Source organism: Chenopodium quinoa, unplaced genomic scaffold, assembly GCF_001683475.1.
Source record: "Chenopodium quinoa cultivar QQ74 unplaced genomic scaffold, ASM168347v1, whole genome shotgun sequence".
In the NCBI taxonomy this organism is placed as follows: domain Eukaryota; kingdom Viridiplantae; phylum Streptophyta; class Magnoliopsida; order Caryophyllales; family Amaranthaceae; genus Chenopodium; species Chenopodium quinoa.
Window position 1 is genome coordinate 6,461,006 of NW_018745413.1, and position 144,179 is coordinate 6,605,184.

The 144,179-nt window shown below is 37.0% G+C and overlaps 2 protein-coding genes and 1 pseudogene across 8 annotated transcripts; 2 read left to right on the plus strand and 1 right to left on the minus strand.

The window, feature by feature from the left end:
- Nucleotides 1–76,811: 76,811 nt before the first annotated feature.
- Nucleotides 76,812–102,142, minus strand: LOC110713392. 2 transcript variants are annotated; one of them, XM_021891845.1, is made up of 5 exons: nt 101,753–102,142; nt 78,576–78,791; nt 78,408–78,500; nt 77,458–77,571; nt 76,812–77,375 (listed from the first exon to the last, which is right to left on the minus strand). In XM_021891845.1, exons 2-5 carry the CDS (start codon nt 78,744–78,746, stop codon nt 77,112–77,114), a joined length of 642 nt encoding a protein of 213 aa, XP_021747537.1. In that variant the 5' UTR covers nt 78,747–78,791; nt 101,753–102,142; the 3' UTR covers nt 76,812–77,111. The 2 variants fall into 2 exon arrangements, with proteins under 2 accessions (XP_021747537.1, XP_021747536.1); XM_021891844.1 differs by lacking the exon at nt 101,753–102,142 and having other exon boundaries at nt 78,576–79,208.
- Nucleotides 102,143–104,758: 2,616 nt separating this feature from the next.
- Nucleotides 104,759–113,732, plus strand: LOC110713365. 6 transcript variants are annotated; one of them, XR_002509885.1, is made up of 10 exons: nt 104,759–105,061; nt 105,664–105,852; nt 105,942–106,090; nt 106,308–106,396; nt 110,365–111,357; nt 111,441–111,713; nt 111,816–112,199; nt 112,276–112,347; nt 112,447–112,722; nt 113,255–113,732. XR_002509885.1 is itself a non-coding variant. In XM_021891823.1 (7 exons), the coding sequence occupies exons 5-7, from the start codon at nt 110,378–110,380 to the stop codon at nt 111,447–111,449; spliced, it is 891 nt and encodes a 296-aa protein (XP_021747515.1). In that variant the 5' UTR covers nt 104,761–105,061; nt 105,664–105,852; nt 105,942–106,090; nt 106,308–106,396; nt 110,365–110,377; the 3' UTR covers nt 111,450–111,802. The 6 variants fall into 6 exon arrangements, 1 of the variants encoding a protein (XP_021747515.1); XR_002509886.1 differs by having other exon boundaries at nt 104,760–105,061; nt 105,664–105,752; XR_002509887.1 differs by lacking the exon at nt 105,664–105,852 and having other exon boundaries at nt 104,760–105,061.
- Nucleotides 113,733–139,691: 25,959 nt separating this feature from the next.
- The window catches only part of LOC110713429, a 6,401-nt pseudogene continuing 1,913 nt past the window's right edge, over nt 139,692–144,179 (plus strand).

The following is a 144,179-nucleotide window of genomic DNA, read 5'->3' on the forward strand; positions in this document are numbered from 1 at the left end:
GATTTTTAATTTTGTGAAAAAGAAAGAAATTGCTTTCGAGTCTCGCTCTCTAACTAGATTATCCAAGTTAGTTCTCGTTACAATCCATAGGCAACCTAGTGTTGGAAAACTTGAACCATAACTACGAACTAATCTTGTAAACTCTAAGTCCCTAGTGGAGTCGCCACTGCAAGGAGGGTGATCCCATCGTAAGGGGGTCCTTCCTGAGATGCCCATTGGCCCTTGAGAAGCCTAGGACTTTACACTTGTTAGGGTGTATTAGGATTTGAATTCCTGACTGTTTGGAAGACCTTGAATTAGAAATGATACTCTCATCACGCTTTTTTGTAAGAAACAAGTAGGAGTCACCAATGAGTTTTAGGAAAACTCATAAACCTCGTTCATGCCTTTCTTCCATGTGGAGTTCATGGAATAATTAACACGAATCATAAGTTTACCCATGCCCAAATTGGTCTACCTAAACCAGAAATGAGTTCGGGAGCGAGGGTACTAAAATAATGTTCCTTTTAGGGAGGAATCACTATTCTAGCCTTAGTACGACCTCTACTAGCTCTTCCTTTTTCACAATTTCATTACCAAACAATATATGCAACGTGATACCTAAAGACTAAGTTAGTTGATTTTATTTACAAGCATTAATAACGTAGGAATTACATTGCAAAAGTTGTTATTCTTATTTAATCAATATTCGTGAAAGAACAATAAATAAACAATATTCGCCTTGTCTTAAGTGGTAAAACAACAATTAATTATTCAAATTCTAGTTTTGAATAACGAAAGAATACTATGTGAATTAATTAATTAAAATTTTGTTTAAAGTGATCAAACAATACTATTTATTCAATTAAAGTTATTTAAACAATAAAAGAAAAGTGATTTGTCTAAGTGCTCAGGAAACTAACCGTTCTTCTTTTATGTTAAATCTCCGTTTAATATGTTTATGGGATTTCTCTATTCTTTTTACCTCCAAGGACTTCAATGGATTCAATTAGGGTTTGAAAGTATTTGGGAAGAGAGAAGGAAAAGTCGTATGATAGTAAGAGAAATTGAGAGATTAGGGTTTTGAGAATACTAGGGTTTTAATTCTGATTTTTCCGATCCCTGTAATGCTGAACGAAGACCTCTATTTATAGGCGTAGGGATCTAGGTTTAGGGTTTTAGAGCTGCGCCGTCAGGTGGCACACGCAAGTCTCTGAGTCGCGCTGGGTGCCGCACGCATCTCAATGAGTCGTGCGCGCAAGGCGTGCGCAACTGATTGAGTTGCGCTGGTTTGCGATTTGCCTTATACAAAAATGTGTTTTTAAAACTTCCATAACTTTTAATTGCGGAGTTGGATTAAGGCGTGTGAGATATAATTAGAAAGCTCTGAATGTATACTTTCCAATTCCATTAGAATTAGGTTAAAATATGTTATGGATCAAAAGTTATGGACGTTGGAGTGCAAGGGTTTTGGTTTTAGGGCCCGGTTTAGTGTTTTGATCATAACTTCTTCGTTTTGGCTCAAAATTGGGCTTATAATATACCGTTGGAAAGCTCTTTGAAAGGTCTATCCATCTGTATCGGACTTTTATGGGAATTCTTTAGTTAGTTCATCTGTTTGGCTCGATTTTTCAACAATGTAGGTTCCTTTTGATCAATTCATTGCATTTGACGCATTTGGGTCCATTATCAATCAAGTTTAAACATGTATGAACACGTTTTAGGCCTAATTAGTCATTGGAGAAGGATCTAAGATAATTTGGTATCAAATATTGGTTTTAAATTACTTCATAATGCTTTTTGTAGTCCATACACACTTCAACTTTGATCTAGCATGGAGAACGGATTTTTTTAACATCATCGCACTTCCTTTCGAAACAAGAGACCAAAAGTAGGTATCTACAATGAGTTTCAGAAAAAAGGGAAAAAATCAATTAGGAAGTAAAACCAAGCAAACAATATTAGAAAACTAGCCAAAACAAGAAGGTAGATTTCTAGCTCGGTATCGGAATGATTTGGCGCGAGAAAATAGCATATGTCGCTAGACGCTGGCACTGTCACAAGAAGACAAGACTGTCGCCAGGCGACAGCACCATCGTTTGGCACTAACGCTGTTTTCTCAGCGCTAATTCCTATATGCCTCAATAGCTTTCTGTTCTTGAATTTTCCAGTTTTTTCGTAGCATTATTTTGACTTTAGTTGTGAAAGATATTTCCCTAATTTCCTACGTGTAAAAATCCTATGTTTTTTACGCAATACGGATGGTCTTTCCAATGCGAACCTTTTTATGTTTATGCCAATACTGTCAATCAAAATTACGCACATGAAATACTTAGAACTTTTCGAGTCTCATCCACTCATTCTAAATCATTGCCAAAATAATTTTAGGAATTAAAATAAAAATCCTCCCAGTAGAGTCTCCAAAAAACTGTAGGGAATATTTCTAGTCATCCCACACTTGAGCCCCACTGTGATCATACACTTAAGCATGATGGCGTCCAAAGGGAAGGAAGCTAGAGTAAAAGAGTCGCCAACAAGTTTTAGGTACTTGTAAACCGTTCACATGGTGAAGGTTACACCCCTTAACGATCCAGGAGACCGTTAACTCCAAAAGGGTTGGAACCATGACTAGAAGTTCGGGGATGAAGGTACAAATCCAACCTAAAAGAGATTGAAGTTGCCCTAAAAATAGGCCTCTACTTCATTCTTCTCGTATTCGTGTGCGCTTTCTGACTAACATACAATCAATAGATTAACCCTAAACCTGTTTAATCTATGTTGGGTGAATATTAATGCACGAACAAATCTATTATTGGAGATCACTTGAATTATAATCATATTAGCCTACACAAGATTATTAATTATCTTTTTAAACGTGATTACAAATACAAAATTCCCTTTAAACATGCATAAAAGGCGTGATCAAGCAATAAACATAATAATTATCAAGCAACATAATATTGATAATCATCATCATCATAATATTCTCATCAAAGCATAATATTAGCAAGATCCTATGCATGATACTAACAAGATTAATAACAAATCATAGCATGTCACTAAACAATAAAAGATCAAATCTTTAACCCTAACATGATACTAACATGATATTAGTAAAGAAATATGAAGCATCATAAACATACATGATATTAAATAATTTAGTTATTACCCTAAACATGATACTAGGAAGCAATATAACACCCTAACATGATACTAGGAATCAACAAAATCATCTAAGCATGATTTCTATATCAAAAGATCAATAAAAAAAATTAAACTACTTAAATCGATGCCTCTTACCTTTTTCTAATAACAAAATACACACTTTAGTAACTTCAAGGAAAAGTAATAAACAAACAATTAAATTAAATAATTGAAATTGGAATTTGGGACCAAATCCTCGGAATTATAAAACCTTTCACGTCTAGGGCGAAGGCAACTTTGAACTTGGCTAGGTATGCCTAGAATTAATGAGTGAGGAATTTTGAGAGAGGGGAAGGTTTAGAAAAATAATAGAGAGAGAAAGCATCTAGCTTTTAGAGAGAGAAAGAGAGATGATGGTTGTGAATGATTCTGAATGATGATTGTGAATGACTGAAAACAGGGAAATACGACCTCTATTTATAGACTAAATAGCACGGGATTGAAAAAAGTCATATTAAAAATAAAATACCTCCTGTCGCCAATGACAGGAGTCAGCGCCAGACGACAAGCTCGTCGCCATGGGACATCTGTCAGCGCCAGACGACAACGTACGCGGAATCATCTTTTAAATGGGTTAACATGTAATTACGCATCTAAGCAGATTTAAAATCAGATTTGTGAAATAATATATTTTATTCAAAATAAAATATCCTTTTTAAAAATATATATAATTATCAATCCTAATCTCATTAGAATTAAAAAGAACCTTCTAGAGATTCCTAGAAGATTAAAGTCAATCCTAATCACTTTAGGAATAATAATTAATATGCCCTCCTCTAGATCATTGGGCCACATTTAAAATCATTGGGCCTAATTTAATTTAATCCATAACTTCCTCATTATTCATCGGAATTGGGCTTATAATATATCATTGGAAAGCTCATTTCGAGCCCAATCCAACTACACTATTATTGGACCCTTATCATGGATCAAACCAAATCGGACTGGATATTTTCATAAATAGAGTAAGAAAAGAAATATTTTTGAAAACAGAAAGAGAAATATTTTAATAAAAACATCCTCATCACTACACTTTTCACACTTTCACTTCGTTCGATAATCAAATAACGTAAAAGGTATTCATCACTGGGTTTGGTTTTGGGGAGACACATTTGGGTGTCTACACCTCATCACAATGAGCATAAGAGGAAAAGGGGTTAACATGCATATTTGGATCATCCCAAGGCATATTAGAAGCAGCAAGAGAATTCATAAAGAAATTAAAAGAATTTTGACGTTGAAAATCAAAACAAGAAACATGACATTCTCTATCATAAGAATCTCTAGCAAGACATGTAAAGAAATTCTAAGCATCATGCATAGAGAAAAGATGAAATTATCAAGATCTTAATTAACTTGACTAGATTATTTCACTCCTGTGCAATTAAACTATCCTAAACATGGATGAAATTAAACCCTTAATTAACTCACCCTCGCACAATTAATTAAGAGCATGATAAAGATCATAAGGACAATTAGCTATAAATACCCTAAGCAATAAAGTCATCATCCATGTTATCAAATCAAGCCTTAATCACAATTCAAACACAACTTATCAATTAAAAACATCAATATCCCCTTCATCTATATCCCTATAGCAAAATCTAAGCAAACATGATGAACAAAAACATGAAAAACAAGCTAAAACAAGAATCAAACAAGCAAACTAATTATATATTAACGTTTACAATTAACGACCAAATTGGTCCACATTTATAATTGATTAATTATTTTATTTTATAGATGCGTACGTGACATCAAAAAGTTGAAAAGATAATCGGAAGCAATTACCCTAGAGATTAATGTGGACTCACGCATAAACAATTATATTAAAATATTTATTAATTAACAAATTTTGTAAAACTTTATGAATAAATTATTATAAAAATGTATAAATTTTTGAAAATATATAAGATATTGAATGTAAATAAATGGATTATATTAAAAATATTTATTAATTAAAAATTACTTAAAACTATACGTAAATTACGTATCATATCTATTAACTAATAGTAAAATAAAACATGCTTACATCATTTTTGACACATGTCAAACTATCATTAAAAATTTTCCCGCCAAAACAATATATGATGTCATCGTTAATTTTTTTTGTTATTTTACTTAGCGTATTTTTTAAAATTACATTGTATAGTTATTTTTGGAAAAAAAAGCATACATCATTAATGCAATATAATGTATATTACTTTTAAAATATTTTCAACACAACTAATCAATAATAATTTTTTTCTCAATTTAATTTTAATAATTTGGCTTTATTATTTCAATTTTCTTATACACACTGCATTTGCATATTTCATATAAATTGCCTTATTTTTTTAATATTATATCACAAATTCCTTATGGAAAAAAATTGTTAGTACCGTGCGATACACGGGCACTAATCTAGTTACTAATATATAAAACTAAATTTTTTGTCAGTTCACGAAGCAATGACACTTGGTGTTGTAATTTTATGTCAACTTCGCGCCATGTAAACAACAATTGATTATTTATAAAAAAAACATATAATTAAAATGTTGGATACATTTAGATAGATTTTTTAGATTAAAGGGTTATTAGAGTTTTATTTTTGTTAAAATTTGGATATATTTAGGATAAAATTGTTTGTTTAAAGCTTTATTTTCGATAATTTAAACGTGTTTCACTTTAATAATTCATAAATCTTTGTTGATTGTATTTGGTTTTCATTTGATTCAAAAAGCTTTGTTTGAATCCAATAAAAGTCAAATACATTCAACAAATGAATAAATATTTGATGTAAACCCCCAATTCCAAGTTATGTAATCCAATAATAGATAAATACAAATCAATTACCTTTTGATAAATTCAAATAATAAGTCTTTAAACAATTTGATGATAAATATGAAGAGGTTTATTGAAATGGCATTTGAAAAAAAATAAATGCAACATTTTATAATCAATCATATACTCCGTATTACATTATTACAAATGTACTCCATATATAAAAGGAAAATTTCACATTTACTACCAGGGAAAGGACCCTAATTCACATTTGCTACCCCTTTAATTTTTTATTTTATTTTACTACCACCTAAATAAGAGTTTTTTAAAAATCACTACCATTTAACGGAATCCGTTACGATTTCCGTTAAGTTTATTAAATAAAATAAAAATAAATTAAAAAATTAAAAAATAATTAAAATAAATAAAATAAACCACCCTCCCCTTCCCCTGCCACCCCCTGCCCTCCCCCCCTGCCGGCGGCCGGTGCCCAGAACTTCAGCCGGCGCCGGCGCGTGCCCACCCTCTCCCTATCCCTTACCCCTACGCAGCCAACGCGAACCCCCCTCCCCTTTTCCCGTTCTCGCTATCCCGACCAACCACCCCGAACCGAAACCAAAACCACCCCCAGAATCCGCCCCCAACCCCGTTCCTTCCACCGAATCGACCCCCTCCCCTTCCTTTACCGCGTTTTCGGCCTTCCCTAACCCTAAACCACCACCCCAAAACCACGAAAAATGAATTAAAGGGGGCTGATTTGTTTTTTTGTGAGGGTTGGTGGTTGATCGGGTGGCTAGGGTTTGCGATTTAATTTGTGGCTAGCTGGAGAACCTCCGCGCTGATGGGTGAATAGGGTTCGAGCTGGAATCGGGCTGGGAATGGGGTCGTTTTTGATTCGTGGTTGTGTGAAGCTAAGGTGTTCGTTGGAACCGGGCTGGGAAAAGGGTTTGTTCTTGGTGGTTGTGTGAAGGTGAGGAGGTGTTGGTGGCGTTTGGGAAGGAGGTGGGCTACTGGTGGAGTTTCGCGGCTGCCGTGGGATTCTTTGGGCGCCGGCGTTGATGGGGAATGGAGGTTGGATGGTGGCAGTGAGGGTGGTTGAAGATGGAGCGGTGACGGTGAGGTGGTTGGACGGTGGTTGGGCTTCACTTATGGAAATAGTAACGGCATCCGTCAAATGGTAGTGATATCTAAAATTTTGGGATTTGGGTGGTAGTAAAATAAAATAAAAAATTAAAGGGGTAGCAAATGTGAATTAGGGTCCTTTCCCTGGTAGCAAATGTAAAATTTTCCTATATAAAAATAAAATTTAAAATTTAGTGACCCATAATTAATTAAGGGATATATGTATTCATTAATAAACGCAACATTTTGTACAAGTAATCAACATTTTGTTTGTTTTTCTTCTTTTATTGGTTGATATAATCTCATTTAGATAAAAAAAAAATGAAATCAAAATAAAAAAAAAAATTGTATTTATCTAAAAAATAAGAAGTAAATTGTTTAACAATAAATAGATTATTTTTTACTTGTAAAAAAATAAATTAAAAAAAAACAAAAAGACAAAAAAAGTTGAGCCTATGAGGCTATATAAACCCTATGCACCCTCTACCTAATAACCACCTTTCTTGTTCCCTCATTCAGTAATTTGCTTTCCTTTTCACTTCCTTTCATAATCTTCAATTTTTTTTCTCCTCATCTTCATGGCTTCTTCTTCACCATTACCACGTGATCGTTACATCCTCATTCCTAATCAAAGGGGTGTCTCTGCACCCTCTTGCATGATAATGAAACCATCTTCTTTTATTAAACAAGTTGAGCTTTTGGGAATCGATGAGAAACTCGTTGATCTCGACGATATGCTAAGTATGATTACCGTTTATGGTGAAAAGAGGAGAAGTGATGAAACCAACATCGTCGGCATGCGTCATCTAACTGAGATTCAGGTGGGAGAAATATGTAGGAAATTTCTTCTTACTAGGAAATTGAATATCGACGAATATCAAGCTGAGAAAGAAAATGGTGTACTAACTATTTTCTTTCCCCGAACTGATTATCCATTTTTTTTTTATGATAATCAGTTTTTGGTTTATTCATTTGAGGTTTGTGTGGAATACTACAAGATTTCAACAACGTATGTTATCAAGCGGCGATAAGATGGCTGATATTGAAGGTTGTTTGTGGGTTGTGACGGATATGGCTTTTTGCAGGTTTTTCATGATTTTATATTGCCAGAAAATGCAGATATGAGCAAGATCAAATCTGTGTCCGACAATGGGGTGGGTATCATCAAGATAAACAAAGTTGTTTGTTGACTGGTTTTTTAGTGTGTTGGTTATTCGTAATTGTTTTTTTTTTTTTTTGCTTCTTTTTTTTTCTAGTTAATGGATGGTTTTGCCAGTAAGGTTTTTTTTAAAAAAAAAAAAAAAAAAAAAGATGAGCCAATATGATCCAGCAAGTTTTTTTTTTCCTTTTTTTTATGTTATGTTATTTGTAATCATTTGTTATACATATAAATGAAGATGATTAATTTAGGTTTTTATTATTTGTTTTTTTATTCATTTTATTGTTTGCATTATTTTTATTATTTATTTTATTGTTTTCCACTATTTTTATTATTTGTTTTATTATTTTCCATTGTTAACAGATAATAATTATGAAGGGGGTATTTCTTCCTTTATTTGTATTGAAGATCGGAAGGAATTCCAACAAATGAGAGTAACAAAAATAGTGAGATGTTTCAAAAGAAAATAAAAAAATTAAAAAAAAAAGTGTGTGGCACAGGTTATGAAAAGTTGTGTCAGATTGTCAGGTACAGAAGTTGTGTAGTGGTAACAATGCAACACTAATCTCCTGCCTCGCATCACTTTTGTGTCAATTTCTTTTTTCTTTTTTTTTTCTTCTTATTTTCATTTTTTTATTCTCTCTCCAAAAGAACATGTTGAATATAAAAGAGACTAATAATATCTCATTTGATATTTTTTTAATGGTCAAAGTTTAGTCAAATCATATGATTATATTAAATTAGAAATATCTTCCAAACACACCTCGACATCTAAAATTTAAGTGACTTAATTGTATTAGATAGAACCAACTAAAGATTAATATATATCTTAATAATAGTCTATATCCCTATTACAAAATTTAAGATAGGTTTTTCTACAGATATACATGTTGTGGTATGATCAACAAGAATTTTTGTGTAATTGCCAAAATAGGACCCAACTTAATCAATTAATATAACATCATTATAAATTTATAATTCTAATTATTTTACATGGTAAAGGTTACTTCGTACGTAGTATACTTTATATATTAGTACGTCATGAGCTTTCCTTGAAAAAGATTAGGTTACACTAACCTAGGAGCTTTCTAGATATATACTTCGTATTCTTCTATTCTCTTTGAACACAAGCTTACAAAGTTGAGTAAAATAAATTAATTTTCGTACTAGTTGGACAATTTGTAGAAAAAAGTGCAAGACATGGCTGTATAAAATAAAACAGATTGTCATTGTTGTTGGCATTGCCGTCTTGGTGATTTTGGGCCCTGTACTAGTTATGACTTACGAGTAAATAAATACGAGTAGGTCTCTATGGTTTTCAAATCACAATATATAGCTAGAAAGGTTGAAAGCACATATGCACCCTTAAAAAGTTTTTTTTAATCTATATGTGATACATATTTTTATTACTCCTTCTATTTCGCTTTAATTGCAACCAATGGTAGAGCTAGAAATATCAAAATGGGGGGATATTATACATTTTGGAAAAAATAAATAATACTTGAATATGTAGCTATAATAATTATTAAAGTTTAAAAATACAACTCATTCATATAAATTTCTTTATGATAAATATGTTACGGAGAAAATAACAACGAATAAAAAAGGAAATAAAAAAGGCTTTAAAAAATCAATATGGCAAACGCTATAATAAAACGTGTAATAGATACAATTGTATTCTAGGATTTTTCCTGCTATTTTAAAAGTCTAAACCAATCTACACAATATGTATTTCGTTTATAAATTGGAGCAAAATTAATACCCTTCCTACACTACTAATTTAATTGAAAAAATTATTAATTTAATACAAAATGTTGATTGTTTACAGGAATGTTTAAATTATGAGAACCTATTACATTTACCAAAATAATCACAAAAACAAATATATATGACCCAAAAGATTATTTATTATTAGATAACCTAACCTAAATATCATTATAATACGGAGCAACATAATTAAACCCAAAAGAAAAAAGCTATTTTATATTATAGAAGGCTATTCAAAATCTTAGTTGCTTTATTTCAATTGATGCATTTGACTTTCAATCATGGACTCATTTTGACTTAAAAATGAATCAATAGGCAAGGGCAAAGATAATTGAATCAAATAAAATCATGGATGCATTTGACTTTCTGTAAGGAGGGTAGTCCCATCGTAAGGAGGTCCTTCCTTAAATGCCCATGGCCATTTAAAAGCCTAGGATTTTACACTTGTTAAGGTGTAGTAGGATTTGAATTCCTGACTGTTTGGGGGACCTTGAATTAGAATTGATTCTATCATTACGCTTTTTTATAAGAAACAAGTAGGAGTCGCCAATGATTTTTGGGAAAACTCATAAACCTCGTTCATGCCTTTCTTCCATGTGGAGTTCATGGAATAATTAACACGAACCGTAAGTTTACCCATGCCCAAATTGGTCCACATAAACCATAAATGAGTTCGGGAGCGAGGGTACTAAAATAACGTTCCCTTTAGGGGGGAATCGATATCCTAGCCCTAGATACTACCTCTACTAGCTCTTCCTTTTTTTACAATTTCATCACCAAACAATCTGTGCAACACAATACCTAAAACTAAGTTAGTTGATTTTATTTACACACATTAATTCACGTAGGAATTACATTGCAACGTCGTTATTCTTTATTTAATCAAATTCGTGAATATGACAAGAAATAAACAATATTCGCCTTGGCTTAAGTAATCAACCAACAAATAATTATTCAATTCTAATCTTATTTAACGCAAGAAACTATGTGGAATTGATTAATAAAACCTTTTAAAGTGATCAAGCAACACTAATTAATTAATTAAAGTTATTTAAACAAGAAAATAAAAATGATTTATCTAAGTGCTCGGGAATTTACCACTTCTCTTTGCTAGATCTCCGTTTAGAACACTTATGGACTCCTCCTTGTTCGGGAACCTCCACCGTAGTAACAAAATATCAAAGGGGTGAGTATTTAGGACAAGAGGGGTTAGGTAGCACAAGTTCACAAGATTTTCGCCAGAGTTTAGGGTTAATTTCTGTCTGTTTAAGCCTCGGATTAAGCCTATATTTATAGGGAATGATTAGGTTTAAGGTTTTGAACATTCTTCCGCAGCAGATGTTGCGCGCAACAGGATTAGTTGCGTGCGGCCACCCAGCGCAAGTGATTGAACTGCGCCGCTATATGCAGCGCAACTAATTGTCTTGCGCGCGACTTTATGGCAAGATTCGATTTTCCAATTTTCTGAAATTCTGAATCTTTCACGAGCGCAACTTTAGAAGTTGCGCTGAGTGTCACGCGCAACTGAATTAGTTGCGCGTGCCATCCTAGCGTGACTCCTTGAGATGCGCGCATTATTTTTTGCGGCAGCGCTTATTTTGACCCAGGCGCTCCTAAATCCGTCATTATTGGGTTTTAAGTACGGGCTTAAGCCTAATTATGATCGGGTTTAATTAATTGGAATTTATTTGGCTTTGTTTCTTGGTTTGGGGTAGTCTTTTGTGTTTTGTGGTTTAACCAGTTATCCATAAGCATTCTTCACTTCGATCCAACACGAAGATGGTTTTATTTATCGTCATTGCACTTCCTGTCGGTACAGGAGGCCAAAAGTAGGTGTCTACAGTTAGCCCCCATTTTGATCGAGTCTAGAATAGACGATGATCAAAGTAGTCAAGGAAATAATTCTGAGACTTATTCTGCGAAGTTCTCAAAGAGTAGAGAATCTTTAAAAAATGCTAAGGATGTAGAAACGATCCTTGATTCGCTAAGTGTATAAAACAAGTAGCTATTAAGGCTAGAAAAAGTTAATTATAGTCTTAACTCGCTAAAGAATCTAGATTGATCCTTTGCTTTTGTAGAACGCTTTTACAAGTAAAGGTGTTCTGGGTGATGTCAAATCATGAGAAGAGATCGGTTTAAAAAAAGAGTTAAAAGGGGGTGATTTCCTCTCATCATGTCATCGTTGGTCTAAAATCCCTCGATATGTCATTGAAACTTTAACCTGACTTGAACAAATAAAAAGATGAAAAAGGTGTTTTCGGGATTCAAGCCTAGACGTTTCGGCATTTGAGCCTAAATTTTTCGGTATTCGAGCCTAAATGTTTCGTTATTCGAACCGAATGTCCACAAGATAGAAATACATGTCTCAGGACTAGAGGCACATATCCAAATCCAGTAAGAGAGAAGAAAGTTAGCAACTCTCTCAGCATTTTCGTCCACAAGATGAGTACACGTGTCTCAGGACTGGGGGCACATGACTACATAGGTGCGACATCGTCTCGTCGCTCTTTATACAGGGGTTAGACGAATACCCTAACTGTCCAAAAAGCTAGTAAGCTCACTAACTACCGTATTTGCTTCCAATCAAGAAGTGACTGTTCCAGATGGTTCAGCGCGCCTGTCGACTCGTGAGCTAACGCGTAAAGTAAAGTAATGCCTTGCATTTTTACGCTGCATGATGACGCCTTTCTTTTTTGCTTTGGACGTGAAAAAAGAAGAAAAGCAGGAAATTTATAACGTCAGTATAGTAAAATGACAAACCTGTCTATGGGAGAATTTACGTAAAGCACCACTACGGAACGTCTTAAGACACATTTACGAAAAACGTTCAAAACATATGCTTAGGAAGGCACAAAGCACGATGTGCATGCAAAATGATGCAAAAAATTAACAAAGAAGAAAATAAACTACAAAATGCAAAGCAATTAAAATATTTTGATAATTTGCGTGCCATTAAGTCTAATAACGAGCAAAAACCGTTGAAAAATGATCAAACGAATCAAAATCTGGATATCGGTTACTTAAGTGACCAGTATCCGCGCGCAACTCAGTAGGTTGCGCTGTCCAGGCGCGCGCATCATTTTGAGTTGCGCTGGTCTGTCACGCGCAACTGATTCAGTTGTGCGCGATAGTTAAATCGGCATAAAGAAATCGTTGAACGCGATTTTCAGTTTGCATTCTTTCTTCTTCCTTCACCATTTTCGACCCTTTCTCTCTCTAGAAAGCTCGGTTTTTACGATTTTTGAAGCCAAAGGAAGTAGATCACGTCCCTAATCTATATTTTCCACAATCCAATGTAAGTTTTTTTACTAAATTTCATTTGTTTTTGGCTGAATTTGGACGATTTTTGAATCGTTAAACCCCAAATTTCAAATTTAGGGGTTTTTTATTCGGTCCATCATTCTTGAAATTGTTTGTTCCGTGTTGTTATGCCATGTTTAAGGAGTGTTTTGCAACAAATTTCATGAAAAATGGTTAAGTATTGAACCTTGTATGAGAATGAATTTCTTTTTTTAAGTTCGTTCTTGCTCTTTTTCTTCGAATTTTACTCAAATCTGTTGCTTTTTCTTGCTCATTTTGGTTGCATTTGATGATTATGAAGTATATTATACCATTGGAACTAGTATTACTTTCATAATTCACATTTTGCAAATTTTGAAATTGAAAAATGGCGCGAAGCATACACTTAGCTCATTTTTTTTGCCATGTTTAAACGTCAAAATTGTTTGGTAGACTATAATCATGTTTGTATTACTGTTGTTCGTCTAGGAGTAGTTGATTCTTTGAGATTTGAAATACAATCCCTTGAATGCTTAGTTGAAACTGGTATAGGATGGCTTTTGTGGGTGTTAGAAGCCCCTATTTATTGAGTTTAATTGCAGGTATCATAGCCCCCAAGTATGGGTGGCATTCGATTTTTGTTGTTTTCCCCTATAGGCAGCCGTTATGTTGCCAAAATGGGTCAAGAACACGCATATTAGCTTAGTTTTAGAAAGAAAATAAACTAATAAAAAAACCTTATCCAATCATAGCATGGACTCCCCTCCATTCGTTGATGCTGAGGAGATTCTAGAGGGTCTTGTCGAGGCGATTTGCCCTCGAAAGAGGGTGACCCGTCCTCGCGAGGAGATTCGGGAGCGACGCGTCGCAGCCCATCGACATCGTCAGGAGGATGTGGTTTGGGAGGCTGCTCCCAACTGGGACCCTAGGGTCCTTAAGTGGGACCCAGACCATCATGTCTCGATTAGAGGGTGGCACGACATCGAGAGTTCTTTGCGCCTTCGTTTTACTTTTTTTTTTCTCCTTTTCAAACCATAACCATTTTTTTATTCTTTTTACTTTTCCTTAGAGTGAACCTAGCATGCGCCTGGCTCTGGTAACGTGCGAGCCCGTTTTGAGAGTTTGCCCGAGGTGGAAAAGGAGATTGTGGAGCTTTCGGGGATCAGCCCCCAACTGGCGGCTCTTCGGGATTTATTGAGTCAGCCTGCGTCATCAGCTTTCCTCCATATATTACTGGAGTTTTGGTTGGATTCCATCAACACTTTCCACTTTCCATGGGGAGAGATGACGATTACCCCTTTCGATTTATCTATGATTACGGGGTTTCCTTTTGGAGGCGAGCCCGTAGCCATAGATATCGTTAAGGGGTCAGACGAAAGACTACGTGACCTTGTAGGGGACCGTCTCGCGGCAGCCCTTTACGTGTACGCGCAGTATTGTCTGTACTCGATTCTTGCCGATGAGTTGTCGGCCGACGAGCTAGATCGGCAGTGTAAACCTGAGCAGCTGGCTTGGATATACATTGCTCACGTTCTTTCTGAACTATCTTGAGTGATCGGGGAGAACATTTCACTATCGGATTACATATTTGCCTTAGTGATTTGGGGCAAGTAGGTAACCTGAGTTGGGCGGAGGTGTCGTATGCCCGTATGCTTACAACTATGGGCAAGGCGACCCGGGTGATGGATTTTGCGGCAGTTATTGAGGTGCCTCGGATCTCTCTTACGTGGCACGGTCGTATCCTTGAGGTACGTACTTTTTTTTAAATCATTATTTTTGTTTTCCCCCTTTAAACTTATCATTTTTCGGTTTTCTTTTAGGCTTGGGGATACTCGTATCTGCCTTTCTTAGCCCCCTTGATTCTAGGGGCTGCTCGTTTTCCTATCGGCCATTGACTAGTTACGATTAAGAAGAGATGAGCCACTTTAGTTGGCGACTTTCGCCAGAGGATCCTTTCGGCGACTCATGCGTAGGTGAGTATTTCTACCACATGTGCATCTTTTTGATTTTTTTGTTTATTTTCTAATGATTTTTCATGTGGCTATGTTTATAGATCGACCTCCGTCCTTGGAGTTTGATCGTCAGAGTCCTTGAGGCTGTCCGGTCTGACATGATTCATTGCCGTTTACGGGCCCTTTATCAGGGACTTCCAGTCCTCCACAGGATAGACGCTTTTATGTGGATCCTCCGATCCAAATGTTACGTCCGGATTTGCTGTCTACCAAGGATCGAGCTCAGGCGATCCTTGTTTAGCCAGTGGAGCAGCTGGTGCTGCCGGATGCATCTTATCCGACTTTCATTGCATCCAGGCTGACTCCTTTCCTAGCTTTTGTTCTGATTAGTACTTTAACTCTCTCTTGTTATTTATATTTATTTTTTCGGAACCTTGACCCTTTTAATGTATTTTTAGCAGGTCTAGCTAGGTGGTTGGGTGCCTCCTACGGCGGAAATCACGTATACCGATGCTGTTGGATCGGTAATTCGTGATATCCTTCCAGCAGCGGAGGATGAGGAGGGATACCGTTTGTTCCTGAAACGGTCGAGTCGGTATGTTCTTTTTTGTATATGTATTTATATGTTTTTTTTTTCATATACATTTGTTTGCTAACTGTCCTTGTATTTTGGAACAGGTTTCGTGAGAGACCGTTAACGACATGGTGAGACTTTGCGTGCTTTCTGAGCTGCTTATCGGAGAGCCCTCATCACTTTGTCATGCCATGAACATCGGATGGTCGCGGTAAGTTTATTATTTTTTTTTCTTTTAACGAAGTTATCACACATTTTATATATTAATCATCGTATGGATTTCGTAGGATGTGTAGCAGTGACAAGCGCACATTAGGGCGCGCTTTAAGGCATATAAATGGGTGATTTTGGATTTATTTAGGCCCGTTTTGGTCGTTTATTGCCTTGTTACACTCGTTTCCTTCATATTACGTGCTTCACGGGTTTCGGTCTGTTTTTGGTGTGTTAACAGGTATAGTTGACCAAGTTATGTCGAGTCCCGAACCATTGGTGCGTAATCAGGCTATTATTGATCCTAGTCCACCAAGCTAAGGCTTTGCTACGGTTCTCAAGGCCTTGAAAGGCAAGTTAAGTAGTAGGCAAGGCAGAACAGTTCACAAATATGACACCTGTTCACTATTTTTCTCACACCTTTCGGTATACAAATGACAATGGAGTGATTCTAATTGCATTGGAAAGTAGACTTGAAGAGCTTTCCAACGATATATTGCACGCCTCAAACGAAGCTCTGGATAAGAAGTTGTGACTGTTTTAAGAAGACCAAAGTGCCTGCAACCTTCCTGCCTATGCTGCACGGCCGTGCCACTTTTAGCACGGCCGTGCCAGGCATTAGCACGGCCGTGCCAGGCATTAGCACGGCCGTGCCAAGCCAATTTCCATGCCCGTGCCAGTGCCAGATTCAGCACGGCCATGCCAGATTCAGCACGGTCGTGCCAGGCATTAGCACGGCCGTGCCAGATTCAGCACGGTTGTGCCAGGCATTAGCACGGCCGTGCCACTTCCAGCACGACCGTGCCGATTCACGAAGGGCAGCCTGCGATTTACTTTCTAATTTAAAACATATATATATATATATATATATATATATATATATATATATATATATATATATATATAATATATATATATATATATATATATATATATATAGCCCAATTGTAAGGGTTAAGAGACAGTTTTTTTAGAGATAGTTTTGAGAGCCTTTGTAGAGAGTTATTGGAGAACGTTCTTAGTATTAGAGATTCATTAGTTTTCTTAGAGATATTTCTAGAGATTTTAGTTTTCTTGGATTGATTTGAAGCAAGATTTGCGAAGATTCTTTGTATTATTCATTGACGACGGATATCAAAGTTCTGAACTTTTCCATTGATTCGCATCAATACAATTGGTATTATTCATTCTTGTTTATTAATCAAGCTTTATTATTCCTTAATCAGAATTCATGTTTATATCTATTATGCTTTTGGAATTCATTATTACTTTGATTATGAATATGTGTGAGTAGTCTCCTAGCTAGGGTTTCGGGATGAAACCCGACCTAGGTAATCTATGTAATTGAGGATTGATTTTGATAAACGGATTGTGATTAAATTGATTATATGCGGTTGCATGTTAATTCATTATAATAGGAGTAGCTAACCTAGAATCTTGAATTTGATTGCATGATATTCTTGATTTGAACAAGAGATTGTGATTTGAGTATTTCATTATTGAATGTGGTTTGATTATGTATCGAGTAATGTTAAGTGCATGAGAAATCCAAGCTTAGTATTGCCCGTTGTCTTCCTATCACATGATATTGATCAGACTTATAGTCTTTGCATATCCCGTTTGTCTCTGTGATTCCTTGTTGCTTAGTTACCAATGGTTAGGCGGATTCCCGTTCTCCCTAGTGTCTTAGTTTATTGATTTATTCCATCTTATTAGTAGTATTTTAGAACACCATTTTCCATTGATTCCGAACTAGCTTAGGTTTAAGATTGATTTGCAATTACTCTCGTTCCTCGTGGACCGAACCTTTATTTGCCATTGTACTTGGTTATAGGGTGTTCGTATAAGTATTGTTTGATTGAGAGTTAGATTGTAGCGACCGATTTAACCCTCGTCAAAATGGCGCCGTTGCCGGGGAGCGGTGTTTGTTAATTGCTTTTTGATTTCTTGAGTCTAGTTCATCATAAAAAAAAAGCACAAAAAGATTTTTCCCTTTTGGCTACACTTGTAGCCCTGCTATTTAATTGGTTTGGTTAGTGTGTATGCGCAGGTCTAAACAGAGAGAATTAATACCCTTCGATCCAGAAATCGAAAGAACTTTGAAGAGCAATCGTAAATCTCGATTGACGTCATCAAACTCTCAAGGAAAGGAGCACAACACACAACAGGTTCCAATGGAAGACATACCGCGCCAACCTAATCGGCCAGCACCACGACCCCTTAAGGAGTTGGGAACTCCTGGGGCGTATAGAGCTTCAAGTGGGATTGCTCCACCCACTACTGAGGCCAATGATTTCGAGATCCGGCCAGCTATGATCACCCTCATCGAGAGAAGGCAGTTTAGTGGTGCCAAGCATGAGAGCCCTTTGGCTCATTTGAACGAATTTGAGAAGTACTGCAATACCATCAAGGTTAATGGGTGAATCAAGAGTTCGTGAGATTGAAGCTTTTCCCCTTTTCACTTATTGGGAGAGCTCTCGAATGGTTAGAGAAGGAGGTGAAGCCGAACTCTCTACACACTTGGAATGATGTCACGACAGCATTTTTGGGAAGATTCTATTCTCAAAAAAAGACGGTCGATGCTAGAGCCTTGATTCAAGGGTTTCAGCAAAGGAGTGGGGAGTCGATCTATGAAGCATGGGAAAGGTACAAGGAGTACCAAAGAGAGTGCCCACACCACGGAATCCTAACATATCAAGTTTTACAGATTTTCTATGGAGGATTGAGTCCTCAAGGGAAGACCAGTTTGGATGCGGGAGCAGGTGGCCCAATAATGAACAAAACTGAAGAGCAAGTCATAGATATTATCGAAGATGTGGTACGACACCACATGGATTGGCAAGACGGCGAGCGAGATGCTGTGAACAAGAGTGGAGGAGCGGTCTATTCAGTGGACCACCTCAATGCCATTAGCAACCTGACATCACAAATTACGAACCTCGGGAAGGAGATGTCAGTGATTAAAGCCAAACTCGATTCCGTGCCATTGCAAGATCTTCCCTCCCTATCTAAGGGGAGAGGTATGAATCCTAATCCTTCTGTTTCTAATATGCCTGTAGGATGTATTTTCTGTGAAAACTGTGGGTCTTATGATCATTATACTAATGCTTGTAATTTTGATCCCTCATATGATCCTAATAATAATGATGGTAATAGATATAATAATGAACAGGTCAATGCTATGTCTTATGATAACGGACCTAGGAATGACAATAATAGATATCTGCCACCTAATCAAAGAGGGAACAATTATAATCAGGGAGGTAATGATTTTGATTATCAAAACCAGTGGGGAAATAGGGGCCAAAGGGACCAAAATTCCCAAGGACCCTATAATCAACATGGTGGTTTTGGAAATCAAAACCAATACCAACAGGGTAATCAAATGAATCATAATTCCCAAGGGCAATTCAATCAAGGGGGAAACGACATTAATAACAGGGGAAACTGGAATAATAATAAAGGGTACTCTAATCAAAATTTCCAACAATCTAATGAGCGTGGTTCCCGAGCTACAAATGATAATTATTATGCTCATGGACCACCACAGAGATCTAGCTTGGAGGAAATGATGGAGTCCCAGGGCAAAATGTTCAACACTTTTATGTCCACCACTGATAAAAAGTTTAGTGAAGTGATGACACATAATAAGATGCTTGAAACCCAGATTTCTCAGTTGGCTAGTGCTATAAAAGATGGGGTTGGAGTTTCAAAACTACCGCCTCAAGGTATTGACCCTAAAAACTCTGTAAATGCTATCACCACTAGGAGTGGAAAGACATTGAGGGGGAGCGATGAAGTAGTACCCCCTAGGAGTCAACCTGTGACTCCACCTATCACTGATAATGTTGTAGGAAGTGAGGATGAGAGGACAAGAGAAAAAGATAAAATTAATGAGGTCCCAAAGGAACAGGTGGGAGCACAAACCAATGAACCCAACCTATTACATAGACTCCCCTACCCCCAAAAATACGTGAGACATAAGCTAGATGCCCAATTCGGGAAGTTTTTAGAGACCTTGAGAGAAGTCCACCTTTCTATACCATTCACTGATGCTATCAAGCAAATGCCTAACTATGCTAGGTTTTTAAAAGATATATTGAGTGGTAGAAGAAACTATGAAGGGGTAGAAACTGTTAACCTCACTGAACACTGTAGTGCTATAATAATGAACAAAATGCCTCATAAGTTAGGAGATCCGGGTAGCTTTTCAATCCCTTGTGCTATAAACAAAATGAATATTGATAATGCTTTGTGTGATCTTGGAGCTAGTGTTAGTCTCATGCCATATTCTGTTTATCAACGATTAAATATAGGAGAACTTCTTCCCACTAACATATCCCTTCAATTAGCCGATCGATCGATCAAATTTCCAAAGGGTAAAGTGGAAGATGTTCCCCTAAGGGTGGGGAAGTTTGTCATACCTGTTGACTTTGTGGTCCTAGATATGGATGAGGATGTTCATATACCTATAATTCTAGGACGTCCATTCCTAGCTACTTCGGGGGCCCTTATTGATGTAAAGGGTGCCAAGATTTCATTGAAAGTAGGAAAGGAGGTTTTAGATTTTGATTTAAATAAAACTATGAAATATCCTTGTTCTAATTCTGATAATTGCATGATGGTTGACACTGTTGATTCCATTGTCTCTGATATGCGTAACAAATTATTCTATACTAATTATGATTTTGAGTTGAATGAGAACAAGGAAAACAGGGACATGGAGGAGAAATTTCTAGATGCATTAGATGTGGCCACTGCAAAGGAGGCTAATGAAGCGCCAAAGGTAAAGCTTAAACCCCTTCCAACACATCAAGGAAGGGTTTCCCCTGTGTTTGTAGTACCTAAGAAAGGGGCGGTGACTATTGTCAAGAATAAGATGTGGCCACCTAGACCCTCTATTGAATTACATGCAACTCGTGATTAATTTTGATTTTCTTCATGCTGTCGTCAATCATTGGAACTCCAACCACCATCTTTTCTTTTTTAAAAGGGACGAAATTGTCCCACTACCTGGTGATTTTGAGGCCTTGCTAGGCTTCCCTGCAAATACTCTCCTTGTGACCTATGCGCCTACCTTGTCGGATCCCAAACCCATATTCCAAAGATATTTTGGTTTGTCTGACAATGATATGACTAACATTGGAAATGAAGAAGGCGTGAATTTGATCCAATTTATTGAACACTTCGTCGCCCCTCGTGACAATGTGACTAAACAATGCTTTAAAATTTGTGCTTTATGTTATTGTCTTGTTGTTAATTTTTTACTTAGGACATGTAAAGAGTATGAAGATTATTCCATGGTGTCCATAGTAGAGCAAATAGAGGGATGTCATTCACCCGCTCCGTTGGCTTTGGCGGAAACCGTTCTATGCTTGATTCGCCTTAGAGGAGACCCTAACAAAAACGGTTTCACGGGAAGTCTACTCCTATTACACGTACATTTTTTTCGTCGTATAGCAGCGCAAGCTTTGAAGTTGCACTGGCTTGACTAGCACAATCTTCTGAGATGCGCGCGAATGGCGAGCACAACTGATTTTGATGCGCGCGCCACCTGCATGTGTAAAATCGCAATTAATTTTTCTCTTTTTTTTTCAGATTTGGCTCATGGAGCGTTTGCAAATTGTTGATCAGCCACAAAACCTTGAGGCTAATGGAGTAAGGACATTCCCTGGACGTCGAATTCTCTACAAGAACAAGAATTTAGAAGAAAGGACGTCGTTTTTCTGTCACGGGGTTCCTAACATACGCTTTGTGATTACTTGGAGGAACATATGTAGTCTGGTTAGAAATAGTTTTAATTGCCCTTATATTAGGCTTCTAGGCCTATCTAGTACTACCTTTATCTTTCCTTGCAGGGTGATGAGACAGTACGAGATGAAACAAATTATTCCCCGGCAAGATTGTGATGCCCTAAAGATGTGATCCTTAGACCGGAATGAATTGCTCGTTGGATGGAATATTGGTCAAGTCTCCCTAGATGGGTAGTACAAAATCCTACTGCGATTATTATATTATCTTCCTTTTACAAGGCTTTGATGAATGCGGCGGATAAGGGTAAATTGAACAAGGCTCGACACAACATCAAGCCGCGACGACTCGCAATCCACCTAAACCTTTGATGCATTCAGCCACCACAAATCCTAGTGGTCAAAACAAAGGAGTGAGAAGAAAATTGGATCTCATCTCCTAAGGCTCGTTCGAAGGAACCAAAGAGAAAGGCTCCTCCTAAACATGCACAACAAGGGGTGAAAATTAAAGAACCTTCACCAAATACTCGCAAGAAGGCTCCAATTGTTGCAAAGGCCCCAATCCCTAAATTGAAGAACAATGTTTGGGTGAAAAAGAAGAATGAAGGGGAAAGCTCTAAGGTTTCTGAAAATACTGCGATGGAAACTACTCCTCCATCATTCGTGACAATCGAGGACATAGTAAAACCTTAGAGTGTTACACAATCTTGTCATTAGTTTAATTTGAATAAAGTGTAATCACTACTATGTTTTTTATTTTTATTATTATTTATCATCTAGTTCAATAATGTCTCTTATTTTGAATTTTGAATGAAATAAAATGAGCTTTTTATTTTTTATTTTGATATGACCGAATCATAAGATTGCCTACGTATTCGTATTACGAAATCAGATCTTTGCGTAGTTCTTTGCAATTATTATATATTTTTTTTTATTTTTCTTTAATCTCTTATGTAGAAATTTAATGAAAAAATTAATCAAACTTTGTTTAGACAAAGCTTAAATCAAAGTTTAATTTTTTATTTTCCGAGTATATGTTATTTTTGAGAAACACCCTCTTTTTATTGCAAGTAAAAGTCGTAACTTTAATCAAGCGTAAAAATTCTGGGTTCGCAATTCGTCATCAGGTGGCGCGCGCAACATCAGAGGTTGCGCGATCTTGTCGCGCGCAACTAAATTTGTTGCGCGTGACATCCGCACGCAACCATTCTAGTTGTGCACGATGCCTGTACTACGAGTGTTAATTTTTTTTTTTATTTTCTGCATTATTAAACCCCCAAGTGTGAAGAGTTTTTCGTGATGTTCGAAAAAATCTGAACACTTAGAATGGTCTATTATTTTTTAATTTCCCCCCAAGTGTTATGTATTTTACCGTGTTATTCGATAAAGTGCATAACACTTAGAATCTTTCTATTGAATGCTAAAAATGATTTGTTTAATGAATGAACGAGTTTATCCGGGTTTCATATGTAATATTTTTTAAGTCGATCAATGTTTATTAATTGGCGAATTTCATCACCTCCAATATCCATTAATCTGACGGCTCCTCCTGATAGGATTTCAATTACGCGGTAGGGACCTATCAAATTAGGCTTGAATTTCCCTCTTGGATCGGTTGGTGGACCCCTAACTTCCCTTAGTACAAAGTCACCTTTTTTGATATTTCTGGGTCGTACCCTTTTCTTAAAATGACGCGCAATGTGTCGTTGGTAGACTTGTACATGATGTAAAGCTCTTAATCGTCGTTCATCGAGGAATAAAAGCTCTTCATACCTCGCTCTTACCCATTGAGCTTCCGGTAGCTTACTTTCTAGTACAATGCGTAGGGATGGTATTTCTAGTTCGACTGGTTGAACTGCGTCCATTCCAAAAACTAAGGAGTATGGAGTTACTCCTATTGATGCTCCTATGGACGTTATATAACCCCATAGTGCAAAGTGTAATTTATTCGGCCAGTCTTTATAGTTTTCTGCCATTTTCTTAATGATGACTGTTATGTTTTTATTTGCCGATTCTACAGCTCCATTCATTTGAGGTCTATATGGATATAATTTAAGAGGTTCTCAACTTCAGCTTTGAATTGAGATCCCTGATCACTAATTAGTTCATGTAGAACTCCATATCTACAAAATATGTTTCGTTCGAGAAACTTTGCGACATGTTTAGAAGTGATATTTACGAAAGAAGCAGCCTCAATCCACTTGGTAAAGTAATCGATGGCTACTAATACGTACTCGTGTCCTTTTGCTCCTGTTGGAGAAATTTTACCAATTATGTCAATTTCCCAAGGGGAAGTAAGATTGTATAGTTCAGATGGTGGAAGGTGTTGTAAATTAGCGAACATTTGGCACTCTGGACATTTTTTAACATATTGTATGCAATCATGTTCCATAGTAGACCAATAGTACCCTTGTCATGAAATTATTTTTGCAAGAATTTTACCATTCATGTGAGGTCCACAAACACCTTTATGAGTATTCTCCATAAGGCGTGTGGTTTCAGGTTGATCTGTACACAATAAACTTTAACCATTAGGTCCTTTTTTACATAATTGACCATTTAATAGACTGTATTGGGCCGCAAGTGTTCTCAAAGCTCGTTGTCTTTCGATGAAGTATTTTCAGGATATGTGCCATGGGTAAAATATTGGAGGATATGATCATACCAAGGATTTCCTCCTTCAATGTCATTTATTTCCTCTATTGCATTGCAATATGTTGGTTCTTCTCTTCTATCAATGCATAATGGCATCATATTTAAGTGATCTGGAATGTTGATCATTAAGGTTAATTTTGCTAGCGCATCGGCAAGTTAATTATCATCGCTTGGGAGATATTTAAAATCAATATGTTCAAAATGCTCGATGAGTTGCTCTAGGTGTGCTTGGTATAATATCATTGTGGAGTTCTTTATTTTTCATTTTTTCTGAATATGATTTATAATCAAACTTGAATCTCCATATACCTCTAATTTTTGCACACCTATGCTAGCTGCTACTTCTAATCCAATAATGCGCGCTTCACATTCCGCGGCATTATTAGTAACCTCAAAGTCTAGTTTGATAGAGATTGGAGTATGTGCTCCCTCTAGACTTATGAGTAACACTCCTATGCCACATCCTTTTTTATTGGACGCACCGTCAAAGTACATTACCCATTTGTCATCTTGTGTCATGAGAATCTCTTCATCCAAAAGATCAGTAGTTTCTGCATGACTTGTTTGAATTGGATGTTGTGCCAGAAAGTCAAAAATTACTTTCCCTTTTATTAATTTTTCAGGAATATATTTTAGCTCAAATCCGGCAAACATTACCAACCACTTGGATATTCTTCCTTGTATGGGTTGTTGTTCAAACAAATACTTTATCGGATTTTGTTGAGAAATCACATGAATAGTGTGTGGTAACATATAATGTCGTAGTTTTTTAGTTGCTCACACTAATGCTAAACTTGTTTTTTCCAAGGTGCTATATTTTGTTTCATATTGAATGGATTTTTAACTTATATAATATATTGCACGCTCGACTTTTTCTACCTGTTATGCTAACATGGCGCCTGTGGCCGTGTATGACAACACTGATGTATAGCCTAAGAGGTAGTTTAGGTACTGGTGGTTCTAAAATTGGTAGACTTTTGAGACAATCTTTGATTTTCTCAAAGGTATTTTGGCATTGTTCGTCCCATTCATGTTTTTCTTCTTTTTTCAATTTTTTAAATATTGTCTCACAAGTCATAGTCAATTTGTTGATAAATCGACTAATGTATTGTAGTTTGCCAAGGAACCCCCTAATTTCTTTTTCTGTTTGAGGGGGAGGCATATCAACGATTGCCTTTATTTTAGAGGGATCGATCTCAATACCACGTGTGCTTACTACGTATCCTAGGAACTTGTCGGAAGTTACTCCGAAGGCACATTTTTGTGGATTCAATCGCATTTTGTATTCTTTTATGCAAGTGAAAAATTTGTGTGAAGCTTTTATATGTCTCATTCTATCTTTGGAATTTACGATCATATCATCCACATACACTTCTATTTATTTATGCATCATATCATTCAAGAGAGTCGTAGTCGTTCTTTGGTACGTAGCTCTTGCATTTTTTAAACTAAATGGCATGACTATGTAGCAATATGTACCCCAAGGGGTGATAAAGCATGTCTTTTCTTCGTCTGCTTTTACCATTAAAATTTGGTTGTAACCTGCGTATCCATCCATAAAGATAACATCACATGTTCAGCCGTGTTATCTACCAATATATCAATATGTGGTAGAGTAAAATCGTCTTTAGGGCTAGCCTTATTAAGGTCCCTAAAGTCGACACACATGCGAACTCGTCCATCCTTTTTAGGGACTAGGACGATGTTCGCTACCCATTCTGGATAATTACATACGCGATTGAAACCTACGTCTAATTGCTTTTGTATTTCTTCTTTTATTTTCAGAGCGACATTAGGTTTCATTCGTCGAAGTTATTGTTTTTCTGGCTTAGAGGTAGGGTTCAAGGGATGTTATGTTCCGCAATTTCCCTACCTATTCCAGGCATGTCCTTGTATGACCAAGCGAACACGTCTTCGAATTCTTTGAGCGTCGATATGAGGGTCGATCGCTCTTCCGGATTTAAAGATAAGCCAATTTGGACTTCTCTTGTGTTTTCATTAGTTCCTATATTGATTGTTTCGGTTTCTTCAATGATAGGGTTCTTTTGTTCTCGTTCACTCATTAGTTCAATCAATTTATTAATATTATCATCTTCATTATATTAATTGTTGTATCATTTGTAGACACCTAAAAATGTCTCCCCAAAACCAAACCCGATGATGAACAACCTTTCACCACCATTATTGGTCGGGTTGAGTATTTAATCTTGGAGTGCTTAAATCCATATTTCCATTTCATAAACCAACCCAAATCCTAGCCCATTTCCCCAAACCATAATTTGTTTTTCTCTTTTCGTGCCTTTAAACCTAAAATAATTCATTTCGTGTTCTTTAAAATCATTCATTTCAAAAAAACGTTTATTCCAGTGTATTTTGGTCCATAATCTGGGTACAATGATTGAATAGTTGGATGGGGATTGAAAATAGCTTTCCAACGATATACTATAAGCCCAAATCCGAGTTATAACGAATAAGTTATAGCCAAAATATTAAACTGAGCCCAAAAAGAACCTAAGCCCAACTTACCTACGACCCAATGATCATGTGGAGGGTCCAAATGATTTAATCCAATTTCTAAAATAATTAGGATTAATTAGAAACTTCTATAAGTTTCTAGAAGATCCTAATTATCCTTTTTGAAAAGATAAGATTAAAGAGTTTGAAATTGAATAAAACTTTTCTTTTTGAAAATCCTATTTCTATCCGAATTGAAAGACGTTCAAAGATAGACAGATATTATTTTTGTTCCACATATATTTTATCCAAATTTTAAATTTTTGGATAGCCCTTGAAATTAACTTTCCAATGTTGTATTATAATATCAATTCCGAGCTATAACGGAAAAAATATGAATAAAATGTCAAACTATATCCAAAACTGACACCGTCTCACTATTTCGGCTATATCATTTGTTATACAAAATATATTAATCTGATTCTAATTGTGTTAGAAAGTAGACTTCAAGATCTTTCCAACGATATCTTATTCATCTTATTTTGATTTCTGGATCAAAAGATATGATAAAAACAAAAACCGAAAAAACTGTTGTCTATCGCAAGAGTTTTATCCGATTCGAATTCTTATCTTTTCTTGATTCTTCGACCCTCTTTTTCCTCTATAAATAGAGGTCATATCTCCCCTTTTTTCGATAATAAACAAGCTTGATCACAAAATAATTCTCTTCTCCCTCTTTAGCCTAAACACTTGCCTCCCCATTCTTTCACTATTTCTTCCTTTAAGCACTCCAAGGAGTCCATACAATACCTGAAGTTCTATACTTTAACCAAGGCGTGATAGGTAGAATTAACTGAGGGTTTGGACCAAATCAACTCTACTTTTAATTTTATTTAATTTCCATTTACTTTATATTTTTATTGAAGTTACTAACATTTATTAAGTGTGTAGCAATTTAAAGGAACGCGCGGAATGTGAGTAATTAATTAATTTAATTACTCTTATTTTATTTTCTTATTGCTAGTATCATGATTAGGTTATTTTATATTTGATTTGACTAACACTATTATGGTTAAATTGCTTCCAATGTTAATGTTTATTTTATTATATTTATTGATCACCATATTGCATGTTCAAATGGAATATGTAATTGAAAATCACGCCTAATAAGATAATTTGGACAACCGGTTTAGGTTCCTTTTAATCTTGTTATTTAATCAAGTGATCACAAATATTTTAGAATAATGTGTTGCATTAATACTAAACCAATTTAGCTTAATAATAGTTTGGAGCAAATTGAATATTTTGTTTGTATGCCTTTGAGATCGCAGGAATCACTTTTCACTATAAGAATCGAGTAGAGGCCAATACGGGCGAATGTCACTCCATGACTCACTTCGTACCATCATCCCCGATCCTCCTTTTGTGGTTCCGAACCATATGGAGTTAGTAATCTCATGGATTATGAATGGGGTGTAACCCTCATGGGTCAATCGTTGTTGCCTATCGTTGTCCCTTATTCGTGGTTGCCTTTTATGATTCGTGAACGGTTTACAAGTTCCTTAAAAACTTGTTGGCGGCTCCCTAATTTTCTTTGTCCCTAATCTTATTATGTCAATTCCTAATTCCTAAGAGTGCCAAGCATATTCACACATGCTGAACGTAGGCACACTTCAAGCGACGCCTACAATTTGGCGACTCCGCTCAGGAGGATTCTTGGTTATTTATCGATTTGAGTTATCAATATTTAATTAAGATGAGTGGATGAGATTTGAAAGATTCTTGAAAAATATTCCTGTGATTAATTTGGCATTTTTGCATATGCATTTTAGATTACCTATTTTGCCACAATAGTACGTGTTCTACGTATGTGGCTAGCCCGGGGGATTTAAGCTCTATCAACCCAAAAACGCTCATGGCAATAAGGGTTCATCCGAGTTTTTAAATCCACCCAAACCATGGATTCGAGTTCGATTTCATCACGAACTCGCGGAGCCGCCCGTTGGCATAAACCCTCAAGGGAGGCTGCCTTGCTAACGCGTCCAAACTCTTAACCATGGTACCCTTTGACACCCAAAAGCTTGACCATAGTCGAACATAGAACTTGACTTTAGGTTGCGAACTTCATTGCATCATGCGTGAAGATTTGCTTATGTGTGCATTTTTTTTATTGACCTTTTTTTATTATTTTTTTTCTCTTATCAAACCCTTTTTTTTATTATTAGAGTCGAGCCATAGATTTTTTTTAACTTTTGAGTCACCCGGATTTTTATTCCCGTATACTGCACAAGAGTCAACTTGTTTTGGTCATAACCGGAGTTCTAGAAAGAGTTACATATCGTGCCACCTATGAATCTGTAGCCCTGCGTTTTATCTCTCATTTGAAGTTGGTTTCGTCCCAATCAGAGTCTCAGATCAAAATTTATAACCGATATACTACAGCCTGTCCGGTTTAGGTGTCTTTTTAGCGTTACCTTTTGTATTTTTTTTTTTTAAAAAAAATTAAAAATTATTGTCAATCTAGCCTTAGCCAAGTCCTTTAATCCTTGTCAACTCATATAACATAGGATTATAGATTTTTAATTTTATTTATTTATTTTTTATTCCTAGTTTCTTGTGATCAATTTTTGTGCTAACCTTAACATGTGTTCTTTTTCTTTGATTGTGGTTGATCTTATTTATGACTAACGATTTTCAATGGACCGTTTTCACCTAGTAAATAGCATAAACATTAAAATTTGACAAAATTAATCAAGTTAGTTTGTCTTTTAGTCTTCTGTGCCATTTGGTCATTGGGTCCTTTGTTTTTCACAACGTCCTCATGTCTAGCCATGCGATCATACCACGAGTCTTAATAAACTCACCTAATCACACATTTTGAGTCATTGCACACACTTTGTCTTCGAGTAATGCACTATATTTTTTATGATCGTATAATAGGACCATGCATCTATCGTTTTCCGTCATAATAGGAATGAGTGGAGTATTTCCCATTAGTTTTCAAAATTATTTCATACACTCTTCCTTTCCAATCCGAGTATTGAGTTAATGTATTAGATGAGTTTGTCCTTACACAGTACTTGAGTCTAAAATCAATAGGCAATAGTTGGAAGAATAAGGGGAACGTCACTCCTTCCTTCTTTCCTTCCAATCAAAGCATCAACAACAAGAAACTTTTTTCCTCAGTAGGCGACAAGAAGTAACTCATAAACAGACATGAAGACAAAGCACGATGCAAGCTTCTCACCAAGATTTCATGTTTTCTTCTTATTTTGTTTCAAATCCCTTCCCCCTAAAAAGTCTAGCATAGGTTCTCCTTATCCATGTGTCTATGTGTCACATTTCTTACCTTCTTCATAAATGAGCATCTTTTTCTTACATTCGATCATGTGATTAGTCTCTTTCTTACATTCGATCATGTGATTAGCAAAAAAAAAAAAAAAAACAAAAAAAAAAAAAACAAAATTCAATTACCAAACTAAACACAAGGTACACCAATGACTTGAGGCACCTTTGCAACCCTGTCATTCCCTGTTAACCGTTCAATCACATATCCATTTCTTCATCAACCACTTTGAACCTCGTCTAACGTTTGGCCTTCATTTCTTCAACCCACATTCACTTAACCCTGGGATTGGAAGATGTGTAATTATATAAAATTAAAAAAGCAAGTAAAAAAAAGGCAGCAAAGCAACAATAAAACAATGTCTAAAGGCAAGTGTTCCAATGTCTTTGATATGAACACGTCTCAAATTGCATCTCTCATCGAGTGCTTGGTACCGTGCCTGAGAAACATGAATGCTAAGTGAGTGATGGACCGCATGATATGAGATTGCCTACATTGATTTAAAAGAATAAAAAAAATCAAAACAAAAATAAATATGCAAAAATAAAACTTGCAAAGTCCAATACATAATTGCATATCTTAGGGGGCTTCTCTCGGGTCTTGAGCTTTTTACCCCTTTCTTCCTTAAACCATCAACTTAACCATGTTACAACCCTTGAAAGACCTCTTTGAGGTGTACACACACTTGTTCAAAGTTTGGTTAGAGCTACGTTCAGCCTGATACCTAACGGATACGTAGGCAACCTCACATCGAGGTGCGGCCACATTCACATTCATATCCATGCATGATCGAGTCAAAGAATACCCAACGCTTACCCCTACCCATTTAGAGCTAGACTTGGGGGCTTGAACCTACATTATTTAGCCTACCTAGCCTAAAGGGTCATCATCTTTGACTCTTCTCACATCTCTTTCCATCACCATCACCCTTGCAGCCAGCCTTAGTATCACATTCACACACTTCACTCACATATCCATATACATACCAATCATCCTTCCCTTTAAGAGCCCTTTATCATGAAATCTTGTTTCCCTACCGTGCATGCTTCATCATCTTTCAAGATAACATTCATAAGAAGAAACGTTGTATACTTGCTTAGCTTCCTGACCTGAGCAATATTCATTGTTTCATGCATCGCATAATGTGCTGAGCAATATTTATATATCAATGATTTGTAATTATACAAAGCATATCGTTCTTAGCTCCTTGCCCTAAGAAACATTCATTATGCAATACTCATGAATCATTTCATCTATATACGTGCTTAGCTTCCCGACCTAAGTGACATTCAAGATCACTTCTTTACACCATATATGATGCTTAGCTCCATGACCTAAGTTCATTCATCTATCGTGTCACATGATGTAATTGTCCTTAGCCTCCTAGCCTAAGAACATTCATCATGCATACAATATTTTCAAGACAAGCAATTCAATCCATACGATTCATTTCGTCTTGCTTAAGGAGGAAGTTCAAAACTTCTTCCCTTTTTCATTATTTTCTTTCTGGGAAGTTCAAAAACTTTTAGTAAATTTTTATCGAGGGAAGTTCGAAAACAAAACTTCATTTTCACATCTTTCTTATTCAGGAGAAAGTCGGTACCCTCTACTCATGACAAAAATTGACGGAAATTTTTTTGCTTTTGCATCGTCATTTACTTGTGTCTGCACACGCACATACACACACACACACTCACAAGTCATACACATGTCATGTCACATCAAGTCAAACTTGGTCAAGTCAGAGGTCAAGTCAATCAAAATATATACATGTCCATTGGCAAATTTAGTTTTGCAAGTCTAAGCTACAGCCCACGTCCGGGGAGAAGTGGACCATCTACAGCCCACGTTCGGGGACAAGCGAACCAACTACAACCCACGTCCAGGGATAAGAGGACCATCTACAGCCCACGTCCGGGGACAAGCGGACCATCTACAACCCACGTCCGGGGACAAGCGGACCATCTACAGCCCACGTCCGAGGATAAGCGGACCATCTACAGCCCACGTTCGGGGACAATCAAACGACCATCATTTCATGACGCAAGGTTCTCGATACACAGAGACTTGCAATATCATCATCTGTTGACTTTCCTCAAGCATGGAAAGTATTATCCGGTGGATTTCTTCAAGCACAGAAAACCACCAAATTCCTTTGTCGGCTTTCCTTAAGCATATTGGTGGATTTCTAAAAGCATAGAAAAACGCCAAAATCATATGTCGACTTTCTTCAAGCATGGAAAGTGTCATCCGGTAGGTTTCTTCAGGCTTACAAAGCTACCAAACTCATCTATCGGCTTTCCTCAAGCATGGAAAGCATTTCAACAAACGTCATCCGGTGGATTCCTTCAAGCATAGGAAAATACCAAAATCATTTGTCACCTATACACTGGTGTCAGATAAGCGTTCTATCCCTTTACTCTTTTATCTGTGGAATTAACATTTTTGCAGGTATCGGCATATACAGAGTGATTTAGGATCGCAGAACGTCTTAAATCATTCTCCGTCCCTATTGACTACTTTGACTATCGTTTTCGAAACTGACGTTTCTACAAACTCAGTCAAAGTGGGGGCTTCTATAGACATCTAAAAATGTCTCCCCAAAACCAAACCCGATGATGAACAACCTTTCACCACCATTATTGGTCGGGTTGAGTATTTAATCTTGGAGTGCTTAAATCCATATTTCCATTTTATAAACCAACCCAAATCCTAGCCCATTTCCCCAAACCATAATTTGTTTTCCTCTTTTCGTGCCTTTAAACCAAAAATAATTCATTTCGTGTCCTTTAAAATCATTCATTTCAAAAAAAACGTTTATCCCAGTTTATTTTGGTCCATAATCTGGGTCCAATGATTAAATAGTTGGATGGGGATTGAAAAGATCTTTCCAACGATATATTATAAGCCCAAATCCGTGTTATAACGAATAAGTTATGGCCAAAATATTAAACTGAGCCCAAACCGAACCTAAGCCCACCTTACCTACGACCCAATGATCATGTGGAGGGTCCAAATGATTTAATCCAATTCCTAAAACAATTAGGATTAATTATAAACTTCTATAAGTTTCTAGAAGATCCTAATTATCCTTTTTGAAAAGATAAGATTAAAGAGTTTGAAATTGAATAAAACTTTTCTTTTTGAAAATCCTATTTCTATCCGAATTGAAAGACGTTCAAAGATAGACAGATATTATTTTCGTGCCAAATATTTTTTTATCCGAATTTTATATTGTTGGATAGCCCTTGAAATTATCTTTCCAATGATATATTATAATATCAATTCCAAATTATAACGGAAAAGATATGAATAAAATGTTTAACTATATCTAAAACTGACACCGTCTCACTATTTCGGCTATATCATTTGTTATACATAATTTTTTAATCTGATTCTAATTGTGTTAGAACTTAGACTTCAAGATCTTTCTAAAGATATCTTATTCATCTTATTCCAATTTCTGGATCAAAAGATATGATAAAAACAAACACCACAAAAACTGGTGTCTATCGCAAGAGTTTTATCCGATTCGAATTCTCATCTTTTCTTGATTCTTCGACCCTCTTTTTTCTCTATAAATATAGGTCATATCTCACCTTTTTTCCGATAATCAACAAGCTTGATCATAAAATAATTCTCTTCTCCCTCTTTAGCCTAAACACTAGCCTCCCCATTCTTTCACTATTTCTTCCTTTAAGCACTCCAAGGAGTCCATACAATACTTGAAGTACTATACTTTAACCAAGGCGTGATAGGTAGAATTAACTGAGGGTTTGGAAAAAATCAACTCTATTTTTAATTTAATTTAATTTCCATTAACTTTATATTTTTATTGAAGTTATTAACAATTTATTCATGATGTAGCAATTTAAAGGAACGCGTGGAATGTGAGTAATTATTAATTAATTTAATTACTCTTATTTTATTTTCTTATTGCTAATATCATGATTAGGTTATTTTATATTTGATTTGACTAACGCTATTATGGTTAAATTGCTTCTAATGTTAATGTTAATGTTTATTTTATTATATTTATTGATCACCATATTGCATGTTCAAAGGGAATATGTAATTGAAAATCACGTCAAATAAGATAATTTGGACAATCGGTTTAGGATCCTTTTAATCTTGTTATTTAATCAAGTGATCATAAATATTTTAGAATAATGTGTTGCATTAATATTAAACCAAATTAGCTTAATAATAGTTTGGAGCAAATTGAATATTTTGTTTGTATGCCTTTGAAATCGCAGGAATCACTTTTCACTATAAGAATCGACTAGAGGCCAATACAGGCGAATGTGAATCCATGACTCACTTCGTACCATCATCCCCGAACCTTATTCGTGATTGCCTTTTATGATCCGTGAACGGTTTACAAGTTCCTTAAAAACTTGTTGGAGACTCCCTACTTTGCTTTGTCCCTAATCGTATTATGTCAATTCCTACTTCCTAAGAGTGCCAAGCATATTCTCACATGCTTAACGTAGGCGCACTTTGAGCGACGCCTACAGCATTCAAAAGACTCAAGAGAAGGCATATACTCGGAAATAGAGCTCATATTATTAAATTCAAAAGAGAGTACATCAAGAGAAGAATCCTTTTTGGGATCTTCGACCTTAGAACTAGAAAATAAAGATTCAGTAATGGCCACAAGGCCTAAATTTTCAACTTCCCTAGAGTCTATACTAGATTTGTTGTCCGATTCTTTTAACATATTCCCTTCTCCTGTGACGATTTCTAGCTTATCGCCTTTGTGATTGGTCCATTTGAAAGACTTCTTCCATCCATGCTCAAAGGTTTCATTAGAAGGGGTAATCAACAAGGTTGGGTTGAAAGCTTCATCTTTAATGGAATTTTGATTGGTCATTGTAGCGACATGGTTTTGCTCTAGTCCAAATAGCAAGTTGAATGCTTGCCCATCATAGGACCCTAGAGTTTGGTGTTTTGATTCAACGATTTTAAGATCGTCATTCAAGAAGTAGCAATCGTGAAATATTTTGAATCCAAGATTCTTGATTCCTTTTAGAACTAGTGGTTCTGGAAAGTCATAGCAAGGGTAATCTTCTCCCTCTCTAATGAATTGTCCATTAAGGGTTTGTTGGTAAGATGGGAGCAAAGTGATTATCCCCTATTTATTGTTATCTCTACGTGCTTTGTTTTTAGCATCATGAGACTCTAAATCTTCCTTGGTTGGTTTGTATCCTAATCCAAAGGAGAGACTTTTCTTAGGGATAGGGAGTAAAAGAGATTTCTTCATTCCTATTCCCAAAGGCATCCCAGGAGAGTAACTACTCTTAAGCAAGATGTTGTTTACTATCCGGGTGGAGTATGGATCAAGCTTGAATGATTCTTCATGGTTCTCTTTTATTTCAATTGTGTAGATTCGCTCCGCGGCAAATCCCCACATGTCCTCTTCATCATTATCATGGTTTATTTCCAAAAGTGATTGGTCATTTATAGCTATTTTGAGTGGAGAAGCGTGTATAGTCATAGGAAATCCTTGATAGTTTAACCTAATCATTTGATGAAGGGAGGATGGTATTGCACCAAGCTCATGTATCCAAGGACGTCCAAGTAGAAGATTTAATGTGGGTTTAATATCCATGACATGGAATTCAACCTTCTTTTGAATTGGGCCTGTGGTGACTGGTAGCTTAACGGTTCCACACACCGATCTTCTCGAGTTATCGTAAGCCCTAATTCTCTGTGTTGTTGAATGAAAATCTTTTTCTGGATTAAGACCTAGATATTTTGTTGTTCGTAATGGGCACACGTTTACAGCTAGGTATGGCAATGGATCTAGACCCGACCAGGATCCGTGGATCCAAATCCGTTTTTCACGGATATGGGTCTTCAAATTTTGGACCCGACGGATCCGGGTCGGATCCGGGTCTTGTTGATAAAACGGATCTGAATCTGGGTCTAGGCCCTAGACCCGAATCCAGATCCGTGGACCCGTTTTTTTATTTTTCCTATTAAAAAAACACAATAATTTTTTGTTTCTTTATTAAAAATGTTGATAATGTTAGTAATGATAAAGATTAACCCTTTCAAGAGATGAATTTTGGATGCTCATATTATATACATGATTGTTGTTTTTTCACTAGCTCATATGTAACATCGTATTTTTTTTGTTGTTTATAATTTTAATTCAAAATATGAGTGTATAAGTTGGTTAATTTGGGGTTGAACTTAATAACCAACAACGTAAGTTTGAAATAAATTTTTTGACCCGTACATTACATTTATTGCAAAAAAATTAGGCAAAATATATTGGACTCGGATCCGGGTCTTTATTTTCTAGACCCGACGGATTCGGGTCGGATCTGGATCCTATATACAAAAACGGATCTGGATCTGGGTCCATTCGTACTCGGTCCAGATCCGACCCGTTGCCATCCCTATTTACAGCCGACCCATTGTCTACCAAAGTAAAAGGTATATTGTATCCCTTGCACCCCACAGTTAGATATAATGCATTGTTGTGGGTAGTGTCTTTTGAAGGCAAATCATCATTAGTGAAAATGATTGATTTGTCGGATTTGTCACTAGTAAGTAAGCTATCGAGATCCTAAGGGGTTGTGTTTGTGTTTACAGACAAAGTCGTTAGAGCGTTCATAAGAGAATTCCTATGTTCTTTAGAATTACTTAGGAGTTCCCAAACGCTGTCGTTAGAGGCTTTGAAGGTGCCTCAATTTCAAGATGTTCCATGAGTTGTGCTTGATGCCATTGTTCATCCAAGGAGAGATTTGATAAGTCTTGTGACTTCCCCAAGAAATGATCCCAATCAAGCGCTCCATTTGTCTCATTTTGTAAACAAGATGGAGGTGGGACGGCGACATACTTAGAGACATATAAGTCTTGAAAGTCATTGCCCCATAGTCCACATACTTCATTAGTTTCCCCTATGAGTATTGTGGCTAGAGGTTCTCCTATAGGTGTGATATAGTCCAAAGGATTGAACGTATGACTTCTTATATGGTCCTCATCAATATAAAACACCCCTAATGGGGATGCATTATTGTTAGGTTTAGGCGTGGGAATTCTCCTATCGTCTACTAAATCTTGTATTTTGTGTTTTACGACGTAGCAACGCTCGGTATCGTGCCCAACACCTCTATGATAAGCACAATAAGCATTATACCATCCCAATTAGCAAATCTTTTTTCTGGTGGAGTGGGTGGTGTTGGCCCCGTTGGTGCAAGTAAGCCTTTTTCGCTCAATTTTTCTAATAATTCTGTATAGCATACAGGAAATGGTGTTAATTTTCTTTCTTTTGTCCATTTTTTTCGTGGATCATTGCTCTTATTATATTGCATGGAAGTCGCAAATACATCAATAGAGGATGAATTATTATCATTCCCCTTTTTGTAGTTATTCCTAGGTTGATGATGATAAGGTTTGTTTGCTTTTTCTTTAGCAAGATCATCTTCAATCCTAGTAGCCACAGAATTGACCTTTTGAAAAGTGTCTAAACCAAGGTAACGTAGATGCTTGTTGTACTTTTCATGACAATTGTCAATGAACTTTTGTACTAACTCGAGTTCAGGTGGCCTTTGGGCAAGGTGAGCCGCCTTTTCTCGCCATGTACCATAGAAAGCAAGGAAACCTTCATCGTCGCCTTGCTTAAACATTTCAAGTTCACGTAGAGTCGATTTGAACTCTACGTTACTCTTATATTGGGTAATGAAAGTCAAAACTACATCTCCCCATTTTGTTTTGAATTTCGGATCTAACACATTGTACCACTCTCTCGCGGTTGGGTCTAGAGATAAAGGGAAAGGCAAAGCATAAAGCTTAGGATCAATTCCCTTTAATTCCATGGTGCCAGTAAAAACACATTAAATGGTTTTGTGGATTATTGGTCACCTTAAATATTGGCAAGTTCGTATCTACGAACTTTTTTGGTAAAGCAAGTCCTGGGGGAGGAGCAAACTTTTCTGTGTCGAAGTACTTGTTCCCCATGGTGGAACGAAGAACAAGCTTCTCCAACGACTTTTCTTTGACGGGTAATTGTTCCATCGTTTGTTGGAAGGCTACAATTTTGACATTTTTCTTTTCACCCTTTTCAAGTTTCTTAATTTTTCTTTCCTCGGCCTCTTGAGCCTTTTCTTCTCTCAAGCGAGCAATCTCTTCTTGGAGTTGCTCGATGGTTGACATTGTTGTTGGACTAGGACTAGTTGTCGAGGGAAGGTGATTTGAAAGGGGTGGATTTCTTGATGGTAAACGTAGAATACGAGCGCCCGGGAGTCTTTGTTCCCAAGCTTGAAAACTAGCCCTAAAGGAAGTACGAAAGGATAAGTAAATCGATACGCTTGTTTAGAAGAAAGAAAAAAAAGAAATGACGCAAGATATATTCGAACGGATAACATCACCCTTAAACAATTCTTCAATGAAGATATTGTTTAAACGAGTCAATTTGTTTTTTGAGAAATCAAATTGACTCGTAATAGTGGGCGCGCGCAAGTGATTAAGCATGCGCGCGGCATCAGAATCACTTGCGCTGGTAGGGGTTGCGCAACTCATTGAGTTGCGCGCGCCACCTGCTCATAAGATTTTTTAAAAATCGAGCGCTTTTTTTTTGTTTTGTCATCGTTTTTTTTTATGTTACCCTTCGAATACGACTCAAAATTACGAAGGGAAAACTTCGTAATTAGGAACCTAGACCAAACTAAAAAAAAAAGAAAAAAAGAAGACTATCCTAACACGTTGCACATAGTCACATAACACATAAAGCATGTCATAAGTCAAGATTCACCCAATTCCATTTTAAGGTCAAAAGGCTTGGGTGTCCAAAGGTACCATATCATAAGAAACGACGCACAAATCAATCACTCAACGTGTTGAATCATGACATCGCTCTCCCAACATTTTGTTGGCAATATGGGTGGGATGATTGTTATTGATTTCGGGATAGAAGCCTAGTGTTGATGACCCCTAATCAATGAGCCAATCCCCAAAGGTTGAAGTGTGCTATGATTATGCATGATGCAATGTTGCTTGTTTGGTTTTTACTTTTGTGCATAAGGAAGATATTATGCGTTCAAGTCGCGCTCTCTAACTAGAGATTATCCAAGTTAATTCCCGTTACAACCCATAGGCAACCTAGTGTTGTTAACCTTGGACCATAACTAAGAACTAATCATATAAACTCTAAGTCCCCAGTGGAGTAGCCACTGTAAGGAGGGTGATCCCATCGTAAGGGGGTCATTCCTTAAATGCCCATGGCCATTTAAAAGCCTAGGACTTTAAACTTGTTAAGGTGTAGCAGGATTTGAATTCCTGACTGTTTGGGGGACCTTGAATTAGAATTGATTCTATCATTACGCTTTTTTATAAGAAACAAGTAGGAGTCGCCAATGATTTTTTGGAAAACTCATAAACCTCGTTCATGCCTTTCTTCCATGTGGATCATGGAATAATTAGCACGAATTGTAAGTTAACCCATGCCCAAATCAGTCCACATAAACAAGAAATGAGTTCAGGAGCAACGGTACTAAAATAACTTTCCCTTTAGGGGGGATCGCTATCCTAGCCCTAGTACGACCTCTACTAGCTCTTCCTTTTTTACAATTTCATCACCAAACAATATATGCAACGCAATACCTAAAACTAAGTTATTTGATTTTATTTACATACATTAATTCATGTAGGAATTACATTGCAACGTCGTTATTCTTTATTTAATCAAATTAGTGAATATGACAAGAAATAAACAATACTCTCCTTAGCTTAAGTGATCAACCAACAATTAATTATTCAATTCTAATCTTATTTAACGCAAGAAACTATGTGGAATTTATTAATTAAACCTTTTAAAGTGATCAAGCAACAATAATTAATTAATTAAAGTTCTTTTAAACAAGAAAATAAAAATGATTTATCTAAGTGCTCGGGAATTTACCACTTCTCTTTGCTAGATCTCCGTTTAGAACACGTATGGACTCCTCCTTGTTCGGGAACCTCCACCGCAGTAACAAAATATCAAAGGGTGAGTGTTTAGGACAAGAGGGGTTAGGTAGCACAAGTTCACAAGATTTTTGCTAGAGTTTAGGGTTAATTTATATCTGTTTAAGCCTCAGATTAAGCCTCTATTTATAGGGAATGAGTAGGTTTAGGGTTTTGAACATTCTACCGCAACAAGTGTCGCGCGCAACTGGATTAGTCGCGCGCGACCACCCAGCGCAAGTGACTGAACTGTGCTGCTATAAGCAGCGCAACTAATTATCTTGTGCCCGGCTTTATGGCAAGATTCGATTTTCCAATTATCTGAAATTCTGAATCTTTCACAAGTGCAACTCTGGAAGTTGCGCTGAGTAACACGTGCAACTAAATTAGTTGCGCGTGTCAGCCCAGCGCGACTCCTTGAGATGCGCACGTTATTTTCTGCGGCAGCGCTTATTTCTACCTATGCGCTCCTAGATCTGTCATTAGTGGGCTTTAAGTACGAGCCTAATTATGATCGGATTTGATTAATTGGACTTTATTTGTCTTTGTTTTTTGTTTGGGCTAGTCTTTTGTGTTTTGTGGTTTAACCAGTTATCCATCAGCATTCTTCACTTCCATCCAACACGAAGATGGTTTTATTTATTGTCATTGTACTTCCTGTCGGGACAGGAGGCTAAAAGTAGGTGTCTACACTTTCATTTGATTCAAAAAGCTTTGTTGAATGTGTTTGAATTGAATCATTCAAATTTAAGAAGGGTGGCCTTAATGAGCTTGTAAAATTGTAGTTAAATGAAAGTCAAACACATTCAAACAAAGCTAATTAACTAATTGGTGTTGAATCAAATTGTAGGGAATAATTTCAAGCCTTAAATCCCACTAACTTGAACCCCAATGTGATCATACACTAAAGTACGGTGGCGTCCAAAAGGGAAGAAGATAAAGCAAAAGAGTCGCCAACAAGTTTATAGGAACTTGTAAACCATTCACGAGGTGAAGGTTACACCCCTTAACGATCCAGGAGATCGTCAACTCCATAAGGTCTAGAACCAAATAAGGGTTTGGGGATGAAGGTACAAATCCAACCTAAAAGAGATTGAACCTGCCCTAATAATAGGCCTCTACTTTATTCTGATCGTATTCATGTGCGCTTTCCAATTAACATGCAATCAATATGATTAACCCTAAACCTGTTTACCTATGTTGGTTGAATTTAATGCACAAATAAATCTATTATTGGCGATCACTTAAAAAATAATCACAATTAACCCTAAACAAGATTATTAAATATCTTATTAAGCGTGATTACAATTACAAATTCCCTTTAAACATGCATAAAAGGTGTGATCAAGCAATAACAATATAAATCAAGCAACATAATAATCAAAGTATAAAATATAATCATGATCATAAAATTATAACAATGAAATAATCATCATAATAACAATCATATTAACCATAGTAATAATCATGTTAATATTAAAGCATAATAATAGCAAGATCCTAGGCATGATACTAACAAGATTAATAACAAACCCTAGCATGTCACTAAGCAATAAAAATCAAATCTTTAGCCCTAACATGATACTAACAATCATAAATATTAGGAAGAACATAGGAAGCATCGTAACAATCATATTTAATATTAAAATTACCCTAGACATGATACTAGGAATATCATAATAATAATATAAACATGATTTCTACATCATAATATAAATTAAAAACATTAAATTACTTACTTTGATGCCTCGTACCTCTTTCTAATAACAAAATACACACGTTAGTAACTTCAAGGAAAATAATAATCAAACAAATTAAATTAAATCATTGAAAGAGAGATTTGGGACCAAACCCTCAGAAATTAAAACCTTTCACGTCTAGGGCGAAGGCAACTTCGAATATGGCTAGGTGTTTCTAGATCTTGTGAATGCGGATTTTTGTAAGAAAAACTAAAAGAAGAAAGAATGTTTTAAGAGAGATGAATGATTTAGAGAATGCTAAAGAATTAATGATTGTTGATGAATGATGGATGTAGATGATCAATGAAAACGGAGTTTTTAATACGATATTTATAGAGAAAATCACCCAAAAAAGATAAATTAACAAAACAGAGTCTAACGCTTAGAAAACAAGGCTGGCGCCAACCCTGGCTAGCTGGCGTCAGGCACCAGTCTTAGCGCCAGGCGCCAATGGCTAGCGCCAGGCCTGGTTCCAGGCGCCAAGGCCTGGGGTTAGGCGCCAAGCCTGATACCAACGCGTTTTCGAAAATCCGATAAGTTTACCGTACTGGAGGATAAAATAATATAATTTCCTCAACAAAGCTATTTGATTTTGATTAAAACTCTGAAAAGTCAACAGAAGTCAATTTATCAATGCTAATTGAATTAGGAATGAAAAGAACCTTCTAAAAGAATCTAGAAGACTAAAACCATTCCTAATTGCATTAGTAATGATAAATCATATTAGGCCCACCCCTAGATCATTGGGCCGTACATAAAGCTCAAACCGGGCCCAGTTTGGTAAATTGGCCATAACTTCCTCAATATTCGTCGGAATTGGGCTTATAATATATCGTTGGAAAGGTCTTTGCAAGCCCCATCCAACTACACTACTATTGTACCTATATCATGGACCAACCAAACTGGATTGGCTGTTTTCTTAAAATAAGTTTTCAAAAACAGAGAGAAGAGAAAAGAAATTAAAACTTTCCGCAACACTAGACCTTTCCACACTTTCATTTCATTCGATTATGATTCGACGTGAAAGGTAGTCATCACTGGGTTTGGTTTTGGGGAGACACAAATGGGTGTCTACAGAAGCCCCCACTGTGACAGAGTTTGGAGAGACGCGAGTTTTGAAAACAAAAGTCAAAGTATCGATAGGGACGGAGAATGATTCAGAACGTTCTGCGATCCTAAATCAATCTTGTAACGCTGATACCTGCAAAACTAGCGTTAGTAAAACAGATAAAAGAGTTAAGAAACGTGTATCTTTCACCGTCGAGCACACGTCTCTGAAAGTAACCGATCTGCGTTGATGACCTCCTGAAAGCTAGAGAATGTCATCCCTCTTGAAAACCGCTACGCTTGTAACTGTTTCCAAATTTGGAAGATTGCTTCACCTGAAACGATCCTCCTCCACAATGATAATATTCCACGTCCAAGGGAATACCATCGAAGATTATTTCTCTTGAAACAATCCTCATCCGCATTGATAACATTCCATTTCCAAGGGAATACTATCGAAGATAACTTCGCCCGAAATTACCTCCAGTTGTTTGTGACAACTTTCCTGCTGTGATAGTCTTCGAAAAGATCACTGCTTTTTAATGTTCTTATACCAGTACGTCAGCGCTTTGCTGCTTGTAAACCATTATGTCGGTGCTTTTGCGGTGATGACAATCCTATTTTCTTTCGGAATAGTTGCCAACATAACTCTTGTATGATGTATGACAATCCGATTTAGGGAAAGTTGTCAATGCTTCGTAACAATCCATCCTTGGAAATGTTTCCACGATGAAACGACAATCCGTATCTCGGAAAATTTGCCAAAATCCAATTTTTGGAAAAGTTGCCAATGCTTCGTAACAATCTTTCATAAGAACTTTGCTACGATCGACAATCCACATCTTGGAATATAACTCTTGAAAGCAATCTACCTTGGAAACTTGCCAACGCTATGCGACAATCCTTTTGGGAAAATATTGCCACTATTGGTCTTGGAACATTTGCAAGAAAGAGTCGACCGACAATCCACTTCGGGAAAATTTGCCACTTACTGAAATGAATGACAATCCACGTTGAGGAACTTTTGCCGATATTTATGATGAATAGAAACCTACAATAATCTTTTGGGAAATTTTGCCATAGGGAACTGGGTGTATGACAATCCAATCTCGAAAAACTTGCCAACGAGCCGATGAATGTATGACAATCCGAACTTGGAAAAACTTGCCAAACAAAGGAGCACGACAATCCATGCTTGGAAAATTTGCCAGAGATGACAATCCAATCTTGGAAAAATTATCGTTGAAGAAGATGCACGACAATCCATTTTTGGAAATATTGTCAGTTGGGGATGACAATCCAATTTTTGGAAAACTTTGTCGTTTAATAAGAATGCGCGACAATCCATATTTGGAAATATTTTCGTTTAAGTGCTTGCTTTTAAACCGATGCTTTGGTGCTTGTAATGAGCCAATACTTAGGCGCTTAAGCTAAGTGAGACGATCTTTCATCAGGTCAATCACTTATTGCGATTGTAATCAAACTGACTACTTAATCATGTAAAATTGCTTATAGGGGCTAACTGGCGTACCAAGGAACCCGAAATTGTTGCATGAAGTCGAAATCACCTTTCTGAGAGGCTTCGAGCTCTATCGTTGCTGAAAAGATTTAACGCCAGGTCCTGGAGTAGGGTCTTCCTGTTCTGCTGCACCTGTATTTATTTTTTACTATAGAACTTTGCCAATTTCTTTTTAATTATCTTAGGGTTGACCTAAGGCTTAACGTTGCTTGACTCATCAACTTGACACGACTCAAGGTATAAACTTGACTCGATATGATTGACTGACTCGAGGTTGACTCGACTCGAAGTGAAATGACATGTAGGACTCATTACCCATGTGTGCATTGTAATGTGATCGTGCGACCCAATAATGAAAAAAAGCAAAAAATTTCCGTCATTTTTGTGGAGGGTACCGACTTTCTCCCGAAAAAGAAAGACGCGAAAAAAGAATCGAAATTATGAAGGTGCATGTTGAATGAGCTTAGTCAAATGTCATTTGATACTATCTCTCAAGGTGCAAGGATTAATTCATCCTATGCTATCTCAATGGTTGACTCAATGATGAAAGTATTTGGGTAACTTAGGCACGGAGGCTAAGTACTTCATACTTCAATGTAAAATGACAATTATGATTGATGAGTGATGTTGATATGACAAGGCATGCTTCAGCGTTTAAGATTCCATGACAAAGGGTTCCTAAGGGAAGTATTTGGTCATGTATCTGTGATGTGTGTGATAGTGATTCTAAAGCTAGGCCGCAAGAGCTAAATGTTGAAATATATATTGAAAAGAGTCAAATGATGGTGACTCTTAGGCTAGGTAAGCTAATGATGTAGGGACCAAGCCCCAAGACTAGCTCTAAGTGAAAAGGGATGAGCATAGGAAATCCCTTGATATGATCATGGTGTAAGTGTGTGAATGTGAATATGAATGCATTTTTATTACGGCCGCACCTCGATGTGAGGTTGCCTACGTATCCGTTAGGAATCAGGCCGAACGTAGCTCTAGCCGAACCTCGCACAAATGTGTATACCTCAAAAAGGTCTTTTAAGGGTTGTAACGTGGTTAGGCTAAAGGTTGAAGAAGAAGGGGATAAAGGCCCAAGACCCTAGATAAGCCCCCAAGGTGTGAAGCCTTGCTTTTGAATCTTTGTATTTTCATGCTTGAGTTCCTACTCTTTTTAGCTCTCTTTTATCTTTTGCTTTAGCATCTATTTTATTTTCATAAGTGTGGGCAATCCCAATCATGCGGTCTATCACTCACTTGGCATTCATGTTTCTCAGGCACGGTACCGAGCACTCGATAAGAGACGCAATCTGAGACGTGTTCTTATCGAAGATACTTTCATATCAAAGACATTGGAACACTTACCCTTTTGTACACTTGTTTTCGTTTTTTATTATTGCTTATTTTTTTCTATTGCTTTCTTTTGATATTTTAATTTTGATCTTTTGAAACCACTCAAGCTTTTTAGAATTGCACAAGTTGCACACCATCCCATCCCGCGGTTTGGTAGATGTAGGTTGAAAAAAGAAGGGTCTATCGTTAGACGAGGCTCAAAGTGTTTTATGAAGAAAGGATTGTAAATTTGGAAGATGAAAGGAAATATGATGTGGCTACAAGAGGTGCCTCAAATCATTGGTATACCTTGTGCTTAATTCGACACGAATTTTTTTTTTTTTTTTTTTTTTTTTTGCAATGCAATGTGATGATCATATGCAAGGAAATAAATGCTCAATTTATTAAAAGAAACTAAAGAATCTAAAAAATTAATCTAAGGAAAGGAAAAGGTGCCTATTCTATACTTATTTGGGAAAGGAAAAAAAAAAGAAAAAGAAATAGAAAAAAGAGGCCATGAAATCTTGTCGTTGCAGCTCGCCTCTTGTCTTGTGTCATTCGCCTCGTCATCACCCAGTCTTCTCGCTAGCTAGAGGCAATGGGATCTTATTTGCCTCTATGAGATATTGAATGAGGTTTTGAAACCTGTAGCATTCATCAGTAGTATGACCGCGCCGTCGATGGTACTTGCAACAGGAGTTTGGATTCCATCTCGAAGATCGATTTTCTGGTGTTGGATCCTCGGTAGGGCCAATAGGTTTGATTAATCCTCGATCATAGAGACGATCGAAAGCAGCATCGTAGGTCATTCCAATGGGTGTGAACTCTCGCCTGGGTTTCCTTTTAGATCCTTGATTGTCCACGGCAAAGACATCATTATGGTCAAAGGTACTAACATTATTACTAGAGTGGGCGTTTTCGGAAGAAGACGAATTGTCGCTCTTCTTTCCTTTCCAGCCACCGTGGTTATTATTGTTAGTAGCTTTTTGCTTTGTGAGGTCATCTTCGATTTCAATTCTGATGTCATAAACGGCCTTGAAAGTATTCAAGTTGTGTTGATATTACAAATGCTTCGAATACTTCTCTTGAAGATTCTTGATAAACATCCTCACAGACTCCTTTTCGGTGGGGACCTCAATCATCTTGGCGGAAGTTTCCCTCCACTTATTAAAGAAAGAAGTAAAGCCTTCATTCTCTTTTTGTCTTAGCATCTCAAGTTGTCTATGGTCGGTTTCAACTTGAATATTGCACTTGTACCTATCAACTAAAGCATTTACTATCGATTCCCAGGTAGAGGTTTTCTCTTTGTCAAGGGAGAAGTACCATTGTTGGCAAACGGTTTCAAGAGATAGTGAGAACAGAGAGGGAAAAACCTTCTTATCGATACCCTTAATACTCATTATGGTTTCAAAAGCTCTTAGATGAAAGTAAGGGTTATCTGTTGCCTTGAATTTAGGGATGTCAGTGGCGTTGAATTTATGTGGAAGAAGTTCCTTGTCCAGCGAGACCCCTTGTGAACTCATGCCCTGAAATTTATAGTCATTAGATAGCTTCCTCAAACTTTCTTGCATGAGGTTAATTTGTTGTTGCTTCACGGGATCATCAACCTTGACTTCTTCTTGAGTTGCCATTATCTTCTTAGCCTTCCTCTTTTGACGAATCGGTTTATCAAAAAGCGAGACTTGAATAAAGAGGTTGTCCTTGATTAATCGCCCTTCTCTCCTCGACCAAGTACTGTGGGAAAGGAATTTGGGGACACTTATTGTTAATTATTTGACTCAAACTTCATTCAACACGCAATGGATGGAGGAAGTGAAGAAAGATTGGAATAGAATGTGAAAAAAAAAAAAAAAGATGATGGAGAGATATGAAAAATTAGGAGTAGAATATACCCCCAACTCAAATGACGAAAAGACCGACTCATGCATGGACCTATGACATGGTCAAGGTGATATATACTCAAAGTGTGTGCTAAGACTAGTGAGTGTAGGTGACATGTTGAGACTCGTGTCATGACCATGTGGCTAGACTATGTGACTAAGACTCGATTAATGACTCGACAAGGTGTTATTGACAGCGAAAATTAACCGAATTAAACAAAGGACTGATTAATTAGACCCTAGGTGATGACTCGACCAATAATCCGAACTGTCGGCCAAGCGACAGGACTGGCGTCACACTGTGGAGCTTGGCGCCAGACAAAATTGATGTCGTCAGGCGCTACACTCCATAGCGTGGCGCTACAGCTCAGACCTTGGCGCCAATATTTGAGCTTCGGTCTGGGACTGTTTTCGGTGTTATTAGTCAACTGGGGTATGCCTAAAGTCGTACTAGGTCAATTCTGATTAAAATATTAGACCTTATTGACTCAAATTAATTAATTAGGCAAAGTTCTTTAAGTCATTAATTTATTTAGTCTCAACACGAGTCAACAAACGGTAAGGAGAAGCATAGAATATATATGCACAACAAATAATGCATAATTAGTCAAGTAGGCACAATATGATGCAATGAGTTCGCAACCTAACCATGGCTATAGTTCTCTAAAGTTCGGGATATGGTTTAGTCAAATAGGGTCCATGGTTAATTGTCCAGATGCACCGCGCGGAAGCCTAACCGTGAAGGGTTGGCGCGAGTGGATGGGACACCGCGAGTTTTAGAAAAAACTCGCTTCCATGGTTTGGTGAATTCAACATCTCGGATGTACCCTTTGTTGCACGGAGCGTTCAATCAGGTAGATGGATCATGAATTCCCAGAGGGTTATGTCCATATGTAGAACACATATGGGTTTCAGAAAAGTGAGAAAAAATTCAATCATGAAGTAGGATTGAGCAAACAATACGAAAAATCGGTCAAAATTAGAACGCATATTTCTGGCTCGGTATTGGGGGAAATTGGCGCCAGCAATCAGAGACTGGCGCCAGCTTTTAACTGTAGCGCCTGGCGCCAATAATGGCGTCTGGCGCTACGGCTAAAAGTCTGGCGCCAAGCTCTGGCCCCTGACGCTACTTCTCACATGCCTCAGTAGCTTTCTGTGCTCGATAAAATTTTCCAGTTTCGCGCGGTGTTATTTTAGTCCTAGTTGTGAAAGATATTTCTCAAATTTCCTACGTGTAAAATCCTATGTTTTTAACTCATTACGGATGGTCTTTCCAATGAGATCTTTTTTATGCATATGACAATAATGTTAATCAAAATTACGCACATGAAATACTTAGAAATTTTCGAGTCTCATCCACTCATTTCAAGCCTTAAATCCCACTAACTTGAACCCCACTGTGATCATACACTAAAGTACGGTGGCGTCCAAAAGGGAAGAAGATAGAGCAAAAGAGTCGCCAACAAGTTTTTAGGAACTTGTAAACCGTTCACGAGGTGAAGGTTACACCCCTTAACGATCCAAGAGATCGTCAACTCCATAAGGTCTAGAACCAAATAAGGGTTCGGGGATGAATGTACAAGTCCAACCTAAAAGAGATTGAACCTGCCCTAATAATAGGCCTCTACTTTATTCTGATCGTATTCATGTGCGCTTTCCAAATAACATGCAATCAATAGGATTAACCCTAAACCTGTTTATCTATGTTGGTTGAATTTAATGCACAAATAAATCTATTATTGCGATCACTTGAATTATAATCACAATTAACCCTAAACAAGATTATTAAATATCTTATTAAGTGTGATTACAAGTACAAATTCCCTTTAAACATGCATAAAAGTTGTGATCAAGCAATAACAATATAAATCAAGAAACATAATAATCAAAGTATAAAATATAATCATGATCATAAAATTATAACAATGAAATAATCATCATAATAACAATCATATTAACCATAATAATAATCATGTTAATATTAAAGCATAATAATAGCAAGATCCTAGGCATGATACTAACAAGATTAATAACAAACCCTAGCATATCACTAAGCAATAAAAATCAAATCTTTAGCCCTAACATGATACTAACAATCATAAATATTAGGAAGAACATAGGAAGCATCGTAACAATCATATCTAATATTAAAACTACCCTAGACATGATACTAGGAATATCATAATAACAATATAAACATGATTTCTACATCATAATATCAATTAAAACCATTAAATTACTACTTTGATGCCTCGTACCTCTTTCTAATAACAAAATACACACGTTAGTACTTCAAGGAAAATAATAATCAAACAAATTAAATTAAATCATTGAAAGAGAGATTTGGGACCAAACCCTCAGAAATTAAAACCTTTCACGTCTAGGGCGAAGGCAACTTCGAATATGGCTAGGTGTTTCTAGATCTTGTGAATGCGGAATTTTGTATGAAAAACCAAAAGAAGAAAGAATGTTTTAAGAGAGATGAATGATTTAGAGAATGCTAAAGAATTAATAATTGTTGATGAATGATGGATTTAGATGATCAATGAAAACGGAGTTTTTAATACGATATTTATAGAGAAAATCAGCCAAAAAAGATAAATTGACAAAACAGAGTATAACGCTCAGAAAACAAGGCTGGCGCCAACCCTGGCTAGCTGGCGCCAGGCACCAGCCTTAGCGCCAGGCCTGGTTCCAGGCGCCAAGGCCTGGGGTTAGGCGTCAAGCCTGATACCAACGCGTTTTCGAAAATCCGATAAGTTTACCGTACTGGAGGATAAAATAATATAATTTCCTCATCAAAGCTATTTGATTTTGATTAAAACTCTGAAAAGTCAACAAAAGTCAATTTATCAATGCTAATTGAATTAGGAATGAAAAGAACCTTCTAGAAGAATCTAGAAGACTAAAACCATTCCTTATTGCATTAGTAATGATAAATCATATTAGGCCCTCCCCTAGATCATTGGGCCGTACATAAAGCTCAAACCGGGCCCAGTTTGGTAAATTGGCCATAACTTCCTCAATATTCGTCGGAATTGGGCTTATAATATATCGTTGGAAAGGTCTTTGCAAGCCCCATCCAACTACACTACTATTGGATCCATATCATGGAAAAACCAAACTGGATTGGCTGTTTTGTTAAAATAAGTTTTCAAAAACAGAGAGAAGAGAAAAGAAATTAAAACTTTCCGCAACACTAGACCTTTCCAAACTTTCGTTTCATTTGATTATGATTCGACGTGAAAGGTACTCATCACTGGGTTTGGTTTTGGAGAGACACAAATGGGTGTCTACACAAATAAACATAGCAATTTTTTCTATTACGAATACCCTAAATGCATTCTTCCGTATCAGGTATCGTTTAAACTCACTGCTATTAAGGTCATTCATCAATGTCATGACTGTAATCTCTTGCTTTAACTTGGGTATTGTGTTTTCCTAATTGTTAAACCTCTTGATGTAGTCCTTTAGAGACTCATCCGGCTTTTGCTATATTGTCATCGATTAGCTTTGTTTTCTAGCATTACCACTCTTAACCTTATTAATCAAAAAAACTTTGTTTGAATGTATTAAACTTACATTGGATTCTAAAGGTTTTTTTGATGTTTTTGACTTTAATTTGACTCAATTAGCTTTGTTAAATGCTTTTGAATTTCATTTGATTCAAAAAGCTTTATTTTGAATGTGTTTGACTTTGATTTGATTCAATTAAATTTGTTGAATGCATCTGACTTTTATTTGATTCAAAAATCTTTGTTTGAATGTGTTTGACTTTCATTTGATTCAATAAGCTTTGTTGAATGCATTAAACTTTTATTTGATTCAAAAAAATTTGTTTGAATGTGTTTGACTTTGATTTGATTAGCTTTGTTAAATGCTATTGATTTTCATCTAATTCAGAAAGCTATGTTTGAATATGTTTGACTTTCATTTAATTCAATTAACTTTGTTAAATACATTTGACTTTAATTTCATTTAAAATCTTTGTTTAATTATGTTTGACTTTCATTTGATTCAATTAGCTTTATTGAATGTATTTGAGTTTCATTTGATTCAAAAAGCTTTGGTTGAATGTTTTTTACTTTTATTTTATTCAAAAACCTTTGTATGAATCTGTTTAACTTTCATTTGATTAAAAAAGTTTTGTTTGAATGTGTTTGACTTTCATTTGATTCAAAAAGCTTTGTTTGAATGTGTTTGACTTTCATTTGATTTAATTTGCTGCGTGCATTTAACTCTCATTTGATTCCAAAAACTTTGTTTGAGTGTGTTACACTTTGATTTGATTCAATGAGCTATGTTGAATGCATTTGAATTTCATTTGATTCACAAAGCTTTTTTTTGATGTGTTTAACTTTCATTTGATTAAATTATCGTAGTTTGAATGTGTTTGAATTTCATTTTATTCAATTAGCTTTGTTGAATGTATTTAACATTAATTGAATTTAATTAGTTTTGTTGAATGCATTTGATTTTATTTGATTAAAAAAGCTTTATTTGAATGTGTTTGACTTTCATTTGATTCAATTAGCTTTGTTAAATGAATTTTACTTTCTATCAATTCAAAAAGCTTTGTTTGAATGTGTTTGACTTTCATTTGGAGTTATTAACTTTGTTGAATGCATTTGACTTTTATTTTATTGAAAAAGGTTTGTTTGAATGTGTTTTATTATTATTTAATTTTTTTAGCTTAGTTGAAGGCATTTGACTTTCATTTGATTCAAAATGCTTTGTTTCAATGTTTTGAACTTTCATTTGATTCAAAAAACTTTATTTGATTGTGTTTGACTTTCATTTGATTTAAAAAGATTTGTTTGAATGTGTTTGACTTTCATTTGATTCAATTAGCTTTGTTTGGATGTGTTTTACTTTCACTTAATTCAAAAAGCTTTGTTTGAATGTGTTTGTATTTCAATTGACACAATTAGCTATGTTGAATGCATTTGCCTTTCATTTGATTCAAAAACCTTTGTTAGAATGTGTTTGACTTTGTTTTGATTCATTTATCTTTGTTATTTTGACTTTCTTTTAATTCAAAAATCTTTGTTTGAATGTGTTATATTTTGATTTGAATAAATTAGCTTTGTTGAATGCATTTTACTTTCATTTTATTTAAAAAGCTTTGTTTGAATATGTTTGACTTTCATCTGATTCAAAATGCTTAATTTGAATGTGTTTGACTTTCATTTGACTCAATTAGCTTTGTTGTATGCATTTGACTTTCATTTGATTCAAAAAGCTTTGTTCTAGTGTGTTTGACTTTGATTTGATTCGATTAGCTATGTTGAATGCATTTTACTTTCATTTGAATTAAAAATCTTGGTTTGAATGTGTTTAACTTTTGTTAGATTAGATTATCTTTATTTGAATATGTTTTGTTTTCATAAGATTCAATGCGCTTTGTTGAATGTATTTGAATTTCATTTGATTCAATTCACTTTTTTGAAAGCATTTGTCTTTCATTTGATTCAAAAATCTTTGTCCAAACGTGTTTGACTTTCATTTCATTCACTAGTAGAATAAAGTAAATGGACAGCCACAAATAGGAAGCGGTTAATGAAATACGCTTCCGAAAACCCACTTTAGCTTTTAAAAATGATAAAGATACTAATGGGCAGCGGTTTTGGGTTCAAACCACTTGCCATAACAGAAAAAAGGGAAATAAAAAAAACTTGCACTCACTCCTCCTCATTTACTCTCTCTTTCTCTCTCTCTCATTCAGCTATCTCTCCCTTTCTCTCTTCTCCTTACATTCCTTCTCTCTCTTAGCTCCACCGCTGCCTCCCACCGCTGCGATTGTCACTCAATTTTTTCTATCTCCTCATTTCCCACTCTATTTCTTTTATAATCAACACACCACTCTTCTTTCTCATCTTCTTCATAGCATCCAGATCTACCATCTACCCCATTATTATAATCACATCCTAGGTTAGGGTTCTCTTCTTATTTGAGGGTTTAGTCTTGGGTTAAGGTTTTAGTGAATAGGGTAATGGTGGTGGTGGTTGAGGAGTAGAGTTGGTGGCTGCAACCACACCGTCAATGGCGGAACCTACGGCGACGATAAACTCGAATGAGTCGATGAAGACTGCAATTGCCGATTGTTCTAAAGTAAAACAAAATTTCGATTTGTTCTTTGATATATCCAATTTATATAGTGTTTTACCCCCGTCCCACGGTCATAATTAGTAGTGTTTTTGGCTCTTTAGAGCCACTTTTATTACTAATTTGTGTTTTCTAGTGTTTTTATAGTTTTGCTTGAGTTTTGTAGGAAATTGCACGTTTAGAGCGTTTTTCGGGTTTTTCACGAAGCAACTACGAGCATTAGGAGGACACGATCGTTTTTGAAGCCCAGGACCGGTGAGAGCTGGTGATTTAGGGCTCGGTATGTGATACCAGGGCATATGGATCGAGTATTCAAGACCCGAAAAGGAAATCCGGATTGGGCCGAAGAATCGAGCCCAATCGAAGTCCAAGCGTCGAAAAAGAAGCCGGGCCTGATCGGGCAAGCTTACGTACGATCGGGTGAGCGTAGGCTCGATCGGGCGCGACGCGCCAAGAAGGGCGAAGAAAAAAGGCGGACCCGATCGGGCGCGTGTTTTTTTAGAGACCTGATTAATTTTCGTTTAAGATTTGTTTTGGGGATGTTTAAGTACGATTTGTGTATGTAATTTTAATTACCTTCTCTTTTAGATATTCTCTCTCTACTTAGAATATTTTCTCTCTCTTAAATTCTCTTAACTTTGTTCTTAACTCCATTCATTAATCCAGATTTCTTTTGATAACGATTTCTTCTCTTCTAATTTCAGTTATTTTATTTAATTCTTTCATTATGTCTTGTTTTATTGATTTGTTTAGTTTAGATTTAATTATGCTTGAGTATTTTTATTTTCTAGGGTTTATGGGGATCTAATAAATAATATGAAGGGGTAAATTTGTAATTGTTGATTATCAATGCTTTATTAATTTCCTATTGATTGATTTAATGCTATGCAATTAGGTTTGGCCAGATTTAATTGTATGAGTTTAGCAATTTTAATTCGTAATTCGACAGATGGAATTGATGTTTAGGCTTAGTTTCAATAGGCGGACTAATTTATAAATGGTTAAGTCGAGATTCTACAGATGAGATTTAATACCGGTAAATTAACTCTGTGATTATAATGCGTAGCGAAAGCCCTTTATAATCTGATTAATTGATGCTTGATGATTGCTTATTATGATTTTCCCTGGAATATTGTTTATTAGTGAACCTATGCCCTAGGTTTCCCTTCATTGATTTATACCCTTTTTATTCCCTTCTTACTCTTACTTTTAGTATTTAATTACCTTTTTACAATAAATTGTTACTTGATAACTTAGATTGCATTTAATTAATTAGGAGTAAATTGACTTGTTTCCCTGTGGTTCGACCCTTCTTCCCTATCTACACATTTAGTGGATTTAGGTTTTTTTTTTTATTAGGTGAATATGACTTGAGCCTGTCATTCTTGTTGATTAATCTTGTCGATTATCAATTTTCATTATATAAATTTAACACTCTTGTGAATTTGCCCTTTTGTTGTTCAAATTTCGTATTCTATTCTATTTATTAGAAGCTATAGAATTTGGGATAACAATTGTTTTTTGTTTTCAATTTTTATACTTCCTCCGTTCTTTTATTATTGCACCGCTTACCTTTTTAGGAAGTTTCACTAATATTGCACCATTTCCTCTTTAGGAAAAAAATTATTTGTGTTCACACTACAAATACCCAACATACCCTTGCTTTTTCACACTTACTTTTTAGTTTATCAATATGTCACATGGACAATTTTGTATTTTTACCTTTCTCTCTCTTATTTTTTTCCACTACCAAAATATTTGCACCAAACTCTTATGGTGCAATAATAAAAAAAACGGAGGAAGTAATTTAATTAATTAATGGATGAACCTTCTAATTATATGGCTAAACTAATGCTATGAATTAATTTTTCCCCCTCCAAGCTCTACATATTTTGTTGATTTGTGTTGCATGTAGTACTAATCATGATTAAGATATCAAAATAACTCATTTTTATTTTAAAGATTTGATTCGAATTTAGGATGCAAATTGCTAGAAAATTCTGTAACTCGGTCTTACCAGTAGATATTTAAGATTATAACTTACAAAAAATTAAGCTTTGTTTTCCATTGATATACGATCTGACCTTCATACTCTTTTACATGGGAGGGATAATATCATTAATAAGGGATGTTATACACAAATGCTACAATTTATTGTGAAAAAAGAAGTTATAGGGCAGTATGTGATGACAGTATACATATTCACTTTTTCTTATTCTTACTAGAGTCTCTAAACTTATTTTCTGCTAAGAAAAACTAAGGGAAAAAAATATTTACATTATTTTCTAATATATTCTTAATTTTAAAGTATAATCCAATAGCAATGAGATATATAAACACTTATTTGAAAAGAAGGATCCTTACTGATGCTACAGGTGATAGAAGTTGGGTGACCCTTCACTAGTTGAAAATTACTAAAGGGCACCGACCTTTGGCCACCGGTTTTTTAAAACCGGTGGCAAAAAAATGGGCTGGATATGACATTTTAAAAAAGCCACCGGTTTAAACCGAACCGATGGCATATATATTAAAGGCCACCGGTTCAAACCGGTGGCAATAAAATAAAAAAATAAAACCCGCCTCTTACTGTAGACACCCAAATATGTCATTTGATTATCGAACAAAGAAAAAGTGTGAAAAGTCTAGTGATGAGGATGTTTTTATTAAAATATCTCTTCTTTCTGTTTTTGAAAATATTTATTTTCTTACCTTATTTTTGAAAAAACGTGCATTTCAGTTTAGTTTGGTCCATGATAAGGGTCCAATAATGGTGTAGATGGATAAGGCTAGAAAAGAACTTTCCAACGATATATTATAAGCCCAATTCCGATGAATAATGAGGAAGCTAAGGCCAAAATACTAAACTGGGCCCGGTTTGGTTTTTATATGCAGCCCAATGATCTAAAGGATGGCCTATTATTAATTATCATTCCTTAAGCTATTAGGATTGATTTTAGTCTTCTAGAATACTCTAGAAGGTTCTTTTAAATTCTATTGGAGTTAGGATTGATAATTATGTTTCAAAGAGTTTGAAATTGAATAAAATTACTCCTATTTAGAATCCTTGTTTTGTACGAAGTGGAATATATATATTCAGATTGTATTTTCGTGCCTCATAATATTTATCCAAATTTTATATGGTTGGGTAGGTCTTCATATCTTTCCAATGATATATTATAATATAAAATCCGAGCTATAACGAAAAAGATATGAATTAGATACGAAACACTATCCAAAACTGACACCCTTCCACTATTTCGGCCATATCTTTTTATCTACGAAATATTTTAATCATATTCTAATTGGGTTGGAAATTAGACTTCAAGAGCTTTCCAACGACATATTATATACCTTATTTGGACTTTTGGATCAAAAGATATGATAAAAACAAAAACGCGTGAAACTGATTGTTAGCGCCTGACGCTAAGCATTAGCACCTGGCGCTAAGGCTTGGCGCTAATCGAGTTTTATTCTCGTTGAAACTCTGATTCTTTTTTATCCATCCGACTGATTTTCTCTATAAATAGCCTCTTAAAATTCTACTTTCAATCATCTACAATCATCAGTTCTCATCAATCCTTCTCATCTAATTCTCATCAACTCTCTTATTCTCTCTAGCTTTTAAGAATTTTTCTCTCTCTAGCTTTCTCTACAAAATTCCGCATTAAAAAGATCTAGAAACACCTAGCCAAGTTCGAAGTTGCCTTTGCCCTAGACGTGAAAGGTTTTGATTTCTGAGAGTTTGGTCCCAAATCTAGTCTAAACTTTCTTAATCTCTCTTTCAATTATTTAATTTAATTGTTTGTTTATTATCAACGTGTGTATTTTGTTATTAGAAAGAGATACGAGGCATCCAAGTAAGTGCTTTAATGGTTTTATTGATTATTCTATGATATAGAAATCATGCTTATATTGTTATTTTGATTCCTAGTATCATGTTAGGATGTTTTATTGATTCCTAGTATCATGTTTAGGATGTTCCTCGTATCATGTTAGGATGCTTTCTTTAGTATGGTATTTAGGGTGATTTGCTTATATCAATTATGATTTCTATGATGCTTCCTATTTTCTTTCCTAATAGCATGTTAGTATCATGTTAGGGTTAAAGCTTTGATCTTTGATGTTTAGTGACATGCTAGGGTTTGTTATTAATATTGTTAGTATCATGCCTAGGATCTTGCTATTATTATTCTTTAACATGATTATTTTAATTATGATTATTATTATAATTATGATTGTTGTGATGATTATTATTATGTTGCTTGATATTTATCTTTATTGCTTGATCATGCCTTTTATGTATGTTTAAAGGGAATTGGTACTTGTAATCACGTTTAATAAGATAATTAATAATCTTGTTAGGGTTAATATGATTATAATTCAAGTGATCGCCAATAATAGATTTATTTGTGCATTAATATTCAACCAACATAGATAAACAGGTTTAGGGCTAAACCTATTGATTATATGTTAGTCAGAAAGCGCACATGAATACGATCAGAATAAAGTAGAGGCCTATTATTAGGGCAGGTTCAATCTTTTTTAGATTGGATTTGTACCTTCATCCCCGAACTATCAGTCATGGTTTCAGGCCTATTGGTGTTGACGATCTCCTGGATCGTTAAGGGGTGTAACCTTCATCTCGTGAACGGTTTACAAGTTCCTAAAACTTGTTGGCGACTCTTTTGCTCTAGCTTCCTTCCCTTTGGACGCCACCGTACTTTAGTGTATGATCATAGTGGGGTTCAAGCTAGGGATAATGCTTGAAATATTCCCTACACTTACCTTCTTCCTTCTCTTTCCCCTTTTCATTTTCGTTTTCATTTTCGAGCCCTCATCTCCAATTCCCTCCAACTCACTGCAATTCCTTCAATTGGCTCTCACCTCTCTTCGCCACAGCAAGCACGAGCACCGCCACTACCACCACCTGCAATGCCAGCCACCACCGCCTCTTCTCCCACAACAAGCATGAGGTTAGACACGTACCCTCCACAACCTGTGCGCCACCCTCAGAGCCGAGGTTTGGCTCCCTCCACCACAGCCGAGGTTCGCCACCCTCCGTCCACCACAGCCGAGTTCCAGCACTACCTTCACCTCTCTTCTCACTTCTCTTGCATTGCCACCCTCCACAGCTAGCACAGTACTGCTACTGCCTTCACCTCTCTTCTTACCTCACTTATCCCGAGCAGCATACACTAAGAACTACGACCCTAGATCTCTTGCTTGGTACTCTTTCTTGTCTCCTCTCACCATTTTTCCAGATTATTTTTGTTTCATTTTATTTTTTTTAATTGTTTTTTTTTGTTGTGATTTTGTTACAGCCGAGTTTGCAGCAACCCTCATGCAATTATTTTCAAGTATGGATTGATGTGCTACAAACATTGCTTTCGTGTTCTTTCTTTTTTGAAAATCGGTTTCATCAAGGTTCTTTTTTTTCCTTATTATTCTCTGTCTTTTTTTTTTACTGTTTTTTGGATTTGAATTTACTTTTTTCCGGGTTTTTCTATTGATTTTGTTTGAATGATGGGTTTTTTGTAACAATTTGGTTTCATGGATTTGTTAATTAAGAGGGGAAATGAGTTATTTTTGTAATTAGGCTAGGGTGTTAAATCCATGACTTTGCATTATGATGGAAGCAACATATATACAAGTTAAAGTTAGGAACATAACTCGTAATGTAATCCCTTAATATTTGGGATAGCTATGAACTAATGCTAAGGCCTGACTACTTGCTAGCTTATCATTAATATACAAAGATATACCCAAAGTTATAATTAATATAGAATTTATTTAATAAATATATTCTAACATTAAATGATGAAGATATTGAAATTGATTAGATGTTATGTGTCAAACAAAGTGGATTGAATTTGAAAGTGGACATAATTGAATTTTATTATCAGATTATTTGCGGTTGTTGGTAGTAGTTTGCAGATGACTTGGCCGTGAACAAATATATCTCTTAAAAATGTGAATATCGAAATATGGGAGCTAGTTGTTCTTGGACTGAATTTTGTGCAACTGTGATTATCGTGTGTTGTAGCTATGTTATGCTTTGGACCTTTGATAATGGTTGAGTTCTTGTCTCTTTAACCTAATGTCTGTTTTAGGCCTAGTGATACCTAGCTTCTTTATTCGATAATTGTGATGAGTGTTGATGGTATGTTCTAATGTGAAATTTTAGGTTGTTTTAATGGGTATTAAATAATTACTAACTTTTATTTTTTATTTTTATAGATTCATATGTACTGAAGCACAAGTTTGTTATCTACTCAAGTGGAAAGTTTGAGACATTACATCCATTGTACTTGTTATATTGGTATGAACTATAAACTTTACTAAGCTATATTTCTGTCTATTTATCCATTTAATAAAAGTTTTTTCATGATATTACAACCTGTGTATTGTTTAATTACAAATAAATACAACATACATTATGTAGAATGATTGCATCATCATATGTCTAGATACCCATTGCTTTCTCATTAAGATAAGGTCTTGAATAGTCCCCGGTTGGCATTGTTCTTGAATGTTTACTCTCACTTAGGTGGTGAATGTATGTCTTTTTTCGATTTTAAGGAGCATCTTGGCATTCCATTTCCTCACCATGTTCTCTGGGTACATATGTGGGTAAGTAATTATCTACATCGTGTACTTAGAAAACTAGGGGGAAGTGCTGCCGGATTTTCCTTAAAATTGGAAAGTTGACATACATTCACTAGTGAGAGTATACATTCAAGGATGGGTTAGGTTGGAGTGATAAGGACAGTTTGGAAACATGCATTTTTTTCATTATATGAATGGTATATTCACGGCGTGTACTTGAAGTTCATTTACATAAAATATGTAGCAATTATGCAATTATTCATAATATGTTGCTATATATGTTTAGAGACAATTTAATAAATGGAGAAGGATCGTGGTTGGATGTATGGTAAACTTGACACATTGGAATTTTGGAATGGGGTTCAAGAGTTTTGTGAGATGGATTTATCTAATCAGCGCAAAATGGGTGACAAAGACCTATATTGTCCTTGTGTTGATTGTAATAATATGAAGGTGGTCAATAGTGTTTCAATCATTAGAGATCATATACTTTGTCGTGGGTTTAGGCTTAAATACCATGTGTGGATCTGGCACGATAAAAGTGAAGAGTACAGTGGGGATGTTGATGGGAATGATATGCATGATAGAAGCAATGAGATTCATGTGGATGAGGAATACGAGAATGATGAATATATTATTGATAATGGTGAGGATGGAACTGAGGATGATCAGGTGGATGAGGTCGAGGATGAAGACATGGATGAGATGTTGCATAATGTTGAAGGTGGCGTGTTTAAATTATTATCAGAGGCTTCTCAAAAGCCTTTGTATCCTTGTAGACACCTAAAAATGTCTCCCCAAAACCAAACCCGATGATGAACAATCTTTCACCGCCATTATTGGTCGGGTTCAGTATTTAATCCCGAGAGTGCTTAAAAAATCGTATTTAATTAAATTCAGTTTTTGAATAGTCCATGGATCAGTCTTGATGTTTAGTCAAAGCATAGTTCATTTTTAATTTTGGCCCAAACCTTTTTATTTTATTTATTTTCCTTTATTTTATTATTTTAGCCCAAACCTTTTTATTTTATTTATTATTTTGGCCCAATTAATAATAATAATAAATCATAAATGGCCCGAAATTATCAATCGACACTTAAAAAGGTTAAACGAAATTAGGGCAAAAAATGAATTTAGACGGAAAAATGGACTACAGATTTCCGTGTCACGGCAGTTTTCCACCGTGTCACCGGGCACAATACCGCACCACGGTGTGCTTTCCTGTGACACGGTGCCTGTACTGTGACACGGGGCCACTCTGTGTCCTTTCCGCGTAAACCCTTCACGTGTTTTATCTCCCGTAACCTAATTATTTCTCGCGTCACACTATTTTCCACCGTGTCACGAGATTTCCCCCGTCTGACGGTGTCTAGCACCGTGTCACGGTGTCCTATGTTGTGTCGCGGCGTTAATTTTTAGGGTTTTTATCTTTTTGGGGTTTTTATCTTTTTAGGGTTTCGTGTGTTCCATTTACTCATTTTTTCTATAAATACCCCCTCATTTCTGATGTACGGGTGTAGACACCTAAAAATGTCTCCCCAAAACCAAACCCGTTGATGAACACCTTTCACCGCCATTATTGGTTGAGTTGAGTATTTAATCTTTGGAGTGCTTAAATCCATGTTCTATCCAATATATTTCATGAACCAATCCAATTTCTAGCTCATTTCCCTAAACCATAACCTATTTTCCACTTTTCGTGTCCACATCGCAAAATTGAGAGAAACTGGTTTTATGGATATACAATTTTGATCCAATTATTAATTTGTTGGATAGTCCTTTGAATAAGGTTTCCAACCATATATCATAAGTCCAATTCCGAACGATAACAAAAAAGATATGAGCAAAACACTAAACTCGGCCTAAAACGGACACCCTTTCACTAAAACGTCCATATCATAAAATATACATATCATTTTGAATGGATTTTAATTGGTTTAGAAATTAGACTTGATAAGCTTTCCAATGATATACTATAAGCCTTATTCCGAGTTACAGATCAAAAGTTATGATTAATTTAAAAACGGGTAAAAAAAACTGAAATTACCGCGGAGCAGCAAAAATGCCGCAACGCGGCAAAATCTGACGTGTCACGGGGTTGATTCCCGTGACACGGTGCCCATTTTAGTATTTCTGCACAATTTTCTCCCGTGTCATGGTGCAATTTCCCGTGTCACGGTGCCCATTCCGTGACACGGGGATATTCCGTGTAATTTCCGCGTACTTTTTACACCGTGACACGGCATACTGCACTGTGCCACGGTGGACAATGCCGTGTCACGACATTTCTTCCCGTGTCACGGTGCACATCTTGTTCCACGGGATTGCTCCGTGTTTTCTCCGCTCCCTAAACGCGTTTTCACTTCCCGTAACCTAATTATTTCCCGCGTCACTCAGTTTTTCCCCGTGTCACGGGATCTTCCCCCGTCTGACGGCGCCTGTCACGGTGCTCTTTTTCGTGACACGGTATTATTTTTTAGGGTTTTTATCTTTTTAGGGTTCCGCGTGTTCCCTCTGCTCATTTTCCCTATAAATAGGACCCTCCTTACTGCAGTTCGGGGCACCAATAAACATTCTCTCTCACCTTTAGACCAAAAATCATTCTCTTCTCCCTCTTTAACCTAATTTCTAGCCTCCTTATTCTTCCATAATAATTCCCCTAAGCACTCCAAGGAGTATATACTTAACCCGAGGTTCCGTCCTTAAACCAAGGCGTGAAAGGTACAAATAACTGTGGGTTTGGACCAAATCAACTCTACTTTTTATTTAATTTAATTTCCATTTACTTTATATTTTTTTATTGAAGTTACTAACAGTTTATTCATGATGTAGCAATTTAAAGGAACGTGCTAAATGTAAGTAATTAATTAATTTAATTACTCTTATTTTATTTTAATATTGCTCGCATCATGATTAGGTTATTTTATATTTGATTTGACTATTAGTATTATTGTTAAATTGCTTCCAATATTGATGTTATTCTATTATTTTTATGATCACCATATTGCATGTTTAAAGGGAATATGTAATTGAAAATCACGCCTAATAAGATAATTTGGACAACTGGTTTAGGTTCCTTTTTAATCTTGTTGTTTAATCAAGTGATCACAATATTTTAGAATTATGTGTTGCATTAATATTAAACCAATTTAGCATAATAATAGTTTGGAGAAAATTGAATCTTTGTTTGCATGCCTTTGAGAACGCAGGAATCACTTTTCACTATAAGAATCGAGTAGAGGCCAATACAGGCGAATGTGACTTCATGACTCACTTCGTACCATCATCCCCGATCCTCCTTTCGTGGTTCCGAACCATATGAAGTTAGTAATCTCATGGATTATGAATGGGGTGTAACCTTCACGGGTCAATCGTTGTTGTCTATCGTTGTCCCTTATTCGTGGTTGCCTTTTATGATCCGTGAACGGTTTACAAGTTCCTTAAAAACTTGTTGGCGGCTCACTACTTTATTTGTCCGAAATCGTTGTCCCTAATCGTAATGTCAATTCCCACTTCCTATGAGTGCCAAGCATATTCACACATGCTTTTAACGTAGGCGCACTTCGAGCGACGCCTACAATTTGGCGACTCCACTGGGGAGGATTCTTGATTATTTATCGATTTGAGTGATCGGTATTTAATTAAGATGAGTGGATGAGACTTGAAAGATTCTTGAAAAAATATTCCTGTGATTAATTTGGCATTTTTGCATATGCATAGACGTTTTAACGTCGCATTTAGGTCTGTCCCGTAGGAAAAATTGAATAACTTGATTGTGTATGAAGGAAAACAGGGCACCAGTCAGATTTTCTAACTGCCGTGCCACGGCAAAATCTGCCGTGTCACGGTACAGTGCACCGTCTGACGGTGTGCGGTACCGTGGCTCGGGAATTTTTGTCGTCTCACGGCAGTCCTAAAATCAGTCCGGTGGCTTATTTTCTCTTCTCACAGTCAACTTCCTTCGATTTTTCCGAAAAAAACGAATGTGTTCGTGTAGACACCTATAAATGTCTCCCCAAAACCAAACCCGATGATGAACAACCTTTCACCGCCATTATTGGTCGGGTTGAGTATTTAATTTTTGGAGTGCTTACATCCATATTTTCATTTCATAAACCAACTCAATTCCTAGCCCATTTCCCCAAACCATAACTTATTTTCCTCTTTTCGTGCCTTTAAACCCAAAATAATTCATTTTGTGTCCTTTAAAATCATTCATTTCGTGTCCTTTTTATAAAAATGATTGTTCCAGTTTATTTTGGTCCATAATCTGGGTCCAATGATTGAATATTTGGATGGGGTTTGAAAAGATCTTTCCAACGATATATTATAAGCCCAAATCCGAGTTATAACGAATAAGTTACGGCCAAAATAATAAAGTGAGCCCAAACCGAACCTAAGCCCACCTTACCTACGACCCAATGATCATGTGGAGGGTCCAAATTATTTAATTCCATTTCTAAATCAATTAGGATTAATTAGAAACTTCTACAAGTTTCTAAAAGATCTTAATTATCTTTTTTTGAAAAGATAAGATTAAAGAATTTGAAATTGAATAAAACTTTTCTTTTTGAAAATCCTATTTCTATCCGAATTAAAAGACGTTCAAAGATAGACAGATATTATTTTCGAGACACATATTTTTTATCCAAATTTTATATGGTTGGATGGCTCTTGAAATTATCTTTCCAATGATATATTATAATATCAATTCCGAACTATAACGGAAAAGATATGAATAAGATATCAAACTCTATCCAAAACTGACACCGTCTCACTATTTAAGCTATATCTTTTGGTCTACAAAATATTTTAATCTGATTCTAATTGGGTTAGAAAGTAGACTTCAAGAGCTTTCCAACTATATCTTATTTATTTTATCCCTATTTGTGGATCAAAAGATATGATAAAAACAAAAACCGCAAAAAATGCTGTCTATCGCAAGAGTTTTATCCGATTCGAATTCTTATCTTTTCTTGATTCTTCGACCTTCTTTTTTCTCTATAAATAGAGGTCATATCTCCCCTTTTCCAATGATCAACAAGCTTGATCACAAAATAATTCTCTTCTCCCTCTTTAGCCTAAGCACTAGCCTCCCCATTCTTTCACTATTTCTTCCTTTAAGCACTCCAAGGAGTCCATACAATACCTGAAGTTCTATACTTTAACCAAGGCGTGATAGGTAGAATTACTGAGGGTTTGGACCAAACCAACTCTACTTTTAATTTAATTAAATTCCCATTTACTTTATATTTTTATTGAAGTTACTAACATTTATTAAGTGTGTAGCAATTTAAAGGAACGCGCGGAATGTGAGTAATTAATTAATTTAATTACTCTTATTTTATTTTCTTATTGCTAGTATCATGATTAGGTTATTTTGTATTTAATTTGACTAACGCTATTATTGTTGAATTACTTCCAATATTAATGTTTATTCTACTATTATTTTTATGATTACCATATTGCATGTTTAAAGGGAATATGTAATTGAAAATCACGCCTAATAAGATAATTTGAACAACCGGTTTAGGTTCCTTTTTAAACTTATTGTTTAATCAAGTGGTCACAATATTTTAGAATTATGTGGTTCATTAATATTCAACCAATTTAGCTTAATAATAGTTTGGAACGAATTGAATATTTTGTTTGTATGCCTTTGAGATCGCAGGAATCATTTTTCAATATAAGAATCGAGTAGAGGCCAATACGGGCGAATGTGACTCCACGACTCACTTCGTACCATCATCCCCGATCCTCCTTTCGTGGTTCCGAACCATATGGAGTTAGTAATCTCATGGATTATGAATGGGGTGTAACCTTCACGGGTCAATCGTTGTTGCCTATCGTTGTCCCTTATCGTGGTTGCCTTTTTATGATCCGTGAACGGTTTACAAGTTCCACAAAAACTTGTTGGCGGCTCCCTACTTTAGTTGTCCCTAATCGTAATGTTAATTCCCTCTTCCTATGAGTGCCAAGCATATTCACAACATGCTTTAATGTAGGCGCACTTCGAGCGACGCCTAAAATGCATATGCATATGTGACAATGCCAAATAAATCACAGGAATATTTTTCAAGAATCTTTCAAGTCTCATCCACTCATCTCGATTAAATATCGATCACGCAAATCGATAAATAACCAAGAATCCTCCCTTGCGGAGTCGCCAAATTGTAGGCGCACTTCGAGCGACGCCTACAGTTCGACATACGTCTTAGCCCCGGGGGATTTAAGCTCTATCAACCCAAAAACGCTCATGGAAATAAGGGTTCATCCGAGTTATTAAATCCACCCAAACCATGGAGTCGAGCTCGATTTCATCACGAACTCACGGAGCCGCCCGTTGGCATACACCCTCAAGGGAGGCTGCCTTGATAACGCGTCCAAACTCTTAACCATGGTACCCTATTAACATCAAATAAACTTGACCATAGTCGAACATAGAACTTGGCCTTGGTTGCGAACTATTCTTTGCATCATTGTGCCTATGTGTTTTATGTTTGGTCGTTTTGATCCTAACCTTAACGATCTTTCTTTGTCTATGGTGGATTATTTTATGACTAATGATTGCCAATGGACCGTACTCACTTAGTAATTAGCAAAAAAAAAAAAAAAAAAAAAAAGGGAAGGGTTGCCGCGACACGGGACTGTCCACCGCGTCACAGCACAGTCCACCGTGGCGCGGTGGACCTGCAGCAAAAAAAAAAAAAAAAAAAAAAAAAAAAAAGTCTGTCGCGCCACGGGAAACTGTACCGTGTCACGACAAATTTTCACCGTGACACGGTGAATTTCCAAAAAAAAAAAAAAGAAAATCTTCGTGCCACGTCAGCATCCACCGTGGCACGGGAATGTTTACCGCGCCACGGGAAACTGTACTGTGTCACGGCAAATTTTCACCGTGACACGGTGGATTTCCAAAAAAAAAAAAAAAACAAAAAAAAAAAAATCTTCGTGCCGCGTCAGCATCCACCGTGGCACAGGAATGTTTACCGTGTCACGGCACATTCCACTGTGGCGCGGTGGACCTGCAGCAAAAAAAAACAAAAAAAAATTCTGTCGCGCCACGGTAAACTCTACCGTGTCACGGCAAATTTCTACCGCGACACGGTGGATTTCCCAAAAAAAAAACCACCGCCTCACGGCAGCTTGTCACGTGACACGGTACAGTTTTCCTTGTCACGATGCCCTTGAAATAAGTCCAGTCAGCTTTTTTTAAGTCGTCCGTGTTAATTTAGTCCTCGCGTCAGTCATTTTGGTTATAGTTCACATGTCTAACCATACGATCATACCACGAGTCTTATAACATCACTTAGTCACTCACGAGTCTTATTGTCCACACACTTTCTTTATGTTCCGACTCGAGTCGTGCACCAGGTCGTTTATGATCGTATATTAGGTTCATGCACCCTTTTTTCGTCATAATAAAAAAATGAGTGGAGTTTTCTCACCTGTTTTCAAATGTCTATTTTTTTCCTTCCTTTCCTACTTGAGCAATGAGTCAAACAATTAAGTGAATTATTTTATTTCACAGTACTTGGTCAAGGAACAGGGATAGATTAATACGGTTCGAGTCATTACCGCAACAATCTCTCAGATCTAATAGGCGATCAAAGAGAACTTTTCCATCTCCATTACTCATCACCTTTCAATGGCCACTAAAGAAGATATTGAGAACATTAACAAATCCATCGAGGCACTGTCTACCATGATGCAAACCCTTACCACTAGGGCCACTACCATGGAACAAAACAAGTTCACTATTTCCACCCTTGACAAACTGAAGGAACAAATGAGTAAGATTTCTGAGGATTTCACTTATGTGGAATGACCTCCCACTCCTTTGGATGTGAAGGACAGACTCCCTGAAAAGTTCTCCACTGCTGATATTCCAAAGTTCAAGCCTACTGACAATCCAATATTCCATTTGAAGGCGTTCTCTGCAACCATGGCTCTTAAGGGATTGGACGTAACACTCTTCCCTACGGTGTTCCCTCTCTCCTTAGAACAGGCTTGCCAATAATGGTTTTATTCCTTAGATGTCAAGCATACTGCGACTTTGCAAGATGTCACCGACAGTTTCATGAATCGTTACAAGTGTAACATGCAAACTAAAACTTCTGAACGTGAACTCTCCATTCTCAAACAGAAAGAGAATGAAGGATTCACTCTTGGTAGATCCCCCCAAAGAAAGAGAGATGGTTCGCCTCTTTATTAAAAATCTGACTCATAAATATAGGGAACATCTCAAATTTCTTCCACTGAACACTTTCGAAGCTGTATACGACATCGGCATCAATATCGAGGATGAGCTAATAAAGACTGCTGGTAGTAACAATAATAACACTTGGAAAAACAAGAAGAACGACCATCCTTCTTCTTCGTCTTCTAAGCACGAAAATACTACCAACAATATAAGCCAAGTTGATCTCAATGAAGTGTTAGCTCTTGATACTCCATTGCCCAAGAAGAAAAGAACTTACACTCCTTTAGGAATGACTTATGACGCGGCCTTTGATCGCCTTTACTGTCAAGGCTTGATCACACCTATTGGGCCATTTCCCGAGCCAAAACCTAAAGAAAGGAGCGCCAAATGGAATCCCAATGCCCATTGCAAGTACCATCAAGGAAGGGGCCACACTACGGAGTAATGTTGGAACTTGAAGGACGTCATTCAAGACTTGGTGGATGCAAACAAATTTCCTGTCCCTCCAGGCGGCAAGAAGTAATGAACACAAGGCGCACAGCAGATCCTTCGTGCAAGATTTCATGATTTCTTTCTTTATCATTCATCTCCATTCCCCATTCATGTCTAGCATAGGTTTTCCATTTTGAATTTTATATGTTTCATGTGTTTCGTTCACCTTTTCCATTAATAAAATGAGCAATTTTCCTTTACATCTCGATCATAGAATTTTTTATTCATTCATTCATTCTCAATAAAAAAAAATCAATTACCGAACTAAACCCAAGGTACACCAATGACTTGAGGCAACTTTGCAACCATGTCATTCCCTGTTAACTATTCAACCATTTTGAGCCTCGTCTAACGGTTTGCCTTCATTTCTTCAACCCACATTCACTTAACCCTGGGGTTGGAAGATGTGTAATTGTATAACATTCAAAAAGCAAGTAAAAAAAAAAAAGCAGCAAAGCAACAATAAAACAATGTCTAAAGGCAAGTGTTCCAATGTCTTTGATATGAACACGTCTCAAATTGCGTCTCTCATCGAGTGCTTGGTACCGTGCCTGAGAAACATGAATGCTAAGTGAGTGATGGACCGCATGATCTGAGATTGTCTACATTGATTCAAAAGAATAAAAAAAAAGAAAGAAAAAAGAAATTCAAAACAAAAAAAAAGTTGAAAATAAACTTGCAAAGTCCAAATTTTCAAATACACAATTACACACCTTGGGGGCTTCTCTCGGGTCTTGAGCCTTTTACCTCGTTCTTCCTTAAACCATCAGCTTAACCACATTACAACCCTTGAAAGACCTCTTTGAGGTTTACATACACTTGTGCAAAGTTTGGTTATAGCTACGTTCGGCCTGATTCCTAACGGATACGTAGGCAACCTCACATTGAGGTGCGGCCACATGCATATTCATATGTATACATGATCGAGTCAAAGAATATCCAATGCTTATCTCTATATCCCTACCCATTTAGAGCTAGACTTGTGGGCTTGAACCCACATCACATTAGCTTACCCAGCCTAAAGAGTCACCATTTTGACTCTTCTCACATAAATTTCCATCACCATAACCTTTGCAGCCAGCCTTAGTATCACTTTCACACACTTCTTTCACACATACATATCCATATCATCTTTCCCTTAGGAACCCTTTACCATGAAATCTTGTTTCCCTACCGCGCATGCTTCATCATCTTTCAAGACAACATTCATTAAAAGAAACATTGTATACTTGCTTAGCTTCCTGACCTGAGCAATGTTTATTATTTCATGCATCGCATAATGTGCTGAGTAACATTTCTATATCAATCACTTATAATCATACAAAGCATATCGTTCTTAGCTCCTTGACCTAAGCAACGTTCATTATGCAATAATCACTTAATCTGTATACGTGCTTAGCTTCCAGACCTAAGTGACGTTCAAGATTGTTTCTTTACACCATAAATGATGCTTAGCTCCAAGACCTAAGTTAATTAATCTATCGTGTCACATGATGTAATTTTCCTTAGCCTCCTGGCCTAAGGACATGCATCATGCATACATTACTTTCAAGGAAAGCAATTCAATCCATGCGATTCATTTTGTCTTGCTCAACGAGGAAGTTCAAAACTTCTTTCCTTTTTTTCGCGTCTTTTCTGTTGGGGAAGTTTAAAAAAAATCCTTTTTCAAAATTTTCTCATCGAGAGAAGTTCGAAAATAAAAGTTCATTTTTCACATCTTTCATTTTCGGGAGAAAGTTGGTACCCTCCACTCATGACAAAAATTGACGGAAAATTTTTGCATTTGCATCTTCGTTTTCTTGTGTCTGCACACACACATATACACACACACACTCACAAGTCATACACATGTCATGTCACATCAAGTCAAACTTGGTCAAGTTAGTGGTTATGTCAATCACAATATATACGAATCCATTGGCAAATTTATTTTTGCAAGTCTCATCTACAGCCCACGTTCGGGGACAAGCGAACCAACTACAACCCATATCCGGGGACAAGCGGACCATCTACAGCCCACGTCCGGGGACAAGCGGACCATCTACAGCCCATGTCCGGGGACAAGCGGACCATTTACAGCCCACGTTCGGGGACAAGCGAACCAATTGCAGCCCACGTCCGGGGACAAGCGGACCATCTACAGCCCACGTCCGGGGACAAACGGACCATCTACAGCCCACGTTCGGGGACAAGCGAACCAACCACAGCCCACGTCCGGGGACAAGCGGACCATCTACAACCCACGTTCGGGGACAATCGAACCACCATCATTTCATGACGCAAGGTTCTCGATACACAAAGACTTGCAAACTCATCTTCTGTCGACTTTCCTCAAGCATGGAAAGTAATATCCGGTGGATTTCTTCAAGCATAGAAAACCGCCAAATTCATACGTCGGCTTTCCTCAAGCATGGAAAGTATCATCTGGTAGAGTTCTTTAGGCTTACAGAGCTACCAAATTCATCAGTCGGATTTCCTCAGGCATGGAAAGCGTTTCAACAAGCGTCATCCGGTGGATTCCTTCAAGCATAGGAAGCTACCAAGCTCATTTGCCACCGATACACTGGTGTTAGATAAGCATTATATCCCTTTACTCTTTTATCTATAGAACTAACATTTTTCTGCAGGTATCGGCGTATACAGAATGATTTAGGATCGCAGAACGTCTTAAATCATTCTCCGTCCCTATCGGCTACTTTGACTATCGTTTTCGAAACTGACGTTTCTACAAACTCAGTCAAAGTGGGAGCTTCTGTAGACACCTAAAAATGTCTCCCCAAAACCAAACCCGTTGATGAACACCTTTCACCGCCATTACTGGTCGATTTGAGTATTTAATCTTTGGAGTGCTTAAATCCATGTTCTATCCATTATATTTCATGAACCAATCCAATTTCTAGCTCATTTCCCTAAACCATAACCTATTTTCCACTTTTCGTGTCCACATCGCAAAACTGAGAGAAACTGATTTTATGGATATACAATTTTGATCCAACTATTTTTTTGTTGGATAGGACTTTAAAAAAACTTTCCAACCATATATCATAAGCCCAATTCCGAGCGATAACGAAAAAGATATGAGCAAAACACTAAACTCAGCCTAAAACCGATACCCTTCCACTAAAACGTCCATATCTTAAAATATAAATATTATTTTGAATTTATTCTAATTGGGTTGGAAAGTAGACTTGATAAGATTTCCAATTATATATTATATTCCTTATTCCAAGTTACGGATCAAAAGTTATGATTATTTTAAAAACGGGTAAAAAAACTGAAATTACTGCGCAGCAGCAAAAATGCCGCTACGCGGCAAAAGCTGACGTGTCACGGGGCTGATTCCCGTGACACGGTGCCCATTTAATATTTCTGCACAATTTTCTCCCATATCACGGGATTTTGCACCGTGTCATGGTGCAATTTCCCGTGTCACGGGGCCCATCCCGTGACATGGGGATATTCCGTGTAATTTCCGCGTACTTTTTACACCGTGACACGGCATACTGCACTGTGCCACGGTGGACAATGCCGTGTCACAGAATTTTTTCCCGTGTCACGGTGAACATCCCGTGCCACGGGATTGCTCCGTGTTTTCTCCGCGTAATCCCTAAACGCGTTTTCACTTCCCGTAACCTAATTATTTCCAGCGTCACTCAGTTTTTCCCCGTGTCACGGGATCTTCCCCCGTCTGACGGTGCCTGTCACCGTGACACGGTATTATTTTTTAGGGTTTTTATCTTTTTAGGGTTCCGCGTGTTCCCTCTGCTCATTTTCCCTATAAATAGGACCCCCCTTTCTGCAGTTCGGGGCACCAACAATCATTCTCTCTCACCTTTAGACCAAAAATCATTCTCTTCTCCCTCTTTAACCTAATTTCTAGCCTCCTTATTCTTCCATAATAATTCCCCTAAGCACTCCAAGGAGTCTATACTTAACCCGAGGTTTCGTCCTTAAACCAAGGCGTGAAAGGTACAAATAACTGAGGGTTTTGACCAAATCAACTCTACTTTTTATTTAATTTAATTTCCATTTACTTTATATTTTTTTATTGAAGTTACTAACAGTTTATTCATGATGTAGCAATTTAAAGGAACGTGCTAAATGTAAGTAATTAATTAATTTAATTACTCTTATTTTATTTTAATATTGCTCGCATCATGATTAGGTTATTTTATATTTGATTTGACTATTAGTATTATTGTTAAATTGCTTCCAATATTGATGTTATTCTATTGTTTTTATGATCACCATATTGCATGTTTAAAGGGAATATGTAATTGAAAATCACGCCTAATAAGATAATTTGGACAACTGGTTTAGGTTCCTTTTTAATCTTGTTGTTTAATCAAGTGATCACAATATTTTAGAATTATGTGTTGCATTAATATTAAACCAATTTAGCATAATAATAGTTTGGAGCAAATTGAATCTTTGTTTGCATGCCTTTGAGATCGCAGGAATCACGTTTCACTATAAGAATCGAGTAGAGGCCAATACGGGCGAATGTGACTCAATGACTCACTTCGTACCATCATCCCCGATCCTCCTTTCGTGGTTCCGAACCATATGGAGATAGTCATCTCATGGATTATGAATGGGGTGTAACCTTCACGGGTCAATCGTTGTTGTCTATCGTTGTCCCTTATTCGTGGTTGCCTTTTATGATCCGTGAACGGTTTACAAATTCCTTAAAAACTTGTTGGCGGCTCCCTACTTTATTTGTCCCTAATCGTTGTCCCTAATCGTAATGTAAATTCCCACTTCCTATGAGTGCTAAGCATATTCACACATGCTTTTAACGTAGGCGCACTTCGAGCGACGCCTACAATGGGGCATGAATTTACTCTTTTTTTTCTCTCTTCTATGCTCTAGCCTAAACACTAGCCTACCCCTTTTTCTTTCAAAATTCCCCCTTCAAGCACTCTAATGAGTCCATACTTTACTCGTGGTTTTGTCCTTAAGCCAAGGCGTGAAAGGTAGAACTGTTTGAGGGTTTAGCCCCAAATACACTCTATTTAATTTAATTTAATTTAATTATTGTTTTATTATTTTTCCTTGAAGTTACTAACTCGTTTATTATTTTATATTTGCAATCAAACAGAATCAAATTAAGAATTATGTTCCTTCTATTTCTATTATTTTTTCTGACGATTTTATATTATTGGATTTATTGTTAAATTGCTTCCAATATTAATGTTTATTCTATTGTTATTTCTTATCACCATATTGCATGTTTAAAGGGAATATGTAATTGAAAATTACGCCTAATAAGATAATTTGGACAACCGGTTTAGGTTTCTTTTAATCTTATTGTTTAATCAAGTGATCACGATATTTTAAAATTATGTGTTGCATTAATATTCAACCAATTTATCTTAATAATAGTTTGGAGCAAATTGAATATTTTGTTTGTATGTCTTTGAGATCGCAAGAATCACTTTTCACTATAAGAATCGAGTAAAGGCCAATACAGGCGAATGTGACTCCATGACTCACTTCGTACCATCATCCCCGATCCTCCTTTCGTGGTTCCGAACCATATGGAGTTAGTAATCTCATGGATTATGAATGGGGTGTAACCTTCACGGGTCAATCGTTGTTGCCTATCGTTGTCCCGTTATCGTAGTTGCCTTTTATGATCCGTGAATGGTTTACAAGTTCCTTAAAAACTTGTTGGCGGCTCCCTACTTTCCTTGTCCCTAATCGTATAATGTCAATTCCCACTTCCTATGAGTGCCAAGCATATTCACAACATGCTTTAACGTAGGCGCACTTGGAATGACACCTATAATCCTGGGTGTGAAAAATACTCCAAACTATCCGCCGTGATAACACTTTTTAACATTAAGTCAAAGCATGGGTGGATGGACATTAGTTTTACTGCTTTGTTGATCGAATTAAGTGAGATGTTTCCTAATGGAAATGAAATTCCTAAGTCTTACTACTATGCAAAGAAGCTCATGTATCCCTTTGGTTTGGAGTATAATAAGATACATGCATGTTCTAATGATTGTATCCTTTATCGAAATGAGTATGAACAATTGGAGTAGTGTCCACGATGCAAGCGGTCGCGCTACAAGCGCATGAGTTGCAATCTAGGTGCGAATGGGACCTCCTGCTAAGGTGTTGTGGTATCTTCCGATTATTCTAAGGTTTAAGCGTCTATTCTCAACACCAAAAGACACTAAATACTTGAGGTGACATGTAGAGGGAAGACAGAAAAACAGAATGTTGAAGCATCCAGCTGACTCCCCGCAATGGAAGAACATTGATTTGAAGTTTGGGAAATTTGGTGAAGAAGTCAGAATTTTAAAGCTTGGGTTGTGCACGGACGGGATGAATCCATTGGGCACTCTGAGTACCCAACACAGCACATGGCCGGTACTTTTAGTGATCTACAATTTTCCTCCTTGGTTGTGCATGAAACGTAAGTATGTAATACTTTTACTGCTAATAACGAGGCCTAGGCAACCTGGAAACGACATAGATGTTTACCTTGCGCCACTTATTGACGATTTGAGAAAGATGTGGGTCGAAGGGGTTTCTTGTTTTGATGCTCATAAGAACGAGATGTTCAAATTGCATGCAGCCCTTATGTGGACCATGAATAACTTCACTACATATGGCAACTTGTGTGGGTACAAGGTCAAAGGAAACAAAACATGCCCCATATGCATTGATGAGACATCAAGCATATACCTTAAGAATTCTCACAAAGATGTGTTCGTGCGGACTCGAAGGTTCCTTAGGCGTGATCATCTGTACCGTAGGCAGAAAAAGGCTTTCGATGGGACAGTGGAAGAGGAGACTGTGCTTACACTACAACAAATTGACCTTTGTGCCACGAGTTTAAAATTCTCGTGGCAATGTAGTGTAGCCACGGGAATTTTGAAATTTACTCCTGTGACACAAGAGGTCGTGGCTAGGAAATTTGCAACGGGAAAATTGATGTCGTGACAAATTTCGATTTTTATGCCACGGGTATGTACGTGGCAAAAAAATTCACTTGCCACGAATATTAATGTGGCTAACAAGTTCTTCGCCACAAATTCTACTGTGGCTAATAAACTTGGTTGTCACAAACATTACCGTGACCAGTAATCTTCTTTGCCACAAATATTACCGTGGCTAATAAACTTTGTCACCGCAATATACCGTAGCTAATTTATTTGTTTGCCACAAATAATACCGTGGAAAATAAACCATTGCCACATTGCTACCGTGGCAAATAATATCTCCTTGACACTATTGATCATCGTGGCTACTAATTTCAATAGGCATAAGCTTTAATTTGTTGCAGCATTATCTATGATATAAGCATAACTGAATATTACAGATGGAGTTTTCCTCAAATATGTTATATTTGTCATTGCAGAAATAGATACATAACATTAAAAAAAATCATATTAATGTCTTGGAATCCAGTACATTCAAACATACTTGAGTTTGATATCCATACATACAAACATACTATAAATCAATTGTCTCATTGTCTCATCACTAGCTCACTCTTACCCAAAAAAAAATAAAAAAAAAATAAAAAAGAACACTCAAATCATGTTGCTAAAGAACAATATATACTCTATATATACCATGTGACAATATGTCTGTGCTCCGCTCCTTTTTACCTACAATAAATAAATAGATAAATGATCAAGTTGGTATAAGCCAATCGTAATGAATATAAGCCAATCGTAATGAATATAAGCCATTCGTAATGAATGTGAGTTTTAGGAAGGCTTTAAGCCAATCGTAAGAGGTCAAGATTCTTTAGCTTTAAAAAATGTAACAATTGTATTGAATATAAGATAAAATGTATAATGCATAACCGGTGAAGATAGCATTACTTACTTCATTCCTTTGAACCTTGACATCCTGAATCATCAGAATCTGATGAACTTCCTGCTCCAAGAAAATCCAGAAGTTGACTAAACTTCTTCTCCCAAACTGCATTATTATCAGCAATTTTTCTTTCCACGTCATTCTTAACAGCTTCCGCCTCTTTTTTGGCTTGTTCAGCTTCTAATTTAGCCTATTCTGCTTCTGTTCTAGCATTTTCAGCTTCTTTTCTTGCATCTTCAATTGCTTCATCTGCTTTCTTTTTAACTTCATTCACCTCTTGAGTAAGATCAATTCGAGAGGGCTTTACTTTAAAATGTTGCATAATACTTCTACCAGGTCCATATGCTTTCAAATACCCATGTGTATCTTTGCCAAGCACATCCTGAATAATTTGCTCATCTGTTTTCTCATTAAGACCTTGCTCTCTTTGTTCCTTTAATTTGTTTATCTCATCCTATGAATAAACATTATTAAGTTAGAAGATAAGATGGTAAATGTTAAATGGAAAATAACAAACATAAAACTTATAAACTTACTACTGCATGAGTGTTAATTGCCAAATTGATTGCATTCACAGCCTTCTCAGATTTTCTTGTACGAGTTGCAACCAATACATCAACTCGAGAACACTTCCCGCCATTCTTCTTCCTCTACAAACATTACAGAATTTTTAGAATCAAATTACACTCCTAATTATTGTACGTTTGCATATTTTGAATAAGTGCGAGAATTACTTCGTAAAATTTTAGTGGTTTGGAAGCTAATGACATTTAGTTATGTACAATAGAATTTAATTTTCCATGTGTTCAGAATTCAGCTAATAAAAAAAATAAAAAATAAAAAAAAAACAAAAAATTATAATTAGGTGTGTGCTGGAAAGGGGCGTGGGTGGTGTGCAGGAATGCTAGGGAAGGGGGGCGTGGGTGGTGACATGGTGTGCAGGAATGCCAGGGAAGGGGGGCGTGGGTGGTGACGTGGTGTGCAGGAATGCTAGGGCGAGGGGGGCTAGTGTGAAAGCAGGCAGGTAAGTGGTAGGAGGGAGTGGGGGTTGTTATGTATGAAAGGACTAGGTTGGTATGTAGGAAATCCAGGGAAGGGGGGCTGGTGTGCAAGTAGGGAGGGGATGTAGGTAAGTGTAGGCAGGTGGCATCTGGCAGGAGGGGGTCGGGGCAGGTGTGCAGGCAGGGAAGGGGCTGGTATGCAGGAAGGGAGGGGGCTAGTGTGTAGGGCTTGTGTGCAGGTCATAGAAAATGCAGCAACAGCAGGGGAGCACTCTCCACCCACAACAGCCTGCAACACTAACCACTTACAACTGCAACAGATGCTTGTCTCATTAGTTTATTTAGTGTAGCCTTTTGAGCTCTTTGGAAAATGATAAAATGTAGTAAAGGTAGTAATTAAGGCTTGATGTGACATCATAGAGTATTGTAGTCCTATATATGGCAAGAATCAAAAGTTAAAATTAGAAAGAGCAGTTGTTACATACTATTTCTTGTCTAGTGCGACCGAAGCTTTTAGTGCCATTATAGTGAGGCATCTTCAGATGTGCCCTACTTTCACTTGCTTTTTTGCTCTTCTCCTACAATAAAAAGGATTTAATACATAATATACGTTAATTATATAAGAATAAAGATATACTATCTGTATATTTTACCATAACCGCCTCTTCACTCCAATAGTCAACCAAGAACTTACATTCCACTTTAGTCAGATGACTAGGCTTATTTTTAAGACGTTCTTCTTTTGTTTTCAAGTTTTTATCATTAAAGTAATTTGATTTCAATTTTCTCCTAGCACCTCTGAATAAACGTTGTGCATGTTTCATAACACACTCCCACCTATTTTCAGGGTCATCAAATGACCACTTCTCCTGCAAAAGACAAAGATAAATTAATTATTGCTCATACATCAAGTTGACAATGTTTCATTGTTAATAAGAGAAAGAAAAACCCCATAAACATGTTTATTATGATAACATATTACCGTGATGCAACCCACAAATGGTCTAATGTTTCAGATTTATAATCGTCCCAACATTTAACTTGTACCGAACATATAGCTTTATTTCGAACTTGTTGACCCAAGAAGAAAGAAAATAATGAAGCATTATCACCAATAGCCACACCATCATCGTCAAACTCCACATTCAGTTTTTCCCCAGGAGGTAACAGGGTAAGCTTTCTACAATATATTGTTCCTCTTTTTTTTTTTTTGCAGCACCTGTATCAAGCATAAGCTCACTGGGTAGTGAATTGACATGACTTGAAGCATATTGTCATATATATATGTTTTAAGGAATAATAAAGTCAAACCTGATGAAATGTTAAGGTCCTCATTCTCTGGTACAGTTATGAGTTCCTTGTCGTTCAATGGTTCAGTATCCAAAGATGCATCTTCAAGTTCAAGTGGTTGACCAATCTGTCGTCCTTCCTCATCATAGCCCCCCTCAGCGGTGTTATTATTCTCCCTTGTTTCTCCAATTTCTTCATCTTTTTCTGTTTACACGTATAGAATAAAAACAAGTCTTTACTGAAGTGATGAGTTCCTTGAAAAATGTACTCAACTTCACTATTACATCGTACACTTTGGGTATGGACACCCAACGAATTGCAAGTGGCAATAGTTGTTCCATAAGCACATAACAATCATGGGTCTTTAGACCATAAATTTTACGCTTATCGAGGTTTATGCGTTTAGAGCTGTTAGAAGAATATCCATCGGGAACCTTTAAATTCTCTAAAAACTTACACACTTTTTCCTTTTGTGCCTTAGACAAGGTGTATAGTGCCGGAGGAATATGCCACTTTCCATCTCATAATGTAGGAGCAAGATGTTTCATAACCTTCAAATGCTTTAAATCATGTCTAGCCTTTATATTGTCTTTTGACTTCCCATCAATATCTAGCAATGTACCAAGAATATTGTCAAGCACATTTTTTTCAATATGCATGACATCAAGATTGTGACGAAGTAAGAGGTTACTCTAATATGGCAATTCAAAAAAATTGCTTTTCTTCTTCCAATTATCATCCCTCTTTGGCAATTCATTGTTTTACCAAATTTCATGCCTTCAAGGTCCTTTAGTTGTTCTAAAATCTCATTGGAAGATAATTTCCTAGGAGGACCTCTTTTTTCTACTTTCCCATTAAAGGATTTATTATCTCTCCATTTATGATCGGTAGGTAGAAATTGACGATTGTCCATGTAACAACATTTCCCCTAATTTGGTAGCCGAGCAGAGCTAGTTTCTTTCATACAATGAGGACATGCTTTATAGCCTTTGGTAGACCACCCTGATAAGTTTGCATACGCAGGAAAATCATTTATGGTCCATAACAATGAAGCACGCATTTGAAAGTACTCATTACTTGAAGCATCATAAGTCTGACCTCCAGTTTCCCACAATTCTTTTAACTCCTCGATTAATGGTTGCAAATCCACATCAATGTTATTTCCCGGTCCACTTTTCCCTGGAATTAACAAAGATAATATTGTGTAAGGTTGTTTCATACACATCAATGGAGGGAGATTGTACACAACAACCACGACTGGCCATATATTATAGTCACTTCTAAGCCCGCCAAATGGATTGAATCTATCACTTGCTAAACCCAACCTAATGTTATGAGTCTCTGCAGAAAAAGTAGGATATTCTTTATCTAAATGCTTCCAAGCTTCACTATCTGCTGGGTATCTAAGTACTCCGTCATCTTCTCGTTTATCAGAGTGCCACCTCATCTCATTTGCTGTTTTGGACGACATGAATAGCCTTTGCAACCTCAAAGTTAGTGGGAAATAGCGTAACACTTTAGGAGAAGCTTTATCACGCTTAGTATCGTATATGGAACACTTTTCAAGGTTAGCATTCTCTTTCCAAAATAGCATACAATCATTTTAACATGCTTCTATTTTTTCATAATCGAAACCAAGATTAGTAATTATCTTATGTGCTTCATAATAATTTGATGGCAAATCAGCAACTTTAGGCAAAGCATTTCAGAACATATGAAGCATACTAGTAAAAGCTTTATTAGTCATGCCATCCATACATTTGATTTGGAATAACTTCAAAATGAATGACAATTTAGAAAATTCATTATACCCAGGGTATAAAGTTTGTTGAGCATCTCTCATCAAATTTTCAAACATTTTTGCCTCTTTTGTATCCTTTTTATATCTAGGTTGATCAAACTCCTTAGGCTGTTGCTCCTCATCTAACATGTCATCTATGTCATCATTATTAGAAACTCCGGGACTAAACCTGTCATGGATCATTCTAAATATATCATCATGAGCACTATCTCCCAAATCATTTCTACTTTTCTTTTGTGGGGGTTTGAATTCTCCATGATAGATCCAACGAACATAACCTTGCACGATTCCATTCACTATCAAGTCGGTGTAAATTTCGTCTCTTGTTTTATGTGGACCATTGTTGCATCGATTACCAGGGCAAGGTACCTTCTTTTCCTCCTCTCCTAAATCACTATTTGTTTCTAAGTCACCAAAAGCAAATTGAAGAAAGGAATTAACTCCATCTATATATAGATTGTTTGTCCTATTAGCACACCTGTAGGCGTCGTTTGAAGTGCGCCTACGTTAAAAGCATGTGTGAACATGCTTGGCACTCATAGGAAGTGAGAATTGACATTACGATTAGGGACAACGATTAGGGACAAATAAAGTAGGGAGCCGCCAACAAGTTTTTAAGGAACTTGTAAATCGTTCACGGATCATAAAAGGCAATCACGATAAGGGACAACGAAGGCAACAACAATTGACCCGTGAAGGTTACACCCCATTCATAATCCATGAGATTACTAACTCCATATGGTTCGGAACAACGAAAGGAGGATCGGGGATGATGGTACGAAGTGAGTCATGGAGTCACATTCGCCCGTATTGGCCTCTACTCGATTCTTAAATTGAAGAGCATTCCTGTGATCTCAAAGGCATACAAACAAAATATTCAATTCGCTCCAAACTATTATTTAGCTAAATTGGTTTAAAATTAATGCACACATAATTCTAAAAATTTGGTGATCACTTCAATTAATAATAAAATTAAAAAGGAACCTAAACCGGTTGTCCAAATTATCTTATTTAGGCGTGATTTTCAATTACATATTCCCTTAAACATGCAATATGGTGACTAAAATAAATAATAGAACCAACATTAACATAAAAACCAATTTAATCACAATTCTAACAACATAAAAAAAATCGTTAGAAAATAATAATAAAAAGAGCATGATCCTTACTTTGAATCTGTTTGCTTGCAACTACAAAATAATAAACGAGTTAGTAACTTCAAGGAAATAATAAAACAATAACTAAATTAAATTAAATAAAATAAAGTTGATTTTGGGGCCAAACCCTCAAACGATTCTACCTTTCACGCCTTGGCTTAAGGACAGAACCTCGAGTGAAATATGGACTCCATTGAGTGCTTGAAGAAGGAATTTTGAAGTGAAAAGGGTAGGCTAGTGTTTAGGTTAATAGCATAGAAGAGAGAAAATAAGAATCATCAAATTCTAGTTGCCCCGTACATCAGAAATGAGGGGGTATTTATAGGGAAAATGTGCTGAAGGAGCACACGGAACCCTAAAATGATAAAAAAAAAACCTAAAAAAGTATACCGTGACACGGTCAGACTGTACCGTCAGACGGTACACTTTCCCGTGACACTGTACAGTTTTGGAGCGACGCGGGAAATTTTCAGAAAACGGAATGAAAAACGCGTTAAGGGTTTACGCGAAAAGGACACGGAACATCCCGTGGCACGGCAGACCTCCCGTGTCACGGGAAGTCCCCCCGTCAGACGGGAAGGGTTTCCGTGACACGGTCAGGCTATACCGTGACACGGTCAGTTCCAGTCCATTTTTCCGTCTAAATTCATTTTTAACCCTAATTTCTTTCGACTTTTTAAGTGCCGATTGATAATTTCGGGCTTTTTCCTGACTTTTATTATTCGGGCTAAAATAAGAAAATAATGAAATAAAAATAAATAAAATATTTGGGCCAAAAATAAATAATAAAATAATAAAATAAAAGGTTTGGGCTTAAAATTAATTAACAAGCTTGGGCTAAAATTAAAACTATGCTTTTACCAAATACCAAGACTAATCCATGGACCTTTTAAAAATAAGAATTTAATAAAATACGATTTTTTAAGCACTCTCGGGATTAAATACTAAACCCGACCAATAGAGGCGGTGAAAGGTTATTTATCATTGGGTTTGGTTTTGGGGAGACATTTTTAGGTGTCTACAGAAGCCCCCACTTTGACTGAGTTTGTAGAAACGTTAGTTTCGAAAACGATAGTCAAAGTAGTCGATAGGGACGGAGAATGATTTAAGATGCTCTGCGATCCTAAATCATTCTGTATACGCCGATACCTGCAGAAAAATGTTAATTCCACAGATAAAAGAGTAACGAGATAGAATACGTATCTGGCACCAGTGTGTCGGTGACAAACGAGTTTGGCAGCTTCTTAAGCTTGAAGGAATCTATCGAGTGACATTGGTTGAAACGCTTTCCATGTTTGAGGAAAGCCAACTGAAGAGTTTGGCAGTTTTCTAAGCCTGAAGAAAGCTACCGGATAATACCTTCCATGCCTGAGGAAAGTCGACGAACGAATTTGGTCTCATTCTATGCTTGAAGAATTCCACCGATAATGCCTTCCATACTTGAGGAAAGCCGACAAAGGAATTTGACGGTTTTCTATACTTGAAGAAAAATCCACCGATAATGCTTTCCAAGCTTGAGGAAAGCCGACTTGGCGGTGAAGGTTCTATGGGCACTCAAGAGGGGGGGGGGTGAATTGAGTGTTAAGTAATCATTGGCAATTTTTGCTTCTTTTCGAATTATGGTTAAGGGACCAGTTGTGCTGGTTCCCTTATGCAGCGGAATATAATAAAGCAATAAAGAACACAACAAATTTAACGAGGTTCAGCCAACTCTGGCCTACGTCCTCCTATCCTAAGTCCTTTATTAATCTACTCCGAATAACAAAGACAAAGAACACTCTGCTGTTCCCTACTCCGGGAACCAGCAAACCCCACACTCTACTCCGAGTATGCTCTCAACTTACCCTCGTAAGTTCTAAACGTGTTTGAACTCACAAACACTCACCCAGCCTTTAGCCTCTTTGCCAAAGACTCAATTACAAGATCAAAACTCTCTAATGATCTAACTCTCAAAAGTTAATGTAGAGAAAATATTAAACACTAGATGCTCTTGTATATGATTCAATAATGGATTTAGTGCTTTTGCTCTCAATAATGAAAAACTCCTTTTTATGCGTGTGAGAGATCTATTTAGATTATTAGCGAATAGATTGTATTTATAGTCTTAGAAAACCGAAACCCTAGTTACCATAAATCATGCCAATAAGATAAACATGATTTAGGTAAGTATTTATCTTTAATTGATTCTATTATAAGATAAAATCAACTCAAGATAATTACTCCTAGTTTTTAGGTATTTAAAGATTATATCACATCTATTTACAGCTGCCAAGATATATTTTCAAAACTGAATTTTCAATAAAAAATCTTTTTATAAAATCTTTTTTAAAATCGCAGCTCTAATAACCTGATCAGTTAACCTGGTCCCCAGACCTGGTTCCCTGAGTTGAACATGTTATGAAATTTGTTCCAATCCTTGTACCAAATTTCACAACGATGCTCGATATATTTAAAGCACTTTATATATCCATTAATAAACCATACTACGGAGCATTTACATGAAGATCCTGAAAAGCTCTTTCTTGATGTGGATCTTCCTTCATGTAAACTTCAAGTCTTGAAAACCTTCTTTAGATAACCTTAATTGTAACCAATGGAACTTTCTTCAATCTCTTCGAAAGTCCTATCTGCTTCAAGACTTGGAATCAACTTATATTCTGCACAATCAATAAGGTTAATGCACAATATAAAGTAAGTGATTGCTGTACCACGTAGCAACCATGGAAACAGTACATACTGGTTCCCTACCAGTACATAACACTTTTATCATATAACTGTTTCCTGTATAAAGACAAGTTAGTGCAATAGATAACTCATATAATCAATAACTTATCTAGGAAAACAGTGTTCTATTTTAGTTGGTTCCCCCAACTGTATTGAACACTTTCAAAGACCTGTTTCCCTTAGCTGTTTGTCATCATTCAAAACTATCAATCAAAACCTAAGGGACTCAACAAATTCCCCCTTTTTGATGATGACAAACTCTTGAAGTTCTTGAACCTGTGGACATGCTCAAAAAGAAAACCGTCAAAAACTTCAAGGACTCAAAACTCTTTGGAACAAGTCAGTTAGGCTAACTGGTCCCCTATAAAGAAAATAGAAAATACGAAATAAAAAGACTCAAACTGACTCAATCTAAACTAGCTAAACCTCAAACTAACTCAATCTAAACTAGCTAAACCTTAGGCTTCAACTTCAAACTACTTCCCCCTTTTGGCATCATTAAAAAGTATCCACAAGTAAAAGCAATGTGCACAAGTTAATGTGCTTATCCATACAATGGCATCAACCACCATTCAAGCATTATGCTGCAAAAAGAGATTAGTCAAACAGTTCATACCATAGCAGAGTTAGTAGTTCATACAAGCCAACAAAGTTCAACCAAAGAAGCCCAAATCCATCCAAAAAGAAAGTTCATGGAATGGAGAGAAGTAGTCAGACCAACAAAATCAGTTATTTTAGAATAAACATGAGGGTGAGGAAACAAGAACAGAAACAGCATCACTCCTCATCATCATTCTCGTTCCCTTCCTCCTCCTCGAACTTTGCAACATCTTCTGTATTATCATCTGATTCCTCTTCATCCTTGTCACCATGCTCTGCTTAAACCAAAATCATTATATTACTAAGCATATTCTTGTGATTCCCCAATCTGTTTCAAAACCACTTCCTGACCTGCTGGTTCCTCTATTTTTTTTTTTTTTTTTTTTTATAAATCATGAGAGATCCGCACTTATTCATAAAGTTCTCCTTGTTGCATAACGAGTACAAGACTAGCATCACATCAATCAAGCAAAGACCTCCACCCTTTTGTGGTGTGAAAGGTTCTTGCTGGTACCCTTTTTCTCTTGGTTTCCGGAAGAGAATTAATGGATTGTTCCTCCTACACCTTCTCACTGAACTTCTTTAATGAAGATTGAGTTACTCTACTTCGTACCATGGTCTTAACAATGAGTGTCTCCTCATTGTAACCAACAATCTCTATTTCATCCTCTTCACTCTGACTTTTCCGAATTTCCTCCAACTTCGGGCTTAAGGACATTTGAGCTTCCTTCTGATGTTCCCCCTGAGACTGAGCTGGTTCCTTGAGTGAACAGTAACCGAATGAACAATGATGAATTTAAAGCATACGAGAGAGAGAAAGAGAATTTCGAGTGATGATGATTGATGATCTGCACAAAGGGTTAGTGTAATTTTTTAATAATGAAGCACAAAGAGAGAAGAAGGAAAGAAAAGAGTTAGTTGAGCCAATAAAAAGCAACTGTAAAGGATATTTTTAAATTGAAATCAAAAATTTGGTAATTATCTTTTACCATAATTATCTCAACCAACTATAAATAAGGCATATGATATGTTTGCCTTTTATATGGGATTAAATAACTGAAATAAGATAAATTCCTTCCAAAAGGAAATATCTTATAGTAATCTTCCGAAAATAAAAGATATTATCGGATGACATATCAGAGCTGGTCTGCTGTTTCCCTTTGCTGGTACCTGTATAGAACCATGTCACGCTGTTTCTGGCAATTCAGCCTGATTCCACCTGTTTCTTACAACAATGATTCTCAATCCTTTTGAGATTTTGAACCATCTACACAACACTTGAAAGATATCAACATAAGTATGTACACACACTATACAAGAGAATACCATTCTAACCAATCATTGAAGGAAGTAATTGAAGCCAATACCTAAAATCTAACTAGACCTAAAAGGACTCTTAACCTACAAAAAGACTCTCTACACAAAGGCTTTGTGAAGATATCAGCAATTTGATCTTCACTTTTACAAAACAACATCTCCACAATCCTTTTTCCACATTGTCTCTTAAAAAATGGTGTCTTATTTCAATGTGTTTTGTCTTGGAGTGTTGCACAGGATTCTTTGAAATATTGATTGCACTAGTGTTATCACAAAAAATAGGAACACTTTTATAAATAACACCAAAATCTTTCAGCTGGTTCCTTATCCACAGTAGCTGGGAACAGCATGAAGCTGCAGCTATATATTCAGACTCTGCTGTGGATAGGGCCACTGAATTTTGCTTTTTAGAACCCCATGAAATTAGACAAGAGCCAAGTAAGTGTGCCATACCTGATGTGCTCTTTCTATCAACTAAGAAACCGGCATAATCTGCATCTGTGTATCCAATAAGATCAATGGTACTGCCTTTGGGGTACCACAATCCCAGATTTGCTGTTCCTACAAGATACCTAAGTATCCTTCTAACAGCCTTCAAGTGAGATTCCTTTGGATTGCTTTGAAACCTAGCACACAAACCAACAGAAAACACAATGTCAGGTCTACTAGCTGTTAGGTAAAGTAGAGAACCTATCATTCCTCTATAAAGAGAAGCTTCAACATCTTTTCCCTTAAGATCAGCATCTAATTTTGTAGATGGGGGAACAGGTGTATCATAAGCTTTGCTGTTCTCCATGCCGAATTTTTTCAGCAACTCTTTTAAGTACTTTTGTTGATGGATCATTATTCCATCATCCATTTGCTTAATCTGCAGCCCTAGGAAGAATCCTAGTTCTCCCATCATGCTCATTTCAAATTCACTCTGCATAAGATTAGCAAATTCATCACATAAAACCTGATTAGTAGCACCAAATAAAATATCATCAACATAAATTTGTACTACAATCAAGTGTTTCCCCCTGGTTCTTATGAACAAGGTCTTGTCTACTGTTCCCCTCTTGTAATCATTTGCCATCAAGAAATTGGACAATCTTTCATACCAAGCCCTCGGAGCTTGTTTCAACCCATATAATGCTTTGTCCAACTTGTACACATGTTGGGGGAACAGTGCATCTTCAAAACCAGGTGGCTGCTCCACATATACTTCTTCCTTTAAATATCCATTGAGGAAGGCAGTCTTTACATCCATCTGAAACAGCTTAAAATTCATGTGAGCAGCATAAGCAATTAAAATCCTAATAGCCTCTAGCCTAGCTACTGGTGCAAACGTCTCATCATAGTCAATTCCTTCTTGTTGATTGTACCCTTGCACCACTAGCCTTGTTTTGTTTCTGACTATAGTACCAAGGTCATCTAACTTGTTTCTAAAGACCCATCTAGTGCCAATGACTGATCTTTCCTTGGGACGGGGAACCAGGTGCCAAACCTGGTTCCTCTGAAACTGATTTAACTCATCTTGCATAGCTAGTACCCAATCAGGATCAGTCAATGCCATTTTATAGTCAGTAGGCTCTACATTAGACAGGAAAGAATAGAAAGCACAAAAGTTTTGAAAAACATTTGTTCTCGTTTGAATCCCCTTATTTATATCACTAATTATTTGATCAGTGGGATGAGAAGATTGATATCTATAACTTTTAAAATTAAGACTGTTTTGTGCTTTCTCATTAAGTTGGGAACCAGCATGTTCATGGATCTCTCCTTCTTCTGAGGAGCCAGGAGGATTCACATTCATGCTGTTTCCTCTATCATTACTTACCTCAGGTTCAGGGGTGGTACCTTCTTCTGTTCCCCCTGAACTCATTACCTGTCTATTATTTGAGGAACCATCAGGACTTGGTTCCCCTTCAGAGTCCTCATTATCTTCATTTTCTCCTCTAGGCACTTCATCATTATCATCTGGTGGAGTATTTGGTAGGCCTAGATCTGCTTGTACTTCATCCGTGGGACCAGTATACTGGTTCCCCGTGAAATCCATCAATCCAATCACTTCATCAGGTTGTACCTGCGCAATCTCAGAAGACATGTTAAATTCATCAAAAATGACATGGACACTCTCCTCAACACAAAGAGTCCTTTTATTGAAGACTCTATATGCTTTGCTGTGAGAAGAGTATCCAAGAAAGATTCCCTCATCACTTCTAGGATCAAACTTATCAAGTTGATTCTTCCCATTATTATGCACATAACATTTACATCCAAAGACACGAAAGTATGTGATGTTGGGCTTTCGACCTTTAAGAAGTTCATAGGGAGTCTTATTTAACTTTGGTCTAATGAGACCTCTATTCAATATATAGCAAGCAGTGTCAACAGCTTCTCCCCAAAAACTCTTTGGGAGACCACTCTCAATGAGCATCGTCCTCGGCATCTCCTCAAGAGTTCTATTCTTCCTTTCTACAACACCATTTTGTTGAGGTGTTCTAGGGGCTGAGAAGTTGTGATTAACTCCATGTTCCCTACAATAATCAATAAAGTTAGCATTATCAAATTCAGTACCATGGTCTGATCTTACCGAGACCAGCTTGTGGGTGAGCTGGTTCTCCACTTGTTTCACCAATGTTACCCATTCTTCAAACGTTTCATCCTTTGTGTGTAACATCATTACCCAAGTGTACCTAGAATAATCATCAACCATAACACAGACATATCTATGACCTCTTCGACTTTGTACTCTCATGGGACCACACAAGTCAATATGTACAAGTTCGAAGGGTCTGCTGGTACTCATAATAGTTTTAGGCTTAAAAGAAATTTTGACCTGTTTCCCCCTTACACATTCAGAACAAACTTTATCAGCTTCATACTTAATGTTAGGAAGGCCTACAACTAGGTCACGTATTTTAAGTTTGTTTAGAAGTGTTAGGCTAGCATGTCCAAACCTCTTATGCCAAATCCATTGATTATTGTCAGAAACAGCTCTCAAACAGATGGACTTGTCTTGAGGGATTTTATCTAAGAAGGTGATGTAAACATCATGCTTCCTGGTTCCCTCACATACAAGTTCTCCTGTTTGTGAGTTAACTATGTGACATAGGTTGGCTTGAAACTCAACTCTATTACCTTTGTCACATAATTGAGAAATACTCAAGAGATTATGTTGCAAGCCTTCAACATAATAAACATCATCTATTGCGTTAGAAAGTGTCTTACCAACCTTACCTAAACCAGTGATGGTTCCCTTGCTGTTATCCCCAAAGGTGACACTTCCTCCATCAAAGGCCACTAGTGAAAGGAATTGATCTTTATCCCCGGACATGTGTCTTGAGCAACCACTGTCCAAATACCAATAGGTGTCTCCCTTCACTCTATCCTGCAAGAGCAAATCAAACATTAGTTTTAGGAACCCAAACATACTTGGGTCCCTTTTCAACAACATTAACATCTTGTTGATCCTTTCTTCTCCACACATATTTTACACCCTTGCTGTTCTTATTAGCACTAATTTTCTTAGCTGGACATTCATGTATCTTATGTCCATTTTTACCACAATGAAAACACACATGCATCTCTTTAGTCATGACATACTTGCCTCGTTGATATTCTTTGATCCAGGTGGTTTCTCTGGGAGACCAGTTAGTCCTGGTTCTCTGTCTAGTATAACCAAGACCAACTTTTCCTCTGTTTCCTCTTGATGAAGTCAGGTAATTTAAGGATTCTTGAGCATTCAATAATTTGTCCACATGTCTATGACTATCATTAAGTTCTTTTTCTCTGGTTTCAAGTGTTTTAGTTAACAATTCGTTTTTCTCTTTAAGAAAATCAAAGTTACTTTTTAAAGCTTCGAATTGTAGATTAAGCTTTGAAACCATAGAGTCAATAGACATGTCAACAACCACTGGTTGCTTGTCCTTTTTCAGTTGATTGATTTCCGCATGCAAATCACAAATATTACTTTCATACTTATCAATCGTATTACTGACATCTACACTGGTACCTGTAGGGGAAACAGTGAACTGTGCAGCTTTAAGTGAAGCAATTTCCTTGTGAGAGTTTTCCAGGTTGTAAGCCAATGTTTCAAAGGCCTTCAACAAGGAAGTTCTAGTACACGAATTTGCTTTACTTATAGCTACTGAAAAATCAAGAGTATCACTAGTGGTTGATAAGTCTCTAGGGAACCAGGAGGTCAGATCCTCTTCACCATCAATTGGTTCAAACGATCTTTCCTTTTCTAGTTCCACTTTACACTTGTCCAATTCAACCTCTAGTTCTGCTACTTGATTTTTTAGTTCATAACAGACTCCTTCTAGATGATCACAACTAGCAATAGCAATATTACATTCACCACGTTTTTCTTTTAATTCTCTTTTGCAAGTTATGTATGTTTCACTTAGTTTATAGCATTCATCTAGTAAGGAATCAATACAAGCAAGCATATTTTCTCTATCATATTCATGCATATCTTCTCTAATTTGCTCTAAGCTTACCTTGCGTTCATGTAGTACATCCTTCTTTTCCATAAAGCATTTGTTGAATGTACTGGTTCCCCCTCTGGTTCCTGGACCAGTGCTGTTTTCCTTGATGTTTGTAAAGGCAGTTAGGCAAACATCTGAGTTGGGTGATCCTTCTTCTTCATCTGACCCTGAGTCAGAGTCTCCCCACATGGAAGCTATCATGGCATTCTTGTATGCTTGTTTATCTCCGGATTTAGACTGTTTGTCATTCCACTTAGGACAATCTCGAATAAGATGTCCTTTTTCTCCACACTTGAAACATCCTGTAGAAGAAGAATTAGAGTTAGATTTTTTATAGTTTTTAAAATGCTTACCTTTGAAATTCTTTCTTTGATCTCGAAGAGATCTCTCAAATCTTTTTGCAATCATGCTAATTTCATCTTCATCATCTTCTACTGTTCCCTTAAGCGCCATGCCTCTTGCTGGTTCCTTCTCAGACTTAGAGTCAATCAGCATCTCATGAGTCATAAGGGAACCAATCAGCTGTTCCAGAGACAAGGTAGACAGATCCTTTGCTTCATATACTGCTGTTACCTTGGCTGTCCATGCATCTGTTAAACTACGCAATAATTTTCTCACAAGATCCTCGTTAGATAAATTTTTACCAAGAGATCTAAGATCATTTACAATAGTCATAAACCTACGAAAGCAATCATTGATTTTTTCATTTTTATTCATGGCAAACAATTCATATTTAGACATGATTAAATCAATTTTAGACCGTTTTACCTCACTGGTTCCCTCAAACGCAAGTTCAAGGGTGTCCCATATCTCCTTAGCACTACTGCAGCCAGATATACGATTTGTTTCGGTCTCACCTATTGCTTGTTGTAGTATTGACATTGCCTTAGCATTCTTCTCCAGCAACTTGTAATCAGCAGTGACCAATTCGCTATCTTTCTTGGGAACCTGGTTCCCCTCAACATCTATCTTGAGAATGATATTTGGACCATTTTTAACTACGAGCCAGCATTCATAATCAATACCCATAATAACATTCTGGATCCTGTTCTTCCACCAAGCATAATTATTTCCATTAAACTTGGGTGACTTGTTGTCATAACCGATTGCACTTAATTCTTGAGTACTCATTCTTAACTCCTCTAGATGTTACTCTTTCGAGAAGCTTAGGCTCTGATACCAATTGAAGGTTCTATGGGCACTCAAGAGGGGGGGGTGAATTGAGTGTTAAGTAATCGTTGGCAATTTTTGCTTCTTTTCGAATTATGGTTAAGGGACCAGTTGTGCTGGTTCCCTTATGCAGCGGAATATAATAAAGCAATAAAGAACACAACAAATTTAACGAGGTTCAGCCAACTCTGGCCTACGTCCTCCTATCCTAAGTCCTTTATTAATCTACTCCGAATAACAAAGACAAAGAACACTCTGCTGTTCCCTACTCCGGGAACCAGCAAACCCCACACTCTACTCCGAGTATGCTCTCAACTTACCCTCGTAAGTTCTAAACGTGTTTGAACTCACAAACACTCACCCAGCCTTTAGCCTCTTTGCCAAAGACTCAATTACAAGATCAAAACTCTCTAATGATCTAACTCTCAAAAGTTAATGTAGAGAAAATATTAAACACTAGATGCTCTTGTATATGATTCAATAATGGATTTAGTGCTTTTGCTCTCAATAATGAAAAACTCCTTTTTATGCGTGTGAGAGATCTATTTAGATTATTAGCGAATAGATTGTATTTATAGTCTTAGAAAACCGAAACCCTAGTTACCATAAATCATGCCAATAAGATAAACATGATTTAGGTAAGTATTTATCTTTAATTGATTCTATTATAAGATAAAATCAACTCAAGATAATTACTCCTAGTTTTTAAGTATTTAAAGATTATATCACATCTATTTACAGCTGCCAAGATATATTTTCAAAACTGAATTTTCAATAAAAAATCTTTTTATAAAATCTTTTTTAAAATCGCAGCTCTAATAACCTGATCAGTTAACCTGGTCCCCAGACCTGGTTCCCTGAGTTGAACATGTTATGAAATTTGTTCCAATCCTTGTACCAAATTTCACAACGATGCTCGATATATTTAAAGCACTTTATATATCCATTAATAAACCATACTACGGAGCATTTACATGAAGATCCTAAAAAGCTCTTTCTTGATGTGGATCTTCCTTCATGTAAACTTCAAGTCTTGAAAACCTTCTTTAGATAACCTCAATTGTAACCAATGGAACTTTCTTCAATCTCTTCGAAAGTCCTATCTGCTTCAAGACTTGGAATCAACTTATATTCTGCACAATCAATAAGGTTAATGCACAATATAAAGTAAGTGACTGCTGTACCACGTAGCAACCATGGAAACAGTACATACTGGTTCCCTACCAGTACATAACACTTTTATCATATAATTGTTTCCTGTATAAAGACAAGTTAGTGCAATAGATAACTCATATAATCAATAACTTATCTAGGAAAACAGTGTTCTATTTTAGTTGGTTCCCCCAACTGTATTGAACACTTTCAAAGACCTGTTTCCCTTAGCTGTTTGTCATCATTCAAAACTATCAATCAAAACCTAAGGGACTCAACAGGCGGTTTTCTATACTTGAAGAAAAATCCACCGATAACGCTTTCCAAGCCTGAGGAAAGCCGACTTGGCGGTTTTCTATACTTGAAGAAAAATCCACCGATAACGCTTTCCAAGCCTGAGGAAAGCCGACTTGGCGGTTTTCTATACTTGAAGAAAAATCCACCGATAACGCTTTCCAAGCCTGAGGAAAGCCGACTTGGCGGTTTTCTATACTTGAAGAAAAATCCACCGATAACGTTTTCCAAGCCTGAGAAAAGCCGACTGATGAATATGGTGTCATTCTATGCTTGAAGAATTCCACCGATAATGCCTTCCATGCTTGAGGAAAGCCGACTTGGCGGTTTTCTATACTTGAAAAAAAATCCACCGGATATACTTTCCATGCTTGAGGAAAGTCGAAAGATGATGAGATTGCAAGTCTCTGCGTATCGAGAACCTTGCGTCATGAAATGATGGTGGTCCGCTTGTCCCCGGACGTGGGTTGTAGATGGTCCGCTTTTCCCCGGACGTGGGCTGTAGTTGGTTCGCTTGTCCCGAACGTGGGTTGTAGTTGGTTCGCTTGTCCCCGAACGTGGGCTGTAGATAAGACCTGCAAAATAAAATTTGCCAGGGGACTCGTATAGACTATGATTGACTTGACCAACTGACTTGACCAAGTTTGACTTGACATGACATGACATGTGTATGACTTGTGAGTGTGTGTGTGTGTGTGTATATATATGTGTGTGTGCAGACACAAGCAAACGAAGATGCAAAAGCAAAAATTTTCCATCAATTTTTATCATGAGTGGAGGGTACCGACTTTTTCCCGAAAAAGAAAGATGTAAAAATTGAACTTTTATTTTCGAACTTCCTTCGATGAAAACTTGGAAAAAGTTTTTTGAATTTCCCCAAAATAAAATAATGAAAAAGGAAAGAAGTTTTGAACTTCCTACTTGAGCAAGACGAAATGAATCGTATGGATTGAATTGCTTGTCCTGAAAATAATGTATGCATGATGCAAGCTCTTAGGCCAGGAGGCTAAGGACAATTACATCATATGACACGATAGATGAATGAACTTAAGTCATGGAGCTAAGCATCATATATGGTGTAAAGAAGCGTTTTGAACGTCACTTAGGTCTGGAAGCTAAGCACGTATAGTGATTATTACATAATGAACGTTGCTTAGGTCAGGGAGCTAAGCACGATATTCTTTGTATGATTAAAAATCATTGATATATAAATGTTTCTTAGCACATTATGCGAAACAATGAACATTGCTCAGGTCAGGAAGCTAAGCAAGTATGCAATGTTTCTTCTACTGAATGTTGTCTTTAAATATGATGAAGCATGCACAGTGTTGAAACAAGATTTCATGATAAAGTGCTCTTAAAGGGAAGGATGATTGATATGGATGTGTGAGTGAAGTGTGTGAATGTGATACTAAGGTTGGCTGCAAGGGTAATAGCCCTGAAGACTTCAGGCTGGGTAAGCTAATGTGATTTGGGTTCAAGCCCCCAAGTCTAGCTCTAAATGGTTAGGGATAAGCATTGGATATTCTTTGACTCGATCATGCATGGATATGAATATGAATGTGGCCGCACCTCGATGTGAGGTTGCCTACGTATCCATTAGGAATCAGGCCGAACGTAGCTCTAACCGAACTTTGCACAAGTGTATGTACACCTCAAAGAGGTCTTTCAAGGGTTGTAATGTGGTTAAGTTGATGGTTTAAGGAAGAAAGGGGTAAAAGGCTCAAGACCCGAGAGAATCCCCAAGATATGCAATTGTGTATTTGAAAATTTTGAATTTTGCAAGTTTATTTTAAACATATTTTTTTTTGCTTTGAACTTTTTTTTTTCATTCTTTTGAATCAATGTAGGCAATCTCAGATCATGCGGTCCATCACTCACTTAGCATTCATGTTTCTCAGGCACGGTACCAAGCACTCGATGAGAGACGCAATTTGAGACGTGTTCATATCAAAGACATTGGAACACTTACCTTTAGACATTGTTTTATTTTTGCTTTGCTACTTTTTTTTTTTTGCTTTTTGAATGTTATACAATTACACATCTTCAAATCCCAGAGTTGAGTGAATGTGGGTTGAAGAAATGAAGGCCAAACGTTAGACGAGGCTCAAAGTGGTTGATGAAGAACTGGATATGTGATTGAGTGGTTAATGGGGAATGACAGGGTTGCAAAGGTGCCTCAAATCATTGGTGTACCTTGTGTTTAGTTCAGCAATTTTTTTTTTTTTTTTTTTTTTTTTTTTTGCTAATCACATGATCGAATGTAAGAAAGAGATGCTCATTTATGAAGAAGGTAAGAGATGTGACACATAGACACATGGATAACGGGAACCTACGCTAGACTTATTGGGGGAGAGGGTTGAAACAAAAGAATAAAAAAAAGCATGAAATCTTGCACGAAGGATCTGTGTGCCTTGTATTCATTACTTTTTGCCGCCTGGAGGGACAGGAAGTTTATTTGCATCCATCAAGTCTTGAATGACGTCCTTTAAATTCCAACATTGCTCCGTAGTGTGGCCCCTTCCTTGATGTTACTTGCAATGGGCATTGGGATTGCATTTGGCGCTCCTTTCTTCAGGTTTTGGCTCTGAAAATGGTCCAATAGGTGTGATCAGGCCTTAACTGTAAAGGCGATCAAAGGCCGCATCATAAGTCATTCCTAAAGGAGTGTAAGTTCTTTTCTTCTTGGGCAATGGAGTATCAAGAGCTAACACTTCATTGAGATCAACTTGGCTTATATTGTTGGTAGTATTTTCGTGCTTCGAAGACCAAGAATAAGGATGGTCGATCTTCTTGTTTTTCCAAGTGTTATTATTGTTACTACCAGCAGTCTTTATTAGCTCATCCTCGATATTGATGCTGATGTCGTATACAGCTTCGAAAGTGTTCAGTGGAAGAAATTTGAGATGTTCCCTATATTTATGAGTTAGATTTTGAATAAAGAGGCGAACCATCTCTCTTTCTTTGGGGGGATCTACCAAGAGTGAAGCTCTTTCCCTCCACCTATTCAGGTAAGCGGTGAAGCCTTCATTCTCTTTCTGTTTGAGAATGGAGAGTTCACATTCAAAAGTTTTAGTTTGAATGTTACACTTGTAACGATTCATGAAACTTTCGGTGACATCTTGCCAAGTCACAGTACGCTTGGCATCTAGGGAATAGAGCTATTGTTGGCAAGCATGTTCTAAGGAGAGAGGGAACATCGTAGGGAAGAGTGTTACGTCCAATCCCTTAAGAGCCATGGTTGCAGAGAACGCCTTCAAATGGAATATTGGATTGTCAGTAGGCTTGAACTTTGGAATATCAGCAGTGGAGAACTTTTCAGGAAGTCTGTCCTTCACATTCAAAGGAGTGGGAGGCCGAAATCCTCAGAAATCTTACTCATTTGTTCCTTCAGTTTGTAAGGGTGGAAACAGTGACCTTGTTTTGTTCCATGGTAGTGACCCTAGTGGTAAGGGTTTGCATCATGGAAGACAGTGCCTCAATGGATTTGTTGATGTTCTCAATGTCTTCTTTAGTGGCCATTGAAAGGTGATGAGTAACGGAGATGACAAAGTTCTCTTTGATCGCCTATTAGATCTGAGAGATTGTTGCGGTAATGGCTCGAACCGTATTGGTCTATCTCTGTTCCTTGAACAAGTATTGTGACATAATTCACTTAATTGTTTGACGCATTGCTCAAGATAGGAAAGGAAGGAAAAAAAATAGACATTTGAAAATAGGTGAGAAAACTCAACTCATTTTTTATTATGACGAAAAAAGGGTGCATGAACCTAATATACGATCATAAACGACCTGGTGCACGACTCGAGTCGGAACATAAAGAAAGTGTGTGGACTATACTTGACTCGTGAGTGACTAAGTGATGTTATAAGACTCGTGGTATGATCGTATGGCTAGACATGTGAACAATAACCAAAATGACTGACGCGAGGACCAAATTAACACGGAAGACTTGACTGACGCCTTTTTTTTTTTTTTTTGCTTCCGTGACACGGGACATTTCTCCGGTCAGACGGGATAGCATCCTGTGTCACGGGAATATTTGACATTTTTTATTTTTTTTCCGTGACACGGGACATTTCTCCCGTCAGACGGGATAAATTCCCGTGTCACGGGAGTCTCTCTTTCCTTTTTTTTTTTTGATAGGGGTGACGTGGCACGGGACATTTCTCCCGTCAGACGGGATAAATTCCCGTGTCACGGGAGTCTCTCTTTCCTTTTTTTTTTAACACCAAAACAAGACTTCCTTAAAATACGGTCAAAAAAGTGGTGCACGACTTAAAGCAAAAAAATTGTGTGAACACGACATGTGAGTGATTAAGTGAGGTTATGGACGCGTGTTTAGACCGTATAGCTAGACACGACTCAAAACTGGACACAACATTCGCACAAAAATCGAGAAAAAGACTGACAGGACACTTTCCTGGGCACCGTGTCACGGTGCAGACTGTCGTGACACGGTGCAGTCTACCGTCAAACGGTAGACTTTCCCGTGTCACGGCACTGTTCACCGTGACACGGCAGAACATGTCGTGACACGGTGCGCAGTTCCAGGTCAATTTTGTGATTTTTTCAGATTTTAATCGAATTTAAGTTCGTACTAATTACTATGTGAGAATAAAAACCCTCGTTCATGGGTTAAACAAAAAGAGCAAACACATGAGGGTTAGCACCAAACAACCACATAGCATTTAGGCACAATGATGTAAAAAAGTTCGCAACCTAGGGTCGAGATCTATGTTCAACTATTGGTCAAGCTTTGGGTGTCAAAGGGGTACCATGGTTAAGAGTTTGGACGCATTAGCAAGGCAGTCTCCCTTGAGGGTGTATGCCAACAGGCGGCTCCGCGAGTTCGTGATGAAATGGAACTCGACTCCATGGTTTGGGTGGATTGAATAACTCGGATGAACCCTTATTGCCATGAGCGTTTTTGGGTCGATAGAGCTTAAATCCCCCGGGGCTAAGACGCATGTAGAACACATACGTTTTTTCAGAAAAATCGAAGGAAGTCGACTATGAGAAAAGAAAATAGGCTACCGGAATGATTTTAGGACTGCCGTGACACGGCAGACTCTGCCGTGACACAGCAGTCAGAAAATCTGACTGATGCCCTATTTGCTTTTGCGCGCAACCAAGTTATCCAATTTTTCCTACGGGACAGACCTGAATGCGACGTTAAAACGTCTATGCAAATGCAAAAAATGCCAAATTAATCACAGGAATATTTTTTCAAGAATCTTTCAATTCTCATCCACTCATCTTAATTAAATACCGATCACTCAAATCTTTGAAGTGCGCCTACGTTAAAAACATGTGTGAATATGCTTGGCACTCATAGGAAGTGAGAATTGTCATTACGATTAGGGACAACGATTAGGGACAAATAAAGTATGGAGCCGCCAACAAGTTTTTAAGGAACTTGTAAACCGTTCACGGATCATAAAAGGCAATCACGATAAGGGACAACGAAGTCAACAACAATTGACCCGTGAAGTTTACACCCCATTCATAATCCATGAGATTACTAACTCCATATGGTTCGGAACCACGAAAGGAGGATCAGGGATGATGGTACGAAGTGAGTCATGGAGTCACATTCGCCCGTATTGGCCTCTACTCGATTCTTAAATTGAAGAGCATTCCTGTGATCTCAAAGGTATACAAACAAAATATTCAATTCGCTCCAAACTATTATTTAGCTAAATTGGTTTAAAATTAATGCACACATAATTCTAAAAATTTGGTGATCACTTCAATTAATAATAAGATTAAAAAGGAACCTAAACCGGTTGTCCAAATTATCTTATTTAGGCGTGATTTTCAATTACATATTCCCTTAAACATGCAATATGGTGACCAAAATAAATAATAGAACCAACATTAACATAAAAACCAATTTAATCATAATTCTAACAACATAAAAAAAATTCGTTAGAAAAATAATAATAAAAAGAGCATGATCCTTACTTTGAATCTGTTTGCTTGCAACTACAAAATAATAAACGAGTTAGTAACTTCAAGGAAATAATAAAACAATAACTAAATTAAATTAAATAAAATAAAGTTGATTTTGGGGCCAAACCCTCAAACGATTCTACCTTTCACGCCTTGGCTTAAGGACAGAACCTCGAGTGAAATATGGACTCCATTGAGTGCTTGAAGAAGGAATTTTGAAGTGAAAAGGGTAGGCTAGTGTTTAGGTTAATAGCATAGAAGAGAGAAAATAAGAATCATCAAATTCTAGTTGCCCCGTACATCAGAAATGAGGGGGTATTTATAGGGAAAATGTGCTGAAGGAGCACACGGAACCCTAAAATGATAAAAAAAAACCTAAAAAAGTATACCGTGACACGGTCAGACTGTACCGTGACACGGTCAGACTGTACCGTCAGACGGTACACTTTCCCGTGACACTGTACAGTTTTGGAGCGACGCGGGAAATTTTCAGAAAACGGAATGAAAAACGCGTTAAGGGTTTACGCGGAAAGGACACGGAACATCCCGTGGCACGGCAGACCCCCGTGTCACGGGAAGTCCCCCCGTCAGACGGGAAGGGTTTCCGTGACACGGTCAGGCTATACCGTGACACGGTCAGTTCCAGTCCATTTTTCCGTCTAAATTCATTTTTAACCCTAATTTCTTTCGACTTTTTAAGTGCCGATTGATAATTTCGGGCTTTTTCCTGACTTTTATTATTCGGGCTAAAATAAGAAAATAATGAAATAAAAATAAATAAAATATTTGGGCCAAAAATAAATAATAAAATAATAAAATAAAAGGTTTGGGCTTAAAATTAATTAACAAGCTTGGGCTAAAATTAAAACTATGCTTTTACCAAATACCAAGACTAATCCATGGACCTTTTAAAAATAAGAATTTAATAAAATACGATTTTTAAAGCACTCTCGGGTTTAAATACTAAACCCGACCAATAGAGGCGGTGAAAGGTTATTTATCATCGGGTTTGGTTTTAGGGAGACATTTTTAGGTGTCTACAAGACCTCATCCACTCTAACCTCTTTTGAACATCCAGAGTATCCATGTGAAAGAAGAGCTATGAATCCGAAGAGAGCTAGTTTTAAAAAAAATGATAAGTAATAATAATAAAAAAAAATAATAATAATAATTACTAAGTAGTCATACCCAAGTCAATCTGCACCCATCAAATATAACCCCTCCCCACGTATCCCATTAGACTGATCATAAGCATATATCAGCGCATCCAAACAATATAGCACTTAAGAAAAAACAAATTAATTTTATCTAGCATTAGACTACTCAGAATCAATATTTCAGCGGATGCAAGCATGATATCAGTTAAGAAAAGCATATCAATTTTACCAAGCAGTAAACTGATCAGAAGCAATATATCATCGTATATAAGCAACATATCTGAAACTTGTGCATATCATACCCACAATTGATTTGTTTACATGTATTCAGACCAAATAGATCAATTACCAGAGCATGCAAAGAACTAATATGAACAAAGAAATTGAATAGTACACTAACTATCACAGACTTGACCTAAAAAAAATAGAATAGATTATACCCAAAAAAAATCAATTAACCTTTACAAAAATCGAATTAATTAATCTAAAATATATATGATACCATCCGAAAAGGAGAAAATTAAAGAATACAAATCAATTGAACACAACATTCACGCCAAAATCGCAAAATTGATAAAATTTAGAGTATAATTCTTTTCAAGCATATCAACTATTAGAATACAAATTTGTCGACGAGAGGGTGCAATTGGTACCATATTCAAATTAAAAGAAGTTAAATTACCGTATATTTCATACAATAAAACACAAAACCTAACAAAATTATGAATACTATCTTACCTTGGTCTTTCAAGGAATTGAAGGAACTGTCTTGTGAATGGTCTTTCAACGAATTCAAGGAATTTGTTTTTCACTCTATTAGCGTTTGGATGCGAACTGCAATGACTCTCAACTCTCAAGCAAAACAAGGTTTTACAAATCTGAGAGGACTTTTTTTTTATTTCCTTTCTTGAATATTGACGGCTAATTAAACATGAAAGTGAGTTTAAGCGCCTAATTAGTTTGGGTTGTGTGTTTTGATTTTGTTTTTTTTTTTTAACTTAAGGGAAATATTTATTAATCATATTATAATTATAATATACTCCGTAATGTGTTTTCAATAAAAATACTACATCTGTTAAATATTAGTTGCAACTTTGGGTATTATTTGAGAGACATAAATATTCCAAAGTTGCAACTAATATTTAACGGAGGTAGTAATAATAATTTTAATATAATGTATGCAATACTACACCGTACACTAGTCTAACCTTTAGGGTCGCATAAATCTCCGATCTCGATATATATCAAACTAATTCTTGTTCAAATCGGGTCAATTTTGGACAAATACTTTAAGACAAACTCAAATTAGTCAATTAGTTATATTATGTCACATTTACAAGGGTGAACGCACCATGCCACTAAGAAACAACATCGGGTCAATAGTTGTACTTTAGCTTATCCAGATCAAATCAAGTTCGAGTAATCACTTCTCATTAGACCATCTTTTATGAATTATTTGAAGGGAAAACATATTCATGTGAAAATTTGTTAGGAACCTATCAATAAGCAGCTAATTACGTACTTTCATATAATAAAACTTTTACCCCTTTTGTGTAACAATAAATGAAACATTTTAATTTCACGGAATTTTAGGATGGTTAGTTGAATTTATTAAAAAGTAGACAGAATATTAGTTTTAAAAAAAGAGAAGATACTAAAAATATAGGAAAAATTGAAAAGAATAATCCCACCTTTCGCCAATCTGCTCAAAATAATCCCACCTTTTCGAATTCCAGAAGTAATCCCACCTTAACACCCCATCTGCTCAAAATGAACCTTTTTACTTACAACCGTTTAAACAGGTAAATTTTTTGTTTTTGTTTTTTTTTTAATAAATTAAACAAAGGAAAAAGAAAAAAAAAGATAAAATCCCAAACACCCTAACCCAGCCCACCCCACCATTGGCACCGCCCCCACGACCACCCCTTTCATCGCCACCATCACAACCCCCAACCGGTAGAACAGCCGGACCAGCCCCCCTTCTCCGATTCCCTCCCCTTCTCCGTTCCCCCTTCCACTTCCCCTTCTCCGTTCCCCCTTCCAATTCTCCTTCTCCGATTCCCTCCCCTTCTCCCTTCCACTTCCACTTCCACTTCCCCGATTCCTTCCCCTTCCACTTCCCCTTCCCCGATTCCCTCCTCTTGGTGTGTGAAGTAATTCATCGTCGGGCCCAGAAACTCCAATTCGAGTTCGACGCCAACAATCACGAAATAATCCCACAAATAAACGCCTCCAATTTGAAAAAAATTAGCTCCGGAATTTGCTGCCTAAATCGGGGGTGGAGGTGGTTTTCGTGGGTTGGGTGGGGAGGAGGTTGTTTTGCTGTAGATCCACACGCCGGCCGACTTCCATTTCTTCCAGTTCAAGTGGGGATTTCGGGTCGGGGTTTCGGGTTGTGATGGTGGTAAGGGACAGCAGCAGGAGTTGTGATAGAGGTGATGGTGGTGATAAAGGGGTGGCGGCAGGGGTTGTGATGGTGGTGATGATGGGGGTGGTCGTGGAGTTGGGAGAATTTTTTTTATTTTTAATTGTTTTGTTTTATTTTTAATTATTTAAAATTAGGACGATCAATTAAAAGGTGACAAGTGTCAAGTCACCTTCTAAAACAGGTTACTAATTTCATAATCCGGTAAAAGGTTCATTTTGGGAAGATGGGGTGTTAAGGTGGGATTATTTCTGGAATTCGAAAAGGTGGGATTATTTTGAGCAAATGGGCGAAAGGTGGGATTATTCTTTTCAATTTTTCCAAAAAAATAAGAAAATGTTTCATTTATTTAAACACAAATTAAAGGGAGAATGATTTTTAATTATAAATAATAAAACATATGGATATGGTTAAAGTTCTCCTTTGACAAACGTGATGAATGAAATAAATCAGCTAACATTGTAGAGTTTGATAGAATTCTTTCATTGAATTATTAAATTACTATTAATTGACTTTAAAGTGAACTTTGGTAATAATCACTCAAACACAGTACATGTGATGTAACAACACAAAATATTGCTATAAAGTCAAGTAATGAACAATATTATGATTCTTTCTTACAAGTAAGATTTGAATATTTGATGAGGTTATTACATATGTATTTATGCTTTCATCTGTTTACCACGGGCTTAATTAACCATTTAACCTAAGAAAGAGTCATAAAGTAACTTAAAAAAAATTAATGGACCCATAAAAGCTTACTAACAACATTATCAAAGTAATTAGTTTATTGTTAAAAAATGTTTTAACAATCCTATTCCAAATTATTTTTTATCAAATACCCAACACACTCTTTCATCCGAAGAAAAATAGGGGTAAATGTCTCAATTTATTAATTTATATACCAATATGTCTCCACATGTTAACTTTTATACCAATATGTCGTCGGCAATAACTTATATACAAATATGTCATAAGGGTGTTAACTTATATACCAATATGGTCAACTGATCCTCATATTTACTACTCAATTATATCATTTATATTTTACACGACCGTGACACAACTAAACTAATGTAATAAATTTATATTACTTGAATCAATTTTTCTTACTTCATAAGCTTGTCTTATCACTGTAGTGCAATTTTACAATTATGCTCATATCTACTACATACTTAATTATACCATATTAAATTTATATTTTTAAAATAATAAATTTATATTTATAAAATGTCTAGTGACCAAGTACTATGTAATTGTTGTACACTATCTTTAATTTAACTAGATACTTGGGTATTAAATTACAATATTACAAATAAAGTTTTTAATCAATTTTACAACTTTTAAGTGAAAATTTAGGAGGGAAAATTACCTCCATAATCAATAAATCATTTAACTTGGTTAAAATTTTATAGGAATATTGGCAGATAAACTCCCTCCAAGTCTCCAACTCCTCCAAGTGCATATAAAAAAAAAGTGAAAAATCGTAGTAAAACTTCTCTAAAGTGGAAAATCACTTATGATCCACACCAGAAAATACCATTATCTTCTGATTTCAAGCATTTATCCATCATCTACCTTACTCTATTCTCTTTCTCAAGTGGGAAATCTCAAATTCATAGGTAATTTCCTTCTCTCCAAGATCTAAAATTTAATACTTCTCTAAAGTTAGGTTTCTTCAAATCAATTTGAGGTTTCCATGAGTTGTGAAATTTGTATTTAATCTCTCACCATCAGCGAATTAGCTGATGTATTGATGGTTACTTGATTTAGTTGTTTTTGCTTTTTTTTGGCATTTTATGGGTGATTTGAGGTCGGATCTACATTGGTTTTCTAAAAATTATTTGATTTTTTTTTTGGGTTATACAAAGTATTGTTTTTCTTGAATTATTTGCATTGTTTTCACTAAGTTGGGTTTCTGAATAATATAGTTATTTTTTTTAATCCTGAGAATTGAAGTATTCAATTTTTTTTAATCTGCGGCTGTATTTTTATGCTAGCAATTGATTGTGTTCGCTTTGTTGGGATGTCATCAAATAAATATATTGATGTATGTATTTCAACAATGGATAAAAGTTCTGACGAGAGCTCTGCAACATCCTATCATATAAGAGATCGATGCTTTGATTGACTAAGTGTAGAAAAGGGGTTCTCTTAATGCTTGTCAATTACTTGTCATATAGGAGATCAGCTTGATACGTGCATTTTATCTTTCTTTATATAGGGATTGACCCATTTTGATGAGTTCTACAAGTAGCTGATGGCATTGTTCTCTTTCGTGGAAATTTGGGAATTGATCTCCCACTAGAGAAGGTCTAGTTCTTTTTCCCATGGTGTTTTTGGAAAATTATGTGTATTTCTTGAATGTGAATCAAGGTTTTAATGAAGCAATTTAAACAATCTACAGACAATGGTAACTTGATCATATCTTAAAAGGCCTACAGATTAATATCAATATGATGGCTAATTGATTAAATGTACTTGTTATAATGGATTTTACAGGTATTTTTATTCCAAAAGGCTGCTCTGCTCAAGTGTAACATGGCTGGTAAGCCAGTAGTGGTTACTCGTGTGGTGGATAGCATGACTGATAACCTTAATTAGACCCACACGAGCTGAGGCAACTGATGTTGCAAATGCTGTATTAGATGGTATACCAGTGTTTTTCAGATTCTGAACATCTACATGTTACTTATAGATTCTCGTTGATCAATTTTTAGAGTATATACAAAAAGGCATGTTTTCATTTTATTAATACTCATAGTGAACTTCAACTTATTTAGAAGCCTTCTACTGCAGATTTTCTTCATGAGCATGTATATCATTGTTTTGCTAATATACTTTCTCCTCTATATCTGATTGATCCAGGGAGTAATGCAATTATTCTAGGTGCAGAGACCTTTCGTAGCTTATATCCAGTTGATACCATCTCTACTGTTGGCAGAATATGTTTTGAGGTGATTTCATGCACTTTCTTTTCAGTCATCTAAGAATGAGCTAGTTGTCTGCATTTGGTGCTTTTCTTATTGGAATATGAAGTATGAACTAGTTAACTAGTTTAATGAGGGTAAGACGAGGGAGAAATAAATAAGTGGAAAGGCTTTTGTTTTGGAATTAGAAGTTATGGAGCAATGGTAGTCCTACCTAAAAATGATTCAACGACATAAGTCTATAACAATAAAAATCTAATGTGGAAAGTGAATTGAACTTATATAACTAACTAAATAAAAGCAATGTCAAAGATTAGGAAGCTATTATAAAAATTTCATATGCTTTCTTGATATGCTTGCTTGACATTTGAGGTCTAGATAGTTGGGGTTTCTAGTTATTGCCACAATATTGTTCGGGGAGTATTGCGTCATCCATCCCCAACAATGAGATACATAATTCTGTAAAATTCTTTTGGATACATCCTTTGTAATCCATGTAGGCTCTAGAATTAGTAGCTAGACAATAAATAGCTTTTTCCAGCAAGATAATGACTGAAACCTCGAAGGAAATAAGCAAAAGCCACAAGACATCAACTTATTTGATTCTTAATTGCTATAACAGAAAAATTAGATGCTTAGAAGTCTAACAAAATATAAAATCTTTTGAAGGAAGTTTAGGAGGGGGCTCAACTAAGTTGATGATGCATCTGACCATCCATTGATGACAAATGTTAGGTTGTTCTAGCTTGGTGTAGGCTATCTTCTCTTCACCAGTTTCCAGGAACTTATTGCTTAATCCATTTAAAATCAAACCAGGTATTATTAAACTAGTAAAGTTCACATTAATAATTAAGACCCCTCCAATAATGGTTGTCGTTTGTGTGCTTAATTACTTTAAGACTCCTGGACCAGATGCATGCTGCTATGCTTTAGCTGCATGCTTCTTTGCTCTAGGTGCTGCTTTGCTCTACAGTACTGTTGCTGCTTTGCTCTAGAACTACTGCTGCTCTGCTCTCGCTGCTTTTGTAAATTTTTTAATATGAAAGTGTAATATTACAACCATCTATTATTATTTTTTTTATTACAAATGTCCTTTCATATGGTATCTGAAACATTTAAGAAAATAACAAATTCTTCTTTTGTATATTGCCTAGTTAGGCAAGCAAGCAAAGGAGTCTTTAGGAAATGATATTTAGTTACCGCTTGGTAGGTATGGGTAATCTAATCGTCAACCCGCACATTTACTTTCTATGCTGTAAGATTCATTATGGAATTAGTCCAAGTTTATTTTCCTTAAACAACGTGATCGGTTTGTATCAATATATGTTTGACACAAAAATAAAATTAAACGTGATAGTCCTGACAGAAGTGTTAGATTGAATGCCACAACGAAAATAATATCCGTGACAAAAGTGTTTGTTTGCCACAAGAATAATATTAGTCGTGGCACAAGTGTCAATTTTCCACGGGAACATAATTACCCGTGGCATAAGTGTTTATCTGCCACGAAAAAGAAATTTAGTCGTTGCACAAGTTTCAATTAGCTACGAATTTCCTTTTTCCCGTGGCATAAAATTTTGTTGACATATCAAGTTTTTTGTTGACTTTATTTTTCCAGTGGCTAGATCAAATTATGCCACGAATTTCATATTCCCATGGCATAATTCGTGGCACAAGTGATTAATTGTTGTAGTGTTAGGCCATTGACTGTTGAGGAGGTTTATGCTCGAGTTAAGGGTATACGAACGGTGTTTGGAAAATCTGAAAAAGTTTCGGTCTCAACTGCTCTCTTTAAAAAATAATCAATCTTTTGGAAGCTTTCGTACTGAAAAGAACATGAAGTTAGGCACTGTCTTGATGTGATACATATAGAGAAGAATGTGTGTGATGCTCTTATGGGAACGTTGATGAATATTCAAGGCAAAACAAAGGATGGAAAGGGTGCACAGTTAAATTTGCAAGAGTTGAGGATTCGCCCGGAATTGTGGCCTCAAGACAGGGTTAGAAAGGGAAAGGATAGAAAGGGAAAGGAACCGAATAATGAAAATGTAAATGTTTCAAAAAAAAAGGAAAGGATAAGATCAAGGGAAAGGCCAAGGATGCTTCATAGAAGAGAGATGAGGGTAAAGACAAGGTTGAGAAGACGTATTTACCACCGGCATGCTACACATTGTCAAGGGTAGAAAAGCGGATGTTTTGTGCCTGTCTGTACGGCATTAAGGTTCCATCAGGGTACGCGTCTAACATGAAAAGATTTGTATCCTTAAATGGAGAATTAAAGCTTACAAGTATGAAATCCCATGATTGTCACATTCTGATGCAAGTATTTATACCGATTGGAATACGTGGTATTTTACCGAAGAATGTGAGGGAAGCTATTACTAACCTTTGTTTGTTTTTCAATATAATATGCAGCAAAGTGCTTGATCCTTGTTTACTTGATGCTTTGCAAACGAATGTGGTTGTGACTTTATGCAAATTTGAGATGTATTTCCCACCCTCTTTTTTTGACATAATGGTGCATCTTATTCTTCATTTGGTGCGTTAGATTAAGATGTGCGGTCTATTGTTCCTAAGGTGGTGCTATCCTTTTGAAAGACACATGGGTACCTTGCAAGATAAAGTAAGGAATCCGGCTCACCCGGAAGGAAGTATGATTCAAAGGACCGTGAGCGAGGAGATTGGTAATTTTGTGGCCGACTATATAGCCGTTGCTGAACCTATTGGTCTTCCTACTTCTCGACATGAAGAGAGACTTGAAGTTCATGGCACAATTGGGTCGAAATGAATGTCACCTGATCGAGATCAGTTCTTACAAGAACACCTTTATGTGTTGCACCATGTTGCAGATGTTCACCCATATTTAGACGAGCACATGGCTAGTTTGTGTGATGAATTTCCATCGAAAGGTGAAAGGGCACTGATACAGTTGCATAATAAGAAGTTTGTCAGTTGGTTTCATGATCGAGTGATTAGTCGATTGGATGATAGTGTCACCGATATAGTAAGGTGGCTTGCTTATGTGACTAGGGATGATGTCTGCTCATTTGAGGGATATGACATCAATGGGTACACTTTTTGGACAGAGGGTTGGGATTTGAAATCTTCCTTAACCTAAAACAGTAGTGTAACGCTTGTGGCATCGTCAAGGGAGTTTGCAAGTGCTAAGGATAAATCACCTGTCGATGCAAAGTTGTCATACTACGGTCGAATACAATAAATATGGGAGCTTGATTATTGTAACTTCACGGTTGCTCTTTTCAAGTATAAGTGGGTTGATAAAATCAGGCGTAACGTCAAATATGATGACTTTACTCTTGTAGATCTTGGCCACTTGAATGATAGTGCGGAACCATTCATCCTAGCATCTCAAGCTAAGCAAGTGTTTTATGTAACTGACCCAGTCGATTCAAAATGGTCTATTGTGCTAGCCGGAAAAAGAAGAATCCTAGGCATTGGAGATGTTGAGGATGAGGAAGAATATGACGCGTTTGATGATTCAACACCTTTCACTGTTCCTAGACCTATTGTAGAAAATGACATAGACGACCAAGCAAATTATATACGATCAAACCACAACGAAGGAATATTAGAGTGAGGTACTATTTATGCTATTTTGATGTTATTTCCAGCCTTAGCCACGTTAAACTAAGTATAATTGACATGTTATGAGAAAGAACTAGTTCATTAGTTAAGAAATGTAGAAAATGGGCAAAGTAGTAGTCATATAGGCCTTATTTAGGCCATTTAGGTTGAAAATGCTATTTTGATGTGATTTCAAGCATATATGTCAACTTACTTGCCCATTTTCTATGTTAACTTGTATTATAGAGTCAATTTGGTGAAAATGGAATGAAAGTGACCTACATATTAACTTACCTGCCCATTTTCTATGTTAACTTGTATTATAATTCATAAGTTTATATTTGATTTTAACGTTTCCTAACAAATTTATCTCTAATACAACTGATGAGGTGTTATGTTTCTAATGGCAGGTGTTTATATCTCATGGCAGACGATTATGACCTTCATTGTGTGGAGGATTTGGAGGATGACGATGATAGCTATGAGGATGATCTTTATGATGTCAACAAGGAGAATGATTTGGGTGAGCCGGAAGATCAGGCTCAAGATGAGTTTGAGCGTAGGCTTGAAGAGTTTGAACTTTCAGCCAAACGTGCGTCTCCTATTGAAAATGCAATTTCTGAGATGGTTGGTGAGAATTCTACTCCTCAAACTCAAAGCCAAGGACATGATGATCAAATGAACACCGGTGGTAGAGGGGGGGTTAAGGCACCAGCTATGAGAAAGGGTAGGGGTCCAACGACAAGTTTTAAGAAGCCTACCGGTGCTATGGTGTTGGAGTATGACAACAAAGGACAACCTACGGGCGAATGGCGTCGGGAATATGGAAACCAAGTTGGCATGTGTGCGCGCAAAATACCCATTACGTTTGGTTGGCGGCAAGTACCTCCCGGCTTGATTCAAACATTTTGGGATGATACAAGGGCAAGTGTTTTGTTTGCACATTTACACAATTATAAATACCTTCACCTTACGGTTGTTTGTAAATAGAAACTAGTTACTGCTTTTATTTGTGCTTGCAGAAGCTGTTTAATACTCGTAATGATGCCGACAAGAGAAGGTTGTTTGAATCTTTAGTAGCGGAAAGATTCAGAGGCTTCAAGACCTTCTTGACTAATGGATGGATCTTGTGGCATCGTCAAGGGAGTTTGCAAGTGCTAAGGATAAATCACCTGTCGATGCAAAGTTGTCATACTACGGTCGAATACAAGAAATATGGGACCTTCAAGACCTTCAAAAGAAGAAGAAGAAACGAAAGAACAAAGCCTGCAAGGGGAAGGATAATGAAGGTGGAAATGACAAAGTTGTTGAGGAAGAAAAACTCCCATGGCAAATATGGCCAAGTGTTAAGGAGGATGAGTGGAATGCCTTCGTTCTTCAAAGAAATAAAAAAAAACGCTGTTGTAAGTTTTGGTAAATCTATTAAGTATTGTATAATATATTGACTCTTTTTGAAGTAATGATACTTACATTTCTTTTTATGTAGGAACTTTGAGAGCAAAATATGGCAAATGCATTGCAGAAGGAGAACATCCATCGTATGGGGGCCAAGACATTTAGTGAATGGAGGGTAACTTGGATCAAAGAGAAAATATACCCCATTTTGCTTGAAGGGTTATCCAACGAAACCTCTAACTCCACGATCACTACGTTAGTGAGTCGTGTTACGATTTCATTTGTTCCCTCCATTTGTTTGATAAAGAAACCGGAAAATGGCTCATCAAGGAACCGAAAACAAAAAAAAATGGTTGATAAACTTGTAAGCTAACTATAACCTTGTACGCTTTATGAAACTTTTGCGTAATTATCATTATACAAAAACATTAACTGTATCTGTGTTACCTTTTTGTTTTTGCTATAGCTTGAGTACACTACAAAAGTTGTTCAAGGCAAGATGGTCCCAACTGTAGAGAAAGATCCTTTCACCTTGGCTTTGGGAAAGCCCTACCATCCAGGATGGGTAGTAGGTTAGGGGGGGACATTGATAGGATGGGAAAAGGTGATGGGTTCATAATAAACAAAATCGGGAAGATCTCGATCAAGTGTTAACTTATCGGGTGACTTGGATGCCAAGGTAGCATCAATTAAGGAACAAGTCCGCAATGAGTTAGTAGGTGAATTCAATGCTTGGGCGGAGCAAATGAATTTACCCTTGTCGTTCCCCTCAACTACACCGATCAACTCAAGTAGTCACCCACAAGGACAAGGTGAACATGAGAGACATGGAGAAGATGAGATACATGAGGTAGTTTCCAATCTCTTAGTTTTGGCATATTGAGTTACGTGAGATCTAAGGTGGCATTGTTGATTAACTATTGTAGGTCGGTACTCCTACACATGCGGACTTTAGGGCGCTTGAGCATCCAACACTCCATGAATTTCCAGATTTACAGGTGACTAACATAGTTTATTTTGTTACTTGATCAATTGTGTAGGAAAGACATCTTTTAATTAGTTTTATTTTTTACGAGTGAATTTTGATATTGGTGTAGGAAGAGACCCAGTGTGTACTTCTAGCCCCGGGGCTATCAAATAGTGTATATTTGCATTTGGTGGCATATGGTTGTGCATAAGCAACGACCGGTGATACAGTCCATTTTCGACCGCATAGGCCACAACATTACTCGGTCGGGATCAATTCTTTGATTGATGGGTTCGAAAACATCCCACTACCGGTGCCCATAGCGGAGGATGGGATTAGTATACTTTGGGAAGCAAAAGGTAGCTATGTGCAATGGCCACGTGCTTGGGTAAGGTTGATCAACGAGGTAATATTTGAAGTTTATGTTGTTCTAATTAAACAATTTGCACTCACTATCCTTTTGTCATAAAAAATTAATCAAAACTGCGCTCTAAAGCATACGTTCCCCATTCCCTGATCCCGCTCCGTCCCATGTTCCCCGTTCCCCGACCCCTCTTTAAAAACACTCTACACCCTGGACCACAGCAGCCTCGGCAGGTGTTGCGTGGGCCGCAGCAGCTGCAGCCTGGGCAGATGTTGCCTAGGCCCCAGCAACCTGGGCAGTAGTTGCTTGGGCTGCTGCACCCTGGGCAGTTGCTAACTGGGCCGCTGTAGCCTGGGAAGATGATGAGTGTCATTTATGGCACTCATAGGGTAGTGTTTTAGGATATTTTCATTATGCTTTTCATGCTTTTCTTTTACCTTTTCGATCATTTCTCCTCTAGTTTCTCTATTTCTTCTTATCTCGTGTTTTGCTTTCCTTTATGTGCATTTCTTCGTGTTTTCCTTTTATATTTCTATTTTTCTCTTCTATTTTATCTCCTTGGTTTATCTTGTAGGTTTCTAAAGACTTATCTTTGCAAAGGATTCAAGAGGAGCAAAAAGAGCCAAGCAAAGGAGCTTTAAGTCTCATGGAGAGGGCTTGGAGAGGGCTCGGAGAGGGCTCTCCTCTTTTTCTCAAAGACGCGGGCGCGGGACCCATTGGGCCGCGGGCGCGGGTTTTGTGCACTCTTTGGGGATTTTTTGGCAGGAACTCTCTGCGCCCTACCCGCGGGTGCGGAGATGTTGGAGAGGGAGCTCCGTATCAGAGAAACCGCGGGCTTGTATTGGAATAGCGCATTTTGTCGCGCCCTGTGCCGCGGGCGCGGGTTTTACCCAGACTGCCCGCGGAGGTAGTTATAGGTTCCGTAACCATTTCTCTGCGCCCGCGGGGTCTTTAAGGAGAGGGCGCGACCGATCAACTTTTGTTCTTTGCCTATATATACTCTTGTAAATCCTTTTGAAGGCCAACTTTTAGATAATATTTCATTTGCTTAATTTTTAGAGAGAGAAACACTACTACAAAAAAACCCCTAATAAGTCGGACTTTTAGAGTCACCTATACATAAGGTGCGACTTATAAACCTATCGAGTCACCTCATATTTATTAGGCGACTTGTTAAGTTGGGGTTAAAATCAACAAAGCACCTAATGAGTCGCCTAATATATATGAAGTGACTTGATAAGTTAACTAGTCGCCCTATATATGCAAGCGATTCTATAATCTGGCTTATTTGGAGGTTCAAATTAGATTTTCAAAGTCACCCGTACATAAGGTACGACTCAAAAGCCTGTCGAGTCGCCTTATACATATTAGGCGACTCAATAGGTGAGTTTTCTTATCTATGACTCTCACCTAATGAGTCGCCTGATATTTATAAGGCGACTCGATATGTTAAAAAGTCGCACCTTACGTACAGGTTACTTTAAAAATCTAATTTAAGCCACCTAATAAGTCGGGTTATAGAGTCACATGCATATATGGTGTGAGTTATAAACCTATCAAGTCACCTCATGTATATTAGGCGACTCATTAGGTGCTTTGTTGATTCTAACCTCAACATAACAAGTCGCCTAATAAGTATGAGGCGACTTGATATGTTTACAAGTCGCACCCTATATATAGGTGACTCTAAAAGTCCGACTTGTTAGGTGCTTTATTATATAAACACTACCTAATAAGTCGCCTAATACGTAAGACGCAACTCGATAGGTTAATCCTGAAAATGTTTATAAAATAGTTACAATATCATATATATATATATATATATATATATATATATATATATGAAAAGTAACTTTGGCATAATGGCAAGAAATTCAATCTTCCAGGCAAAGAACCAGAGATCAAGCATGCTCAGTGTCATAAACACTGACATTATATGAGCTAATAAAAATAGTTGGAAAAAATTTTGATTTTTTACGTGTCGCCTCTTTCAACACAAGAGACACAATAGGTTAACCTATGGAGTCACCTCTTTCAACACAAGCGACACAATAGCTTAACAAATAGAGTCTCCTAACAACTAATAGGTGACTTATATAAAAGCTATCAAGTCGCCTCAGAGGCGACTCCTAAAATTGGAAGCTATTGTGTCGGTGGCTGTGGAGTCGCCTTTAAAGCGACTCGTTAGGTCATTTACAGGCGACTTGATAGGGGTTTTTTGTAATAGTGAAACTAGAGAGAAGTTAGAGAGAAAGTTGAGATTGTAATCTTTGGATTTGAATTGTAATTCAACATTGTTTCTTCAATCAAAAATTTGATTCTTCTTCAATATCAATCAAAGTTAGTAAGATTTCTTTCCTTTGAATTTACTTCTATTGCAACTTACTTTTATGCTTGAATATTTGGTTAGATTTGATGATTTGTTGATTGATTGAATTTCCTTTTTATTTATCTTGAAATGAATGTGTTTGTGATTGAATTTGTTTTAGCTTTAGAATTCATCATGATTAGTGAGTAGATTAGTTGCTAGGGAGAAAGGGAAGCATGCTTGATTGATGATTATTGTTAATTGATGATCCTTGATTGATTAATTTTTGTAATTAAATTGGTTGACATAATTGTGCATGTGATTAATTAGACTAGGAGTGATCAACCTATAAGATTAATCTAGATTGCATTGCGAATTCCAATGACACGAACAATTAATTTGGGAATTGCTTTAATTGATTGAATTTGATTGTGATTCTCCTTGTTAATCATTCATAGTGAACCCTAGTTTGGTTTATAGGAGGTAACCTTTGAATTCCTTTGATTGCAACTATCGTTTGTCCTTTGCAATGTATGAATCAATTTGGTGATCTATCAATTAGCATGATTGTTAAGCTTGCATGTGGAACCTATATCCTTAGTGTTTAGCAATTTGATTGAATTCTTGATTCTTGTTATCATACTCAACCTTTAACAACTCTTCAAAATAGCTTGACGTTAGACTATAACATGGTTTTTATTCATTCCTTTGGGTTCAACCCTTAGCTTACCTCTATACTCGTATAAGGTTTGTTAAGCATTTACAAATTTAGTTTGACTTAGGTAGAACTAGATGACGACCTAGTTTCAACCCTTATCAGCTGATGTTGCCTGCTGGGCCGCTGCAGCCTTGGCAGCTGCTTCCTGGCCTGGGCCGCTTGTGTAGGGGCCTGACAGCAGCTGTCTTGGATGATGCGGCCTCGACAGATGCTGCGTGGGCTGATGCGGCATGGGAAGCTCCTGTCTTTGCTGCTGCGTCCTTAGTAGCTTCACCCGACGGAGATTTTTTTATCCTCACTAATCTTTGTTTGATCAGATTTTGAATAAAAGCCAAACATCAAAGAAAAGGAGGGTGGAGAAGCATACAACCATTGATCAACCTACAAACAAGGTGAGTGAACAACGGTCGAAGAGTGAACATGTTTCGAAGAAGAATTCTTCGAAAGGTTCAGCCATGCAACCTACTCCACTTGTTGGAGACGATGTCCGTCAATCACTCTCTAAGGATTTAACTTTTCTACACAACCGTTTTAAACATTTGCCTAGTGACGATCCCATTGAAATTGCCCTTCTAGGGCAATGTTCCACTATGATGAGGATGCAAGTGCATGGTTATCCAAACAAGATGTGAAGGAATTTCTAAGTGGTTCAATGCTTAACATTTCCCTCATTCAAATATTCATGTGGTACTTGAGTGCCACTTCAATGGGGTTTTATTAATGTTGATTATCCTTCAAATTTCAATTAAGTTTCCAATGTTCATGCACATAGAGCACTACAGGAGCACTTAAGTGACACTAATTCCCCTTGTAAAGTTGGGTGGTTATGCCACGAGCAGACATTTGATGCTAGAATCTTAGGCAACCACCTTGACGTGATGTGTTATCTTGAACATAGTATCAAGGAATTAGTGCGTGCGAGAGACATGTTCATATTCGCCCCATGTTATGAGGTGTACGTTTAACCATGTCTAATTTAGTTCTTTAAACATTGGAATTATATGTTCAGTCCTAATCACTGATTTATTTGTGTATTGTGAATTTATATAGGTTGCATTGGTGCCTCATGGTGATTTGTCCTTCTAATAACACAATCTTTCACCTTGATTTAGCTCGATCAACAAAGAAGTATCTCGTGAAGTCTATAATACAAAAGTAAATATACATACCTAGCGTTGATTATCATTACCTAACTCAGTTAGTAGTTAGACTAATCAAATTTGATTTAACTTTCCTATAGTTTTATGAAGAAAATACATTATCGTGCTCCACGGGGTCCTACATGAAAATCATCAATGGTAAATATTGTGATTATCTAAATAAACATTGTGTAAACAATTTGCCATGCATGTTTGCTTCATTTGATTTTTTCCTATGCTAGTGCCCACAACAAGATAATGGAGTTGATTGTGGCCTATATGTGATGAGATCCATGATTGACATAGCGACTCATTGTACGAACACTTTATAACTTGATGAGCTACGTCCTAAAACTTTTTAATATGCTCTTTTGATGTGATTTTAAGTTTAGAAACCTAAAACTACGTATTAATAACATGTTATGAGAAAGAAATAGTTCAATATTTAAGAAATGTAGAATATAGGCAAAGTAGAAGTCATATAGGCCATATTTAGGCCATTTTGAGGGAAATGAGTCTTAAAACTCAATAAAATACACCATTAATGTGATTTAAAGCCTTAGCTACCTAAACTAGGTAACATATAAATGTTATGAGAAATAAATAGGCCGTTTGGTAAGAAATGTAGAAAATGACCGAATTTGAAGTCATATAGGCCATATTTGGGCCATTTTGAGTGAAATGAGACTTAAAACTTAATAAAATGCACTATTAATGTGATTTCAAGCCTTAGACACATAAAACTAGGTAACATATAAATTTTATGAGAAACAAATAGGCCATTTGATAAGAAATGTAGAAAATGACCGAATTTGAAGTCATATAGGCCATATTTGGGCCATTTTGAGTGAAAGACTTAAAACTCAATAAAATGCACTATTAATGTGATTTCAAGCCTTAGACACCTGAAACTAGGTAACATATAAATGTTATGAGAGAAAAATAGGTCATTTGATAAGAAATGTAGAAAATGACCAAATTTGAAGTCATATAGGCCATATTTGAACCATTTTGAGTGAAATGGGACTTAAAACTCAATAAAATGCACTATTAATGTGATTTCAAGCCTTAGAAACATAAAAATAGGTAACATATAAATGTTATGAGAAAGAAATAGGCCATTTAATAAGAAATGTAGAAAATGGGTAAAGTAAAAGTCATATATGCCATATTTGGGCCATTTTGAGTGAAATAGGAATTAAAACTCAATAAAATGCACTATTAATGTGATTTAAAGCCTTAAACACCTAAAATTAGGTAACATACAAATTTTATGAGAAAGAAATAGGTCATTTGATAAAAAATGTAGAAAATGACCGAATTTGAAGTCATATAGGCCATATTTGGGCCATTTTGAGTGAAATGGGACTTAAAACTCAATAAAATGCACTATTAATGTGATTTAAAGCCTTAAACACCTAAAACTAGGTAACATATAAATGTTATGAGAAAGAAATAGGTCATTTGATAAGAAATGTAGAAAATGACCGAATTTGAAGCCATATAGGCCATATTGAGGGAAATGGGTCTTAAAACTCAATAAAATGCACCATTAATGTGATTTCAAGCCTTAGCCACCTAAAACTAGGTAAAATATAAATGTTATGAGAAATAAATAGGCCATTTGTTAAGAAATGTAGAAAATGGGAAAAGAGGCCTTATTTTAGGCTATTTTGACCTAAGTGAACTTGTAAATGCATGAATATATGACTTACTTGTTTAACATAATTAATTAATTAGCTCTAATATAATATTATATATATTTCAAGTTTTTCAAGGTACAAAAGGAAGGTCCGTTGACAAGGAAGAAACTTACTGAAGTTCGAGACATGTTGGTGTCTTTCATCATCTTTAATTTGTAAATGTCATTTTTATTTGAATTTATATTTTGTTAACATTTTAACTACATTATTATCTTTTTTTTTTGAATGGGAAGATTAATACCATTAAACAAAAGCCATATGACATCTACAATAATAAGGATCTGTAAACCACAGATTTAGAGAAAATATCATAACTTTTACAATCAAAATCATAACTAATTTGCATATTTGGCATAGCTCATACTCCACCGCTTCAAGCTTGACGCGAGCAATGATTTTCGATGTCTTTGCATCTTTCCAAATTGAGACCTCCGCAATCTGCGCTAATGTTTTAATCGACCGGTTGATGACAAATTCCAGACCCATAAGAATCCAAATCACCTTCCCAATTATTGTAAGAACCCTAAAAAAAAAATTCTCATCCATAGATGAGAATCAAAATCCTAGAAAATTTGGGAAAAACCCAGAAAATTGGGACAAACTCTCACAGATGGAGAGACCAATTGTAGATGGAGAGACAAATAATCCAAAACGTAAAACAAAACTAAAAAAACTAAATTGAATTAAAGAAAAAGGGTCGAAAATAGTCTAATTTCCGAAGAAATTAGACTATTTCCGGCCTACACGGCCAAGAAAATTAAAACCCTAGAAGAGAGAGGAGAGAGGAGAGAGAAGAAAGAAAAAGGGGCGGCTTATAGTGTTCACTTATAGATACTTAACTACATTATTATCTAATTAGTACTATTTTATATTTATATATAATATATATAAAAAAATATATATATATATATATATATGGAACTTTTTATGTATTATATTGCATTTGGGATTATTAATATGTATATATATTATGTATACTTAATTATAATTAATTAATAATTATATAATTAATTAATAAATATGACAGGTTTCATATATATATGTGTGTGTGAGTGTGTGTGTGTGTTATTGCCACCGGTTTTGAACCAGTGGCTTTTTTTTATGGTATTGCCATCCCTAAAAAAACCGGCGGTTCAAAACCGGTTGCCGAATAGGGGTTCGAACCAGTGGCCTTGTGTAATTTTCTACTAGTGCTTGGTGCAACTTATTTATCAGAATGAAATGTCTATTTTTTTTTATTGATATTGTTAGAGAATATCTTGATCCTGATTTTTCAAGTATGTTGTTTTGTATAATGAAACAAGTCTCAATCGAGTTGTGGGTACTAACATGGAATGGTTTTATTGAGAATAAGTAGTTTGTTGCCTGACTTGCCTGCTTTGTACATGTGTTTTGTGATTTGTTAATTATGTAGTTTAATTATCTAGATATATAAATAATAGGGAGCGGATTTCGGCTTCATTAATGCCTAGTGATTTCGTTTCTTAAGGGGTTGTTCACATTTACTTAATTTTAGTTCAGTTCGATCAATTCAACTTTAATCAGTTTAGTTTAGTTCAGCTCCAATTAGTTCAGTTCAGTTCAACTCTTAATTTCTCTCTCTCATTAAATATTCATTTCAGCTCAGTTTAGTGCATTTAAATTCAGCTCCAATCAGTTCAGTTCAGTTCAGTTCAGCTCCAATCAGTTCAGTTCAGCTTAGCTCAGTTCATTAAATGTGAATAGGCCCTAAGTGTTCATGACTTGGCTGCATTCATCACATTGTTGTTTAGATCCTAGCAAGACGTTTATTTTGTCGTGAATATCACTTGTAAAGCTTTAATTGTATCAAATTATCATGTGTAAAGTAATTTCTAAAAAAAAGCCCTTTCCCTCTCTCTGCTTTTGTACTTTTGGCATTGTATAGTCAAGGTATCTCCAAAATTATATATGCACAACATTTCTGAACAATTTATGTACTCAATGCAATCAGGTACCCAACTTCTACTTTTGTGATTATTGACACCAAGTTTGATAACTTCTATTTAATTATTCCCCCATTCTTGCTTATAAATTATGTGTTGTGGTGTTGAGTGGTGAATAATAAAAACAAGTATAATTAGTTGTATGAACTCTTTATTTGTTGTTTGACTGGTAAAATGGCTTTTGAGGATTTTGTTGGCTCATTAAGGGACTCAATTTTGTAGTCTAAACTCTCTATTGGTACTTTTTTTTGCCTACATTTCCAACTTTAAGTAGCCACTTTATTTAAATAACTGTTTTTCAATTGCTTGGCATGAATGACTTTTGTTTTTTTTTTTTTTTTTTTTTATCTCACTAGTAGAAAAATTGTTATGAAGTTCATGTTATGAAATCTCTTAAGCAAACTCTGATGAATCAGGTTATAGGATAATGTTAATTATTGTGAGTTGTACATGATTGCTGAACTTTTACACTGAACGTCTATATACGTTCCAGTGTTATGGGGCGACGCCAGCTTATTATTGAAAGTGCTTTTGACTCTAATTATGCTGCAAGCTTGCATGAAATTAGATTGTAGCTCCTACAAACTTACTTTCTTTTCTGTGTTTACTTATGCAAATTCAGCTTTTGAGAAAGACCTGATGATTCATCTTTCTGTTGCAGGTGTCTCTTTACGAAAGTGTTTCTATGAAGTTTGAAACAACATAATGGTGAGCTTTAAAGGAGGGGCTAAAATATCTTAGGCTGGAGGACCTTGGATTTGTGCTTGCCTTGTGCAAGGTTTCAAAAGGCAGAGTGAAGGTATCTACCTACGTGCATGTTGCACTGCTTATGTCTTTGATGTTGTTGCTTTTGCTTTTGTGTTGATGTTGGTCTGCTTCTGTGCTACTACTGTTCTGTCTTTTGAGCTGTTGTCACTTTTATAGTAATGATTTTTATTTTTATTTTTTGGATGAAATTGTAATATAACAACATTTATTAATAAAAATATTTAAGTTTATATATTTATATTAGTTTGTGATCAATTTCAGCGTAAAAAAGGGCAATTTTTTTTAATTTTTTTATGGCATAAATGGGAAGCGGTTTGGCGCCAAAACCGCTTCCCTTTCACTACAAATGGGAAGCGGTTTGAACCGCTTCCCTTTCACTACAAATGGGAAGCGGTTTGAACCGCTTCCATTTAAAATGCCAATGGGAAGCCCCCCAAGCGCATGCGGTTCAAAACCGCTTCCCATTTACTTTTTTCTACTAGTAATTCAATCAGATTTGTTGAATGCATTTTACTTTCATTTGATTCAAAAATTTTGTTTGAACGAATGTGTTTGTCTTTCATTTGATTCTATTAGCTTCGTTGAATGCATTTGACTTTCTTTTGATTCAAACAGCTTCGTCTGAATGTGTTTGACTTTCTTTTGATTCAATTAGATTTGTTGAATGCATTTGACTTTTATATGATTTAAAAAGCTATGTTTATATGTGTATGACTTTCATTTGATTCAATTAGCTTTGTTGAATGCATTTGACTTTCATTTAATTCTAAAAACTTTGTTTGAATGTGTTTGATTTTAATTTGATTAAAAAAGCCTTGTTTGAATGTGTTTGACATTCATTTGTTTCAAAAAGCTTTGGTTGAAAGTGTTTATTTTCATTTGATTCAAAAAGCTTTGTTTGAATGTGTTTGACTTTCTATTGATTCGATTAGGTTTGTTGAATGGATTTAACTTTCATTTTATTCAAAAAGCCTTGTTTGAACATATTTGACTTTCATTTGATTCTAACAGCTTTGTTTTAATGTGTTTAAATTACAATTTACATATTTATCTATGTTGAATGCATTCGCCTTATATTTGATTAAAAAACCTTTGTTTAAATGTGTTTGACTATGATTTGATTCATTTAGCTTTGTTAAATGCTTTTGATCTTTATTTGATTCAAAAAGCTTTGTTTAAATGTGTTAGACTTTGATTTGATTCAATTAGCTATGGTTAATGTATTTGACTTTAATTTGATTCAAATTAAAAAACCTTTGTTTGAATGTTTATTACTTTCATTATTTGATTATTAAATTCGCTTTGTTAGAATGTATTTCAATTTTATTTGATTAAAAAGGCTTTGTTTAAATGTGTTTGACTTTCGTTTGATACAAGTTCTGCAAACCAATATTCTCCCTATAGCCATCACTAATGAGTATTAAAAATGTATTAAAAAATTTCTTTGGAATCATGTGAATAAAGCTAGGTACATCCCAAGGACTTCTTGGTCCATTGTTTGTGACCCTATAAACGGAGGAGGGTTAGGAATTAGAAACCTTAAAATTTGGAACCTTTGTTTCATGGCTAAATTAGGATGGAAAATTCTTACCCAACCAAATAAACTTTGGGTCCAAATTCTTAATAAAAAAATATCTAAAATATTCTTTCATGGATTGCTCGGTTAACAACAACAACTCTTCTATTTGGAAAGATATTCTTCGGGGTAGGGAAATTCTTAAAAAGAGCCTATCTATCACTATTGGAAATGGGGAGGACACCTCTCTTTGGTTTCACCATTGGATAGGAGATAAACCCCTTTACCTTTATGACAACATTCATATCCCCGATAGTAAAGGCCATTGGAGAGTTTCCCATATCACTAAGAATCATAAGTAGTATCTTCAACCTATTGCTCATCTCCTCCCAAATGACATCCTTACTAATATTCTTGCCATCCCCCTCCCGTCTCTCCTCTCTCCCAATGACTAGCGTCGATGATCCCTTGACTCCAAAGGTTCTTTCACTATCAAATCGACCTACTTCTCCACCCTCCACCCTCCACCCTCCCCCCTCCCTCCTTCCCTTCTCCCTTTTCTTGCTAACTTTAGCTGGTCGTCCATGTGGAAAATCAAACCCCTTTCAAGTATCGTATGCTTCACTGAAACATTATTAGAATGATCCTCCCTTTAGGGGCTGCCCTAACTAAAAATATTCCCTCTTTTGATCCTATTCGTACTAGGTGCAGCTCCCCTAATGAAGATTCCATCCACCTTTTTAGTGATTGTCCTAACTCTTCCTCTTTTGGGCCCTTATCTTTGAAAAATTTGCCAAATCTAATTTTAATTATGTTGAATTTTACAACTCTTCTTTTGAAAATTGGATTACTTTTAACCTAAGCATGGATAGCTCATGGAAAATTCTCTTTTGTATTGCCCTTTGGCACCTGTGGTCAATACGAAACAAAATGGTTTTTGAGCAAACCGTGGATTCCATGTTAACTTCTTTTAACAAGTTTCAACTTGATTATGGTATTACTCTATCTATTTCACATGCCACGACAAATTTCCATGTTTCCCCTTCTGTAATCTCTCCGAGAGTGTGGTCCCCTCCCCAAAGAGGATACTACAAACTCAACACCGATGGGTCTTGGATTAGCTTGGGAGCTGCAAGTATTGGTGGTGTTATTTGTTTCCATAAAGGGAAGTGGCAGATTGGTTACGCAGATCGTCTCCATACCCTTTGCCTCTGTCTTCGTTGAGCTTCTTGCTATTAAAGAGGGCCTTGCTGCCTGCTGGGCTAGAGGAATCCGTTACCTCGAGCTAAAAACCGATGCTCAAGCCCTCAAATATATGCTTGAGAACCCGCTGTACTACATTGATCATGCTTTATCTAACATTATTAATGATGTAGTCAAGCTTTTAAGGAGGGGCTGGAGTGCCACCATCCTTCACGCCAAGCGCCAAGCTAATAAGATCGCTCATGGTCTCGCAGAAATTGGACAATTGAGAACTGATGATGATATTGGGTACCTGACAAGCACACTTTAGGGCGCGCTTTAGAGCATATTTTAGGATGATTTTGGATGTATTTGGGGCCGTTTTGGCCGATTATTACCTTGTTATGCTTACGTCCCCCATATTACGTGCTTCACGGGTTTTCGGTTTGTTTTTGATGTGTTTTCAGGTAATATCAACCGAGTTTAATCGGATCCCGAGCCCTTGATGCGTAACCGAGCCCTTGATGCGTAACCGAGCTAGCCTTGACCGAAGTCCGAGGAGTTAAGGAAGTTCAAGTGTCGTGCATTGATTACATAGCACAGGCAGCACGACCGTGTTACCATAGGCACACCCGTGCTGGCCTATAAGCAAGCAACCCCAGGCAAGGCAGCACGGTCGTGCAAGCCAATAGCACGGCCGTGTCAGTATCCACGCACCCGCACGACCGTGCAGGCCATTAGCACGACCGTGCCAGATGTTGCCCGTGCCCGTGTCAGCTTCAGTATGAGCCCCGTGCTAGAGCATATTCAGCACGGCCGTGTCATTTTTAGCAAGGCCGTGCCAGGAAGCTGCACGGCCGTGCCATATATAGCACGGCCGTGCCAAATTGAAGAAGAAATCTGGTTTACCTACTGACAAGCTAGCACGGCCGTGCCAAATACAGCACGGCCGTGCTGATCCAGGGTTGACTGCGCGCTTGACTTCTCCGAATTAGAAGACGTATATAAGGCCCGACTTTAAGAGGATTGCAGAGACAGTTTTAGAGATAGTTTTTGAGAGCCTTTGTAGAGAGTTATTGGAGAACGTTCTTAGTATTAGAGATTCATTAGTTTTCTTAGAGATTATTCTAGCGATTTTAGTTTTCTTGGATTGATTTGAAGCAAGATTTGTGAAGATTCTTTGTATTATTCATTGACGACGGATATCAAAGTTCTGAACTTTTCCATTGATTCGCATCAATACAATTGGTATTATTCATTCTTTTTTATTAATCAAGCTTTATTATTCCTTAATCAGAATTCATGTTTATATCTATTATGCTTTTGGAATTCATTATTGCTTTGATTATGAATATGTGTGAATAGTCTCCTAGCTAGGGTTTCGGGATGAAACCCGGCCTAGGTAACCTATGTAATTGAGGATTGATTTTGATAAACGGATTGTGATTAAATTGATTATATGCGATTGCATGTTAATTCATTATAATAGGAGTAGCTAACCTAGAATCTTGAATTTGATTGCATGATATCCTTGATTTGAACAAGAGATTGTGAATTGAGTATTTCATTGTTGAATGTGGTTTGATTATGTATCGAGTAATGTTAAGTGCATGATAAATCCAAGCTTAATATTGCCCGTTGTCTTCCTACCTCATGATATTGATCAGACATATAGTCTTTGCATATCCCGTTTGTCTCTGTGATTCCTTGTTGCGTAGTTACCAATGGTTTGGTGAATTCCCGTCTTCCCTAGTGTCTTAGTTTATCTGGTTTATCCCATCTTATTAGTAGTATTTTAGAACACCATTTTCCATTGATTTCGAACTAGCTTAGGTTTAAGATTAATTTGCAATTACTCTCGTTCCTCGTGGACCGAACTTTTATTTGCCATTGTACTTGGTTATAGGGTGTTCGTATAAGTATTGTTTGATTGAGAGTTAGATTGTAGCGACCGATTTAACCCTCGTTAAAATGGCGCCGTTGCCGGGGAGCGGTGTTTGTTAATTGCTTTTTGATTTCTTGAGTCTAGTTCATCATAAAAAAAAGCACAAAACGATTTTTGCCTTTTGGCTACACTTGTAGCCCTGCTATTTAATTGGTTTGGTTAGTGTGTGTGCGCAGGTCTAAACAGAGAGAATTAATACCCTTCGATCCAGAAATCGAAAGAACTTTGAAGAGCAATCGTAAATCTCGATTGACGTCATCAAACTCTCAAGGAAAGGAACACAACACACAACAAGTTCCAATGACAAACATACCGCGCCAACCTAATCGGCCAGCACCACGACCCCCTAAGGAGTTGGGAACTCCTGGGGCGTATAGAGTTTCAAGTGGGATTGCTCCACCCACTACTGAGGCCAATGATTTCGATATCCGGCTGGCTATGATCACCCTCATCGAGAGAAGGCAGTTTAGTGGTGCCAAGCATGAGAGCCCTTTGGCTTATTTGAACGAATTTGAGAAGTACTGCAATACCATCAAGGTTAATGGGGTGAATCAAGAGTTCGTGAGATTGAAGCTTTTCCCCTTTTCACTTATTGGGAGAGCTCTCGAATGGTTAGAGAAGGAGGTGAAGCCGAACTCTCTACACACTTGGGATGATGTCACGATAGCATTCTTGGGAAGATTTTATTCCCAAAAGAAGACGGCCGATGCTAGAGCTTTGATCCAGGGATTTCGGCAAAGGAGTGGGGAGTCAATCTACGAAGCATGGGAAAGGTACAAGGAGTAAAAAAGAGAGTGCCCACACCACGGAATCCCAACATATCAAGTTTTACAGATTTTCTATGGAGGATTGAGTCCTCAAGGGAAGACCAGTTTGGATGCGGGAGCAGGTGGCCCCATTATGAACAAAACCGAAGAAGAAGTCATTGATATCATAGAAGATGTGGTACGACACCACATGGATTGGCAAGATGGAGGGCGAGAGGCCACGAGCAAGAGTGGAGGAGCGGTCTATTCGGTAGACCATCTTAATGCAATCGGGAATTTGACATCGCAAATTGTAAATCTAGGTAAGGAAATGTCAATTATCAAAGAGAAGCTCAACGCTCCACCGCATCAAAATCTTCCATCCCATTCTAAGGGAGAAGGTATGCACTCTAACTCTAATAATATGCCTGCTGGATGTATATTCTGTGAAAACTGTGGGTCTTATGACCATGATACCTCTGCCTGCAACGTAGATTCCCAATTTCAATCCAACTATAATGACGGTAATGAGTGTGATAATGAACAAGTTAATGCCTTGTCTTATGATAATAGACCTAGGAATGACAATAACAGATATTTACCACCTAATCAAAGAGGGAACAATTATAATCAACAGGGTAACAATTCTGACTACCAACAGCAAAACCAGTGGGAAAACAGGAACCAAAGGGACCAAAATCCCCAAGGGTCCTATAATCAACATGGTAATTTTGGTAATCAGAATAATTACCAACAAAATGCAGGTAATCAAGGTAATCAAGGGCAATACATTCAGAACATGAATGCCAATAACAGGGGAAATTGGAATAACAATGGTAACAGGAACAACTTCCAAAATCAAAATCCCCAACAGTCTAATGCGCGTGGCTCCCGAGCCTCTAATGACAACTACAATGCTCAAGGACCATCTCAAAGGACTAGTTTGGAGGAGATGATGGAAGCACAGACCAAAATGTTCAACACTTTCATGGCCACAAGTGACAAAAAGTTTAATGAAGTGATGACACATAATAAAATGCTTGAAACCCAGATTTCTCAGTTGGCTAGTGCTATAAAGGATGGGGTTGGAGTGTCAAAACTCCCACCTCAAGGTATTGACCTTAAAAACTCTGTAAATGCTATCACCACTTGGAGTGGAAAGACATTGAGGGGGAGCGATGAAGTAGTACCCCGTAGGAGTCAATCTGTGACTACACCTACCACTGATACTGTTATAGAGAGTGAGGAGGAGAGGACTGGAGAGAATGATAAAACTGTAGAGGTCCTAAATGAAAAAGAAGTAACACAAAGAACCCAATCTACTGCAAAAACTTCCTTACCCCCATAAGTTTGTGAGACATAAGTTGGATGTTCAATTCGGTAAGTTTTTAGAGACTTTGAAGCAAATTCACCTTTCCATACCATTCACCGACGCTATAAAACAAATGCCTAACTATGCTAGGTTTTTGAAAGATATTTTGAGTGGCAGGAGGAATTGTGATGGGGTGGAAACTGTTAACCTCACCGCGAATTGTAGTGCAATCATCATGAACAAGATGCCTCCCAAATTGGGAGACCCAGGTAATTTCTCAATCCCTTGTGCTATTAATAAAATGAAAATTGATAATGCATTATGTGATCTTGGGGCTAGTGTTAGTCTTATGCCATATTTTGTATATCAAAGATTAGGGGTAGGAGAACTTCTTCCTACCAACATTACCCTACAGTTAGCTGATCGTTCGATCAAATTTCCTAAGGGTAAGGTAGAAGATGTTCCCCTACGAGTTGGGAAATTTGTGATACCTGTGGATTTTGTAGTTTTGGAAATGGATGAAGATAATCATATACCTATTATTCTTGGGCGACCTTTCCTAGCTACCACTGGTGCTCTCATTGATGTGAAGAGTGCCAAGATTTCTTTAAAGGTAGGAGAGGAGGTCCTTGAATTTGATCTGAACAAAAGCATGCAATATCCTTTGTCTACTTCCGAAAACTGCATGATGATTGACACTATTGATTCGATTGTCTCTAGTATGCATACACTATTGCTTTCTACTAACCATGATCTTGATCCAAGTGATACCGATGAGAGCAGGTACATAGAGGAGCAAATGCTAGAGGAAGATGATGGTGATAACGGTTTCAAGGAAATTACACCCATGTATGCACTTGCTATGGCCACCACAAAAGAGGTAAACGAGGCCCCTAAGGTAGAATTGAAGCCTCTACCATCACATCTAAGGTACGAATTTCTTGGCCCTAATTCAACTTATCTTGTCATTGTGAATTCTTCTTTAGATGCGGATCAAACTCGGAAGTTGGGTGATGTATTGAGAGAGCATCAAAGTGCCATAGGCTATACCATTGATAACCTCAAGGGTATTAGCCCCGCTATATGTATGCATCACATAACTCTCGAGGATGGTGCGAGGCCTTCTATTGAGAGGCAGAGGAAACTCAATCCTCAAATGGGGGAGGTGGTGAAGAAAGAGATCACCAAACTCCTTGATGCAGGTATCATATTCCCCATTTCAAGCTCTAGATGGGTTTCCCCTGTGCATGTTGTCCCTAAGAAGGGGGGAATGACTGTAGTTGAGAATGAGAATGGTGAGCTCATCTCAACTAGAACGGTGACCGGTTGGCGGATGTGCATAGACTATAGACGTCTAAACGCATCTACCAAAAAGGACCATTTTCCCCTCCCTTTTATTAATCAAATGCTCGAAAGACTAACTAGGCACAAGTATTATTGCTTTCTTGACGGTTATTTGGGGTTTTTCCAAATACCTATAAACCCGGATGACCAAGAGAAGACGACTTTTACTTGTCCATATGGTACTTTTGCCTACAGGAGAATGCCTTTTGGACTTTGCAATGCACCGGGCACCTTTCAACGGTGTATGATGAGCATTTTTGGGGACATGTTGGAGGCCGAGATGGAGGTTTTCATGGACGATTTTTCTGTTGGAGGAGCCTCCTTTGATGATTGCCTAGTGAACTTGGGGAAGTGCCTACAACGGTGTGAGAGAGTGAATTTAGTCCTGAACTGGGAGAAGTGTCACTTCATGGTTGAAGAAGGTATTATCCTCGGTCACAAGATCTCAAATGCAGGCATAGAGGTGGACAAAGCAAAGGTTGAAGTTATAGCAAAGCTACCACCACCGGTCAATGCAAAAGGGGTAAGACAATTCCTAGGGCATGCGGGGTTCTACCGGCGGTTCATAAAATATTTCTCTCTTATAGCCAAGCCTTTGAATGCCTTATTGCAAAAGGAAGTCGACTTCAAGTTCGACAAAGAGTGCCTACAAGCTTTTAACACACTTAAGAAAGCTTTGATTTCGGCACCGATTGTGCAAGGACCACGGTGGGATCTACCTTTTGAGTTGATGTGTGATGCTAGTGATACAGCTATTGGAGGTGTTCTTGGGCAACGAGTTGAGAAGAGGCTTCACGTGATCTATTACATGTCCAAGACCTTAAATGAAGCACAAAGGAACTACACCACTACAGAGAAAGAGTTCCTAGCCATTGTTCATGCATTTGAGAAATTTTGGGACTACCTCATTGGTTCCAAAACGATTGTTTATACCGACCATGCAGCCATCAAGTACCTAATTTCGAAGAAGGAATCCAAACCACGCCTCCTCCGATGGGTCCTCTCTTTACAACAATTTCATGTGGAGATTCGGGACAAGAAGGGAGTCGGGAATGTGGTTGCGGATCACCTTTCGCGCATGGAGAGGGAGCAACAAGAAGATGATGGGCTTCCCATTTGTGATGAGTTGAAGGATGATGTTTTATACCTCCTCAAGGAGAAGATTCTACCATGGTTTGCGGATATGGTAAACTACTTGGCTTGTGAGGAGTTTCCCCCCGATTACTCCAAGAACCAACGGAAGAAGATTAGGAGAGATGCAAGGCATTACATATGGGATGATCCAATTTTGTTCAAGAGAGGTGTAGATGGTCTCCTAAGAAGGTGCGTTCCGGAGGAAGAAGTTCATAGTGTGTTGAAAATGTGCCACTCCGACCCTTGCGGAGGTCACATGGGGGCTAATAAAACAGCCCAAAAGGTTTTGCAATGTGGGCTATGGTGGCCCCATATCTTTAGGGACGCGTGGGCATTTGTAAAGACTTGCGATGCTTGCCAACGGAGTGGAAACATTTCAAAGAAGAATGAAATGCCTCAAAAACCCATACTTGAACTTGAGATCTTTGATGTGTGGGGCATTGACTTCATGGGACCCTTCCCTTCCTCCCGTGGGAACCAATACATACTTGTGGTTGTGGATTACGTGTCTAAGTGGGTGGAAGCAATTGCCTCCCCTACAAATGATCACAAGGTGGTGGTGAAACTCTTCAAGAAGATTATATTTCCAAGGTTCGGGGTTCCTAGGGCGGTTATAAGTGACAACGGGTCACACTTTGTGCATGGGGCCTTTCAAAGGATGCTTCGAAAGAATGGAGTACATCAAAGGTTCGGGACAACCTATCACCCTCAATCTAGTGGGCAAGCGGAAGTCTCCAATCGACAGATAAAGTCCATCCTTGAGAAGACAGTGGCGAAGAATAGGAAAGATTGGTCCGATAAGCTTGATGATGCACTTTGGGCATACCGGACTGCTTTCAAGACCCCAATAGGCACCACCCCATACCGCTTGGTCTACGGGAAAGCATGTCACCTCCCGGTCGAACTAGAGCACCGCGCTCAATGGGCTATCAAGAAGATAAATTTTGATCTAGCAAGCGCGGGAGAGCAACGGATGTTGGACCTTCATGAATTGGAGGAGCTTCGGATGGACGCATATGACAGTGCGAACCTATACAAGTCCCGATCTAAGGTGTTTAATGTTGGTGACAAAGTCCTCTTATATAACTCTAGGATGAAGCTCTTCCCCGGTAACTTGATGTCAAGATGGAGGGGTCCATTCACTGTCAAAGATGTTTTCCCTTCCGGTGCGGTTGAGCTTTATGATTCTAGTGGGTTGCAATCCTTCGTGGTTAATGGGCAAAGGTTGAAGACATACTATGAGGGAGCCCATGTTGGTGTGATAGATGTGTTCAAATGCGGTCACAAGAGTTGAATATGACCACGTCAAGCTATCGACGTTAAACTTAGCGCTTCCGGGAGGCAACCCGATTTTCTTGCTTTTACTAGAGTAGTTTCTTTTGTTTTGTAGTTGGTTTAGCTCCTAATTTGTGTGAGTTTTGTGTGCTCTTGTGTATTTTTTGTGCAGGTAGAAGATTGGTTAGAAGTCGGAATGAAGAGAGTGATGCGCGCCTTGAAGGAAAAGAAAACCTGCAGACTGCAGCAGACAGCACGGCCGTGCCATCAGACAGCACGGCCGTGCCAGAATCCAGCACGTCCGTGCCAAAATCTGCACGGCCGTGCCAAACCTCAAAAGCCCACTGACATTCTAGCACGGCCGTGCTAATTCTAACACGGTCGTGCCATCTGAAATTCAATTTCGCAAAAATCCTGCCAAGCCAACACGACCGTGCCAAATTCGGCACGGCCGTGCCAAACCTCAGCACGGCCGTGCCAGTTATAGCACGGCCGTGCAGCGCGAGTTCCGGATAGTATTTCGTGTTTTTAAACACAATTTCACTCAAACTCTCTCATTATTCCCCAACTCTCTAACACTCTTTCCTACCCTTTTTCTCTCTAAACTAACCCAAACCCCCAATCTCCTCCCCCAATTCCTCAAATCAAACCCCAATTCCCCATATTCTTCTTTCAAGATCTCGGCATCCTCCTTGCATTGGAGCATTTTTCAAGTGATTGGAAGCAAAATTCGGCCCTCTTTGAGCTCGCCACAACTCCACTTCGTGGAGTCCTCGGTGAATTTGTTCTTAAACTCATTGATTTTCGCAATTTTTGTCCAATTTCATTAGTTTTATTGAATATTTGTTGCTGAATTGTGCTTTATTGTTGCAAGTTTGGGTGAACTAGTAGTGTTAGGGTAGTACATTGCATGCTAGGATAGTTTCTTGCTTGTTAATTGGTATATTATGCTTAATTTCTTGAATCAAACATGCCTAGAACAAAGACATCGACTAGGAGGCTGGGTCGGGACGATGCATCCTCATCCATGGTTCCACCCACGGTAGATACCATGGGTATTGTTTTTAATAACCCGTCCTTTTTGGACAAATTTGCAGGACTATCCCACCGACCGATCCGGCCTACAAAGTTCTACGACCCTTTAGCCGCTAGGGCTCTAGGGATCGAAAGCGACATGGTTCAACTATTTTCATTTACCAACTTTGATTCTTTCCTTACCATGCATGCTCTCACTTACAAGAGGCTTACCCTCGAATTTTTGTCTTCTTTGTACGTGCATCGGGATCAGCATAACTCACCCCGGTACTTGTCCTTTCAACCAATGAACTCGGGAACCATTCAAATGTCGGTGGCCCAAGTTAATGCCGCCTTTGGGTGGACATCCAACCTGAAATATGGTCCTAAGGATGGCCACTCAAAACACTACAACTCCGGGTTGTTTTGGCGGCAAATCACGGGGAAGATGGATAGAGATCCCCGTAGGGATAAGGCGACTTCCATCGTCAATCCCGCCTTTCGGTTGTCCCACAGGACCTTCTCCTCTACTATCTTTGCTAGAGGAGATAGTTCGGGTGTAGTCTCCACTAGGGAGTTACAGTTTATTTGGCACCTCACCCGTGGGGACGGGCGTCTAGACATGGGAGCGTGGTTACTAGACCACCTCGACGGTGTAGCCCGGGGTAGGGGTGATATTACTATCGGTGGCATGATCACCATTCTTGCGCAATATAATGGGATTGATTTTTCCGACTTGCAGGCTATCCCAGGTACTACGAGGCTTGATATGCGCACCCTGAGAGCCATGCAGTGGCTTGAAGGGACATCCCAGCCGGATTGCTATTTGTGGCTCGTAGCAGGCAAGCCATACGCCTACTTGCCCGATCCGGAGAGGACGGTGGTTTACAACAAGGACAACTGGATCTTCGACCCCGACTTCGCCTGGCACGAGGACGGAGGCACGGAGTATGTAGACCGCAGTTCCCAGCCTCACCAGGGGGATGAGCAGGCCCACGGGGGCCAAGGAGGTGATGATGCTGATGATGATGATGATGACGAGGAGGGTGGCCCGGATGCGGCCCAGCAGATCCCGGCGCAAGACTTCACTTGGCTCCGCCAAGGAATGGAAGATTTGAAGCTCGAGGTAGCGGATTTGCGCCGGTCGAACGAGGATATGACCTCCGCCTTCAGAGACCTGAAGAGGAGTGTTGATGATATGGCCTCCCGTTTCCCTTATGGCCCGGGCGGGCCTAGCTCGTGATCCCTTTCCCTTTCCCTTTAGTTACCTCCCTCTCTTTACTATTGTAAGTCCTTGATGTATAAACATTGAGGACAATGTTTGATTCTAGCTTGGGGGGGGGGGGTCTTACTTGTATTTAAAAAAAATAAAAAAATAAAAAAATAAAAAAATACAAAAAGATTTACTGCTTTCCTAGACTAACCTTAACTTGTTTGCTAGTATGTCTTTCCTTTTTGCAGATTGGGAACATTCGAGACGCGGCATGAGTTTGATGAACGATGTTATGGCCGTTAATTGGAGCTCCCGGGAAGCAAATTTGGTGAGATCTTTTCCTTTTTTTTGTGTTCTTAGGATAGTTTAGTTTAGGAAGAAGTTGAATGGTTCGAGGATGTTTGATCGGTTCTAAGGAACCTGGGATCGTTGATGTTGATATCATTCGATCACTTGTTTGTCGATTGGGATTTTATGTGATTTTTATGCCTCGTTATGTGCCTTTCAACTTATTCAGTTGGCTTAGTTGTACATATGTTTGTGTTAGATAGGAAAAGATTCTACTATGAGGATGTGTGGCTTAGCTTATATGATATGCCTCGTAGTCTTTTCCTATGTTTTTGGATCATAATAAACTTGTCTAATTGCAAAATTTTGGAATATTGTTCATGTTGGATTCGAAATGTGAATGAATGTGTATGGAATGTCTATTTCCACTTAAGCCAGTGATGAATATACAGTTTGAGTCTATTGTTGATCAATGTAGACGAGTCTAGGCGAAGGGTAGGGATAGAACACTTTTGTCATGTGAAACTCTATGCCTTTGGGCTGTGGTAAGATGGAGTCACTTCCCGGTTGTGGATTTGAGGGTAGTTGCTTTATTCGTTAGATCCCGTGAGGTTTATTTGTTCTAGCCTTCATCATTCTTGTTGAGTGGCATATTTGGATCCTTGATTACGCATTTTTCGATCTTTGTGTTGACTAGTAGCTCCCGAGACCGACTTGACACTTTTAAGGGAGGAAGAGGGCACCTTTTTCATTTTTCTTATTTTGTTCCTTTTGTTTTGTTACAAATTGATTTTCTTTTTACATCATCTTACTTGCTAACCATGTTGAGCTTTAATTCCATTCTTGGTTAACCATGTTACAAACCTGATGGCCAATGTTTTACCAACCCTTAGTTGTGAAGCGTTTACCTAGATAGGTTTGTTGAGCTTATTGTTTACTAATCAAGAAATAAAGTTTGATAGTTGGTTTGAGCAGGTGTGAAAGTGAGCCTAATTGTAAATAGGTAATGTGAAAGTCATTTTTCCATCAATAAAAAAAGAGAGAAAAAAAAGAGAAAAAAAAGAATTTAAAAAGAAAAAAAAGAAGAAGAGAAAAGCCGTCCGAATTGTGAAAAAGGCAAGGACACATAAATAAAGTTTTGAAGTTTGAAAGAGGTCATTTGAGTGTGTATTATATGGATAATTTGGGATGTGTAAGAATGTGAATCAATGAGATTGTGGAAAGTGAATTACATCTTTTGAACTATTGTTTTTGAGAATTGTGATTCTTGCGCTTCATTTAGGAATTAACCCCACTTTTTAAATTGTTTTCACCTACCTTACCCATTGCCAATACATTACAACCCTTTAAGATCCTTAGACTTTAGAGGTGTTTGGTTCTCAAACGGTGGAGGGAGATACCTTTCAACCCTATGGAAAGATTATGCGTAATCGAGATGTCGGGATACCTTTGTTATTTCCTCAAAACATCACTTTTTCCGGTTCCTTCGAGGAATCACGAGGGGCCAATTAGGGTGGTGATTTGAAGCAAAAGGGGAGGACGTGGCCGGTTTGGTTGGGTTTAGAGGGAAGCATGATTTCTTTGTTCTCTATGCTTGGTTTAGGTTTTGTTCGCATTTGATCAACGATATCTTGGATTGTGTGTCTCGTTGCTTGTTTGAGTGAGTTTTCATTCAGTGCATGGTTGTTCTAAGTAGGATCCATTGATTTCATTCCGTGCTTAATTTGATTTGTACGCAATGGCATAGTTTATTTGATCTTGTGTGTGTTTCCCTTGGTTTTTGCTCGAGGACTAGCAAAAGTGTAGCTTGGGGGGTTTTGACAAGCGCACTTTAGGGCGCGCTTTAGAGCATATTTTAGGATGATTTTGGGTGTATTTGGGGCCGTTTTGGCCGATTATTACCTTGTTATGCTTACGTCCCCCATATTACGTGCTTCACGGGTTTTCGGTTTGTTTTTGATGTGTTTTCAGGTAATATCAACCGAGTTTAATCGGATCCCGAGCCCTTGATGCGTAACCGAGCCCTTGATGCGTAACCGAGCTAGCCTTGACCGAAGACCGAGGAGTTAAGGAAGTTCAAGTGCCGTGCATTGATTACATAGCACAGGCAGCACGGCTGTGTTACCATAGGCACACCCGTGCTGGCCTATAAGCAAGCAACCCCAGGCAAGGCAGCACGGCCGTGCAAGCCAATAGCACGACCGTGTCAGTATCCACGCACCCGCACGGCCGTGCAGGCCATTAGCACGGCCGTGCCAGATGTTGCCCGTGCCCGTGTCAGCTTCAGTATGAGCCCCGTGCTAGAGCATATTCAGCACGGCCGTGTCATTTTTAGCATGGCCGTGCCAAATTGAAGAAGAAATCCGGTTTACCTACTGACAAGCTAGCACGGCCGTGCCAAATACAGCACGGTCGTGCTGATCCAGGGTTGACTGCGCGCTTGACTTCTCCGAATTAGAAGACGTATATAAGGCCCGACTTTAAGAGGATTGCAGAGACAGTTTTAGAGATAGTTTTTGAGAGCCTTTGTAGAGAGTTATTGGAGAACGTTCTTAGTATTAGAGATTCATTAGTTTTCTTAGAGATTATTCTAGCGATTTTAGTTTTCTTGGATTGATTTGAAGCAAGATTTGTGAAGATTCTTTGTATTATTCATTGACGACGGATATCAAAGTTCTGAACTTTTCCATTGATTCGCATCAATACAATTGGTATTATTCATTCTTTTTTATTAATCAAGCTTTATTATTCCTTAATCAGAATTCATGTATATATCTATTATGCTTTTGGAATTCATTATTGCTTTGATTATGAATATGTGTGAGTAGTCTCCTAGCTAGGGTTTCGGGATGAAACCCGGCCTAGGTAACCTATGTAATTGAGGATTGATTTTGATAAACGGATTGTGATTAAATTGATTATATGCGATTGCATGTTAATTCATTATAATAGGAGTAGCTAACCTAGAATCTTGAATTTGATTGCATGATATCCTTGATTTGAACAAGAGATTGTGAATTGAGTATTTCATTGTTGAATGTGGTTTGATTATGTATCGAGTAATGTTAAGTGCATGATAAATCCAAGCTTAATATTGCCCGTTGTCTTCCTACCTCATGATATTGATCAGACATATAGTCTTTGCATATCCCGTTTGTCTCTGTGATTCCTTGTTGCGTAGTTACCAATGGTTTGGTGAATTCCCGTCTTCCCTAGTGTCTTAGTTTATCTGGTTTATCCCATCTTATTAGTAGTATTTTAGAACACCATTTTCCATTGATTTCGAACTAGCTTAGGTTTAAGATTGATTTGCAATTACTTTCGTTCCTCGTGGACCGAACCTTTATTTTCCATTGTACTTGGTTATAGGGTGTTCGTATAAGTATTGTTTGATTGAGAGTTAGATTGTAGCGACCGATTTAACCCTCGTCAATACCACTTCTCCCCCCCTCCCCAACCTGTCCAAGATTTACATGGAAGAATTTGCCAACTCATTGGCTCTCACTGTTGGATCCTGATGTTACTACAACTTCTGAGTCTCTCGTAGGCTTGTCTGTGTCTTCTCTCGCTTTCGTTATGCACTTAATTTCAGTTGTTTTTCTAGCTTTTAGAACTTGTTTTTGTCGCTGGGTTTTCGGCTTCAAAGCTTTTGCTGGGTGGTGGGTTTGCTAATTTTTTTTTACTGCATCCTACCTTCCCCTTTTGTTGGTTAGCTTTGGTTTTTTCAGGGATGTCCATAATCATCCTTATGTAATATAATTTCGCCTAGCCTTTTGTTTTAAAGTATTTGGTAAAGTAAAAAAAAAAAAAAACAAAGAGAACAATTGCTTTAGTAGGAGGTCTCTTTTCATTATACTCTACAAAACCAACGCGTCAGGTCTGACAACGTGTCAGTTTGTATGACAATACTTAAAAGACGGCCTGTAATATTAACTTAGCTTCTTAAAGGGGGGTAGGATGTAATATTAACTTAGCTTTGTCATAGTGTGAGCCTTATTTGAGAGCTAACTTTAAAGTTCGAGGATGAACTTTCATTTCAGGAGGAGTAGATGTAATACCCCAAATTTTGAGTATTTTAATTATTTAGTCAACAATTTTGCAAGTATAAACTTTCTAATTTACAATTATATTTTCAAATTTATATATTATAATTTCTATTTTCGAATTTTAAAAAAAAAAAAAAACTGATTTTATCAGTTGGTTGTTTCGGATTGAAACAAGAAAACAACTCCATTTGAATTTTAATCTTATCCTACATATGAGCCTTATAGATACTTCCATCCTAATTGTCGTGAGAAAAACCATTGAACTCTCAAGAAGCCATTTTCCCTACTCTGTTTTGCGTTGTTCGCTAAAAACCCATCACCATAGTTGTCTTGGTATAAAGACGAAGGCTAGTAGGTGAACGTTTTGGAGGTTAATTACCCTGAGATTTTACGCACAATCAAAATTGGTAAGAGGGTACTCGGTTACGTGTGAGGAGACGTTAGAATAATCACGTAGCTAAGACAATTTAGTTCTGAATTTAATTATTTCCTTTTAATTAATGTTTTCAAATAATTTGCAGTTTTGATATAATGACTTTTTTTTTTTTATTTATTTTTTATTTTTTTATTGTGCCACCATTTAGGGCATCTACAATAGAACAAATCTTTAAGAGGTTTGTTCACTTAACACGTCTTCATTACACAAACCTCTTTTCTAACAAACCTTTCATCAACAATAGATAAACCTATTTGCAGGTTTATGTAGGGGACCCACTATCAATACAACTCATTAAATTCATCCAAACCAAAAGTAAAGAAAAAAAAAAGAGAAAAACTTAAAATTTTTGCCAACTAAGCAAGTACAAACCGGTTTGTCTACACAAACCTCAACCCACAACAAGAGGTTTGTTCACAAACCTCTAAATTGTTCCCACAAACCTCTCCATAAACCTCTTATTGCTATTGCCCTTAGTTTATTAAATATTATTTCATTTTGCTTTGCATTTATTTTCTACCGAAATTAAGTGTAGCAGTAACACTCCCAGGTTCGATGGTTGAGTTTTGAAAGTTAAAAAGGTTACTCTTATTGTTTTAAAAATACTCGAATTTTGGGGGTGTTACACCGCATGTTACATAAAACAGGTCTCTTTGCTCAATATTTTTTTTTGAGAATGGGGGTACAACTGTACCTCTACGTACGCCCTGAATCCGCCTCTGCTATGATGATACCAATGTGTTGTAAGATGATATTTCGATACTACTAAAAATGGTAATCTATATATCTCGTTGGTACTAACTTTAAATGTACAGATAAGGTACTTTTTTTTAATTTACGAAAATACCCTTACTTGGACTCTACCTGAGGCCAAGAATTTCTGGTGCATAGACCGATAACGATCGAACCCGTAGTAGAACGAGCTCTTTGATATGAAGTATAAACTTGCATTCCGTAGCCAGCCACATAACTCGAGTAACGTAGCATATCAATTCCTATTACGGCCGAATCTCCCCTTCGCCACCAGAACTGACTCTTCATTTCTTCTAGTCAAAAGTTTTAAAACCCACACTCTAAAATAAAAAATTAAGACCTCCTCATTCCCAAATTTCCTTTCGATCTCCTCCAAGAATTCTACAATGGCGGAAACCCTGCAAACAAATGGAGGAGGAATTTGGGACACTGTTCTCGAACTTACCAAATTAGCTCAAGATAAGAACACTAATCCAATGGTTTGGGCGATTCAACTCGGTTCCATCCTCAACTCGGCTGGGTTGACTCTACCTTCCGTTGAGCTCTCTCATCTGTTGGTTTCTCATATTTGCTGGAATAACAATTTTCCAATTACATGGAAGTTTCTGGAAAAAGCTTTGGCTCTTAAGTTTGTTCCTCCTATGCTTGTTCTTGCTTTGCTTTCTACTAGGTAATTTGATTTTTATGCATTTTTTTTTATAACATATAAAGTTATAGTTTAATGCTTAATTTCATGCTATATTGACTAATTTTAATGTGTTTTTGTTGTATAAATGTAATCAATGTTGAAAATTTGTGTATTGATCAAGGATTAACTGTTAGGGAAAACATAATTATGTTAAAAGGTCAATTAGACAGATTGGTATTGTATGTGGTATACGAATTAACGACTGCTATGTGTTGGCGTAAAGTGTTCACAAAAGTGGGGATTGAGCTTATAGCATCAAGATGGTAATAAGGAGAGGTATAAAATATGATGATGGCAAATTTTGGGTATAATTAATCAGACCATAACATTTAAGCCTATTTTTTGATCATGTATTGCAAAGTGGGGCGCATACTACGTATAAATGAGGATTGAGTTCGTGGTTTGAAGAGGGCGGGGGAAGTTGGTTGGATGGGTTGGGAGGAGAGGGAGGAGGGAGAGTGGTGTGTGTGTGTTTGCAATGAATTTGGGCCGACTTTTGTGAGTTGCTTGCTTTTATCGTGAGGGAGGAGAGAAGAGTTTTTTTTTTTTTTCCTAGTTGGGGAAACAAATTTGAGTTGGTGAGGTGCAATTGGAAGTTCCTAGTGAAGAAGGACTCATACTTTGGTTGGGAAGATTGGGAACCAATTTAATGTGGAAAAGAAAGGGGTCATAAATTTATAGAAATTATAGAAAAGTAAACCTACATAAATATATGGAAATGTCTAACTTTCATTTGCTTGGTTTGTTGTCATGGAAACCTTTGATAAATAGAGTCTGATAAAGTTTTCACTTAATTGTTATTATGTAAAACTATTGAAAAATGAGTAGTTTTGTAGTTTTTTTTTTTTTTTTTTAGTTTTCTTTTGTTTTCCCTATTTGTTTTATCAATTTTGAAGGAAAAAGAAGAGCTATGGAAAAAAAGGCATAAATTAACTGAAAGACCTTCACTAAAATCCTCATAATTACCTTTCCACAATTTTTTATTATAATCATTAAACAAACTATATTTAAAGAACTCTTAAATCGAGTTGTCTACTCTACTTTCAACTCATTATCTCATTATACCTTGGTTTCCATATATTGTAAGTCTGTTGTCTCATGCCTTGTCTTTATCCAAAAGTGTGATTGGCACAATTTTTTCCCCCCTCTAGCTCTAGAAAACTCATGTCCTCTAATGCTTTACATCTTTATGATGATGAAAGAATTTCTACTAGTTATGGTTGTAATACTCTTGTTTTTCTCTTTCCCCAGAAAAGCCAATAAATAAAAATAAAAAACCTTCTGTAGTTTAATGTTGCTTTTTGTATTTTCTGTCAGTGTATACTCCTACTAGCTGCACTTGGTGCTGTCAACTTCAATTGTATTTTGACATTTTGCAGGGTGATTTCAAGTCGACGTGTTCATCCTGCCGCCTATAGACTCTATATGGAACTACTTAAAAGATATGGCTCTTCATTTGCATCTCAACTGCATGAATCAAACCATGAGAAGTAAGCATAACTTTGAGCCGTTCTCCTTTAGAAAGTGGACTGCATGTTATGAAAATTAGGGTGCTTCTAGGTTTACTGAGTATTTATCTGAAATATGTTTGATTAATTTCTAATGAAGGCTTTGAAGGACAAAGATTAAAACAAAGAAAAGAATAAGATAGTGTTACTAAAATGCAATAATGTGGCAGAATGCATATGGTTTTATGAAGAAAAGTCCTATTTGGATTGCTCCAGTACAGCCTTTTCTTTTAGTTGATACGGAGTAGTTAACATTCTTGGAATATGTTATTAGTGGGCTTCGTATGTATTAGTCCATCTTTATCAGATATGTGATTGATGCTATGGCTATGTTTTTAACATTTAACTTAAATTTGGTTGCAGAATCTTGAAAGCCATAGATGATGCTCTACATCTTTCAGATCTCTATGGGATTCAAGCTTCTGGTCCTGCTGTTCTTTCAGTGCTTTTTGTATTTTCCAACGTGTGGCAATTAGTTGATGCATCTTTGGATGATGAAGGGTTGCTGGAATACAGTCCAGAGAAGATTTCTAGATGGCTGACTGGGATACAGGATATGGATATTGTTAATCATGGCCGCTTTCTGGAAAACAAAATAGAATTCCAAGAGGAGTACTGAAGAGAAATACCTTGATGGCTGTTGAGATGATAGTAGAATCTTTGCAGAGTAAAGTAACGTCACAGATTCTTTTTTTGGTGCGTCAAAATATGTAAGCGCTATTTTATTATGGTGCTTGTGTATATAATTTCATCTTCGAAATTATTTCTTTGCTAATTGAAACAGGAGATTGCAAGGGTCTAAATTTTAGTTGAACATCTTTAGCATTACTTGCTTGCTGATGTAAATAGTTGTTGCACTCTTGCAATGATGCTGCAGTATTTTAAAATAAAACTGTTGTACTGCACTTGAACTTTAAATTAATTGCTTAAAAGGCCCATCTTATTTATGTAGTTTATACTTGAATTAAAGGAAAAAGTAGTTTTATATTTAAAAATGCATTAGATTATTTTATTTTATTAAATTATTATAATTAATGTGACTTGGACTGCTAACTTATGACTCACTCTGATCATTTTGACTTCATCGTGGAAGAATACATGAATCAAATATTCAAATTATATAAAAAAAGGTATTTTTGATTGTAGAAGTGTCATCACATACGACAACTGTAGTTTTATATGGGATAGGTTTATTTGATCCAATTTGATTTGTAATTAACGAATTATTGATTTTAAATTCTAATATAGATGTTGTATGGCTTTTGATAAATGTTATTAAAAACTTCCATTTATTTTTTTAAATAATTTTTTTATTTTTTATTTTTTAATATGATTATCAAGTAATGGCTAAATTATAGATCTGAGGTTGATATACAATGTATCGCTGTGGTTAATATTTACAACAAAGTTGCTAATAATAATTGAAAGTTGTAGGACTGTAAACAGAGGTTTAGGGTTATGGACTTATGGGTCAACATAATTATTTAAAAGAAGTGTCAAAAATGTAATCTCACTTGTGGGATTAAGGCTTTGATTGATTGATTGAATGTAATCTCACCCTATTCCCCTCTTTGTAACATGTAGTGTAGTTAATAGTTATTGGTATTTATTTACAATAAGAGCATCGCTTAATGGCTTAGGTTGATGGGGGTAATGTTTTCTAGCATGCTACTTGACTCCTTATGGCAATTTCCAGATCTCTTCTCTTTGCTTATGCTTCCGAGTCTTTCTTGGATTCTCCCTATCGGATTTAAATCAACGTTGGAGATTCTTCTTTTTAGTTTCTTTGGAGATTCTTCTTTTTTAGTTTCTTGGTGTTGGATTACCGTTCTCCTTACTCTGTAATTAGTTTTCTTTTAGTGGAATTTTTTTCTTATCTAAAAGAAGCAACAAGTACACCATCCCCATCATCTATCCATTATTTGAACTGAATAATGCACTTGGGAAATTTAATTATGTTAAACTCCTATTTTAGGAGAGTGAATTTCTCAACATCTCAAACTAGTGTATCTGACTATTATTTCTATAGGAGAGAGTAATTAATTATTTCATCATTTATTTATGTATAATTAATTATAGGGCAACCAACATTAAGTTCTGATCCCTTTCATGCATTGCCTAGGCCTCACATTGGAGTGATTTCTACCAACATCTACAACTACTTGCTTCAAAATCATCGGCTTAAGGAGTTCCAAGCTCACAACTCCAGAAATATTTGCGCAGATGGCATCTGATACAAGCAAGCATCTTCATTGGCAAAGCAAGACAAGCCTCCAGCACCAGTTTCATGCAGTAATGGCCCCTGGATGCTTTTTTACCGTCCTCTATTCAATGCCATGGTGCTAGTAACTCTTCTCTGTGGCTCCAATTGACCTGTTTTTAGAAGATGCTATGGAAGGAATTGTAGTGACTCCAACATGTGCCATTGATACACTTACTAGTATGCTTTTCACTTGGTGTTTCATGTTGTGATTTGTTTCATATCATATGAATTGAGAA

Bases quoted from the DNA above. Each gene is read 5' to 3' on its own strand.
- LOC110713365 (XM_021891823.1), top strand. From the start codon at position 110,378: ATGGCAGACGATTATGACCTTCATTGTGTGGAGGATTTGGAGGATGAC. The intron at 110,879-110,976 runs GCAAGTGTTTTG...TTGTGCTTGCAG, and splicing joins CATTTTGGGATGATACAAGG to AAGCTGTTTAATACTCGTAA.
- LOC110713392 (XM_021891845.1), bottom strand. From the start codon at position 78,746: ATGAAACATGCACAACGTTTATTCAGAGGTGCTAGGAGAAAATTGAAA. The intron at 78,501-78,575 runs GTAAAATATACA...TTTTTATTGTAG, and splicing joins GGAGTGAAGAGGCGGTTATG to GAGAAGAGCAAAAAAGCAAG. The intron at 77,572-78,407 runs GTATGTAACAAC...TAATGTTTGTAG, and splicing joins GTCGCACTAGACAAGAAATA to AGGAAGAAGAATGGCGGGAA.